This window comes from Chenopodium quinoa, unplaced genomic scaffold (genome assembly GCF_001683475.1).
Source record: "Chenopodium quinoa cultivar QQ74 unplaced genomic scaffold, ASM168347v1, whole genome shotgun sequence".
In the NCBI taxonomy this organism is placed as follows: domain Eukaryota; kingdom Viridiplantae; phylum Streptophyta; class Magnoliopsida; order Caryophyllales; family Amaranthaceae; genus Chenopodium; species Chenopodium quinoa.
Genome location: NW_018742205.1, coordinates 1,445,891 through 1,587,241, shown reverse-complemented (window position 1 = coordinate 1,587,241; position 141,351 = coordinate 1,445,891). Strand labels below are relative to the sequence as shown.

At 34.6% G+C, this 141,351-nt stretch overlaps 16 protein-coding genes, 1 non-coding gene and 3 pseudogenes across 27 annotated transcripts in view; 9 read left to right on the top strand and 11 right to left on the bottom strand.

The window, feature by feature from the left end:
• Nucleotides 1–1,348, top strand: part of LOC110728251 — a 3,867-nt gene extending 2,519 nt beyond the window's left edge. The window contains exons 4-5 of the mRNA XM_021907930.1: nucleotides 38–111; nucleotides 670–1,348. Of these exons, the coding sequence (XP_021763622.1) occupies nucleotides 38–111; nucleotides 670–901 (306 nt within the window). The 3' untranslated portion in view covers nucleotides 902–1,348. The remainder of the gene's footprint in view (nucleotides 1–37; nucleotides 112–669) is intronic.
• A 467-nt stretch (nucleotides 1,349–1,815) lies between these two features.
• On the top strand, nucleotides 1,816–6,563 carry LOC110728242. The gene is made up of 6 exons (XM_021907918.1): nucleotides 1,816–2,250; nucleotides 3,028–3,537; nucleotides 3,810–3,895; nucleotides 4,000–4,310; nucleotides 4,914–4,985; nucleotides 5,112–6,563. Exons 1-6 carry the CDS (start codon nucleotides 2,088–2,090, stop codon nucleotides 5,395–5,397), a joined length of 1,428 nt encoding a protein of 475 aa, XP_021763610.1. The 5' UTR covers nucleotides 1,816–2,087; the 3' UTR covers nucleotides 5,398–6,563.
• A 312-nt stretch (nucleotides 6,564–6,875) lies between these two features.
• On the bottom strand, nucleotides 6,876–9,910 carry LOC110728234 (pentatricopeptide repeat-containing protein At5g08510-like). Its single transcript, XM_021907908.1, has one exon. The coding sequence runs from the start codon at nucleotides 9,819–9,821 to the stop codon at nucleotides 7,239–7,241; it is 2,583 nt and encodes an 860-aa protein (XP_021763600.1). The 5' UTR covers nucleotides 9,822–9,910; the 3' UTR covers nucleotides 6,876–7,238.
• Nucleotides 9,911–12,662: 2,752 nt separating this feature from the next.
• LOC110728217 (nuclear pore complex protein NUP98A-like) lies at nucleotides 12,663–29,036 on the top strand. Its single transcript, XM_021907884.1, has 13 exons — nucleotides 12,663–12,816; nucleotides 13,877–13,951; nucleotides 17,764–18,033; nucleotides 18,714–19,346; nucleotides 19,458–19,661; nucleotides 21,502–22,106; nucleotides 22,701–22,788; nucleotides 22,869–22,923; nucleotides 24,153–24,291; nucleotides 24,382–24,498; nucleotides 24,579–24,735; nucleotides 25,310–25,369; nucleotides 28,015–29,036. The coding sequence occupies exons 2-13, from the start codon at nucleotides 13,933–13,935 to the stop codon at nucleotides 28,683–28,685; spliced, it is 3,018 nt and encodes a 1,005-aa protein (XP_021763576.1). The 5' UTR covers nucleotides 12,663–12,816; nucleotides 13,877–13,932; the 3' UTR covers nucleotides 28,686–29,036.
• Nucleotides 29,037–29,159: 123 nt separating this feature from the next.
• On the bottom strand, nucleotides 29,160–30,293 carry LOC110728226 (annotated as a pseudogene).
• A 397-nt stretch (nucleotides 30,294–30,690) lies between these two features.
• Nucleotides 30,691–31,235, bottom strand: LOC110726255 (annotated as a pseudogene).
• A 610-nt stretch (nucleotides 31,236–31,845) lies between these two features.
• Nucleotides 31,846–36,462, bottom strand: LOC110728209 (ATPase family AAA domain-containing protein 1-like). The gene is made up of 5 exons (XM_021907874.1): nucleotides 36,074–36,462; nucleotides 34,436–34,736; nucleotides 33,490–33,648; nucleotides 33,029–33,324; nucleotides 31,846–32,290 (listed from the first exon to the last, which is right to left on the bottom strand). The coding sequence occupies exons 1-5, from the start codon at nucleotides 36,269–36,271 to the stop codon at nucleotides 32,069–32,071; spliced, it is 1,176 nt and encodes a 391-aa protein (XP_021763566.1). The 5' UTR covers nucleotides 36,272–36,462; the 3' UTR covers nucleotides 31,846–32,068.
• Nucleotides 36,463–41,916: 5,454 nt separating this feature from the next.
• LOC110728139 lies at nucleotides 41,917–46,481 on the top strand (annotated as a pseudogene).
• A 196-nt stretch (nucleotides 46,482–46,677) lies between these two features.
• On the top strand, nucleotides 46,678–51,750 carry LOC110728150 (metal-nicotianamine transporter YSL3-like). Of its 4 annotated transcripts, XM_021907809.1 has the most exons (10): nucleotides 46,678–46,835; nucleotides 47,073–47,162; nucleotides 47,253–47,311; nucleotides 47,484–47,841; nucleotides 48,517–48,689; nucleotides 49,632–49,729; nucleotides 49,814–49,948; nucleotides 50,033–50,222; nucleotides 50,362–50,476; nucleotides 50,688–51,750. In XM_021907809.1, exons 4-10 carry the CDS (start codon nucleotides 47,487–47,489, stop codon nucleotides 51,593–51,595), a joined length of 1,974 nt encoding a protein of 657 aa, XP_021763501.1. In that variant the 5' UTR covers nucleotides 46,678–46,835; nucleotides 47,073–47,162; nucleotides 47,253–47,311; nucleotides 47,484–47,486; the 3' UTR covers nucleotides 51,596–51,750. The 4 variants fall into 4 exon arrangements, with proteins under 4 accessions (XP_021763501.1, XP_021763493.1, XP_021763508.1 ...); XM_021907801.1 differs by lacking the exon at nucleotides 47,253–47,311 and having other exon boundaries at nucleotides 46,679–46,835; XM_021907816.1 differs by lacking the exons at nucleotides 46,678–46,835; nucleotides 47,253–47,311 and having other exon boundaries at nucleotides 46,843–47,162.
• Nucleotides 51,751–55,926: 4,176 nt separating this feature from the next.
• LOC110728177 lies at nucleotides 55,927–57,628 on the bottom strand. The gene has a single exon (XM_021907837.1). The coding sequence runs from the start codon at nucleotides 57,106–57,108 to the stop codon at nucleotides 56,476–56,478; it is 633 nt and encodes a 210-aa protein (XP_021763529.1). The 5' UTR covers nucleotides 57,109–57,628; the 3' UTR covers nucleotides 55,927–56,475.
• A 3,875-nt stretch (nucleotides 57,629–61,503) lies between these two features.
• LOC110728187 (cytochrome b5-like) lies at nucleotides 61,504–64,208 on the top strand. 3 transcript variants are annotated; one of them, XM_021907856.1, is made up of 4 exons: nucleotides 61,504–61,648; nucleotides 61,868–61,974; nucleotides 63,547–63,613; nucleotides 63,693–64,208. In XM_021907856.1, exons 2-4 carry the CDS (start codon nucleotides 61,888–61,890, stop codon nucleotides 63,944–63,946), a joined length of 408 nt encoding a protein of 135 aa, XP_021763548.1. In that variant the 5' UTR covers nucleotides 61,504–61,648; nucleotides 61,868–61,887; the 3' UTR covers nucleotides 63,947–64,208. The 3 variants fall into 3 exon arrangements, with proteins under 3 accessions (XP_021763548.1, XP_021763540.1, XP_021763555.1); XM_021907848.1 differs by having other exon boundaries at nucleotides 61,556–61,712; XM_021907863.1 differs by having other exon boundaries at nucleotides 61,644–61,785.
• Nucleotides 64,209–71,561: 7,353 nt separating this feature from the next.
• LOC110728118 (LRR receptor-like serine/threonine-protein kinase GSO1) lies at nucleotides 71,562–75,463 on the top strand. Its single transcript, XM_021907764.1, has one exon. It carries the CDS (start codon nucleotides 71,838–71,840, stop codon nucleotides 74,799–74,801), a length of 2,964 nt encoding a protein of 987 aa, XP_021763456.1. The 5' UTR covers nucleotides 71,562–71,837; the 3' UTR covers nucleotides 74,802–75,463.
• Nucleotides 75,464–75,615: 152 nt separating this feature from the next.
• LOC110728127 (small G protein signaling modulator 2-like) lies at nucleotides 75,616–81,913 on the bottom strand. Of its 2 annotated transcripts, none has more exons than XM_021907780.1 (5): nucleotides 81,380–81,913; nucleotides 79,524–79,659; nucleotides 78,900–78,949; nucleotides 77,172–77,225; nucleotides 75,616–77,083 (listed from the first exon to the last, which is right to left on the bottom strand). In XM_021907780.1, the coding sequence occupies exons 1-5, from the start codon at nucleotides 81,544–81,546 to the stop codon at nucleotides 75,865–75,867; spliced, it is 1,626 nt and encodes a 541-aa protein (XP_021763472.1). In that variant the 5' UTR covers nucleotides 81,547–81,913; the 3' UTR covers nucleotides 75,616–75,864. The 2 variants fall into 2 exon arrangements, with proteins under 2 accessions (XP_021763472.1, XP_021763465.1); XM_021907773.1 differs by having other exon boundaries at nucleotides 80,972–81,514.
• A 4,955-nt stretch (nucleotides 81,914–86,868) lies between these two features.
• On the bottom strand, nucleotides 86,869–94,806 carry LOC110728110 (probable 6-phosphogluconolactonase 4, chloroplastic). The gene is made up of 6 exons (XM_021907751.1): nucleotides 94,552–94,806; nucleotides 93,996–94,184; nucleotides 93,604–93,733; nucleotides 90,314–90,714; nucleotides 90,093–90,228; nucleotides 86,869–87,601 (listed from the first exon to the last, which is right to left on the bottom strand). The coding sequence occupies exons 1-6, from the start codon at nucleotides 94,638–94,640 to the stop codon at nucleotides 87,137–87,139; spliced, it is 1,410 nt and encodes a 469-aa protein (XP_021763443.1). The 5' UTR covers nucleotides 94,641–94,806; the 3' UTR covers nucleotides 86,869–87,136.
• A 3,509-nt stretch (nucleotides 94,807–98,315) lies between these two features.
• Nucleotides 98,316–101,163, top strand: LOC110728100 (ubiquitin-60S ribosomal protein L40-like). Its single transcript, XM_021907740.1, has 5 exons — nucleotides 98,316–98,537; nucleotides 99,780–99,866; nucleotides 100,075–100,177; nucleotides 100,655–100,721; nucleotides 100,814–101,163. Exons 1-5 carry the CDS (start codon nucleotides 98,435–98,437, stop codon nucleotides 100,838–100,840), a joined length of 387 nt encoding a protein of 128 aa, XP_021763432.1. The 5' UTR covers nucleotides 98,316–98,434; the 3' UTR covers nucleotides 100,841–101,163.
• A 234-nt stretch (nucleotides 101,164–101,397) lies between these two features.
• On the bottom strand, nucleotides 101,398–105,238 carry LOC110726244. Its single transcript, XM_021905706.1, has 3 exons — nucleotides 105,070–105,238; nucleotides 102,486–102,959; nucleotides 101,398–102,231 (listed from the first exon to the last, which is right to left on the bottom strand). Exons 1-3 carry the CDS (start codon nucleotides 105,236–105,238, stop codon nucleotides 101,459–101,461), a joined length of 1,416 nt encoding a protein of 471 aa, XP_021761398.1. The 3' UTR covers nucleotides 101,398–101,458.
• A 565-nt stretch (nucleotides 105,239–105,803) lies between these two features.
• LOC110726233 (flocculation protein FLO11-like) lies at nucleotides 105,804–110,602 on the top strand. Its single transcript, XM_021905696.1, has 2 exons — nucleotides 105,804–109,647; nucleotides 109,816–110,602. The coding sequence occupies exons 1-2, from the start codon at nucleotides 106,044–106,046 to the stop codon at nucleotides 110,586–110,588; spliced, it is 4,377 nt and encodes a 1,458-aa protein (XP_021761388.1). The 5' UTR covers nucleotides 105,804–106,043; the 3' UTR covers nucleotides 110,589–110,602.
• A 308-nt stretch (nucleotides 110,603–110,910) lies between these two features.
• Nucleotides 110,911–118,544, bottom strand: LOC110728078 (pyridoxal reductase, chloroplastic-like). Of its 5 annotated transcripts, XR_002512641.1 has the most exons (10): nucleotides 118,060–118,542; nucleotides 117,735–117,963; nucleotides 115,045–115,138; nucleotides 114,689–114,812; nucleotides 114,349–114,450; nucleotides 113,951–114,102; nucleotides 113,774–113,867; nucleotides 112,190–112,371; nucleotides 111,481–111,555; nucleotides 110,911–111,017 (listed from the first exon to the last, which is right to left on the bottom strand). XR_002512641.1 is itself a non-coding variant. In XM_021907705.1 (9 exons), the coding sequence occupies exons 1-9, from the start codon at nucleotides 118,189–118,191 to the stop codon at nucleotides 111,552–111,554; spliced, it is 1,113 nt and encodes a 370-aa protein (XP_021763397.1). In that variant the 5' UTR covers nucleotides 118,192–118,542; the 3' UTR covers nucleotides 111,333–111,551. The 5 variants fall into 5 exon arrangements, 3 of the variants coding, with proteins under 3 accessions (XP_021763397.1, XP_021763408.1, XP_021763421.1); XR_002512643.1 differs by lacking the exon at nucleotides 110,911–111,017 and having other exon boundaries at nucleotides 111,333–111,555; nucleotides 112,190–112,345; nucleotides 118,060–118,543; XM_021907705.1 differs by lacking the exon at nucleotides 110,911–111,017 and having other exon boundaries at nucleotides 111,333–111,555.
• Nucleotides 118,545–125,133: 6,589 nt separating this feature from the next.
• On the bottom strand, nucleotides 125,134–125,213 carry TRNAL-UAG. Its single transcript has one exon. It is a non-coding gene; the product is annotated as a tRNA-Leu (tRNA).
• Nucleotides 125,214–127,511: 2,298 nt separating this feature from the next.
• Nucleotides 127,512–128,758, bottom strand: LOC110728071 (homeobox-leucine zipper protein ATHB-12-like). Its single transcript, XM_021907692.1, has 2 exons — nucleotides 128,290–128,758; nucleotides 127,512–128,210 (listed from the first exon to the last, which is right to left on the bottom strand). Exons 1-2 carry the CDS (start codon nucleotides 128,671–128,673, stop codon nucleotides 127,860–127,862), a joined length of 735 nt encoding a protein of 244 aa, XP_021763384.1. The 5' UTR covers nucleotides 128,674–128,758; the 3' UTR covers nucleotides 127,512–127,859.
• Nucleotides 128,759–141,351: the final 12,593 nt, after the last annotated feature.

Here is a 141,351-nt window from a genome sequence, read left to right as displayed (position 1 = left end):
TTAATTTGAATTCTTGTAATATTTTGTATTTCTCTAGGATTTTGAAACCTGTAATGGTATTGAGGAAGTTGCTGCAATTATTAGAGACAAACAAGTTGATGAAAATCTCAGGTATTTTCAATTCCTGTATCCACTATGTATCAAGAGCTTTATTTCTTTTCTTGTTTTACTATTGGGACCTTTGATAGTGCTCATGGTAGATATGCATTTAGCTGCTTGGCGTGCTAGAAATATGTTTATAGAAATATCCATCCAATCATCCATGATCCATACCTTGCCTTTGTTGTGATACTCCAAGAAGATGTAAGATAACCTTGATTATTTGTGTACTTTATATGTAATCACATCTCGCTTAATCTCTTGCCTTGGTATACTTCGCAGTATCACACTAGTGACTAGGCAGACCTATCCTAGTCAGAATGTTATGGAGTAAATTTTCTGTCAACCACATAATGATAGTGATCTAGCTGTTTGACTTTCTCCTGCCTGCAAATCAATCAGCTCAAACATATAAAGCTTTATCTATTACTCCCAGTATCCAGAATCAACTGTAACATTGTTAAAATAACCAGTAATGTAACAGCCAAATTTGAATGGAGATGATTTATTTGTCCACATTAGATTCTTCTGCTGCAATCCTTATGCTGACACTCACTTTACTATAAATAGGATGAAATGTGGAGAATTTTTGTTATTACTCATTGGGCACGTGGATGGGAGAGATATGCAGCCAATGGCAACAGTACATGAGGACATACGTCGACTTCTAGGGGAAAAATCTGCGTCGTTGATATGGGCAGCTAGTCAATTCGGCTCAACTCTTGATCCAGAGGAGAGGATGACAGCTCTGCACATCCAAGCTCGCAGAGTCCTGGAATCGCTTGATCTCTTTGGAGTGTAGCAGACAATTAGTGATTTTGGAAGGTTAAGAGTACATGATTTACTGATCTTGTTTGGACAATCCATATGCAGAAGATTGGTGCCTACAGTTTTGACTTTCTATTATGTCTAAGCTTCAAGGAGTGTAGGTTAGCCAAGTTGCTGTCTCTGTTGCTATCCTCTGTTGGTGCTTCTACCATTTCTCTGCAAGTCTGGTTTTTGACTCTTGCCTGGAATGCTACACAGTAACTTTTTGTATGTCAATTTCATTACTCTGGGTAGCTGTATAGAGCTTGTTCATCTCCCATGGAGTCATGGACCACTCACCATGGTTTATTAAACATATGTCGATGTATAGATGACCATACATTGTGGGTTGACTTTACTGTAAATGATAGTTTCTGTTGACAATCGGCATTAACTTTGATGCTTTATTCCTGATTAAAGTAAAAGATTTTTTTTCCAGATATTAATATTTGATAAATAGATTTTTCTGTTCCCTGAGTTTCCTTGAGAATGTTTTCTCAGAGGCCAGAACTTATCCAATTTCTCTGTTCCTAGTACCTTTTTTTTTTTTTTAATGGAATTATAGCACAGTAAGTGATACTCGGGCCTTGCATAGAAAGGGCAAAGTTAAATCAATAAGCTTTAATAAAGGACCAAGCTTTCTACTAGGCCAAGGAGTTGTAATACTATGATTGCTTGTTATCCAAAAAAACAAAAAAGTTTATAACATGTTGATGCAGTTTATTGTGATTATGAGCCAATTTTTGTTACCGGGATTAAACAATAAAATAGGTCAAGTTAATTGTTATTCCTAATTATGTTTGGATAGGTTGGTTAGACAATTTAGGGAGATTTGTTATTAGTTATTACAGATTTATGGTAACTTTAACACATTAGAAAAACAAAACCGTGTTAATACAACAGAGCATCAAAACTATCTACTCCTACTTCGAATCAAACTTTCCAAAAATTGAAAAATAGGTGTGACGTGATTGCCAAGTGAAGCCAGAACTCATATAAACAACACCCACCAACAATATCCCACGTGTTCCACAAAACCTACACCTACTTGAAAAAAGCTGTTGTCTTCAACTTCGCAACTCTTATTAAGTCAGCACTCCTGTCCTTTTTATAAACCCCCTAAAAAAAGCATAAACAACCCAAAATCAAACTGTTTTATTTTACCCGATTAAACATCAAACATGTCCGGAGATTCTGCCGGAAAATCGCCGGAATTTTCGCCGGAAAACGATTGGATTAATCTATTGAAGAACTTGGAAACTACCCAGATTGCTGAGGTTTTTGATGGGGTTTGTTCAGATTGTCAAACTCTTCTTAAATCTCGAATTCTTTCCCTCTCTAATCGTAAGATTACTTCAAACTTTTTTTTTTTTTTTTAAGAATTGATTTTTTTTTTCGCTCTTTTAATTACTAATTTATTTGCTTTAATTGATTTTTGTACTGAGTTTGGTTGGATTTTTTTTAATTTTTTTTGTACTGAGTTTGATTCAATAATTGTGAAGTTGGGAATTGGGATTATGCAAGGTTGTAAATTTTAATTTTGTTGGGGTTAAAGGAGTAGAAATTTATAATCTTTCACTGCTAATATATATACACAGTTGAGTGATTTAACAGTGATTGTAATAACAGATTGTTAGAAAAGATTGAATCTTTGGAATTATTACCTCCATTCGGATATAATTTAGTTATCGCATTACTAGTTTATATGAGGTTATACACTATCAATTTGACAATTAATTACACACGGAGGGGTACTCGTGGAAAAATAACAATTTCAAGACTTAAGCATGTTTTTTGCTAAAAAAAAAAAAAGGTTATGTACGCATGTTTTTAGTATGAAAGGTGCACATATGACTTTGGTCTTTGATTTTGAAATTATAAATCAATGTCAACACTAATACACTATTGTAATATGTTTCAAGAGATTTACGCATTCAAGTGGCGTAAGGGAGGATGAGATATATGCAATTGTAATCTACAAAGAAATTGCTTCTTAATGTGATAGGAAATTTGTTGATAAATCTAATGATATGTTGTTCAATTTCTGTTTCCTGTTATTTTGACTGATTGAAGATGAATATGATATCCTTGATCAGTTTATTTGTGATTTGTAATATGCAGAACATACTGTCAAAGAATCCAATGAAGTCGGTGTCAAAGAATCCAATGAAGTCGGTTTATCAATGTCTATTTCGTCTGAAACAAGTGCAAATTCTACACCTTCTAACAATAACCAACAACATAGCAACCAGGAGAAAACCCATCTTAGCACAGAATCTGTCCATTCAATGAGTCAAGAAACCAATACGGATTACGAATCTCCTTCACCAGCTAATCAGAAGCCACAACTGCGTGATCTTTTCAGTAACCTTAACTCATCTCCGAGTAATGGAAACCATGTTTCTCCATCTACTAGTGCTAATGGATCGTCAGATGAAGAGGAGTGGCGCAGATTTTCACAGGTTAAGAGGAAAAAGGATTTTGTGCATTATGAGAGGGTAGATGGGAAGAGGGTAAATGTGGTGCAAGGATTGGAACTTCATACTGGAGTTTTTAATGCTGAAGAACAGAAGAAAATTGTCGAATCTGTTTACAACTTTCAGAAACTGGGACGAAAAGGGCAGCTTATGGGTATGTTTGTGAATCTCTTTGCATCTTTTAAGGGCTTTTTTGGTACTCATTACTTTTAGTGTCCAAGTGTATCTTTAGATTATCCTTTGAGTCTTTGACTCTTTGTTAGTAGATTTGTGATCAAATAGAAAATATGGTTTCTCAAAAACCCGGTTTCAGTTTTCAAACAAACCCCAAAGCAGAATATTCTGAATGATATCAAGCAAACTCTGTAATGTACGCGATTAAGATGTTGCTTGTCTTAATTTTTCGTTTGGTTTGGATTTTTGTAGAACGTACTTACTCTGAACCAAAGAAGTGGATGCCTGGGAAAGGACGTGTGACCATTCAATTTGGGTGTTGCTACAATTATGCAGTGGTAATTTTTATAATTTCCTTTATCTTCTAGCTTTCTCTTTTGTGTTTTGTGATCAGTTTATAATATCTATGTTTTATACTTCGTATTTCTAAATTTACTTGCAGGACAAAGATGGAAATCCTCCGGGAATAATTAGGGATGAGGAAGTTGATCCCATGCCTCCCCTATTTAAACAGATGATTAGCAGAATGGTGAAGTGGCATATCCTGCCTCCTACATGTGTCCCTAACAGTTGCATAGTGAATATTTATGATGAAGGTGATTGTATCCCTCCTCACATCGATCACCATGACTTTCTTCGGCCATTTTGCACCGTCTCTTTCTTGACAGAGTGTAATATCGTCTTTGGTTCGAATCTCAAAATCTTAAGCCCTGGAGAGTTCACTGGTCCAGTTTCCATTCCTCTTCCTGTTGGGTATGCCTTTTTCTTGTTTGATTTAATTTGTTAATTTCTTGAACTGTTAATGTAGCTGTGAAAATCTCAATTATTTTTGTACTATGATCAGCCACCTGAAGAGGTAGTATAGTTATGTACTCCTGTGTCCTGTCCTGTATTAGTTGAAAGTCTTGATGCATGCATACATAGCTTCTTAGGGTATCCTTTAGTCAACTTTTTGGCAAGTTCTCTCTTTTCTTTTAACTACATGTCATCCCCTTTATCTTTCTGCGGATATGGTACAGCTGAAATTATATAATACATTTGTATGATGCTCGCCAAATATTTCACTGCAAGTCTATAATTATGGCAATATACCACTAAGTGGCACTAACAAAGTATTGGCAGAAGATATAATAAGTTGTGATTGACTTTTTTATGTGCCAAACTAGGGGAGGGGTTAATTTTCTTCCGTAGATTGTTGTTTTAATGCAGACACTGATCTATTCAGTAGTAATTTCATTCATCAGACAAATGTTCAGATTGGATAATTTTGGTGTTCAGTTGGCAGCTCTTTAAACCTTTTTTTTTTTTTTTTATCTTTTAACTTACCACGGTGCTGATATTCTTTTTATGCTGCAGGTCGGTTCTTGTTCTAAATGGTAATGGAGCTGATGTTGCTAAGCATTGCGTTCCTGCTGTCCCGACAAAAAGGTTTGTCTGATAACTCTATGTCCTAGAAACATCTGATATGACATTACTAATTATTAATGTGTACTCTTTATTTCTTTTTCTTGTGTTCTATATTTTGACATTGTTTGATATCTTGCCTTTTTTTAGGATTTCTGTCACATTCAGAAGGATGGATGATAGCAAAATTCCTTACCAATTCTCTGATGATCCTGAATTGCTGAACTTAAAGCCTCTTGTTCGATCTTCATTGCCCAAAGTAGGCATAGCAGTCCAAAATCAACATCAAGTTAATAGAGTTAATGGCAAAGCAGATAAATCAGATGCGCAAGAAACAATTGGCTTATCAAACTCAAGAGAAACAGTGAAGAACTCTTTTGTCCTCCAAACAGACGACTTCCCCCCATTAGGTGGCTTCAAATCGAGGAAACGTTGAATAAGTTTGGTGTGCATGGATGATGAGTGAGGGTTTTTATCTTGCAATGATGCTTTTGTTCTCATGTTGTATCATTAATGTGCCTTTTGATGTTTCACATTAATTTTACTTTATATAACTTCAATTTTTTTAGAGGGATAATTTTAAAGATATATTTCTTATACCATTATACTTTGGAAAAATTCACGGGAATAATCCCACGTTTGGGCCATTCATTTTTAATAATCCCACCTTTGGATTATTATTTAATAATCCGACCTTTACCTCCCATTCTTTTTTTATTGGTCCCATTTGACCAGAAACCGATTAAACCGGTCAAAAAAAATTTAATTTTTTTTCTTTTCTCTGTCCTTCCCCGAAACACCACCAGTGCTCCACCCACCACCACTGCACCACTCCGGTCCCATCCCAACCGGTCCTTATTCCACCCAACTCTTCTGCATCCCCGGTTCCACCCCTTCCCGACCACCGCAGCCAACCCCCACCACCAAAAACTCCCACAAACTCCCCACCCCACCTGACCACAATTCCCTTCTCCTTCACGAATAGCAGCCTTGCTGCTGTTGTCTCTCCTCGCACCAACAATAAAAGCCCCACCGCGGCGCCGCATCACCAATTCCCTAATTGCGTAACAAATCACAGCCAACGCCACCAATTACCACCAATTCGCCACCCCAATTAGCAATTCACCACCAATTTCAACATTTTCGCCCACCACCGTTGATTTTGTTGAAATTCGTGATGGACGTTGATGATGGGCATGATGCGTGAAGCTAAAGAACAGAGCAACCACTAGCTTGACGGTGATGATGGGCTTGATGTGTGATTGACGGTGCAGTGGTCGGAGATTTTCTCAGGGTGGGGGAACGTGGGCTGGTCACCGGTGGCTAGCAGGGCAGAGGGAAAAGGGGTGGGGTGGTCGGATTTCAGAGGGGAAGGGGGTGGGTGGTCGCTGGTCAGATTTGGGAGAGGAAGGGGGTGGAGTGGTCGGATTTGGGAGTGGAAGGGGTGGTTTCAGGTGAAGGGGGAGTGGGGATGCGGTGGTTTCATATGAAGGGGGTGGGGCTGTGGTGGTTGTTCGGTGGTGGGTGGTTGCTTGGGAATTTTTTATTTTATTATTTTTTCTTTAAATAAATTTAATTTTTTTAAAAAAAATTTTTTACCAATCACAGGCCGCCACGTGTCATGTAACCTGTACAGGTTACATGACCTGTTTGACCAATAAAAAAGAATGGGGGGTAAAGGTCGGATTATTAAATAATAATCCAGAGGTGGGATTATTAAAAACGAATGCCCAAAGGTGGGATTATTCCCATGAATTTTTCCTTATACTTTTTTTTTAAGAGTTCTTGTACCATTATATTGTTATTTCATAAACTAATCCAATTCTTTTAGTATGTCCTTGCCTTTTGTTTTGGCCTTTTGCTTACTTGGATGAGCGCTTTGTCAAACATCATAAGGAAAAAAATTGTACTTGTATATATATTCTGAAGAATTATACCTAGTACATAATAAATGGTGTACTAAACAAAATAGTTCTTATCAAAGGTACATTACTCATAGATAAAAATACAGTATATACTTCGATATATATACTCTATATGCTGTGACGTATTTCTCTGTGTCATGTAGTATGAAGTACATGGTTAGGACTAGCTAATTCCCTGCTTTGCATACAGTCCAAAGCAGCCTATGATCTATGTGAATAAATAGTAACAAACATGTCTATCTTACTCATTGGATCATACTACAGTGACATTACTATACATAATGCGTACAACATTTGGTGTACGGGAATAATCCTCTCTATCTGGTAATTTACTGCTGCTTCAATCTTACTTTCAATATGTACACTCATTGTATGGAAGCGAAGTATACAACCATGTTTTCATCTGCATGGTTAAACTCTCTAACAAAGAATATATCTCCTCTGTTCTCATATGAGATGAATCACTTGCGGTGAACACATGAACATCATTCCCATCTTCAATCCAACTACATCCAGCATTTTTTCGCATTCTTCTCGCTGTTATAATCTTACGTATTCTTAACAAATCATTCCATCTACCAGAAAGTGCATACATATTTGCCAATAGAATGAAGTTCCCAGTGTTATTTGGTTCCAATTCTAGAAGCTTTCCTGCTGCCATTTCACCAAGCTTCACATCACCAGAAACTACGCAACCTCCAAGTAAAGCTCCCCAAGTCACAGAATCTGGTTCCATTGGCATGTTTCTAATCAGCTTGTAAGCTTCATTGGTTTTACCACACTTACTTAACAGGTCAACCAAAGCCGTGTAGTGTTTCAGTGAAGCTTTCACATTATAACGATCCATTGAACTGAAAATCTCATTGCCAATGTCAATTTTCCCAGCATGAACACAAGCAGAGAGAACTGATAAAAAGGTAACCTCATCTGGTACAAAACCATTGGCAAGGATGGTATTGAAAAGAGATATACCTTCCTCTCCAAGGCCATGCATTGCATAGGCAGTAAGCATCGCATTTTGGGAAATCAGATTAGGTTTTGATATCCTACTATTTGCCCTTATTGCGTTCTTTATGCTCCCACATTTTGAATACATGTCTACAAGGGCCGCTCCAATATAGACATTTGAATCATACCCACATCTGATGGAATGCCCGTGAACCTGCTTGCCTCGTTCAATTGTAGCCAATCTAGAACAAGCAGGTAAAATTATCCCTATTGTATAGATATCAGGCCTTAAATTTGTACTCTGCATCTCCTTAAGCAACTGTAAAGCAACTTCATAGTGGCCGTTTTCTACATGGCCTGAAATTATTCCATTCCATGTATATACATTTGGATCAAAACCATACTCTCTCATTCTTTTTAGAAGAATTGGAAGTGCATCCATCTGATTGCACCGAGCATAGCCCAAGATCAGAATATTCCATGTGCTTATATCACTATCATTAACTTCTTCAAATGCCTGCAGAGCAGCCTTAGGATCTTGGAATGTAATGTACATTTCGATTAAGGCTTCTGCCACAAAAGGATTAGAGTTTAGACCCTTAATGATGGCTTGACAATGTATCTCCTTTCCTTGTCTCAGAGAACCCTTGCCAGAACAAGCAGAAAGAGCACTTCCTAGAGTATACGAGTCCACTTCAATCCCTTCTACCATTTGCATCTCCTTAAACAAGTTTAATCCTTCTTCAAAGAGGAGGTTATCCACATATCCTGAAAGCATTGCATTCCATGTTATAAGATCCCTCTTAATCCCGTTCATTTCTAGTTGGTTAAGAAGGTCCTTGGCTTTTGATATTTCACCAGTCTCACAAAATCCAACAATCATAGTATTGAAGGACACTACATTCTTCACTGAAAACCTCGAAAACAATTTCAAAGCATTTTCCATGTCACCACTCCTCCTGTACACATCAAGCAGCCCATTCACCACAATGGGGTTGGTCATAAACCCATGTCTAGTGATATAGGCATGAATCTCCTTACCTAACCTTGGTGTTTGTAGCTTAGCAAGAGCTGGTAAAACACCAGCGATTGTCTGTGCATTTGGCTCCACCCCTCGAGCTCTCATTCTAGATAACAAGTCGATAGCTTCGTTCACATACCCATTTTGCGCAAAACCACTAATAACCCCACTCCAAGAAATGATATTTGGGACAGAATCTCCTGAACTCGACATCTTATCCAAATTCTCCAATGCCTCATCAACCATGCCATTCACAGCACAAGCTGAAAGCAGACAATTCCACGAGACAGAATCTCTCTCGATCATCGTACCAAAAACCTTCTTGGCATCACTCAAACCCCCACATTTCCCATACATATCTATCAAACCATTACCCACATAAACATTCAAAACAAACATAGCTTTTATCACAAACCCATGAATTTGCCTCCCAAGCTCCATATCCTGAAGCCCACTACAAATCTTCAAAACAACAGGAAAAACAAAGAAATCCAACCTCAAATCCTCAAACATCAAATCTAAAAACAGCGAAAAACCATCCTCAAACAGCTCATAATCCACACACACACTTATCAATGCTAACCAAGTGTACAAGTTTCTCTTAGGCATTTTATCAAACAGCATACGTGCATCATGTAAACAATCACATCTACCATACATTTGAAGCAATTTAGTCTCAACAAATTCATGCCCATGAAACCCAGATTTAAGGGCATGAGCATGAACTGATTTACCCAGAAATGGGGTTGTGCAAGATTCAAGAAATGAAGCATAGTTGGTGGAGTCAAATGGCAGATTAGTGAAGGATTGGTCAAAAGAGAGAGAATAGCAGATGGGTTTGCAAATTGATTTCAGTTTTGAGAAGGCTATTATTGGCGGGTATTGAGAATTTGAGCTACGCTCAGGTGGCTGTAACACCCATGAAAGTCGCGGGGTTGCAACAGTTTGTAACGGTATCATAGCCATTTATGTTAGAATTGGAGATTGCCTGTGTTTGTAACTTGTAAGTGGTACGGAGTATATACTCCCGTTGTTTCTTTTAGTGGACGAAAATTTAATGGAGGGACTGAGGGTGTAAATCATAATTTTAATTATCATCATATCAGTATGTCTTTTAACTACTCCGTATCTTTTACAATTGCGTTAATTGAGAATAATAGTTAGTTGTAAGTAGATTAGACCCGTGCGATACACAGATGAGAAAATTATTAGAATGAAATAAATTGTTTCTATTTATTATTTTTCTGTACATACTTATAATTTAAATCATAAAAATATATCTTTCATCATAAATTACTAAGTAACAAAATATAAAAATAAAAGTCAATCTGATCTAATCAAACCATATGCATACAAATTTATATATCTAAGAGTTTGAAATACAAATTAAAAATACATGTAACTTAAATAAATTGAAGCGGTGTAATAAACAAAAAAATAAAATAAATTGAAGCACCTTGGAAATACTGCGAAACAATGGTAACATTTAACGACAACATTAGTTCATTTTGTATAACAAACATCCATATTATTATTGCATGACTTTATAGCTAGGTTGAAGCACCTTGGAAATACTGCGAAACAATGCTTGCACGATCCTTAGTTTACACACACAAATAACAGTAAAACCTTAAAAAAAATTAAAAAATTGTTGTAGTTACCTAAAATGTTTTAGCTCAATATCAATTTTATTTATTCCAACCAAAAAAAAAATATTTATTTATTGACATAGTCAAAAATTGAAAAAAAAAAATTAATAATAACCAATTTCTAAAAAAAAAAACCAAAAATATATATGACATCATAAGTGCATTAGGCGGGAAAATTTTTTATGAGAGAGCGACACGTATACAGTTTGAGGAGAGGATGATGTCAGCAATTTTCTGTTTTAGTAATAGTTAATAGATTGAGAACGTTTTAGAATTAACCCTTTCAATTTTGTAACAGATGATAACTATTTGATATTAGTTCGTAGTTGTGAAAGTAGATGTTAGTTGTAAAAATAGATGTTAGCTACCAATTACTTACTACTTAGTAGTAAGAGCAATTGCTAATCTAGTTGTGAAATTTAATTAATTGTTGAAATAGTAGAACACTTTAAATAATGACAATTCTAAAGAAAATTTAGTACTCCATAGCTTTTATGAACATTGATCTAGTTGAAGAGCTAAAATTTATTTTTCATCACTAAAATACTAAAACTACTCCAAAGATTGTTAGTCAAACACACCATAAAGCCCTGTTTTTTTGAGCTTATGAGTAGAGCATGGAAAATTTTAGCAGAGGAGAACAAGTGTTAGCAGATTATTAATACTCAACATAACAGGGCTTAGTGAAGCAAAACAAATTTTAATAGAGTAGAGCAGACCACATTAGCTCAAAAAAATAGTGCCTAACTTTTTTATTATAACAAAAACTTACACTTTTGTTGTCAACATCATAAACAAAATTACATTTGCTATGTCTACCCTTGGGGCTACATTTAATAACTTCTACACCATAGGGCCACTTTACATAAATTCTAGTTTTACTATAAGGAAGATTCTATTTGACCAAGACTTTCTCTAAGGCTAAATTGATAAATGTATGTATGTGTCTTGCCTTTTTGCACAAAATAAAAAATATTTATTATAAATATCTATTGTGTTTTTTTTAATATTATTCTTATTAATATTATTATTAGAATTATTATAATTATTATTATTTAAATTAATTAAATATTATTTTATGATTTCTTTAAAAAAAAATTATTTTATAATTATTATTATTATTATTGTTGTTGTTGTTGTTGTTGCTGTCATTACAAGAATAAATTTTGACAAAACTAAGTGGCACTAAACTGTAAAGATCTGAAAATTACTACTATTTATCTTTAAGACAAAAAAGACGACGTTGTAGATAATTATGAACTCATGAAGTTTGATAATTTCACAATATTTCCATTCTCCACCCACCAAAAAAAAAACAAAAGAAAAGAAAAAAAAAAGAAAAAGAAAATTCACAATATCAAATAAAATGTCATGAAGTCTAATATATGCATGGAAATTAATGTAGGACAAGCAATGAATGTTAATGGCGGAAAGATGGCAAAAGGTAGCCCTTGCCCTAGAGCTTATTAGCACAATGGTTGTTGACTTGTTGAGACTATGGTCTATAATTGAGAAACATTGTGAGTTTAGACTACAATATTACATATACCCTTCCACAATTATTTCACCCACCCACTCCTAGAGATATTGCCCATTAACCTAATTCTGGTTTGGAAACAACTTATATGGAGTACAATTTATAGTTTATACCATAAAAAGTTCTTACGGATGAGAGAACTCTAATTAATCACTTTGATAAACAAAATTCTCTATTGAACTATTTTTGTAATTAACATACGAACTATTGAATAATCTATGAGAGACTTTTGTCATATTATAGTTAAATATGGAAATTATCAGAGCAATTTTTTTGCTAATGGGTTTATCAATTTGTCCATAATCATAAAATAAATGTCCAATCAACATGACATTTTCGTAATTATATAAATAATTATGGGTCTATATTCATTACAGTCAATTTATTTAGTTTTTTTTTTTTTTTTTGAGGAAAGTCAATTTATTCTATTCTCATTTGATAAACTTGTATTTTTCCGTAGTATCATCAATCTATTACTCCGTACTTGTCAATTGTAAAAGTTAAAATGTTGCAATTTTCAAGAATGGTGAAATATTTGAATGAATGTTAACCGTATGATATAAATTTAGATCTGACGGTTGACATATTATGCGTCTAATTAGTATTCCTCCAATGTTCTCATATTTTTCCCATTGAAGCTTTTCACTTTTACGCTGCACCTCTCTCTCTTTCTCTGTCCTCCCCCCCCCCTCTCTCTCCTCCATTAAAGCGTACTCTGAGTTCTCCATTGAAGCGGCTTCAGAGGTTTCTCTCCTCCATTGAAGCAGCTTCTCAGGTAACATGTTTATTCCTTTTTTTCTTCTGATTATAGATATATTTTTCACAATCTAGGGTTTAATTTCACACTATTTTTAATCTAATTGGCAGTATAGTCAATCTAGGGGTCTTCCTGGATGGATTATTGAACTATTGTTATAATTACTGAAGTTATGAATGCCTATAATGAGCGATTTTGTTGCTAGAGTTTTGCTATGTGTAATTTACGTTCGTTTTCTTAAACGAGAAGAAATTAATTTGATTTTTCGAGCAAAGTTTGATAATTGAGTTAAAGTTGGTTGCTAATGTGCTGCATTTTTCAAGCCTAATCGATCCCATGATGTCGAGCCGAGCAGAGCAGAATTTATTCGAGGCTGTTCGACAGTTCGAGAAGAGGGTGCCTTATGAACTTGATTTTCGGACTCAGGCTTGCTCAGCTTTGCTTAAGGCCTAAGAGATCACTGACATCACTTATAAAAATTAGCAATTGTAAAATCAATGTTAAAGTGTGAAGGAAGAGGGAAGATTAAAAGTGATACGATCTATGTCATAGTTATATACTTATATGGTTACACCATTCAACACTTCAATGTATTGGAGGACTGTAATGATTGAGTTTGGAAACTATTTTTTCCCCTCAAATCTGACATAGATCGGGCACACCAGATTGGTTGTATATGTGCAACAAGGGTATTTGTACAAGTGTGGACTTGGCTATTTGATGAAAGATTAACGTGTCATAGAACTGAATTGTATTTAGTACAGTATTGAATTGTCCAATTCTCAACCTGTTTTCGAAAGAGAATAAGCCAGCAATAATATATATAACCAAATTGGCTTGCTCTCTTGTGAAGCAAATGTTATTATATATATCTGTTAGGACTGCTTTTCTTAGGCATCTGATTGTCATAAATTTTGTTTTATGCACTTACTTTATGCATCTCCTTTACTGTGCATATGTCTCCAATCTAATGGTAGGATAGATTTTAATGTAATGCTGACTCCTAAAGTTCTAATTTCCTAGCAGTATGTATTTTTTGTTACTTGTTCAATGTTATCTTAGACTATTTTTGCTGTAGGTTATTGTGGAGATTCAACATTACTTAATCTGCTGGAAACACCTTTGTAAAGAAGCATGTTTGGTTCAAGTAGCCGTAAGTATTTTTACATTGCTTGTTCCGGCTGAAGTTTTAGTTTTTTACTCTGAATTTCGTTGTTTGTTCTTGAACAGTATTTACATTGAGCAAACACACTTTAATCAATATTTTCTACGCTTATTGCTGTTAATTTTTTTTTTTCTTGCATAATGTCTTGCCCATAATTTGATGGCCCTTATAGCAGATATAGACTAAAAAAAAACTCACTTGGCCGCTGTACACAATGGGTGATCCCACAACTATACTGATGAATCTGATAATGTCTTTGGAGTGCTTATATCTTCAAGTTCGATGATCTCCTCACCAGTATTCTATCTTGAGCACCATCTTGCCTAAGATGTCCTATAGAGTGCTCATTGAAGACAAATGTCATAGATATCTGAACTATGATAGACAGATAGACATGTGACACAAGTCATGCTATTTTACGGGGAGTCATGCCCACATGTCATGAATTAAGTAGATATGTTGATCAACTTATTTTATTCTTGTTTGAGTAGATATGCTGATTAACTTATTGTATTCTTGGTTAAGTAGATATGTTGATAAACTTATTGTATCATTGTTTACGTGGAGTCATGTCCACATGCCATGAATTAAAAATTACCCAGCTTGCAGAGAATACCGGCTGATCTTGTATTGTTGCCTGAATTTGAGATTCTTATCTCTTAAATCTCTCTAGTGGTGTATCGCATTTGTCAGGAGTCAACCACCACTGCTCTGTGTTTGACCCTCTCTGCCTACTCAATATTGCCCTTCCTCATGGCTACTCATGCTTTTGCAGCAATAAATGACTTCTTGTCGTCCCTATGGGGGTTATGCATCCTGTCATATTTGTCAAGGGAGGAGTGGGTCCTCTCATCCCCTTGCTATGCTTTAGGTTTGACTACTACAAGTATATCTTGAATTTGCTCTCTAAGTTCACTGTTTAAGAAGTAAAGGGGCATTATCTATCTTCTAGAAGCGTGATAGTGTGATACTGAGAGTTTATTTTCCCACCTTTTCACTTTATTTTGAGTGGTATTTATTACACCAGTAAAATATGTTTGCTGACTAGCTAAGATGAAAAAATCCAGCTGGTAACAAGAAGTCTTTTCTTTAAGCATGCTTATCCTGCATTCAAATTTTAATTTGTGTTCAATTGTTCTTTTCTTATTTTTTTGGGTTGTGCAAAGATTTATTAATTATACTTAATATCCATGCAATGCCTTTTATTTAGCTTGATCCAGAATCATTATCTCTATGTGCACTATTAGTGTGGTATTGATCATCTCTGCATACATTTAGATTCATAGATTTCCAAGACCATCATCTATGGTGGGATCCTTTGACTGTGAACTATTTACTTTTTCTGACTATGGATCATCTTTGCATCTTCCTCAACTAAGCCCTCAATTGTTATATGTCGATCCTGTGAATGTTAGGAGGATGTGCTTGCAAATTTGTGGATGTGATTTAACTTCTAATTTTCATAAATTAAGTTTTGGTTGAGGTTGCTATAGCATTAATGGCCATGTCACTCATGTGGAAGCAGCACCTTGTGATTGATGTCTTGCTTTGTTTCCATCATAGAGTGAATTGACAAATTGGAAAATTTCACTTCATAGTTGTAATCTTAGATCTTTGGATAATAAGTTATGTCAGAGGATATTCTCTTATAGCCCTTTTTTTTTTTGGTGAAGATAATATGTTTTCAACCTCTTTAAATCTACAAATATGAGTTAAGTGCTATGTTGTATGTGAATTTTCATAGTATGGCTGTATGAAGTGCGTAAGCACATAATTTCTTTAATTACAGGTTATGATGGCTGATGTTTTAACAAATCTGCTTATAATGGTATTCACAATGTGGTTTTTGAACAGCTGTTACAGAACAAGAATTAAAAAAAAATCTTTACAGAGTAGATAAAACAATTCTACCTTGTTTTCAGGCCTTGGTTATCATATTGATTGAAATAAGTAATGGCTGGACAGCTGGCTGTTTGCTTCATTTTTCTTGTTGATTTTTGGCTATTGGTTTCATTTGCTATATGCTTTATAGTGTATACCTCTTGACCTCCTTTAGCTTTGCAAATGGCTGGAGCCAAAGTTGGTCTTGGTGTTACTGTTGTCTTTGCTGCTTGTACCATCTACTATGGCATCTTTTCCTGATGTAGATGGTTGTAGTGTTAAACATTATGGGTTTCATTATTTTCATAGTTTTTTTTTTTTTTTTTTTTTTTTTTTTTTTGGTGTAGATTACTACCTCTTTAAATGAAATTACTACATATTAGTTGCAACTTTTGCCATAAAGGGGTGTTACACATTAGTTGCAACTTTCAATTTTTTTTTCCTTTTTTAGTATGTTTTTTAAATGAAATTACAAAAATTCCCTTACTGAATATTTCATAAACACAATTAGTTACCTAAATCAGATTTCATTAAACTTCTAATCTAACTTAATTAACATAATATTGTCACCCAATTAAATCAACAATCAATTTAAAAAATCATTCACATCCATCATCATCTCCCACAAAATTATCAGCCCACCACTTTAGCATTGCCGCCGCTACCTCAAACCACCACCTTCAACGCTGCTGCTCATCACCACCTTCAACACCGCCTCCTCCCCCGGTGTTCTTTTCTCTTTCTCTCTCTTCTTTTTTTAAAAAATAAAATTGATTAGATCTGATGCTCTAAGAGATGGTTAGGCTAGTTTGGGATGGTTATGGAGTGCCTAGAGGTGATTTGGACACCACCTTCTCAATGTTGCCGCCGCATCTAACCACAACCGTTAACGTCGTCGCTGCTCGAGGTCTGATTTTGGTGCTCGAGATCTGTCGCTGCTCGAGGTGGCTGCTCAAGATCTGATTTCAGTGGTGCTCTAGGTCGTTTAGATCTGATTTTCTTAAAAAATCAAGTTGACAGGGGGTGGTTTCGGTGTCGTTTGGGTTGAGAGAGGGTGATTTTAGGGTTGTTTGGGCTGTAGGGGGTGGTTTTAGGGTTGTTCGGGGTGGGTGGTCGGACTGAGAAGGGGGTGGTTTCGGGCTGAGAGATGGTGGTTTTAGGGTTGTTCGGGTGGTTCATGTAATGAGCCGACCCACACCACCACTACTACACACCTACCACAGGAGAAAGAGACAAATACAACAGAGGGGAGAGGAGGCAGTAGCAGCGACAGAAGGGAATGCAGCAGCAGCAGGGACAGGGGAGCACTCTCCACCCACAACAGCAACGTTGGTGTCTTAATTATGTTCTGAGATTGTTGTTTATGCTTTTGGGTAAAAGACGGAATGTAGTACTTGTAGTAATTAAAGCTAGTTGCCACATCACTAGTTAGAATAGTCCTATATATATGGGAAGCCTAAGAAAGAGAAGATTATTCAGAAAAGTTGTAAGCTTTGAGCTTTGGAGACTTGTGGCCTAAAGTCACTAATTTTGTATTAACCATTATCAATCATTTATCAATCAATCAACCATCCGTCTTTATCTCTATTTATCTTCTAAAACTGTTGCTTAAGCCACGCAGTCCGTTGCAGTTCAGGCTGTGAGGTGGGTGGTTTTTGGGTGGCTGGTGTTGGGCAATGGTTGTTGTGTGGCTGTTGTTGGTGGTGTTGTCAATTTATTAATTACCTTCATTTTCTCTCTCCTACCCTTAATTTACTATACTTTAATTCGTTAATTAACCATTATGAAATTTTGTCTTAAAATCCGTGTCGAGCTCAAAGTTGCAACTAACCTGAAACGGAGGTAGTAATTTGTTATGCTCTCTCTGTGGGTCTTGTCAAATATTTTCTTAATAAGTTGTTTGTTTTGTGATCTATCAGCTTTTGGGCAGTCACCTAGTGCATCCTTTGGATCTCAGTCACCTTTTGGGCAAAGCAATCCAACCAGTAATCCTTTTGCTGCTAATCCTTTTGGTGCTGCTAATCCTTTCGGTGCACAGACAGGAGTTTCAATGTTTGGTAGCACCTCAACTGGTGTTTTCGGTCAATCATCATCACCACTGTCTTCAACACCGGTGTTTGGTGCAGCTTCATCACCAGCATTTGGGAGTTCCAATCCGGCTTTTGGAAGCTCATCATCATCCTTTGGAGGTATGTTGTTGATGTGTCATTTCTTTTTACATTCAGTACTATGCCGCTCTTTCCAATGTTAGAGTGGAACATTTTAACTGTGGAAATCGTAATTTCCTAATTCACCTGTTTTGCAACACCATTTCTAACTCTTGGTACACACATTCCAAGTCAATTAAGGGTGTTAGACTATTAGATTGTTAAGTATTCTGTTATAATTTTACTAGAAATGTTGCTTCTTATAAATCAGGCTCTCTGTTTATCTGGCTGATTTTTAATATCTCGAATGACAGTCCATTCTTCAAATATACTTGCATCTTCACTGATGTCCCCATATTTTCCATACTGTCTTTTTATGTAGTTATGTGGCATACTTTTATCTTAACTGATGTTGCATCTGTAATACTTATCACTGAGTCCGGGTAGCATGGGTCAATGGAGGGAATAGGTTTTCAGGGTTACTGGGAATGCACTAGCTATTATGGTCAGAAATGTTTTCTTATGTGAGCGTAGGCTGTTAAATGCTTATATATTTTGCTAATGATAGTGTCCTTCCATTCCTTGTTCATAGAAACTTGATAAGCCATATTATTTTGTTTTGTAGTCTCTTCTCACTAAAGATTTCTAGCTTGTATGTGCGGATTTACCCACTTATTGATTTTTATACTCATTTTTTGACAAAAGTTCATTTTTTTTTACAGGGTCATCTGTGTTTGGGCAGAAGCCTGCTTTTGGAGGTTTTGGTGCTGGTGCTCAAACAAGTCCATTTGGAAGCTCATTTCAACAATCACAGCCTTCATTTGGCAGTAATGTATTTGGTGCTTCTTCATCACCATTTGGTGCACAAAGCCAACCTGCATTTGGTGGTACTAGCTCCCCTGCCTTTGGATCAACTACAGCATCATTTGGCGCTACAAGTTCCCCCGCTTTTGGAGCTACCAGCACCCCTGCCTTTGGCTCAACACCTAGTCCAACTTTTGGAAGCACAGGAACTGCCTTTGGTGTGTCAAGTTCGCCTGCTTTTGGGTCAGGAGGAGCATTTGGGTCTTCCAGCACTCCTGTCTTTGGCGCTGGCGGCACCTCTGCATTTGGTGGCGCTACCACCCAAGCATTTGGTGCTGCTACAACTCCAACCTTTGGGGCTACTCCTAACTCTTCAGCCTTTGGTGCTGCTCCTTCTTCAGCTTTTGGGGCTAGTACTAGCACTCCAGCATTTGGCGCGGCAACTTCCAGTTCCCCATCTTTTAATTTTGGCTCCAGCCCTGCCTTTGGTCAAACTACATCTACTTTTGGAAGCTCCGGTTTCGGGTCTACACCATCTTCTTCTCCATTTGGTAAATTTTGATTGTTTTGGACTGATAATGTATTTTATACTAAACAGGTGTGGCTTTAACTGTATAATTATATGGCTTCAGCATTGATTATTAGACTTTTTTTGTATGTAGGAGCGTCAACTTCCACTACTTTTGGTGGTGGCTTTGGGCAGTCAAATTTGGGAGGAAGTAGAGTTGCTTCCTACACACCAACTTTAGAAGCTGATGCATCCGGTACCCAAGCTGGAAAGTTGGAATCAATATCTGCCATGCCAGTTTATAAAGACAAAAGCCATGAAGAGCTGAGATGGGAGGATTACCAGCGTGGTGATAAAGGTTTGTTTGTTGTTCCCTTCACCCTCTAAACTGCAACTAAACAACACATGTGGTTAATTAATGTACTCTTATTCTATTGTTCACATTGCTCGAAAATTTTATTATAAGACTATCATTTGAAACGATGCTGGAGCTTTTTCCAGAATCATTCAGTAACTGTCGATTTTGTTACTGTTCATTATTATATAAACTACTTCCTCCGTTTTTTTTAGATGATACCGTTTGACTTTTACACTATTCACAAATTACACTTTGACTAGGTTTTATGATTTATAGCTACGAAACATAGTTAAGTGGGATCTTGTTTGCATCGTCTCAATGTATATGTTATCAATATCTATTTTTTATAATTTTACAATGTCGAGAATTAGAGATATAAATGATTAAAAAAGTGCGTTGGCAAGCGTGATAATAGAATGGTGTCAACTAAATAAAAACGGAGGTAGTATTACAGAAGATACAAGGTTTAATTTTTTCTGTAGAACATTATTCATGCACAAACTTAATTCATTCTACGGAGATATAAACTGTTAATTTTCCAAGTCTTCCTTTTCTGTTATTACAACTTCTGGAGTAGGGCCAGTAGGCAGAAGTATAAATTGATATCAAGCACCATATTCAATAAAACTTAAGTGTAGCAGACAGGATTAGCTTGTTCAGGTGCTTTTTACTCTTGGGAATTAAGCTATTGAGATAATCAGATTTAAGCCTTTCATTGAAAGGAAAAAAGAATTTGATTGAGATAATCAGATGTATTGGAGTTGAAGAACGCCATATCAAAATTACGACTTTGTTGTCATTGATGTAAATAGGAGGAGGTAGAGTATTACTTTGAGGATGTTTTAGTTATTTTGTTCTGCAGCTATAGGGTTGCACTTTTATCCAACATGGGAAGCGGAGTCAGTTGATGAGAGGCCGTGCCCGCTAAATAAAAACATTAAACTACATTATCATATACCAAATTAACCAAGGGAGTGGCGAGTCGGAAGTAATTGACTAATTGTTTCATTCCACATAAATCAATTAATTGCTCTCCATTTTGACTTCTTTTTCTCTTTTGAAAAAAGGGTTTTACCGCAAGTGTTCTTATGAGAAATGGAATACGGCATTTCTTTGGTTTTGGTTGTGGAATTACAAGGATTGAGATCATCTGTTTATTTACTCCTATCCTCAAGTAATGGAACATCCACATATTGTATGAAGGTTAGGAGAGAGATTTGCGTGCAGGGGTGAGTGTAGCTCAATTTCTGATAAAAAGTAGGGAGGAAAAAGTGAAAAACATATTGAAATACAATGTTTATTTTTCTGTGGGAATACCAATATGGTAGATGTTAATGAGTGGTGTATTCATCAATTCTTTCAAAGACGATGAAATAAGTCCATGTGATTCTACTCAATTAAAACTTCCAAGTGAATAATTTGTTTTCTCATTTTGCATCTCAGGATTTATGTGGCTGATTATGCCCAAAATTTCATTTTTAAGGGTATCTTATTAGGGGTGTATACTCTGTTGGCTAAGTCTTATCTTGATATTTTTTCTTGTAAGAAGAAAGCTGTGTTATTGTTTGTATATCTCTTTCTATCTTTTTACAGTGCAATGTCTTTGACCTCTGCTAGGATTAAGTCCTTGGTTCATCTTTTTATTAGATAAAGCTTACTTGCAATTTTTTGGGCAAGGCTACTGCCTACATACTCCAAGAATGCTCTGTTGATGTTTGCTAAGTTGGTTGACTGTCATGATTTTGACTGAACTTAATACATTATAGTAATCTTTACGTTATTTCAACTGTTTGTATTAAAAATTTAATGTTCTATTTCCATCCATTGGTGTCTATTCCAGGTGGTCCTGCTCCTGCTGGTCAATCTACTCCAGGGATGAACTTTGGCATGTCTACTCCAGCGCCGACACAAACACCAACACAGTCAAGCCCCTTTTCAACCCCAGCGTTTGGACAGACGTCATCAAACCCTTTTTCAACATCTGTACAAGCAAATCCATTTGCTTCAAAACCTTCTGGTTTTGGAACTACTACCTCAACATTTGGTTCCTCACCTTTTGGCTCTAACACAACACCTGTTTTTGGGTCAACTCCAGCATCAACACCTTCCTTGTTTGGATCATCGACTCCAGGCTTTGGTTCAGGCACTTCCCCTTCTCTTTTTAGTGGAATGTCTTCCGCAATTGGATCTACATCTACATTTAATTCTGCACCTACTCAAGGTGCTCCTGCAGCATTTGGTTCCACTTTTGGGAATTCTCAGCCATCTTCCCTGTTTCAGCCATCTTCCTCACTTGGAACAGGAACTACTTTTGGGCAAACTAGTTCCTCCATTGGACAGAGTCCTAACTTCGGACAAAATATGTTTAATAGTTCATCATCTGCCTTTGGGTCAAATGTATTTTCAAGCACCACAAGCAACCAGTTTAATTTTTCTCAAAGCACTGTAAGTCCATGTTGAATTATTGTGTTTTTAAATTTCTATGTATGAAATTTTATATATTTTTACATAAAATTATCTGTTGCCATTTCTAGTCTGACATAAAATGTATGTGTTTATGCTGTAGAGTTTTATGTTTTACTCTTGCAAAAGGAATAGGACTATTTTCCTTTTTGCTTCTTAAGATATTCAACGCTGGTGCTTGAGTATTGGGCTTTTTTTTTTTTTTTTTTTCCTGTTGTCATTTTGATAATGTAAACTGAGAAGGAAAGCTATTTGAAAATATACATGTTATTAGCTAGAATTTAGGTTTGCGGGAAGATCCTAATTTCTTAACTATAGAGAGAGGATAACTGACAAAGGGACGAGGGACTAAACAGACTACCACCCCTTGTTAAAGATCTTATGGAATTCACCTCTAAGTTAGAGGACTCAAAACTCATAGTTGAAGAATATTGATTTCAAGCAATTGATTGTTAAAGCTGACAAATTCAGTCTGTGTATTCTATTGTTTAATGAAATTTCCATGAAGAAAATATTTGAGAGTAAATTTTGTGCTGCCTGAATGCTATTCTTATTTTCTATTTGGTTGTTTTGCAGCCCTCTCTTTCATCTCCCTTTCAATCCAGTCTTCCTACACAGACAACTAGTACTTTTAACTTGAGCACCTTTGGTCAGGCGCCAGCAGGTACTTTTGTCAATTTTGATCTCTACTTTTGTATATTAGGTTTCTATGCATATTTTCTTATTATGTATTCCATGTGTTAGGTGTGGGCAGTGGCTTTGGTGGATCTGGCATGTTTGCACAGAATCCTGGACAGCTGTATGTTTACTATGCTCTTCTTCTGTTGCCTTTTTCTTCTCAATTATGTTGCACCTGCTTTGTTTATTTGATTTTGGCCACAAGCTTTGGAGTCTTTGGCTTGTTTAACATGGAATAGATGCTTGTATGACTCATGCCTGATAAACATCTGTGCGAAAATGAATGTTCTCAAATGCATGTGGCATATTTTATTTTCCATCATATGGGGATGGGATGAGAGGAGGCAACAACTACCTATGCCCTTTTCCTTCTTAATAGGGAAGCAAAGTGTTTCAGGCTTACATCACCCTGAATAAGGTTGAAGGATATGCAGGAAGGTTTAGCTTTGATTGTCTGAAAGGTTAGAAAAAATACGTCTTTATGCCTCTGAGCTTCACCTTGGAGAGAATTCAATGTATATGAAAAGTAGGTTAATATAAATGTGGAAGGATAACTGTGCGTCTGTGCCTACATATGAGAAGCACAGAATACCTTAGCTTCTCCTGTTACTCTGTTAGACTGTTGCTTTTCTGCAATACATATATTATCTATTTATCTTGTGCGAAGCAATTAGGGTGTTTTGAATCTAAATGAAAGATAAAAAGTCAAAATCGTTAGCAACTCTAATTTTCAATAAATAGCACTTTTATGGTATAAGGAGGGATAATTCAACAATAATAGACTGAACTTAAGTTGCGATCCATGTTCTACGAAATTAGGCTAAAGTAAGATATTAACAAATATAACTTGATGTATGAATCATGTTAACAAAACAAATGTATTGTTGTCAGATGCAATTTTTTATTTTTATTTTCATGCTCTCCAGACTCCAGTGCTGTAATTTTAAATCCTACTTCTGTTTTTTTGTTGATATAGCTCATAGTTTTGTCCTTGTACTTATATTATCAATTTTGTTTATGTTAAATATTTCCCTTTTCATTAAAGTACATAATAGTATGGGTTTTTTTACTTGCTTCTGTGGTTGGTTATAAAGGATTTTGAATTCTCTGGTAGTCTGATTTTATTGTAACTTTTAAGAAAGACAGAAGAAAATATGATTTGCTTGTCATACCTTTTTTTTTTTTTAAGTATTTGGACATCTTGTTACTCATTTGTGCGCATAATTTTGAGCAATTTAGCACTTCAATTTGAAATACTTCCAGTGCATATATAGAATCGATTACTCACAAGTCACAACAGCAACCATATAAGTTGATTACTAATATACACTTTTCGCATGCATTCCACAGATCTTCAAACCAGATATCTGCAGTTGCCCAACCAGTTGCAGTCACAAATCCTTTTGGGACCCTTCCAGCTATGCCTCATATGTCAATTGGAAATACTGGAACCTCACCATCCATTCAATATGGGATCTCTAGCATGCCTGTAAATATGTCTATCCAGCTCATTTGTTTAAGATTATGCTGCAAATATTTAGAGACGTTTGTGTATTTGATGCTATTACCTTCTTTCCAGGTTGTTGATAAACCTACCCCTGTCAGAATATCATCCTTTTTAACGTCACGACATTTGTCTCAGAGGCGGATCAGGCTACCCGCAAGGAAATATCATCCTAAGAATGATGGTTCAAGGGTGTGTTTATGAGTGTATCTCATTGCTATTTCATGCACTTGTGCAAACTTTTTCCATAAACTAATAGTTGTTGCATGCAGGTTCCTTTCTTCAGTGATGATGATGAGGCGCCTAGCACTCCTAAGGCAGATGCTCTATTTGTTCCCAGGGAAAACCCAAGAGCATTGATCATTCGGCCGATTGATCAATGGCCAAAATCTTCAATGAAGGAAGCGTGTGTCTTGGTGCATGAAAATGGTATTGAATTTCTACATCTTGTAAGAGTTAGAATAAGTATTTTGGTACATTGATCTGGTGATTCCTCTTTAGACAGTTGTTCCTGCTGTCTTCACGTCACTGTTCTATTGACTTTGCTTTACAATGGAGGTTGTGGAAGTAGGATGTCCTTGGGAGATAATAAGAGATAATAATGAGAGAAGTTAGATTTTGGGAAAGAGTCAGAACTTAGATATTTGCGTATGTATATGCCTTTTTCTAAATATCGTCTTTCTAACTTCATTTCGCATTGTTTGTACCTTTTCGCTTTGATGTAATTTATAAATAGTGGAAAGAAAATGTGGGAATTGTTTCGAGTGGAGCAGTAAATTCTAGATGTGTTAAAGAGATGAATAATTAAAAAAAAAAAAAAAAACTGAAACATACCAGAATGGAAAGGGGTATATTTACTGGGAAGCCATATTTTATGTAATTTCTAGGCTATAACTTCCTTTATGATGACATCATATCTGCACAGTTTTAATGATTTGGTTAGAGTTTAATGTTTTAATTGCTCTGTCTAACTCTCCCCCTTCTTTTTTCAATACGTTGAAAGGTAATACACCAAATGAGAATGAGCATCTTGAGAATGGATCCCTTGCTGAAGGGAATGGTAGTAAGTGACTTCTTTCTTCCTGATTTGAACCATTAGGAGTTTACACTATGCTCGAGGTTTTGTTAATAAATTTGTTTTATTGTTCAGAAAAAGTATGATGATGCTTTGAATTTGTTGATTGCTCTTTATTTATGTTTATTATTATTATTTTTTATTTAACATTGTGTCATATCGTATATGAGTGTGTGTGCAAGGACGGATTGAGAGAGAGAGAGAGGGGGGGGGGGGGTGAGGCTATCTAGGCCATGTACTGCCCCATGATCCATATAATATGCTATATCATCTGTTGTATTGGTTTAAGTCCACTATAACCTATGGTAGTTTAGTGGTAAACTGGTAATGCAGGGGATAAGATAACTTTTGTCATCGTGATAGTGGCCACAATTTTGAAGCACTCACCCACATCAGTTTCTTTTTAAGGAGCAGTAACCTTCCCCTCAACCTCCTTTTTTGCCAGTTTTCTAGCTGTATATACTTCCTCTATTTTCTTTTACTTGCAACACACTTTTTGGAGGTGATTAGAGAAAGAAAACGAATAAATTTATCGATATAATTTTAACAACAAGAGTATGGAAGGGTTAGGTTCTATGTGTATAAATTGTTTTGATTGATTTGTTTGCTTACTATATAAGACGGTGTAAAAAGTAAAAGAGAATGGAGGAAGTATTTTTTTTTAGTCTTCCTTGGACCTTTTGCCTCTCATGAAAAATGTTCTCAAATAATAAATACCTGGAAATTTTGTCTAGAACTACCCGCAAGATAGGGTCATTTGTGAACAACTACCCATTTTTTTTTATCTGTTTACAACTACCCGCAAGTTTGAAAACGTTTGGGTAGCACTACCCATTAACGTTTTCCGTCCATTTTCAACGTTACTGGGGCCCACATTGTACACGTGTCAATTATTTATTGGATAAAAAAAAGAAAAATCAGAAAACCCAACCCCACCCTCCTTCCCTTACCATCCCATCCCCACTGCCCACCGGCCACTGGAACCAGCAACCCCATTCCCCTCTCCACCGGAAAACCCACACCGTTCCTCCCGCCGGCCAGCTGCCCTGCACCGCAGCAACACACTGCCGCAATTACTAATTCGCCACCCACAATCACAGCCAACAACACCCGCACACACAGCCCACAACACCAAACAACCACCATCACCACCAGCCTAAACCGTCAGCTGCAGCACCCATCTCCACCTCATCACCAATTCGCCACCCGTAATCACCAATTTGCCACCCACAATCACTAAACAGCCACCATCACCACCAACCTAAACATCGCTTCAATCACCATCACCACCATCAGCCCCGATTTGGTTTCTGGGTACGGGTTTGGGTCCAGGTGAGGGCGAGGGTGAGAGCAGTAGGGTGGTTTGTGGGTTCGGGTATGGGTGTAGGTTGGGGTTTCAGTGGTTCGGCGATGGTTTTGGGTAGGGCAGAGGAATTCGGCGACGGTGGTGGGGGTGTGGGTTGGGGTTTCAGCGGTTCGGTACGGTGGTGATGCATTCTTTAGGTTGCTGTTTCGGCTGGTTTAGGTTGGGGTTAGGCTGGGTTCGGAGATGGTGTGTGCTGGGTATGAGTGGTTGGGGTTCGACGCTTTCTGCGGTCAGGGGCTGGGTATGGGTGACGGCGGTGGTGGCTGAGTAGCATTTTAGTTTTTTTTTTTTTTTTTTTTGGGTGGGCCCTAGTAACGTTGAAAATGGACGGAAAACGTTAATGGGTAGTGCTACCCAAACGTTTTTAAACTTGCGGGTAGTTGTAAACAAATAAAAAAAAAAAGGGTAGTTGTTCACAAATGACCCTATCTTGCGGGTAGTTCTAGACAAAATTTCCTAAATACCACTTCTTTTTTTTTCTTTTTTTCTTTTTTTTTTTTTGTAAAACTTGAATCCAAATAAAAGTTATAAACAGTTGTACTCGTAAATAAGCTCTATTAGAAACATGATCTTAAGCAATCCTCTCATTTGATTCATACCATATCACCATCACTACAGTTTGAAGAGCTGAGAGCCGTGGTCTCGCCTTTCGATTCATACTAGGTGATTGCTCCTCTTTGCCACCATTCTGACCACATATAATCTCCCATTAAGTCGCAACTCTTTCCAATAATTTTAGCTACACCCATTTGAAATTTAAAGGGACCTACTGTAAATGAAGGGGGGGAGGGGGGGGGGGTGGCGGGGAAGGTAAACAAGGACAGAAAGGGTGGATAGGTTGTAAGGGATACTGTCTATAATATGGTTTTGAACTCTGACAAGTATGTGACATTATGTCTTGTTGACTTGCAAGTTGGGCTTTCTTTTAAAATTCAGCTTAATTTAGGGTTCAAATTGAAGCTATTTTATGCAATTAAGTGCAGGGCTGTGGGCATTTTTCTCTTACATGATCTTAATGGCTGTTAAGTTTTAATTAAATTGACCTTTTAGGTATATAAGTTAGACCACTCTATCACTGCGCCTTGTGCCTTGCATGAGATGGTTGACGGCACAACTCTCTTAGCGTCTTATGAATGTATGTCCAGGGATGGCTGGATGCTGGATTAGTCCTGGGCTGCGCCTCGTGTGTTAAAACTAAGATCATCTCTGCGGTGTTTGTCTTGTGTGTTTTTATTATTTCAATTCTCATAAATCTGAATGTTTTCAGGCATGCCCAATGGAAATGGATTGATTAAGGAACGAAGTCATCCTGTTAGAATCAGCCAGAAACCCGGTGCTACCTCTGATGATGCTTCAAACCATAAAGGAGATTCTTATATTACACTTTCAGGTCACAGAGCTGGTGAGGCGGCTATAGTATATGAGCATGGGGCTGATATTGAGGCAATGATGCCTAAACTTCGGCACTCCGATTATTACACAGAGCCCCGTATTCAAGAGCTGGCTGCTAAAGAAAGGGCTGAACCAGGGTTCTGCAGACATGTCAAGGATTTTGTTGTGGGACGACATGGTTATGGAAGCATTAGATTCCTGGGGGAAACTGATGTAAGGCGGCTTGATCTCGAGACGCTTATCCAATTCAACAATCGAGAGGTAATCGTCTATATGGATGATAGCAAGAAACCCCCAGTAGGTCAAGGTCTTAACAAGTCTGCTGAGGTTACCCTTCTTAACATCAAGTGCTTTGACAAGAAGACTGGTAATCAAATCTTAGAAGGACCGAGGATTGAGAAATACAAGGAAATGCTGAAGAAGAAAGCAGAGGATCAAGGTGCTGAATTTTTGTCCTACGACCCTATTAAAGGAGAGTGGAAATTTAGGGTCAGCCACTTCAGCAAATATGTGCTTTATGACGATGACCAATGGGATATTGCTTGACAGTCACTGTTTTTCCTTTAAATTAGCAGCAGATGTTATATGTACCTGGTTGCTGCAAGTTTTCTGCTGGCAGGTCCTTTGTTGCGATCTTTCATTTGGTTTGTTTTTTATGGGTTTTGTATATGCACCAATTATTTTTGGTTCTACTGCCATCTTATGGTGGAAAATTGTATTGTAATTTTAATTTTCAATTTTGGTGATGGAAGTATGGAACGTTTGGAACTAGTTAAAATTTAGAAAATTAGTTCTTCCCGGCCTCCTGGGGTTCTGTTCTCTTGGCCAACGGCCAACGCTATGTCTATAATTTCTCATATAATTGGTTTAAATCTGAAGGAAAAGTCTTATTAGGTATACACTTAAGTTAATCTGTATTAGTACTTGCTCTGTTTCATCAGTTTATACAATTCTTAAGGCACATTTGTTAATGGATTTCAAACAGCAATATCTGCAATCAACAGTTGGTAAAAAAAAACATAATAAATTGCTATTCAAATTTTGAAAAATATAATAAATTGACTAACTGCTTTTCGAGTTACAAGGATAATTTCACCCAAATCATGGCAATAAAATAAGCACTACCCTTATGTATAACTCCTCTAGCTTATAAGATATGGAGTACAATAGATAATACGGGTATCACAATAGCACTTATTTTCTCCTATGTAAAACAACTCACATGTGCGCAATAAGAGGTTCAACTGTATACATCTCCAACTCCATTTATTTGCTCCTGTTGATAACATTTCCTGAAAATTCAAGCCCCAAATAAAGATTAACAAAAACCCAATTCAATTATAACCCAAAATTTCTCAAAAACACAATCCAATAACAAATCCCCAAGATACTTTTTTATTATAATTCCAACTGAAAAATTGAAAGAAACCTCAAGATTTGAGCTTGGAACAAGCAGAAATCCCAGATTGAGAGTAAGAATCTTCCCAATTAACACCATCAAAGCTCCGAATTTCAACATGGGTTAAAGTCCCAGGATCTAGGCAAGCTAGAGTAACCCCAATACCATCTGGGTTCGATCGAGGAGTGTAGAAAGAGGTGATTCCACAAACATTACAGAAAGTATGCTTAGCAATGTGGGTCCCAAAAGTATAGGTAGTAATGTTTGATTCTCCAGAAATTAATTTGAAATGGTTAATTGGGACAACGAAATGGGTGTTACCCCTCATTGAACAGGTTGAACAATTGCATTTCCAAGCGATTAAAGAGGTGGGTGCTTCTACTTTCCATCTTACTCTCTTGCAATGGCATCCTCCATTGTGGGTTACTAAGGTTGGTTCTGGGTTTGAGTTCATTTGAGCAGAGGAGAAAGAAAGAAAGGGAAATCAATGAATGATCAATGAATTTGGGAAAAAAATTTGGTCGATGTATTTATATTGGATGGTCTAATGATTTAGGGTGTCTTATTAGTGGGTTGTTGCACGAGCTTACATAAGGTAGGCTTTGTCAAAAAGGTGGGAAGAAATTTAATAATGGAGTGAAACAAATAGAGATAAATTTAACCGTTAATTTCTTTAATTATCAATAAGTTGACATGTTTGTTTTGTAAATGAGAGGGATTAGGATAATGCTTTCGCTAATATTTCTTTGTGGGCAATTTTTTACTTTCAAGTTTGCTAAAGTATAACATCAATTTTACATTGTAATTATAAAAAGTTAAGACGAATTTAATCAAAATTCGTACAATTAAACTTTTCGTTCCATACATAGAAATTACAAAAGACGATTAATGTGACATCATAAATGACATCAACAGTAAAATTGTATTGATTAAAAAAAATAGAGGAAGCATAATACAATGTTTACACCCTTGATAAGTAAGACACCTAATTTGACTAAACCTATCAAAGATAATATCAAAGTATATGGAGACATTTGCAAACTACAAACCAATAACAATTAAACAAGCACAAGCCAACAAGAATGATGAAAGATTTCATTGTCTAATACTTGTATTTTTTTTTTTTTTTTTTTTTTTTTTTGTTTCCAGAGGAAACAGTCATTTATGAGGAAAGATTACACAATTAAACTACACTGTTCGAATTATGTCATTATGTTAGACATCCATTTGATTGATTTTATTTTCTCATTAAAAAAAAAAAAACAAACATAGAAGAGAAAAAACAGTGACTAATTGGAGCTATTCCCAGTTTGCAAGTGATGAGAATGCTCCCAATTACAGCCATCGAAACTCTTAATTTCAACATGTTTGAGAGTCCCTGGATCAACACAAGCAAAGTTAACCGAAACAGCATCAGGGTTCGACCTAGAGATGTTGAAGGAGGTGATGCCACAGATGTTACAAAATGTATGCTTAGCAGTGCAAGTACCAAAAGTGTAGGTAGTAATGTTTGATTCACCTGAAATTAGTTTAAAGTCGTGAGAAGGAACACTGAAAGAGATATTACCCCTCTTTGAGCACATTGAACAATTGCATTTCCAAGCAGTCACACTTTGAGGTGATTTGAATATGTATCTTATTCGTCCACAATGACATCCTCCTTGGTGAGATTTAACTAATTGCGAATTCGAGTTCATGAGATGAGTTAGAAAGATCAGATGATAGCAGGTTAATGTTATACAAGGGTATGGCCAAGGTTGATATGCATAGCTCAACACTTGGAGCTTACATAGATACATACATGCCATATGGGAGATCTCAGGGAAAACATATAAATAACATTTGCATGGCTGTTGTCAAACAAAGCTTATTTAAGCACGTGTTTTTGAACTCAAATTTTCGTCTCAACCCTATGTCGGGATCCAAAATGGTAATGGGTGGTAAAGAATAAGTCAATTTACTATGAACATTTACATATAAATTACATAGTACTCCGTACATGTGATTTCCATGCTGAATCACACATAAATTCACAAGTACAACTGTTGTTTATTACGAGTACAGCTTACTGGATGAGCATTATGTTACCTGATTAGTGATTACAAGAAAGAAAGGAAAAAAAACACTTAAAAAAAAAAAAAAAGAAAGAAAAGAAAAAACACTACATACAATATAAACCTTTGAAATTTTAAATTTCACCCTAAATCTCACAATATGTAGCATATTGCTAGCCTATCTTTGAGAAAGTGATAGAAGATTAGAAGTTATCTTTGAGGAAGAAAGTGACAGAAGGCATCTTTGGGAATGTGACAAAAGTAAATCCTGAATCAGCAATAAATGAATATGAGGCAGCCAAAGAAGCAAGTTAAATAAGAAATTATACATATAATCGCATCCCATATGGTGTAGTATAGTGATATAGGACTGAGATATTCGACAAAACTTTGGATCAGTGGAGAATCTAACCAACCACCTGACTACTAATTTCAAATTAGCTACTAAGCTTCAGTAAGACAGTAACTATTGCAGCTTAGCTCTCTTGATTATCAGTCCGCAGATTCAACATTTGGGCAAGAACAAGCTTTGAGAGCTCATTGATCATGTTTTGGACTGGTACTCCCTCTCCATCCTCTTGTGTTGACCAGGAAGACGATTGCGACATTAGCCTCGAGTATTCATGTGCAGCCACATTGGTCTTTTTTGACGTAGTAAGGACTTTCTCTAAATCAGCTTGTGTCAGCAGCCTTGGAGCCTGAAAAAGTATAGAACACCGGTCAACCAACACACAAAACTTCCTAGCAGCAAGTAAACAATCAAGTAAATGCCATTTTCTGCAACTACTTCCTCTCATCATAAATTACGAGTATCAAATCTTGATGACCGAATCAAGGGTGAAAAGCAAATTCATTCAAACATGAAGGAAAATCATTTCCTTGAGCAATTGCGGGATATTTTACACTTCCAATATTTTTTGCCAGCATTATAAATCAACAACCAAGAACCAACCAACTAGTCCGAGGGAGGATATGAAACTAAATATACATTATGAGACCTACTCTGTCCCTAGATAATAGGCCACATTTGATTAGTGGCTACTTTTTCGGAATTATATTACACATAACCTAACTCTCCATATACCTGTTATTCAGTTAAGAGCCTCATATCTCCACCATATCAATGTAGTCCTTATTTGCAGTAATCCTAAATTAAAACATCATTAAGAGTGATATAGGGGAACTCTTAATCTATCTCATATTATTTTCATGACCTATAATATGATATTTAGTGACAGAGACAAATATACTTTGTTTATTCTGTCAAAAACTCAAAAGCCATGCCCTACCCCACTGTGGTTAAAAAGCTCCAATTATAAACATCATTCATATCATATGTTTTCATATCTCCTAGACTGATAATTTAATTAAACCTGTCCAGTATAGAAAGGAAAGGAACGATACGACAATAAAGGGCGACATAAAAGGCTGCTTACATGATGTGGTTTCCCACTCTTCTCATCATCTAAAAGCTCCCTGATTGGAAGATATGCAGCCTTTTTACAAAGCTCAAACAGATCAGAACCAGTACTTCCGTCACATAAGCTGGCTAGATAATCAAAGTCAATGTTTTCCTCTACCCTCTCATCCTTCAGGATTACTCTCAATATCTCTGCCCTCTCCTTGCGAACAGGCATTCCAATCTCAAAGGCCTGAGAAAATCGACGAAGAATAGCCTCATCAAGTTCAGATGGACGATTTGTAGCAGCAAGAACCATCACTCTGGCATTCTCTATACAAACAAGACAAACTTATCATAAGCTAAGTGGACAGCTTAGGGTGAATTCAATATCTAACGAACTGAAGAATTAAGGTCCTCAGTAAAGAAGCAAAAACAATAAAACATAATTTAATGTATAAAAATTAATCATAACAGAATCAGATGCAATAAACTTACGATCAGTTGTGAAGCCATCCCACAAAGCCATAAACTCTGTTTTCATGTTTGTCAATGCTTCATGATCGGAGTTTCTACGCTGTCCCAAGAAGCTATCAACCTCATCGATGAATATGATTGCAGGCTGTAGTTTGTATGCCAGGCTAAACACAGCAGCAACTGCAAAAAAAAAAAAAAAAAAAAAAATAAATAAATAAATAAAAAAAAAGATATTATGCAACTATTAGAAAAGTCAATAAAATAGCCTGCCAAAGCACTTACTGTAGCAGACAAAATCTAGTCTTTCCCTCTACATTACTCTTATCTAAAATATCACGGACTTAATTCTTATGTGAAGCACATGGTATAGTAAGATTGTCATAATTCACCAAAATTAATGAACACATTCAAAGTTTCTCTCTCTTTCTCTTCCTCTCTCTCTCTCTCTCTCTCTTTTTTTTTTTTTTTTTTTTTTTTTTTTTTTTTTTTTTTTTTGGGTATTACTTAAATCCAAATCTCATGTTTTCTAAAACTACAAAAAGCATGATACGGACTTAATTCTTCTATGAAGCACATGGTATAGTAAGATTGTCATAATTCACCAAAATCAATGAACACATTCAAAGTTTCTCTCTCTCTCTCTTTCCCCCTCTCTCTCTTATTTTATTTATTTATTTATTTTTTTGGGTGATTACTTAAATCCAAATCTCATGTTTTCTAAAAGTACCAAAAGCATGATAAGTTCATGATATCTACAGAGAACATAGCATTAACATTTTCCATGCCTTCATACAATGCAAACAAGTCTATTGCCCCCCTCCCTCCCACCAAAAAAAGAATGCAAGCACCATCAAGTCATCTAAAAGGCTAATAGATAAACCCAAGTAAAGTTGTTTTCTTGACCACCACAAGGATACAAACACCATCAAGTCCATGAACTGCACGCATATTCAAGCTTTGAACTTACCAAGTTTTTGTGCGTCACCAAACCATTTGCTCATCAAATTAGAAATCCTCACATTTATGAAAACTGCTCCAGACTCTTTAGCAATAGCTTTTGCTAGCATAGTTTTTCCAGTTCCTGGAGGACCATAAAGTAAAACACCTTTTTGGGGTCCAAGCAATTTCCCATACGTAAACAGCTCAGGCCTCCGTAATGGAAGAATGACAAGCTCATAAAGTGCTTGCTTGATGCTATCTAAGCCCCCAATTAAGTCAAACTTGACTTCTATGTGGTCAGGATTTATAACATCACATGCGATAACATCCTGCAGCAGAATCGAACACAAATTTACAAAATAAACAGTCTGAAATTGCATGGATAGGTGGGGAAAAAAAAACTTCTATTAACATGAATTTGATGAGAGACAATCACGCAAAAGACAAACCCCAGAAATCTACAATCCAAAATATGCCTACATTATGAGACATTAAGTACTCTCTAATTTCTGATATAATGCTATATGTTACTTCAACACTTCATATAATCTTTCGTAGTTGCGTCAAAAACTCAATACTCCAACAACCATGTGTCCTTGCCCGATAATTTAATGCTCATTGATACACTTATGGAAATGTAAGAATTGAATGAAGGAAAAGAGGAATACGTGGTATACATGCCCACAAGTCACAAATACGCTTCAAATTAGCATTTCTACAACAACAATTTCAATTTATGCAGAAAGTCTTCTAGAAACAAGATTACGTTCTATTTATGTTTTATATCCGCACCCGTGTGCAAATTTAAGATAGTGTCCCCGCACCCATGTCCAATTTTAGAATAGTGTCCCCGTATAAGAAGCTTATAACCTTAACATGGCAGAAAAACTTAAATATGTACTTGCACCTGATTAACATAGCCTATGAGCCTATACTAGCAAATGACCCAAAAAAAATACCACCCTACTTTTTCAAGGGAAATCTATAACTCCCCCCCAATTAGGGAACACTAAATCTAAGAATCCTTTTCAAAAAAAACCAATGAATGACGGTTTCATACTCTAAGTAAGAGTTTATCTCGCAGTATAAAGGCATTGTACTAGGTCAAAGTTCCGAATCTACATGCATTTAATGACAATTGGGATTTCCATTACCCCAAGTAAGGCAAGATATTAACTGCGATGCTCAAGATACCTAATGAAATTCTCAAAGCCTAGTCCCTTAAAATCCAATGCTGACTTTTTCTGAAGATTCAAAAAAATCATACCTTAAATCAGTACTAATTGTTTAAGACAAACATAGCAAATGAGCACAAGTCAAAATAGCCAAAAAGTAACAGAAACCCATCTAAACATCAAGCACAATTTAATCAAAGTTCTAACCAACTGACATGAACAAGAACACAAATTGGAAATTTAAACACAACATTTCTCAACCATCATAAATCAATATAAACCATGAAAGTACATTATCCCAACAAAAACCATATAAACAATATATTACACATAATTCAAAATCATTCCCAGCAAAAACCCTAACTCCAAATTTCCCAATTCACAATCAAAAGCAAAATTAACCCAAAATTAAAACTACCCAGATTGCAAAACTATAATAAAATCATATAAACTAAGAGAAATTACAATAAAGATCAAAGAAAAATAATTACCTCGTAAGGATTAGTTTGAATAAGAGGTCTACCCAAACGCTTAGCAATTTCTTTCTTCTGTTCAAGGGCTTTCTTAGACGCTTCACGATTAGGGTCTAATTGTCTAAGCCCAACAAATAATACCAAACAACTAAGAGCTGCACTTGCTGCATATAACACCAGTTCTTGTATTAACTTTGTTTCTGTATTCCTTCCCATTTTCCCCAAAATCTCTAAAACCCAGATTAAATTGTTGTCCTTTTTGTATTTTATTTATTTGCAGGAGATAATTATCCAGAAATCATAAATGGGGTTTGAATGATTTTGGGGATGATTCGAGGAAGAAGGATAAATAGAAGAAGCTTAAGAGGTTCTTGGAGGAAAAGAAAAGAAGGAGAGAGAAATCTTCTGGAAACTAAATAGTGTTGGTGACGATTAAGCTAAATGGTGTTCGTGTTGGGACATGGTAGTTGATTGTATTGGGCTTGTTTGGTCATATAAATTGGACTGCCAATAAAATGGTTTATGACTTGGATCCATAAAATAAGATGGCTAGATTTTTAAGTATCCAAGATAAGTAGATAACCGTCTTCTTGTAAACCATCTCGTTTTCAGATTAGCATATGAGGAGAATCAAAGCTCGATTCCAGGATTTCCTGAAATCGGAATTTTGAGCTATCCCTCACTTTCTATAAAAAAAAAAAACCCCCTAAGATAATTTTTCAACAACCTCTTACTTCTTATGATCCGAGGTTTATTTGAGATTTTTATATCATATCATCACTAATAAATAAAGCCGATCTCGCAGCCAGGCCGCGAGACAGCGACACTTGACATTCTAGTTTTTAGCCAAGTGTCGCACCACGTAGGCGAAAATAGATCTTATTATGACACATATGATACTAAGTATGCGATTTTTGGATAGATTTTTTAAGATAAAATTGTTGTATAGAGTTTTATTATCGATAGAATTCTAATATTTCATATATACAAAATTAAGCGTAACTTGTAATAAATATCCTATAACTCTGTTCTATTTCCATCATCAAATTCGTTTTAAAAATTTCTTTAATATAAGTTCCATTTATAATATATTTAGTCACAAATTTTATACGTAGCTGGCCAAACCGTGTCACCAACTATTACAAGAGTTACTTTGTTAATACTGTAGAGGTTACTTGGTTAGTGTTATAGCGGTTACTTAGTCAGTGTTAGAGGTTACTCAGTTAGTATTATATGGATTACTCGGTCAGTTTTATAGGTATTACTTTGTCCGGCCACAAGGCGTGGCTAGCCGCATACAAAATACATTGTTATTTAACTTATTTATAAAAACGTTAAAGAATCAGTAAAATAAGTTTTAATTAGTAAAAAATAATTTTAGTTTGGTGAAAATACTTTCAATTCAGTGAAAATAATTTAAGTTCAATAAATATAATTTAAAGTTAATAATGACATGAATATTTATTTACAAACAAAACTACAAAAAGTACACTATTATATAAATATAAGCCACAAGATATCGTATGTTTAAATATCCTACATTATCAGAACGAATTATTTGACCGTATTTAACATTCAAGTAAAAATGTAATCTTAAAATTTTATCTTGGGCATTGCTCGGGCATAAAAAGTACACTCCATATGATATCGTTTATCTAAATATCCTACATAATCAGAACGAATTATTTGACCTTATTTAACATTCAAGTAAAAATGTTATCTTAAAATTTTATCAACCCTCTGGGCATCGCCCGGGCACAAAACTAGTCACTAATAATTAAAGACAGTCTCGCAGCCAGGCCACGAGACAGCGACACTTGATATTCCAGTTTTTCGCCAAGTGTCACGCCACATAGGCAATACATAGGTATTATTGTGACACATATGATGCTAAGTAAGCGAAATTTGGATAGATTTTTAAAGATAAAAAATTTGTATAGAGTTTTATTATCGATATACTTCTAATATTTCATATATACAAAATTAATCATAACTTTTAATAAATATCTTATAATTCGGTAATATTCCCACCATAAAATTTGTTTTAAAAAATTCTTTAATATAAGATCCATTTATAATATATTTAATTTATTTACAAAAATATTAGAGAATTAGTGAAAATAAATTTTAATCATGAAAAATAATTTTTGTTTCGGTAAAAATACTTTTAGTTCAGTAAAAATAATTTCAGTTCAATAAAATATATTTCAATCATTTTGAGAAAAATAGAGAGCTTTTAATATTGTGATTCTTTTTTAATCAAATTAATTGTAAAGTACTCGAGGAATAAAATAAGAGTGACAATAGTGGATAGGAAGAAACTTAATGTATGGTTAATCGCAACTTTGCAAGTTAACATAATTTTTAGGCCAAATTAGAAAATAACACCTGCAAAAAGACCCGATTTTGATTATAACACCTTAACATTTCGAAATTTTATTATAACACCTACAAAAATCCCAAAATTTTAGTTTCACCACCCACTAACGGACTTTTGGATGGAAACCGTTAGTGGGACCCACTAGGGACACGTGTCAGTTGTTTATTGGCTTAAAAATAAAAATTAATAAAAATTAAACCCTAACCCCCTAACCCAGCCAGCCCCACCATCGGCACCACCTACCCAGCCGCCGGCATCACCTGCCCTCGCATAATCCGGCGATACCAGGCCCAGCCCAGCCCTGAAGTTGAGCAGCGAAATTGATTCCGGATTAACGCTTGCAATTGACGGTTTCCTGAGCAGTGAAATCGCCGGAAATTCACCGACGAAACTCACCGGATTCTGCAGGGTTTCAGCCCGTTTCTTGAGCCACGAAATCTTCCGAACAACCACCTGCGAATTGACGGAGAACCACCTGCGAATCTGCTGAATTTCGCAGCGATTTCAGCCGGTTTTTGCGAAGCAACACCACCGGAATTTGGCTAAGACAACTTCCGGTTTGACGCCTGAAATTGACGGAGAACCACCTGCGAAATTTCGATTGGTGCTTGTAGCGGTTGTTGACGGTGGTTTGGTTGTGGGTCTGAAAGAGGCGAAGGGGCTAGGTGGTTTTCGTGGAGGGTTGTGGTGGGTTGGGGTGATTTTTCGGGGAGAAGGAAGGGGGAAGGGGATTTACGGGGGGGCTGATGTTGGTGGGGGTGACGGCCGGTGGTTTCGCCGGAGAAGGAATGGAATCCAACGACAGTGGGGGGTCTCCGGCGGTGTAGTGACGGTCGGCGGTGTAGTGACGGTCGGCGGTGGTGGGGCTGGTGGCTGGGTTAGAGTTTAGGGGTTTTCTTTTTTTTCTTTTTTAATTTTAATTTTTATTAATTTTTATTTTTAAGCCAATAAACAACTGACACGTGTCCCTAGTGGGTCCCACTAACGGTTTCCATCCAAAAGTCCGTTAGTGGGTGGTGAAACTAAAATTTTGGGATTTTTGTAGGTGTTATAATAAAATTTCGAAATGTTAAGGTGTTATAATCAAAATCGGGTCTTTTTGCAGGTGTTATTTTCTAATTTGGCCTAATTTTTAAATTAATCTTTGTGATACCAAATAATGTTCATATCCTAACAAGCCATCAAGGTCACTCAGACTCAAAGACTCAAATTCCACTTTGTATATTTGGATCCAATTCCTTAAAGGGGGAGGGTCTAGTCGACTAGCCATGTTTGAGTTAGGGCTCGAACCCATTGCCGTCCTTATGTGTGATGGAAGGATGACAACTTCATAAAGCTATTTAGCTAGTGTAATTTGGTTTAATATTCTTTTCCCTATTTTATGATGGAGTCCCTTGAACAACTAACCATGACAATTGACAAATTTGACTTGTTAATCTAAGCTTCCTTCTGTACGTACTTGCTCTCATACTTCTCAACATGCACCTAACAAGGAAGTACAAGTCACAAGTTGCTAGTACAAGACCGAAGCGATAAAGCAATATTGTGCTTGGATTGCTTCCTCTACAAACTCAACGTACAGCGTGTTTTCAACATTCACCAAGCAAAGTTATTCCGCTATCTCTATCCCAACTCTCAAAGCCTACACAAAATAAGGTCCTTATTTAATTTCAAGATTGATTAAATGCCCAATATCATCCGAGAATATAATTAGTCCCTAAATTATATCTCTAACAAAATAAAAGACAGATCCAAAGTAATTGATGATTATTTCTAACAATTACGCTGAACCTAGTTAAAAAAACTTAAAACAGTTTAGTGAAAAAACTCAAATTATACCTTTCAAAATTGAGGTTAGGGAACCCTTACCTTTTTCCTTTCACTCTTAAAGCATTTGACCTGCAAATTTGTTGTTTCACTTAATATTAACGCACACTTTAAACAAATAGGCATATGGCATTACTCACATGATCGCATTATACATATATACATGTGTTTGCATCTCCTTGTGAGTTGTGACATGTGAGTATTGAGTGAAGGGAGAAAGTCAACGATAATATGATAAGCTCACCGAGCTGCAATGTTAACAGAGATGATAGAAATTTACACCGATTCAATCTTCAATTCATAAATTGTTCAAGCAAGATTCAAGTTATAAATGTGCAATTACTTCAATCTATTATACAAAGTATATGTTGACACCATGAGTTCATGACGAACATTTGCGTACTCTTCGGAACAATTTTATTTATTTATTTATTTTTATATTTTTTTGACAAAGCATTCAAGTATGATTTAATTGCTAAAGAGACATGATTATTTTTTTCATTTAAATTTTAAACACTATAATTTTATCACAAACTACAATAGGTGTAATACACATCAAGCTTAATCACAAAATAGTCTAATCATACAAGTCTATTACATATTAAATAAGACGAAGTACTTGGTATAATAGACTCTCGTGTTACATTTCAGTTTAATAATATGTCTTTTGATAATGAAGGAGGTCCAACGATATGATGGGTACGGAGTAATATTCTTCAATAATCAATGAAGTATGATCGATAAATTGCTTGACGAAATTGACATGCCATTTAGGTTCACCTAGTTTTGGCCACACCCTTAAAAGTTGTCGTATTGCTTTGAGTGAAAAGTAGGCTAAATACTCCTAATTAAAAAAATTCCAATGTCAAAATCATCTTCCAAATTCCGTTCATATAGTGGAGGGTAGGAGACTAGGAGGAAAATGAAAAGAGAAGTCAACGAGAAGGCTAACAATATTAGCCCAACATTTGTATTCATATACGAAGTATTTAAACTTTAATTACATTTTATGTGTAGTACAATGTTCTGTACTACTAACTCTTTCAGTACCAGAAATAATGACTGTAAAGTGTCGAAATTTTGCAAATTTCTTTCTGGTCAAATATCTTTTCTTCCCATGTCTATAAATCCTCTATCATTCCTCATTTCATCTCCATTCTCTGTTATTTTTCTTGTTTATTCCAGATTAAATATTTGTCCTTTATAAATTTTTTTTATTAAATTCTAAAACACCCATTTGATGATTTGGGATTTTTGTTAGATTGTAAGGAGTTTTTATGCAAATTGATTGCAAATTAGAGATACCCATTTGAGTGTAATTGTTCATGTGCTGAAGAATTTCATGATATTGGTGGAGCAATAGCTGGGAATTTTGTCTTTGCAATTGTCACATAATCTGATTTGTTTAAGTTTTTTTTGGAAACTATTGGAGTGAGGTAATAATTTTTGGCATTTTTCTCTTCTCAGAATTTGATTATTACAAATAAAGTTTTTTTTTTTTTTTTTTTGGGAGAATACTAACTAGCTTAGTTGGTATAGCCTTCGGGTGGTACCCCAAGACCCGAAATTGAATCCCATCTACATCATTGTCGTGTGTGTCTCTATATACACCGATAAATGTTCAATAACTAATCATGGTAATTGCTTACAGGGAATGGGAAGTAATGGTGAAATGAGGGAGATGGAAAGAGAAGATTTTGAAGAGCAAAACAAGGTGCAAGAAGAAATAAAGAGTGCCACCGTGGCAAAAACAAATTACAATAAGAGGAATAATTGCCAGTATATTAATTGGGATTATTTACAGTGTTATAGTAATGAAGCTTAATCTTACAACTGGTCTAGTTCCTAATCTTAACGTCTCAGCTGCTCTTGTTGCTTATGTTGTACTTCGGAGTTGGACTAGTTTGCTTCAGAAACTTGGGATTGTAACCACACTTTTTACTAGACAAGAGAATACTGTTGTTCAAACTTGTGCTGTTGCTTGCTACAGTATTGCTGTTGGAGGTTAGATAACCAAACTTTCTAACTACGTACTCTTACTAGTTTTTGTTTACTTATACATGAATTTATGATGTCCAATGTTTGAATTGTACAATTTTGTTATATCGATGTTACTTGGACTTTTCATTTCACCTAGCACACCTCAAAACAGGTCTTGCAATGTTTTAAATGCTTATAGTTTGACATGGGTGTAGATATTTGGTATCTCATCATATTTGGATTAAAAAAACATGCAAATCTTTTAATAAGATGGCCGAGTTTGACACTTAGGCATTTTCAATGTACAACATACAACAATAGTCACTGAGTCTGAGACTCTGACTCTCTGAGTAACATAGTGTATACTTGTACATGGTAGTAGTAGACACTAGTTTTGTAACTTCTGTTGCATAAGGCTATCTAACAGAGGCTCAAGGCTCAAGGCTTAACTTTATTCAGTTTAATTTGTTAGTGTTGTTGAAATATAGTTTAATTTGCTGTTAAGTGATCTTTATATTGGTTTACTACTGCATAAATTACAACAGTATTTTATCTTACATATTTCAAATTACAGGTGGTTTTGGATCATATCTATTGGGTCTGAATAAGAGGACATATGAACAAGCTGGGGTCGATTCGATGGGAAATGACCCGAATAGCTACAAGGAGCCTAGAGTTGGTTGGATGACTGGATTTCTCTTTGTTAGCAGTTTTGTTGGGCTGCTGGCTTTGGTTCCTCTAAGAAAGGTCTGTATTAATTTATCATCCTTAGCTTTATTTTTCCATATTTCATGAAATAAGAAAAGAGCTTCTAAATAAAGTGTATCACCAATAAAGAACTTTTTATCAAGATAATGGGTATGCAATCACATAGTCACTTAGAACATTCTCTAAGCTTAGCTATTATGTAGGCGTACTTTATCTTTGTATATTCTCTTGTTAACTTTGATTCTCCACCTTATGTTTAGTTTTGTTTTGGGCATATTGTTGTGGGGTTAAATTCGCACTATTAGATATGGTTACATTTTATAGCTTTTTTGGCGTTCTTGGCCCCTTGGTTCCTATTGAAAGAGAATGAAGAATAATAATAATCGTAACATGTGGATTGCGATGAGTAAGAATTTTATTCTTTGTATTGTCCTTCCTTTTTTTCTCCTCGTCTGGCTAATTGTATTCGTTTCCCTTTCGTTGCAAACATGTGATCTCGTTTGCATCACTTTACATTCTTAACGGTCAAGGAAGAGACATCTCCTTATAGGAATGTTTTAGAGAATGACAAATAACATACTTTCTCTGACTCCTATTATCCTGTAATATCCTCACTTAACCTTAGATTCTACCTTAATGTCTACTGTTTTCTCTTTTGGACTTGTTATTCTCTTAGTGTACATTATTTTGTGCAAGTTAATGCATGTTACAAAGCTCAATATTGAAAAGATCTCCAGAAATAAATTTTTGTAAAGTAATTTCAGATGAATGAAAAAAGTTCTTTTGATTTATTTGTTAAATTAATCCTTTTCTGTGGATACTTATTAATTAGATGGTGAGTTAAGAATTTCGAGAAGTTTGGTTTTCCTTCTCTTGTGCGAGTTGTGTTCATACTACAGCCTATAGTCAGCAAACCCTTAAAGGCCTACAGTATTGTACAGAAAGGAACTTCTGGCATTCCTTGCTTCCGTCTTTTTTCCTCAAGTCATAAGATTCGTAACAATCATAACTATATTGAGAAATAATAATTATATTGAGAAGTTGCATAATTTGCCGCAAAATCATTGTTGTAAGGTTTTATGGTGTATATCATACCCATTAACGTTCTGTAATTTTGATCTGCAGATCATGATAATAGACTACAAGCTAAGTTACCCAAGTGGGACTGCAACAGCAGTTCTTATAAATGGTTTCCACACCCCCAAAGGTGACAAGATAGCCTAGTAAGCTAATTTTAATAAAAATGAACCTTATTTAACTTCTCATGATAAGCTGCTAGAGATCAATGTTAATCTTTGTATTTTTTTTATAGGAAGCAAGTCCGTGACTTCGTGAAATATTTCTCCATCAGTTTCCTATGGGGTTTCTTCCAGTGGTTTTATACTGGTGGAGACCAGTGTGGGTTTTCTCAGTTTCCAACATTTGGGTTAAAAGCATGGGAAAACTCGTGAGTAATCTGTCCTATTTTTTGCCCTTTTTTACTCTACCAATCCATTTTTCATAATTGGAACTGTTCGAATCAAATTTTGCAGGTTTTACTTTGATTTCAGCATGACCTATATTGGAGCCGGAATGATTTGCTCTCACCTAGTAAATCTGTCATTACTTTTTGGTGCTGTTCTGTCGTGGGGGGTAATGTGGCCACTTATCGGGGACCTGAAAGGAAATTGGTTCCCTTCGTCATTGCCAGAAAGCAGCATGAAGAGTCTGAATGGATACAAGGTGTGAACTGAATTTGGGGTTCTGATTTTCATGATTCAGATCAGTCCCACATACTACTAATGTCTTGAAAATGGAAATTCTAATTTTTGCTGCACTTGTTGATAACCTTTTCCAGGTTTTCATTTCTATAGCCTTAATCCTAGGCGACGGGCTCTACAACTTTCTCAAGATACTATTCTTCACTGTTCGGAGCATTCATTATCGCATGAAGGAAAATAACCTCAGCTCAAGTAAGTGAGACTCTCAAATTACCAATTCATGACAAGATATTGATTGAGTTTTGGTGCTTTAAGTAAGGAGCCTAGCAACTCTGTCTAATTTACATGTGAACCAACCTAGACCGTGCATGTGGTTTGATCCATTTTGAGTGTTAGTTGTTTTAGTACATACTAGTAAGGAACTAATGCTTGAGTTTGTATACAGGTCCAGATGGCCAAAAGCGGGAAACAGATGATCTTCAAAGAAATGAGTTCTTCATGAGAGAGAGAATACCTATTTGGCTTGCATGTGTTGGCTACATATTCTTCTCCGTAATCTCTATCATTGTCATACCTAAAATGTTCCCTGAGTTGAAGTGGTACTACGTTGTTGCGGCCTACATATTAGCGCCTTCTCTCAGTTTTTGCAATGCCTATGGTGCTGGTTTAACAGATATGAACATGGCCTACAATTATGGAAAAGTAGCGCTTTTCGTGCTTTCTGCTTTAGCAGGTAAAGATTCTGGTGTGGTGGCAGGGCTCGTAGGCTGTGGTCTTATCAAGTCCATTGTTTCCATCTCCTCTGATCTGATGCATGACTTCAAGACTGGTCACCTTACCCTCACTTCTCCTCGATCAATGCTTCTTAGCCAGGCTATTGGGACTGCAATCGGGTGTGTTGTGGCCCCACTCACATTCTTCCTCTTCTATAATGCGTTTGATGTTGGTAACCCTGATGGAGAGTACAAAGCTCCCTATGCCCTCATCTACCGGAACATGGCCATCCTCGGAGTGCAGGGCTTTTCAGCTTTACCTCAACACTGCCTGCAACTATGCTATGCATTTTTTGGATTTGCTGTTGTGGCCAACTTGGTGAGGGATGTCTCCCCTAAAAAGATCAGGAAGTGGGTCCCACTTCCAATGGCAATGGCTGTGCCTTTTCTCGTAGGGGCCTATTTTGCCATCGACATGTGTGTTGGGAGCTTGGTGGTGTTTGTGTGGCATAGGTTAAACAGTCAGAAAGCAAATTTGATGATTCCAGCAGTCGCTTCAGGACTGATATGTGGAGATGGGTTGTGGATTCTTCCATCATCGATACTTGCCTTGTTGAAGCTCAATCCTCCCATCTGTATGACCTTTCAATCTTCTTAGACTCCAATTTGTTGATGATAGTTAATAAAATCGACAAAAAGGCTAGCTTATAGAGGTTATTGAAGGTAATATGGTGGCAACTTTTGGAAAATTTTGCACTGAAGAGAATTAACAGTATTAACACAAAAGCCGAATTAGTAAATATGATACCAATTACATTAAAGTCAGAAACAAATATACATATTACATACAACAGTATTGTGTTAATATTGTTTGAACCTTAGTTTGGGCTAGGTGGTGTATTTATTCATATGTATGGAGCGAATGGTAATGTAATAATATCATAGTTTAGCTGCTTATTAGCCCTTCCATTGTATCTTGCAGATGCTATTGTAACTATTTAGCTCCGTGGTATTATGTTGTACACTTATACTACGTATTAGATAGACTACACTTATATTTTCAGGCATTAAAGTGTAACGTACTTTTATAATTCCTTTATTTTAAAATAAACATTTTTCTTGAGTATATTCTCAATATACTTGTATTAATCTACTCATATATTTCATGTATACAATTGTATAACTACTTTATATTACTAACAAAGTAACAAGATTACAAGACTAAAAGATGAACAAAGTCATGAATCTGATGAACATGACTTGTTAAAGTCAACTCTTCCATTTTTTTTTATTTACAACGGGTGCGGGTTTAATAACTAATATTGCCTTCGTACTTTAATAAACTAGCTTTGAAACTCGTGTGATGCACAAGTTTAAAGATCAATATGAAGCTCTTTGCACAGCTGCTAAGGCAAATGGCAGTAGCAGAAAAAGTTGCTTGTAATATGCCAAAAAATTTCAATTTGTTTTTGGTGAGATTTCTTTCTTACCACAGCTAATTTCATCCCATTCTTGCTTAATCCTAAATTCTGATTTCAGATTTCTTCTTCTTCAAATTTATTTATTTATTTATTTTTTTGGGATTTCATTTTATTTTAAAAGAGCTTTATTGCGAACTGATTGAATAATGGAGATACCCACTTGGGAAATTTTGATTTTTCCTCCTTTTTCCTGCATTTGTACTTTTGCTGAAGAATATCATGATGTAGGCGGAGCAATAATTGAGGGTTTATCTTTGCAATCGTCACAGAATCTGAATTCTTTGTTGCGGCAAAAAGCTAACACTATTGGGAAGTGAGGTAAGATCTCTCAAAAATGTTTGGCATTATTCTTCATATTGCATCTTCCCTTCCTTTTCCCCAAAGTTTATTGGATTCTTTTTGTTTTAGTGTGGAGAGAGCGCCACAAAGGACATTGATGTAGACGGGATTTGATCCGAGGTCTTGGGGTACTGTTATACTACCCTAAGACATTAATTGATTAAATAAGTTGACATAATGAATTTGTTAGAATTCAGTTAATTTTATTATCAAAATTAATTTCTAAAGAAAGCTACTGTCTTTCATGATTTGGGGTTAGTAGCAAATTTTTTGAGCATATAATCACATAGATTATTGCAGGATATGGGGAGTGATATTGAAGTGAAAGAGTCTTTTGGAAGAGAAGGATTTGAAGAGCAAAACAAGGTTCAAGATGAAATAAAGAGAGTGCCACCATGGCAAAAACAGATTACTGTAAGAGGAATTATTGCCAGTATATTGATTGGGGTGATTTACAGTGTGATAGTGATGAAGCTTAATCTCACAACTGGTCTTATTCCTAATCTTAATGTCTCGGCTGCTCTTCTTGCTTTCGTTTTCCTCCGGAGTTGGACTAGTTTGCTTCAGAAACTTGGGATTGTAACCACACCTTTTACTAGACAGGAGAATACCATTGTTCAAACTTGTGCAGTTGCTTGTTATAGTATTGCTGTTGGAGGTCAGGTTATCCTCTCTTTCTAACTTATGTTAAGCGAAGTACAGTAATTGCCATGATGTCCAATATGTGAAATGTGTGATTTTTTTTGTGGAGAAACAACTCATTGGTATTTATTTATTATATTTTTTATCAAGAGTGTAGGATTGCAGCCAAACAGGTCTAGACTTAAGGTTTTTAGGGATTATTGCATATCTATGCTATTTGGATTCTTTATTTCACCCCAAAACATTTCGTTAGATGACCAAGTCTTATACCTGGACATATACATGTTTAGGACATTTATAGCCGAGTCTAATTAACGTAGTGTGTACAAATGTGTCTCTGTAGAATCTGCTGATGACGGGAATCCTGATAGTGTAATGACACTAGTTTCATTGGATTAGACTATCTTACTGGTGGTGTATACCAAATGAGTCTAGTAGGCAAAAACTTTATTTTGTTTAGTTGTTTCAGTCTTTCATTCAGCAAAGCTATGTACTAGTGGACAGTGGTGTATTCATTATACAACTTCATGTAGTGGGCAAAGGCTTAACCTTGATTGGTTTAATATGTTGAAAATAGATTGTATATGTTGTGAGGCCATGTGATGTTATAATTAATTGGTTTGGTATGTACTCTCACATTATTCACATAAATTTTATTTGGTAACATTTGTATTATGCTACATGTTTACAGGTGGGTTTGGTTCGTATCTGTTGGGTCTGAACAGGAAGACATATGAGCAAGCTGGGATTGATACACAGGGAAACGCATCCAATAGCTTAAAGGAGCCTGGAGTTGGTTGGATGACTGGATTTCTTTTTGTTAGCAGTTTTGTTGGGTTGCTGGCTTTGGTTCCACTAAGAAAGGTCTGCTTTGTTTATTTCCCCTTTTCATTACGTATGCTAAGAACTTATGTATAAAGTGAATTTTCTAAAAATTTGTTATTGAGATAAAGAACAATATACCCTCGCAGTGTCACCTCGGAACATTCTCTGTTTAGCTAAGATGAAGTCACAGTGACAGTGGCACTTTAGAACACTTTTTGCTTAGCTTTCATTTTCCACCTTATCTTTGGTTTGCTTTTAAGAATATGATTTGTGGTTACCTTTTTAGTCTATTGGTTTTCTTGCCCCTTTATTTGCAATGAAAGAGAATAATGTGTTTTTTTTGTTTTTTTCTCCCTCTTTTTTGTATTCATGACATACAATATGTGATAAATAAGAGTTTTCCACATCTAATCTGTCTTATTCCTCCTTAACTTGCTAACCATATCTGTTAACCTTTCTTTTTTGGCAAATATGTTATCTTGTTTGTATAACCTTAAAGGCAAGGAAGACCTTAAGTTCTACTGTACTTCAGTAGCTGCGCACTTAATTTCTTGGACTTCTAAATTTCTCAGTCACTTCTGTGCTAAGCAAATTAATGTGTCAGAAGGTAATTTTTAGAAGATCATCTGGGACTATTTTTTAAAGGTTTCCTAGCATTTGGATGAATAAATGATATTCAACGGTGAATGATATACGTAGTGTATACAAGTATATCAAAAGGAGTATAAATTTGAACAGAGAAGGTTCAAATTATCTTCTTGTGTGGGATACTTAAGATGGTGGATATAATTTCTGAGATGTTTGGGATTTCTTCATTCACATTTTCCCTTAATACACAAGCACTTTATACCACTTTCTTCTTCTCTTCTGATGCACAGCAACATATTAAGTTGATTTATATTTTACATAAGATAATTACAGTATGCACCCTTGCCTCAAAATAGATGTTGAGTGTATCATAATCTCAAACTTGATCCCCAGATCATGATAATAGACTACAAGCTACAATATCCAAGTGGAACTGCCACAGCAAATCTAATCAATGGTTTCCACGCCCATAAAGGAGAACACGAACCCAGGTAAACCAAATTCCTTTACATCTAGATTCACCTTTCTGACAGTAATCTCCTAGAGACCAATGTGGATTTATAAATATTTTGCAGGGTGGAAGTTCATGGCTTTGTAAAATATCTCTTCATCAGTTTCCTATGGAGTTTCTTCCAGTGGTTCTATTCTGGTGGAAAGCAATCTGGCTTTCCTCAGTTACCAACATTTGGGTTCAAAGCGTGGGAAAACTCGCAAGTATTTAATCCCTTTTAGTGTCACTTTTAGTAACACCTTATATCCATCATAATCTTAACTATTTGAATTGAATTTTGCAGGTTTTACTTTGATTTCAGTATGACCTATATTGGAGCTGGAATGATTTGTTCTCACCTAGTAAATCTGTCATTGCTTCTTGGTGCTGTTCTATCGTGGGGAGTGATGTGGCCACTCATTGGTGACATGAAAGGAACATGGTTTCCCTCATCATTGCAAGAAAGCAGCATGAAGAGCCTAAATGGATACAAAGTATGTATGGAATTAGGCAATTTGCACACCTGAATGTTCTGAAATTAATTCACACCTACAAAACTAAAAAAAGCTATATTTGCCTTCAATATTGATGAGGTTTCTGATCTTTCCTGTACTTTCTGATGCACTTTTGCAGGTTTTTATCTCAATTGCCCTAATTTTAGGTGATGGGCTTTACAATTTTTTCAAGACATTGTTCTTCATCACTCGTAGTATCCATGATCGCTTGAAGGAGAAAGATCTTAGCTCATGTAAGTGAGATACTAAACCTACTAATATATGACAACATAGTAAGGATCCTACTAACAAGAATTTTTGAGTGGGTCTTTGCTGAGTCATTTTACCCTGGCTAAGTTTACATGATTTGAATAAACCTAGACATTGCATGTGGTTTGGATTTGTTTTGGGTGGTGATGGTGGTTTTAGTAACTAGTAAAGGCACCTTGGCTCTGTCTATACCAGGTCCAGATAATGAAACGCAGGCGCTAGCTGATGTTCAAAGAAACGAGGTCTTCATAAGAGAGGGATTTCCTGTGTGGCTTGCTTTATTTGGCTACACATTATTCTCCATAATCTCTATTATCGTGATACCTATAATGTTCCCGGAGTTGAAGTGGTACTATGTTGTTGTTGCCTACATGCTAGCACCTTCTCTCAGCTTTTGCAATGCCTATGGTGCTGGTTTAACAGATATGAACATGGCCTATAATTATGGAAAAGTTGCACTTTTCATGCTTGCTGCTCTATCGGGCGAAAATACTGGTGTTGTTGCGGGGCTTGTGGGCTGTGGTCTAATCAAGTCCATTGTTTCCATTTCCTCTGATCTGATGCATGATTTCAAGACTGGCCACCTTACCCTCACATCCCCTAGGTCAATGCTTCTTAGCCAGGCTATCGGGACTGCAATCGGGTGTGTTGTGGCCCCACTCACGTTTTTCCTGTTTTACAGTGTGTTTGATGTTGGTAACCCTGATGGAGAGTACAAGGCTCCATATGCCCTTATCTATCGGAACATGGCTATCCTTGGAGTGCAAGGCTTTTCTGCTTTACCTCAACACTGCCTGCAACTATGCTATGCATTTTTTGGGTTTGCTGTCATGACCAACTTAGTGAGGGATACCTGTCCTAAAAAGATCGGGAAGTGGGTACCACTTCCAATGGCAATGGCTGTGCCTTTCCTCGTAGGAGCTTATTTTGCCATCGACATGTGTGTTGGGAGCTTGGTAGTATTTGTGTTGCATAGGTTAAACAGCCAGAAAGCAGGGTTGATGGTTCCTGCAGTGGCTTCGGGACTGATATGTGGAGATGGGCTGTGGATACTTCCATCATCCATACTTGCCTTGGCGAAGCATAAGCCTCCCATCTCATGATGGTAGAAGAAGGTGCAGGAATAGTTTGATAGTAGGGTAAGCTTATAGAGAAATACTTAATTTAGGACTCTAAAGGCGAATCAGTCAATACGACACCAATTACATAGAAGTGAAGCAAAAATAAATACAAGTGATACAACATTGCTTTGATAGAATTGACTATTGTTTTATGTTCAAATCTCATACAAGTATGCTGGGGAATATGGTAGTAACAAGGGTCAAAAAGAACAGCAAACGAAATTAACAGAAAATTCTTCGGGGCGTGAGCGGGATCACTTTCCCAAAAGTATAATTTCGACCCTATACTACAACCGGGTATCACGGAAATTTACTTAGGAGATACAACGAAAGCCAATTGCAATCATAAATAGGATGATTACAATACAATGTAGATAAGTGTTTGAGATTTGTGATAATGAAAAATTAAAGAACTTTGCAAACAAGAGAATGAAAATGGAAGTTCATGTTCTTTCTTTTATTCTCTAACTTCCATCAAAAATTATAGAACAAAAAGCCATCAACTTAATCGTCAACAACAAGCACCAATAAACCTAGAAAACACTCGGGCCCGATCGGGCGGTGAAAGCCCGATCGAATGAAATAGCAGCGTCAACACAACAGCACTTACGGGCCCGGTCGGGCGGTGGTTGCTCGATCGAATGATGTTGTGGTATTTTCCCACCTCACATACGTGCCCGATCGAGCGGTGGTGGCCCGATCTGGCGGAGGTACAACGAAATTCACCTTCGCTCTCGCTCTCGATTGGGCTGCCATAGCTTGATCTGGCGAAATTCATCATTGTTGTGTATGACTTGTTCTTGCTCTATTATTTGTTTAATTAATTGCAACACCATTTCCTAAGCAAACTAATTAAGCAACATGAATTTTGTTAACAATACTCTAAAGAATTCAACAATCCTCCCCCATTTAGAGTATTAAAATTGACTCATTGCAAAATAACATCATCATCACAAAACAATCCTATGCATAAATGAAAGTGTACAAAGACTTGAACTTCCACTTAGTGCAACATACAATTTAAGAAGCCGTATCCATTTGGTATCATAAAACTTTTGAACCAAAGCAACACATATTGGAAACTTGAAGATATTACACACACAAGATTAATTACTTAAATACATATTAACTTGACACTATAAGCCATGTGTCCATATCTATTTATAAGTACATCAAAGCTATGCCCCTAATAGCTTCTTGAAGCGGCTAAACCTCGTACTTATATAGGTAGAGTGTTAAAACATGCTCCTGTGACAAAGCACAATATCAGGCATTCTATTAAGTTAAACAAGCTCTTTTACATCACAGAAAATCCAGAACTTTACCTTGGATGATTAAACAAGTTCCCAATTAGCAAATGAGAAAGTTAATCTTATTGAACTTAAGACCCAACGTCTTATTGGGTGTTAAGTTAAGACTCCCTCATTTGTAATTATTTAGGGCTCCAATCCTAAACCGATTGCCATCCTATTACTAACATCTCTTGCTAATGCCTTTGTAAAACAATCGGCGAGATTAAGATTTGTTCGAACATAATCAATAGTAATCACACTATCCTTGATAAGCCCTTGGATATAACTATGCCGTACTCCAATATGCCTTGACTTACCATTAAAAACTTGGCTATAAGCCCTTGCCAAGGTAGCATTGTTATCACAATGTATCACTATTGGTGATATCGGTTTCGGCAACAAAAGAATCTCAAACATGAGATCTTTCAACCATTCGGCTTCTTTACCAGCCGAATGCAAAGCAATGAACTCCGATGTCATTGTGGAGTCCGCAATGTAAGTTTGCTTCTTAGAAGCCCATGAAATGGCACCTCCTCCATAAAGGAAAACCCATCCACTTGCGGAGAAATGATTTTTATTAGAGATCCAACTTGCATCCGAATACTCGTCTACAATTAAAGGATATCTACTATAAGACAAACCAAACACCTTGGTTTTCTTCAAGTATTTCAACAAGCGTCGCCGCTTGCCAATGTAGCATACTAGGCTTACTAGTGTACCTACTTAGTTGACCAACTACATAAGCAATATCCGGTCTAGTACTTGTCATGGCATACATCAAACAACCTATTACTTTAGCATAATCAAGTTGTGAAACTGCATTACCTTCATTTGGTATCAACTTTATGCTAGGATCTATAGGTATTGGATAAAGAGAAGTAGAGTCATCACTCACATTGAATTTCTTGAGCACTTTCTCAATGTAATGAGATTGTGACAAAAACAACCTTCCTTTTTCCTCTTTATCCTTATGCCCAAGATGACATCCGCTTTTCCCATGTCTTTCATGCAAAACTTTGAAATAAGGAAAGACTTTGTCATTTCAATTTGTGACAAATCCGTTCCAAATATCAACATGTCATCTACATATAGACAAATTATAACACCTTGACCGTCGTCATCAAATTTGCTATAAATACACTTGTCTGAATTGTTCAATTTGAAATCATTAGACAACACAACCTCATCAAACTTTTGATGCCATTGCTTAGATGCTTGTTTTAGCCCATACAAAGATTTAATAAACTTGCAAACATTTCCTTCTTGACCTTCCACAAAAAACCCTTCCGGTTGTCGCATGTAAACTTCTTCCTCTAGATCTCCATTCAAGAACGCCGTCTTGACATCCATTTGATGGATCACAAGATTGTGGATTGCCGCAAGTGCAATCAACAACCTTATAGTTGAGATTCTAGCAACAAGTGCATATGTATTGAAATAATCGATACCAGACTTTTTGTGTAAAATCTTGTGCCACTAATCGGGCTTTGAACTTTTCAATCGTTTCATCAATCCTCAATTTCTTTTTAAACATCCATTTGCACCCTATTGGTTTACATTTTGGTGGTAAATTAGCTAACACTCAAGTATTGCTTCCCACGATAGATTCCATCTCATCATTAATAGCTTCCTTCTAAAATAGAGCATCACGAGACCTCATAGCCTCATCGTAGGTCAAAGGATCATCTTCACATTAAAAATGTATGAAAATTGTGTCAAAATAGAATTTCTTGATCCTTCAACTAAGTACACGTGAGAATGAAAATGGAAGTTCCTATTCTTTCTTTTATTCTCTAACTTCTATATATATATAACAAAAAGGCATCAACTTAACCGTCAACAAGCAGCAATAAACCCAGAAAACACTCGGGGCCGATCGGGCGATGAAAGCCCGATCGAATGAAATAGCAGCGTCAACACAACAGCACTTACGGGCCAATCGGGCGGTGGTTGCCCGATCGAATGATTCTGCGGTATTTTCCCACCTCACATACCGCGCCTGATTGAGCGGTGGTGGCCCGATATGGCGGAGGTACAACGAAATTCACCTTCGCTCTCGCACTCGATCGGGCTGCCATAGCTCGATCTGGCGAAATTCACCATTGCTGCATATGACTTGTTCTTGCTCTATTATTTGTTTAATTAATTGCAACACCATTCCCTAAGCAAACTAATTAAGCAAGATGAATTTTGTCATCAATAATCTAAATAATTCAACAAAGTATACAATATACAATTAGCTAAAGTTGCTATTAAGCCTTTGTTGTCTGCAGATATATCATATATGAATGCTCGTAGCTTGATAGTTGATATTCCTGTTAATGTATAGTTGTATACTAATTTGAGACTATTAATTCAGTCCAAATAGGCTAATGGCCTGTATTACCAACAGAGAATGAAGTGGATTAGGAAATTGAACAGATAATAATGTACAGTAATACAAATTAGAGATATTATACTTAGATACTGCAATAATTTGTATATTTTATATATTTATTATATACTTCCTACGTTTCAATGCATATATTTTATTAATATATTCACTTTTTATAATTTTATAATATTAATTGTTAAAATAGTGTGTTGGCAAGCGTGATAAAATAAGGGTGTTAACGACAAATAAAAAGGAGGTAATATTTGCATATTGTACTATGTATTGTCTAGTCTATCTAAAGTAACATTTTTTTTTCACCTGAATTTTATTTGATACTTGGTAAAACATAGTAAAAGTTTCATAGATATGCTTAAGTGATGTAATTTTTATAACGTGGCTGTTACAATTAAATTACGATTAACAATTTTTTTCGTTAAGAATTATAATTAACAATTTTAATTATATATACAGTATTAACTACTCCCTCCGTCTCTAAAACTTCGACCTTTATGGCCTAATTTTAGTCCCAAAATGTTCATCCCATTTGCATTTTAATACCCTTTAATTTACAATAATATTTGTGCAAAATTAGCTTCCCCATGCAAATTTTGCTTTTTCTATATACTTTTATTACTTTCTCTCTCTACTTTTTTGCAATTTCAATATAAATTTCCCTTTTTAATGTACTTTTTTTAGTTTTCCCATACACTCTTACACTTCCAATTTAACTTCTTAATACTCGCGAAATCAACCCAAAAGGGTCGAAGTTTCGGGGACGGAGGGAGTAGGTTACAATTAACAATTTGTTTACCAATAATTAATTTTTTATATATATTATAACTATTCATTTAATGCTACGAATATTTTTCTGACTTTATAGTTTATATTACTAAAATAAAATTCCAAAATTAGCTACATCCCTGATCCCTCACATCACATGTCCTAGCTCTCCCAACCCAAACAGAACAAAAACCATACCTCCTCCGATTCGTTATAATATACTTTCTCGATATACATGTTTGATCAAACTGTAACACTTATTAAAATACTGAGTAATAAAATAATTATTTTTAAAAATAAAGTAAATATTTTCCCACCGAATATTCATAATATCTGAATTCTAAATTAGTGAAGAGAAAAAAACTTTAAAAATTTTTTCCCACCTCCACTATACAAAAAAAAAAAAAAAAAAAAAATCAATCGAGAAAGCCAGTCTTTTGAAACACAGCGTTTCGCACAGTAGTCAAATCCCTACCCTTAAGAGTTCTTCCAGCACCTTCCATTACCGAAAACGACGTCGCATTATGCGACCTAGCAACAATCTCATGAGGCGGCACCATCTCTTCACCATCATCATCCAACAAATCACCACCATCATCCATTTCATCAAACCGGCCCAGCCCAACAAAAGCCCGCTTCCTACGACTCCCAAGCCCATTGGGCCAAACCGGGACATTAACAGGGGCCGACTGATGAAACTTCCTCCCATAATAGTAGCCCGCTAACCCAGGCCCATTACCACGACTGAACGACGACGAAATCATTGAAACAGGAGACGTCGTCGTTTTGCGTTGGATTGATGTTGGACTTCGGGGTTCTTCGGGGATGAGTAAGGCGGCGGAGATTCCGGTAGTGGAGGAGATTGTTATGGCCGGGTTTTCAACGGTGGTGGTTTTCTCCGGCGAGGATGAGGTAGACCAAACGACGTCACATTCGTTGAATTCTTCTTCTTCTTCTTCTTCTTCTTCTTCGTGTTGTTTGGGGTATTTGTTGAGGGTGGGAGGGTTGAATGAAGTGGTGGTGAGAAATCGAGATGGTTTCTGTACCATGTTTAACGGCGGTATTGTTTGTGTTTTTGGGTTGAAGAAGATGCAAAAATTAAAATAAATGAAAAATAATATCTGGGGATTGGAGAAGTAACCGAAAATTTATGAGGTGGGGAAGAGAAAGGGAGTAATAGTGCGACTGCGGTGAGTGGAAACGAAGAGGGTGAAGTTGCAAATTGTGGGGAAATTAATTTAGGCCACACGTCGTGTGTTAGGAACCTTCTCAAATGCGTTGGATTTTTATTTTTCCCTATCATATGCAGATTCTGATGGCAAATAATCTGTTTCACCGTCATTCCGTCCATTAGTTATCTATATTCTCTCCGTTCCTAATTACTTGACATTATCGGATTGAGATTGATGCAATTTTTGGCATTGATTAATTGATTTATCCAATCGAATAAGTATTACAATAAATAGATTTTTTAACATGTTACTCTTACCATAGATATTACATTATCAATATAATTAATGTTTTTTTGTTATTTTTCTAAATATAGCTCTTATGGCAATGATATTATTTATTACTTTCCATAAATAAGTTACTTGTACTATTCTAATTAGCCTACTAGGATAAGGATTGTAACATAGTTACTACTCGGTATTAAATTACTTTTTCACAATTTAAGCAATATTTAAGCTAATTAGTTTTAAATAAAATAAAATATTAAAGATATAATTAGAGCTTGAGAAGTTTTAAACTGTTACAACATTAAGATTCATTTATAATCTTCTATCCCAAAATCATAGGGTTGTTTTATTTTATTTCTTTGGGATAATGATGAAATAGCAACTAGATTAGCCTTTGTAATAGGATCAACAACATATTAGAACTTTTGAATGATAGAGGAGGATGAATCTTTTTTTTTTTTTAATAAAGATTGATTCATAAATAAAAAGTCATACGACATTTACAAAGATATTTAAATCTAAAATACATGACCGTTGAATCAAATAAAAATATCCTTCAAACAGAGCTACGATCGTTGTTGCAAATCGTACATTCTTCATATCCTCTTTCATATCGCCTTCTTCGACGAGGGAATCTATCGATCTGTTGTAATTGTGTTTAGAGCATCCACATTGGTGAAGTAGCTCACAATTTCTCTCTTCAATTATAAATTTATAACTCTTCTACATCATACTCCACTAACTTGAGTCATTATTATGAGTCACTCATTTAATTTTTTTCACAATGGTGAGGTAGCTCACTACAATTAAAAAAATTGTTTTATGTTAATTTTGGGCAAAAAAAAAAAAAAAATGCAAAATGCAAAATTTTGCCACTTGCCATCTTCTTGTTTGTCACTAGGCTCATGTGCTGAGGCGGTCAGTGACTTAGAAAAGAGAGGAGGCAAGGAGCCTCACCCCATGAGTCACCTATCACAATGGTTAGCTACCTCAAAACAGGAGAGACAGTATTGCGGGGAGGGTCTTGACTCTTGAGTCACTCATTATGGGTGCTCTTATGAAATATAGCCTTGAAATACGCCTTGATGTTTTCCCCTACCTTAGCATGACCTCACCTCTCTAGTTTGCTAATCACTTTATAAATCGGATTTTTCACCTTATACCCCTGAGTTATATTTTTATTCACCATATACCCTTTTTTTTCAAATTCACCATATATAGTCGAGTTTCATGAAATTGTCACATAATGCCCTTACTGACTAACGACAATTACTTGCGTTTGTCATTAGGGTTAAGTATGCCATGTGGCAGCATCTTATTGGTTATATAATATTAGTTTATTAATTATTTTAAAAAAAAATTTTAAAAAATTTTATTTTTAAAAAAACCACCGGCCACCTTCTGCCGGCGCTAGGCCACCGCCCCCATGTGGCAGCTGCCTCCCCGCCGCCAGTGCCTAGACCACCCTCCCCACCGTGCCGGCGCCGCCCTTTTCCCAAAGCTCTTAAACCGTAAAAACCACCACCACGAGACCCCTAAAATCGCGGAAACCTCACCCCCGTTCCACCGTCGCCGAAAATCAGCCTCCGATCCACCACCCAAAACCCGTTTGTTGGCAAGACTCCAGACACCTTCCCCTATGTCGCCGTTGCCCACCTTGGTCATAAACCACCACCCCGAAACCCAAAAACCCCAAAATTGAAACCTTAGCTTTTGATTTTAGGATTTTATATTTTAGGGTTCTGAAATGGTGGTTTAAAGGGTGGATCTTTGAGGGGGAGGGGCCATTTGGGTTCGCCGGCGTGAGGAGGGGGGTTTTGACGCTGGCGGTGGGGAGGGGAGGGTAATTTGAGGGAGAAAGGGGGTTTTGAGATTTGGGGGAAGGAAATGGCGTCGAGGTGGCTGGGTCGTCGGTGCGGGGGTTCAGGGCGAAAAAGGTGCCGGCCACCGGCGTGGGAACAAGGTTGGTGGCGGGAACATGGTGGTGGTGTTGGGGATGGGCTGCTAGTGTTGTTGGGGGGTGGGCTGGTGGTGGGTTTTTTTTTAATAAGTAATTTAATAATTAATTAATGAGAAAGGCAACCAACAATATGCTGCCATGTGGCATACTTAACTCTAATGACTAACGGAGTTAAAGTCCGTTAGTCATTTGGGCATTTGTTGACATTTTTCTTTAACTCAGGAGTATATGGTGAATTTGAAAAAAAAATTAGGTATATGGTGAATAAAAAAAAAACTTAGAGGTATATGGTGAAAAATCCGTTTATAAATTTGGTGAATTGTATAATTGTTTTTGCTGACTCTGCTTCATTGGTTGCTTTTGACACTAAAGGTGTTTTTAATAACCTGATTTTCATTTATCTGGATTTATTTTGTCTTATTTGAATTTATTTAAACTTAATATGAACTTATTAAAACTTATCATAGTTGTAATTTGAACTTGAATGACCCATATCAAAACTTATTTTAATTGAACTTATTGGACCTAAAATATGTGAAAATAAAGTGAAACGTAACAGATCCTAAACCATTTCGTGGGGTTAGTTATGATGGAATCATCCTTAGCAGTGGAAATACTACCATTCTACGAGGAGTTCTATTGCTGTAAGAAGCTATTATCCTTGTTGTCGAGTTTTCTTTAGCCATAATTGATGTTAACTTAAGATAATGTTACTATGCGAACTTTTTGGCTTATGGGGTTGTTTGGCAATCGGCGGTTGGTTGTTGGCTTGTTTGCTTGACTTGTTTAATTAATTGGAAGTATTAGCTGTATGGATTGACTTTTTAAGTTAGTGTTTTAAGCCAATTGTTTACAAAAGTGTTTGGTAAAATTAATATGGTTGTTAGCTGTTTATTAGTGATAAAGTGGGCCAACAAGCCAAAAATTCAATAGAAAAAACTACTCCTATTAGCTTTTGGCGAAAAAGTCTGCTTAAAAGCCAACTACCAAATATATTTTTTGATCGTTTGACCAAACTAATAAGCCAAAAGTTAGGTAAAATGCCAATTACCAAACACCCCCTATTTCATAGAATATTGTCTGTTAAAGGTATTTTTGTCATGTCTAAAAACGAATTTAGTAATTCATTAGTATTGTTTACCAAATTTCGTTTTTCAGAGAGGTCCAAAGGCAACTAAGAAATTAAGTAACTTAAAATGTTAAATTGGAATCTTCATAATATTAAAGTCAAATTTAGGCTATTTAACTACTCTTGAAAAAGACAACTAAAATTTTGGGAACACTAGAACAATAAGGAGATCCTTCGTTCAAAAAAAAAAAAAAAAAAAAAAAAAACACTAGGAGATCCTCATATCGATTCTCAACCCCATCCTTATGGCTCTTTAAACACACAAAAAATAAAAAATAAAAAATCAATCAGCATAATCAAATATTCAATCAAAATAATAACAAAAAATGATAAAAAAAAATAAAATAAAAATATTGACTCAAGAAAATGAAAGAATAAAGCATCCCTAAACAAGATTAAGGGCCATTTGTCATTCTTCCCAAGGTTGTTTTAAGATTATAACATTAACATTTTAACCATTAAACTATGGATTTTTTTTTTGAGAAGGCCATATGACGACTAATTATTCCTAAACCTTGGATGAGAATATTCCCTATCAATTAGAGCTTAAGAGAAAATCGGATGCCACTACATTCTCCTCCATACTTGGACAACACCTACACACTCTAGTTGAATATTCGAGTGGGCTAAGGTGAGCCTTAACATGAGCTACACACTTTGCTTCTCTAAAACATGAACAAAGTCAATGAACTCAAAACAACTAGCAATATTCCTAATTTCTCTACATTAAAATTAAGATAAAAAATCAAAACGTTTCATTTATTTAAATACAAAGGGAGTATCTATTACTCGTATCAAATACAGAGTTAGAAAATTGAATTATCTTTTTGCTTTTTTTCCTCATAAAAAAAGTACTCGTACTTCGTATTAAATTATTAATAAATCTGGCAGTCGTGCAAAGCAAAAAAAGTCAATAAGTCTTGTGGACACCACGATATTTCTGTGCAAATCAGGGTCGATTTTGCTGCCCATTAAAAATTAAGCATTTTCTCTTTCTTTCTCACACCTTAATTACCACAATTGGTCGTTTGTAAAGTTGGTTGGTAAGGAAGTAGTAACACCTAACCTTTTTCTCTCTATTTCTCTCTCTTTCTCTGTTCTACTCTTGTAAGTAACGAGAGATCTTTGCTTGATCTGGATTCAAAAATTCAATCTTTTTTACTTCAATTGATTTGTGAAAGTAATTAAATTTCTGGGTCTGTTAATTGACTGTACATTTCTGGGGTTTTTCTTAATCTTTGTTTGAAATTTTTTGTTTGTAGGATCAGAAAGAGGGGTGAAAATGGCATCAGATGGTAAAGTTCACACCTTTGACGAAGTTTCAAAGCACAACAGTAATAAGGATTGCTGGTTAATTATCTCCGGAAAGGTCAGATCTCATTTTTAATTTGCTTTTTTCGTTTGATTTTTCTTGTTGGGGTTTTGAATTGTTCTGAATTGGTGTTCGTGTATGATTTTTATGGGGTTTTAAATTATAATTTGATATTTTCTGTTCTGGAACCACATTACATAAACCGATTTCGGATTTTCGGAAAAAGTTGTTGTGATGCATGAAATTGTGATGGTTTATGTTTGTTTTTCATTATAAATGATTAAATAATTTAATTGATGGGAAGATGGTATAATTCGAACGATTATTGTTAAGAGATATCGTAGAATTATGTTATATAGTATACTAGTATATGTATATATGAGGGGTTATCACAAATGCACAATGTGACAATTATATTCGGATGAAGTATAACATTGGGTGAATCCAATTATTTAGATTAGTGGCTTGTAACTTTGATAAGGACTACCATGAACTTGCTAATTTGTTATTGAAGAAATAAATATGTAGTGCTAGAAAGCTTGAACCATTTTGGTGAGGTGATGCTCGATTGCTCTTATGACTTGATCTCTTGAATATTTGAAGTCTTCAATCCACAAGAAATGCATTAGAAGCTAGAGGATTTGAGGTGTGTGACGCTTTAATAAATTACTTCGTATTAAATTGGACACTTGAGTAGAAGATGATAGCTCGAACTTCTAAGATTCGAGAGACACGACTGGCACGAGTCTTCTTCATCAGTCTTCTCTTTGATGGATACTGTTCTGAGAGCGGACCGTTCAATCTGATGAGTGATTCATTGTATATTCTCTTGCTAGTTTGTTGTGCATGATAGAGCATCTTTATTTGATGAACTATCTTTCTTGGCCTAGAGTAACAACAATAACGATCCCCACTTTGGATCTTGTTATTTGGCCGATACAGCTTGTCAGTGAAAACTATCTGAGAAAAGATCAACATAAGAACTTTTTCCAGAATCAATTGTTATTCAAGGGGTTCTGTTTTTTCATGACTTTTCTCAATGTGGTTTTTATCATACCAGTTAGTATGAAACAACCATGTTCTCTCTTAAGTCTTCAATCACATATTAGTGTCGGTGTAGAACCCTTATGCACACGTCATATAATCTTAGACTAACTGAATTCACCTCTATCTATGTCTTCTGTATCCTACGGTATGTAAATCATAATATCATTAGTATTCTCCTGTTTGATTGCTACAACCTTAGTTTTTGGTTTGGAGCATTGCTCTTTAAATTTTTGTTCGGTTGCTTCCTGTTTCAAATGTGCACGTTCCCTGTACTATATTAACATAACATTACGTCTGTTGCATCTAAATTTACTCCATCTGTCCAGGTTTAATAGTCTCTCTAATTACTTTGGGATGTCCTTAAAAGTTCATATATCTTCTAAATTTATGATTGTATATTCCAAGATGCCCTACTGACATTGAGTTATGAGGGGTGTCAGAATGGACCAATTACTGTATAGGTCTTTTAGTATTTTTATAACATATCCTTGCCATGAAGTATTCTTAATCATGTGACAATCATATCTTGATAAAGGGAATTGTTGTGAAAATTAATGGTACTTTGCTGATTGACGTGTTCAGGTCTATGATGTAACCCCGTTTATGGAAGACCATCCTGGTGGTGATGAAGTTCTTTTATCTGCAACTGGTGCGTTTCCCTACATCTCTCTTATTTTCCATGTACATTACTAAGCATGTGTCTTAGCTTCTTATACATGTTTATATAGGCAAAGACGCAACAAACGATTTTGAAGATGTGGGACACAGTGATTCAGCCAGAGAGATGATGGACAAATACTACGTTGGAGAAATCGACGTATCAACTGTCCCTCTAAAGCGCTCATATGTTCCACCACAACAAGCTCATTACAATCATGACAAGACACCCGAGTTTATTATCAAGATCTTACAGTTCCTGGTACCCCTTCTCATCTTAGGTCTGGCTTTCACGGTGCGTCACTATACCAAAAAGGAGGATTAGAAAATTATTTGTCCTCTGAATCTAGGCATGTAGCTATTCAGAAGTCTCAGTCCTTGGATTATTGATCCTTATTCAGTTGGTTGTGTCTGAAGGTTCTGTTCTAGTTTGTATCATGCTATATTGCTGTGGTTCTGGATGTACTCAGGTCACTGTTCTGCTGCTCATTGGATATTTTTATGTGGCAAACCTTTATTAAAAATTTCAATGTGTTTGTGCTTTGCAGTACTATTTTTTGTGATAAGTTTATCAGTGTTAATTCTCACCTTAATGTCTTATCATGGGAAGCAGGAACAAAGTCTTGTCTAAATGCTCTGTTTTTTCCTTTCTTATTGTCTCTCTGTCTTTCCTTAAAAATGAATATTCCGTACCTAAGCAGTGTCTCAAATTAAGGAAACTTTGGACCTAGAAAACCCTGTAATTTGGCCCCCGGATGACTGAATAGTGAATACCTAATTAAACTCGAGGGGAGCATTTTTCTTATGGAACCGGTTGGTATTGGGTGATCGGCTTGTGTACCCGAGGAGTGCTATTTCCCTTTTATTTTAAGGCCATGCTTGACAATTAATTGTTGGTTGTATTTGCTAGTTTGATTAACCGGTTGTATTAGTTGTTTGTCAGGTGTTATATTTGCCGATAGCTAATTTATTGTATAAAATGACCAATGAAAATGTTGGAATAATTTATTATTAGGGAAATTTTTGTGTAACATGTGTTTAATGGTAGTAAATTAAGCCAACTATAAAAAAGAATATTCACAACTATGTCAACAAACTCTTGTTTCAAAAAATTACTACACCTGTTTTTAATCGAAATTAGCTTTTCAGAGTTAAACCTCTCTTCCAATTCTCTCTCAACCAAACACTCTCATAGTCATTAAAGGTGCCTCTTTACTCTCTTTTTGCCTCAACCTAATTTTAATGAACCTCAATTTTTGGTAATTAGCTTTTCAGAGTTAAACCTCTCTTCCAATTCTCTCTCAACCAAACACTCTCATAGTCATTAAAGGTGCCTCTTTACTCTCTTTTTGCCTCAACCTAATTTTAATGAACCTCAATTTTTGGTAATGCTGTGTAAATTCTTACACATGGTGTGATTATTGATAAGTAGCAATTTAATAGACATTGATGAAGTGCACATTGAGAAAGTTGATATATATCTAACAAAGGATTTGATGGGGCATGACATCAGCGCAAAATTAGTACATGTACATCTAATAACCCTCAGGCTCTCACATAATACACAAGTAAGCAAGCGAAGAATAACAATAAACTCAGACCACCAAGTAAAAATGGGCTAATAAAAGAAGATGGAGCAACATCATAGGAAGTGGGATGCATTGCAGGCAGGTTTTGAATGATGGATGAGTTATTGGAATGATGACTGAATAACTTGTCTTCAGAAGGGTTGATGTATATCCTACGCAGATGTTGAATATGGGGCCAATGTTCACCTGTTGGCTTCCGGCACTTCTCCACTAGTGCTCTCGAGCATCCATAAATCTCAAGTGATAACGACTCGGAGAGGTTGCTCATTTGATGCGGTAACCGTTCCAATCTAGGACACCCCCATATCTGAATTCTTTTAAGAGAGGTGAGGCTGTCAATCCAATCTGATATTTCCTTCACTTTTGGACAATTCATAATTGTTAGATCTTTAAGGAAGGAGAGGTCTCGAAACTGCTCAGGGATAACCTCTAACTCTGGAATCTCACTTAATACCAGTTTCTGGATGTTTGGAAAGCAGCTTTTGACAAGGAAATCTCGCTGCTGTTGCCCACCTGAAGCTGGTGCTAATTTTTCCTCTATCCTTACGCGGCGAAGAGTAAGGTCCCTTAGACCATTTTCCCTAATCGTCGTGAAACTCAACTCTATGGGGCCTATCTTCAGCTGCTCCTTCATTCTTGAGTATCCAGGAAGCCAGTTCAGCTGATGATCATGCTCATCTTCACTTGTTTCATTCTCAACCCGAATCCTAACTATAAGTTGTTCATCAACACCTGGCTGAGACCGCCCCAATTCCATAATCAGAAAGGGGCATACAGATTTACAATAAAATAGTTGAATTGAAACAAGTTTCGGAAACTGATCATGTAGCCGATCATCCTTCATCCAGCAAGGTAACTTTTTCCCACCATAATTCCGTATTGTAATGTGCCTCAAATTACTCCCACATGGTTGCAGACCTTCTAGAAACCTCTCATCTTCTAGGGAGCTGTTGTTGAATTCTACTTTCAGCGAAGTTAATTTTGCTTTCTTCTCCAACTGTGCTGTTGGAGCTAGTGATACTAGATACTTGGACTGCCCAGCCACATGTATTGTTGAGACGACCTAGCTCTGCCAAATCGGCCGCAACATTACCCTTGGATCTACTTGAAGTGTTGCTATCCTCCCCAATAACAACAAACAAATTTAATTCTTGTAGATCGGTCAAATTCCCTATCCCCTTGGGCATATGTGTAATAGTCTCCATTGCCATCACATTGCGAGAAAGCGAGTTATTACTAGCCTCCATTAGCAATAGGTGTCTTAGCTTGACCATCACATTGAGATCATGCATGACGTCATGCATCTTGAATTTTCTGATATGATGCATTTGCTCAAAGAAGCCACAACGTACCAAGCTGCGCACACGGTCTTCTCCAGCATCTTCTAACTCAACAAAGCCCAAAGCCATCCATATACGCACCGTAATTTCTGTATGATAACTTTCCCCCTTGGGGAACAAGGAACAATAAGCAGCACAACGCTTTAAATTATTGTCCAAATCATCATAGCTAAGTTTCAGTGTTTGCATAACCCTGTCTTCCATAAGGAAGGCTAGCTGAATTTGATGCTAATTTATCCTTAAGGGCCTGCCAATCCCCGATTGTGTATTTCTCTGCTAACTGGCATCCTACCGCCTTTATACCAAGGGGATTTTTCGGACACATTTTTGCAATCTCCTTCCCTATCGCCTCAACACCCAGCTCCAGCTCTTGCCCTCTTGTAAGAGCGAAATACTGGAGGAGGAGCCAAGAATCATTTTCAGCTATTTCACGAAGCATGTAGGGGTCAGTAATGCCCATGACATCGACAACTGCCTCACTACATGTGGTGGTGAGAACCCTGAACTCAAGAGCCCCAACTTGTAGCAGTAATGCTCTAAGTTGTAGCCATCCTTCTCGTAAAGTGTCTCGATGCCATAAGATTATCGAGGACCAGCAAACACCTTTTCCCAGCAATTTCACGCATTGCGCGCGAAAACTGAAGATGGAGCTGAGCCATCTCACAGTTTACAGGATTCTCACCGGTAACAAATGATATAATCTTGACAAGAAAATCCCTAACACCAGATTGTGGAGTGGCAGAAACCCAAAGTTGGGAATCAAAACAGTTTTTCACCCTTTCATCATTGTATACATACTGAGCTAAAGTAGTTTTGCCCAAATCAATTAGGGTAACTCCTTTATAAAACTATCTTGTGACTAGGGATTAGTCTCTCTTCATCTATTAATTAAGACATTAGTCCTATATGCACGTGTTGTGGGCATTAACTTAAAAAAATTCATTACTCCAACTTGATCAAATACATCAATTGATGATTAGTCTAAATAAAGTTATGTTAAAATTTGAAATAAAATTATAGACAGCAAGCTAATTAATCAAGTTTATAAAAGAAAAGGTAGAAGAACATTTTGGTTTGTATCACCAAAAGATAGTTTGATATTTTCAGTGCATTTTGATAAAGGGAATAAATTAGAAAAAGAAAAGAAAATAATTAAAAGATCTTTTTCGCCTTTTGATTGCCAATTATCCTTTATCTTTTTGCCTTAATTTAAACCAATTCCTTTATTGGAATGAAAAATATGTCATTAAACATATTTTTTTTTATTTGTTTACATAGTTATATATGTTTAATTTGTGCATAAATTATTGTAGTTTGGGTAGTACAGAAGATTACTTTTGTCTATTAATGGTCTGTACGTAGCTGAAATAGAATGTAATAAACAAGAAAATTAGTTAGAACAAATTTGCTCATTTTATGAATTTGTGATATATATATATATATATATATATATATATATATATATATGTAGCAAAAAATAATGTTTCATTTTATAAATTAAGCACAATTATAAAAAGAAAAAGTGAAAAAAAAAAAGTAATCCACTTCAAATGGCTCATTTATTTAATAAATCTCACAATATTGAAGATTCACGACGAAAAAGAAGGAAGAGTATAAAAGAAAAGAAATTGCATAAAAATATACACAAAGTAAGGCCGTGTTCTTTTGAGCTTCTGACAGGGCAGAGCAGAGTAGAGTAGGGGTTAGCAGAGTAGAGCAGATTTCAGCAGAGCAGAGCTTCCAACACTGCAGAGTAGATTTCAGCAGAGCAGCTTAAAAGAACAGGGCCTAAGCCTCACCCAATACTTGGTGAGACGGAATCCACAATAAACCCAATGTCTACTGTAAGTAACTCAAAACATCTCTTCTGATTACTCGTAAGTTAAAATATCAACTCAAGTAACAATTCCATCTGGACACTTGAAAACACTATACCATATTGACTAATCAAATGCCATGAGAAAGGTCATGTGGCTATGCAAAAATGGCGCTTCTGAAATGCCGTTAGTCTTTATACTTCAATAAAATTAATAACTTTTTGGATGGTGGGGGAATTAGCTTTACAGGGAGAGTAAACATTTTTTTTGGAGGTTAGATTAGCAATTGAAACTTGTCAATTACTTGAGCGGAGGATAAATATAGGCAAATTTGTAATTGAAGTTGTCATGCTTTTTAATATACATTATCTCTATTGATGCTTGAAAATTGGCGACCGTAACGCTCTTGCCTAAATATACCTAGTTTGGAAAATAACTTTTCAAATAGGATTACCAATAATTGCAAATACTAATTACTACCTCCGATTGCACGTGATAAGAAATGGAGGTAGTATGTTTTCATGAAAAATAATGGGCGCCAAATAATTTAGCTGAAAGTTACAGCAAAAGTTCCCGCTCAATCACCACTTTGGCGCTAAATCTCTTAAAATTTTCCCTCCCCACAATTCCGGCCTTTTACTCCCTCTGTTTCGTAGTAATTGTAACACTTTTCTTTTATATTCGTTGTAACACTTTCTTATTTGATAAAAATCCACTATTATTTTATTATTGATTATAACCCTACTTTCTCTAACATTTTATCATTTATCTCTCATACCAATTCACTTATACTACTTTTTAAATTATTTAATTTCTCTTTCATATTAACTCTACTTTATAATTTATATTATAAAAAATTAGTCCACTTGTATTATCTTATTGAAGCCTACAAGTTTAGTCTATATTTATCTTAAACTTTGTACATTTCCTACCATTGCGATTTGTTAGGAAATAGACGAGGATCGATTGAATTAGATTGTTTGATATGCGCGGAATATAGACAAGGTGGTTGGCTTGTAAATAAGGATGTCAATGGGGCGGGGCGGATATTGGCCTTCCCATCTCCATCCCCACCTAAAATTTTCGTCCCCATCCCCGCGGCGGGTCTAAAATTCATCCCCATCTCATCCTCGCCCCGACAAGTACAACTCTAAAACCATCCCCGCTCCACTCCCCACTTGGATATCCACCCCCACCTAAGACTTGCCTAATCCCCGCCTCCCAAATACACAATCCTTCATAATTAATAAAGATTGCAAAAAGAAAAAATTATTGTTAATATCACACATTTTTTTTGTTTATAATATAAGTGTATTACAAAGTATTATATTTACAATTTTATTTTAAATAATTTTTTTTATAAAATAGTATAAAAGTATATAATTTTGTTTTTAAGATATATGATGTGGGGATGGGGCGGGTACAAAGTGAGGCGGGTACGAAATGGGGCGGCTGGGGATGGGGCAGGTCTCCTAATTGACCCGCCCCACTGACATCGCGACTTGTAAACTTGAGGGGGGGCATTTTCCTTATGGGTGGTTATTTGCTTCTCTTTTACAGTAATGTTCCGAAAAGGTTGTCCCCATGGTGCAACTGTGTTTGAAAGAGTTGATGGCATATAATTCTCTCTTTCTGCAGTGGCTCTACCACATATTCTTGTTACCAAAATATAAAGGTCTTAGTCCCCTTAAATAACCCTCTCTCATAAGGCTTTACCAACTAAACTAGCCGATATTTTCTAATTTTAATGAACCACGACCTTTGTAAGCTTAAATTTTTGTTAATACCAATAAGTATTTCTTACAATTGGTGTGTTCAACTACTCCTTTCCAAAGTTGTGATAAATATCATTTGGAAAGATATAGTATATTTTATGAAGTGCTCATTGCGAAAGCTAGTCAGTGACATTTATTGTAATACACCATACATGTTTTAGAATCTATAGTCTTTCAGTTGTTCTTTGTTCAAGTCTTCAAATACATTCTTAATTTCATATATGGTGCTGAAAAACTAAATTTGGGGGTATAAGTGTATTTGTCAAGCTCCAAGTAGATCAATTGTAGATTTTTGTTACAAAGGTTTAACATTTTTCCAGAAGAAGTCGTTTTCCCATTTACCGTACCTATTGTTTGTTTTGGTGGAAAACAATTTTATTAAGGGTGGAGAAAAAAATTTGTTATCCTAAGGGCATGTTTGGGTTAAAGGATAATAAAAGTCAAATTAAGAAATAGAAATGGTGAAATGAGATGAGGTGGTGGTAAAAGGAATAAGGTAGTGTTACTTAATATGGAGAAGAAAGAACATCCTCCTCGCATAAAAATGTCATCAAAACTTGAACCCACCTCTAACTTGAACATATATATACAATTTATCATCTAGTTATCACATCAACCTGTTGTACGTTCTATTTTACAACTAAAGGAGAGCACGTTCATTGAGTAATGTATACCCTCGGAGTCTAATCATTTTCATTTTAGTTATTATATTGTAACGTATCATCAATTATACTTGTATAGTTTTATCTCTAATCTAACTATTCTTTCTCCACTTCATTCAATTACATTAAGTTAAGAAAACTAAGTGTTTCATAAAATTGCCTATAACTAGGTAGTAAAAAAAATATTCCATTTGTTAATAATACGAGTACATTCTATAATTTACATTTGCTCGTACAACTTGAGATCAGAAGACAGGGAATTGGAGTACTTTTAAGGGGGCCAATTCATTATGAAGTACATAATATCTTTGCCCCCGACCCTGCTTGTTAGTTTTGTACAAATTAATGGTGTGAAATGATCGATCTAATCTCAAACTTGCTCTGATTGAATAAGTTTCGATAGCATACACAGGGTGATCTCTTGAATAGCAAACTTGCTATGTTGATGCTCCCACAAGTTGCAAGAGCTCGATGACTACGTATACTGCTTAGTGTAATTGGACCTATCAAATTAGAGCGTCTTCAATTCATTTACTACATTATCAGCCATGACTATAGCTAACAGACAATTTGTGAAGAGAACCAATGTTTACATTATTGAGAGTTACGGGAGGCCCTCATGACAATGAATCGCCGTGTGTTTGAAGACTGTTTCGATACATACATGACAATTTCAGTAAGGTTAGATTAAGGACTTTGTCTAAGAAGATCGATCAGTTGCCTGCTCCAACGGGAAATTGGAAACGTAACCAGACTAACCACTTTTACGGTTATTAATTGATCTTTTACTTCACTTTCAGTGAGAGGAGGAGTTAACATGTTATTCGCGATTAGTACTGCTGATGCTACTACTACTACACAATTTTTGTTATCAACTTAACAAGCGTTTACTGTTCAAAACTTTAAACCCTCCTTTAATTTTGGGTAAAGGATCTCCTTCACACTTTATATATAACATGGCACACAATCTGAAATATTCACCCCAAAAAACAGAAACAAACCTAAAAAAACAAAATATTCCCTGACTTAAACAATGAAAAATTACAGTTTATTTCTTTTTACTCTCCTGCAATTGATCAGCTTAGTCTTGGGCTGCCATAATGCAGAACTAGAGGCTCTTTCCTTGCTCAAGATGAGTTTTAGCGACCCTGCAAATCGTCTTTCTTCATGGACTGGCAAAGATTGCTGTCGTTGGAAAGGAGTAATCTGTAACAATGTTACAGGTTACATAGACCATCTTGATCTGCGGGCTAACCCAGTGTGGAATTTCGACAATCCACTAAGTTTGAACGCGGCACCATATCAGTTAGAAGCCAAAAGGCTAGGCCCTTGTTTGCTTGAATTGAGGCACTTGAACTACTTGGATTTGAGCGGCAATGACTTTCAAAGAAGCCAAATCCCAGAGTTCATTGGCTCATTCAAACATCTAAGGTACCTTAACTTGTCTATGGCATCTTTTTGGGGGGTTATACCTCCCCAACTCGGCAATCTTTCAAGACTAGAGATACTTGATCTTGATAGCTCAAATCTCTATGGACCGCCTTTCCATAGTGATCTTGTTTGGATTTCTCAACTTGTGAACCTGCGGTCTTTGGACTTGAGTGGCATCTACCTTACTCCAACGAACAAGGCTATGGCAACTCTCGCGAGGCTTCCTTCTTTGGTGAAGTTGCGGCTTCAAGACTGTGGACTAGGTAAGGCTCACTTAAGTCATGCTTTCCACAATTCAACTTTGCTTTCTAGGATACAATTCCTTGATCTTTCCATGAACATGTTAGATAGCCCTATCCCTCGATTTTCAGTCAATATGACCTCCTTGAAATCCCTTGACCTCTCATTTAATATGTTCAATGGCTACATCCCTCTTTGGCTAAACAATATCAGAGGACTTGAATTTCTCAGCCTCAAGGGGAATTCGTTTAGCCACGTAGAGGGCATGGCAATCATGAGAGTCATGGGGAATCCATGCAAATTCAAAGGATTGGATTTGTCATGGAATTATGATCTTGTAGCAGAGCTCGAAAGCCCTCCGGAAAATTTCTCCAAATGCACGACACATGATTTGGAGATGTTGGATTTAAGCAATAACAAGATCGCAGGCAAATTGCCTTATTGGTTGGGGTACTTGAGAAATCTTAGACGCTTGAATCTAGGAGGTAATAAATTAGTTGGATTGATTCCAACATCAATTGGAAGATTGCCATACTTGGAAGAGTTAAGTCTGTCTAGGAATGGTCTCAACGGAACCATACCGACTTCTCTTCAAGGACTTTCATCCTTGCAAATGCTAGACTTGTCTCACAATTCCTTGAATGGCATTGTTCCATCTTTTCTAGGACAGTTGCATTCTCTTACCCTTTTGCAACTGTCAAACAATCTCTTGACTGGAACCATCCCGGAAGTCCTTGGACAGCACAAGACACTAGTGAGAATTAGCCTCTCATCGAATTTTTTGGAAGGCGTAGTGTCAGACACTCACCTCACCAACCTCTCTAGTCTAAAGAGTTTAGACCTACGCTTCAACTCATTGATCTTGAATCTTACTTCTGACTGGAAGCCTCCGTTTCAACTCGATGAACTTCAGTTAAGTTGCTGTAGAATTGAAAGCCGGATTCCTCAATGGATTCAATCACAAAAACAGCTCATTTTCATGGACCTTTCGAATACAGGGATTTCAGGGGATTTGCCAGAATGGTTTTGGAACATGAAGTTTTTTGGACTAAATTTGTCCCACAATCATCTTACAGGTCCAATCACAAACTTATCCTTTGAGCTCTCTTATGGAGACCTTTCATATAACTTGTTTTCGGGGTCTCTCCCACAAGGTCAAGTGCTCGACAATGGCCTTGTTCGAACTTCTTTGTGCCATTTGAAGATGCTGCATGTGCTGGATCTTCAGAGAAACATGCTATCAGGCACAATACCTGACTGCTGGAGTTCTGAACAAGTGTATACTATCAATTTGTCCTCGAATAATCTTTCAGGGCTCATTCCCAAGTCCATAGGACTACTTCCTAACTTATTATTTTTGAATTTGAACAACAATTCACTTGAAGGGAAAATTCCTAAGACTTTCAACAAATCTAGAGGATTGATAATTCTAGATCTTGGTGAAAATAAGCTATCAGGGGACATACCAAAATTCAGTGCAAAAAGCCACCCGAATCTGCAGATTCTCAGGTTACGAGGAAATCAACTTGTTGGGGTTCTTCCTGTGCAACTTTGCTCACTTCCTTGGCTTCAAATCCTGGACCTTGCAAGCAACAATCTGACCGGGGACATTCCTCAATGTTTTGGCAACTTAAACGGCATGGTGTTGCTTCCCACAACTCGTAATTCAAGTGCATCATCACCTACATTTCCCATTGAACAAACTACCATGGAGGTGTTGAAAGGGAAAGAGCTACAATACACCACCAATCTTAAGTTTGTAGTGAACTTGGACCTTTCGTGCAACGGTTTAGTAGGCTCAATCCCTGAGGAGCTTACTAATTTAGCAGGACTTGTTGGCTTCAACTTGTCGAACAATCATCTAACAGGAATTATACCTCAGAAGATTGGTAATATGAAATCATTAGAGTCCCTTGACCTGTCTAACAATATGCTTTCAGGGACAATTCCTCCAAGCATATCCGCGTTGAATTTCTTGAGCCATTTAAACTTGTCGTACAACAAGCTTCACGGAACAATCCCAACAGGAAACCAACTCCAAACTCTTGATGACCCATCATTGATATATGCAGGCAATCCGGGTTTATGTGGAGATGCATTGCCGAAAAAATGCAAAATCAAACAAGGTGTTCAACAAGGATCAAACCATGCTCAAGAGGAGGATGATGACCATGAAGAGGTGGAATTCTATGTCGTCATATTTCTCGGTTTTGCTACGGGGTTTTGGGGAATGGTTGGAAGTTTAGTGCTCATGCCGGGGTGGAGACACGTTGTGTTCCGGCGTGTTGAAAATATCCTGAATTTCTTGTGCGCTAAGTTGTGTTAAAGATCAACAGATTCAGAAATTTATGATGAGTTAGGTGTAAGCTGATACACATCAGTCAAAGATCATTACTGAGATACTAGTATATCAAATGTAGTATGAATAAGTTTACACTAAATTTGTTAGTTTGTTACCAGAAGTTGGTAACTATATATTGTAATATTATATCGATCTCATATGATGTCAAACTTTTTCAGCAATTTTACTTTTGACTTGACTTTTGATGTATACCAAAGCACAATTTCATGCGTTAAAATCATTATATACTGTAATATTTAACTTTCAGTAAATATTACTCCCTTTGTTTTTTTTTTTTTTTAAATGTTAAGAGTTGTGAATGCAGAGTTATATGAGGTTTTACAATTAAAAAGAGTGAATTTTCTACAGCATTAAGAAAAGGTAGAAAAGGTAGTATGTATCTTCGGAGGTGGTTTCTGAGGTAGCTCCGTAGCTACACATTAATACACATTAAATCGTAGGTAACATTTAACGGGTCGTAAAAGTAAAACTAAATATAAGGTTGAGTAGAATTGATAACATTAATGGGATGAGGTTTGTACAAGGAATAAGGTAAAAGGTAGTATACTAGTTTTAGTATAAAAGAGATAAGAACGATAGATTATTAGAAGCTACACCTTGTTCTCACCTTCAATCCAAACATGCCCTTGAAGATATTTTACCTTTACAATAAAAGCCCCAGTTTCCTACCCATTTCAAACCTCCTCTTTCACTCATACAATCCCTTGATCCGTCCTTACACAAAGGAAAGCTAATATGCAATTCTATCCTATCTGAAAATGTTTTCCATGGATAATCATTTTCCTTCGAATATGTTTTCCTTCAAACCAAACAGAGCCGTTAGTTAAATTGCAAAATTTCTCAATTTGAACAATTTATTTTTTCCACCTCGAAATATAGGGAAAATCAAAGACCCAAATTACACAAGATGAGACCTTACAGAAATTCGCCTTAGGCTCATACATTTTCAATCACGGCCCTGTACCATGTGCTACAACAACAGATTAGGCCCAAATTGGAAGAAAGACCGATATGAAGCAACCATCACTTAAAAGGTTGAACCAATTTTATCATGAAGAGTCATTACCAGATCATGTGCACCATCTAAGAGTTTCCAGATATCAAGGTGTCCAGCCATGTTATTACACTCCCGCAATATCTCATCCATGCTACTGTACTTCTCTACAATTTGTTTTCTCCTCTGCAACACAGAAGCAGCAATAGCATACAACAGCAGGTCCTCAGTCGGTGGAGCCCGTTGTCTTATTCTGCTCCATGCAGACTTGCCAACCCCAGCCCTGAGCGCAGCCTGATCAGCCCACATCACTTCCCACAGGCAAAGTGTCTGCTCAAAATTCAGCTCCCTCCTAAACAAGACAACCACCATCCTGTACACAAAGAAACAATCCTCTGCCTGGAGCTTTACCAAGTGTTTATATAAATGAGAGTCCTTGTGTTTTATAATTTTGGCCACAATATTAAGTTGCCGACGAATTCCCACCTCATCAAGCCTAAAGTTATGCCGAGCCTTCTTCATAAAACCCACAAAGCACCAAAATGCCATATGGTCCTCCTCTATCACTGAGATTATTGGGGAAAGAAGATCACTCATGCCTTGACAGTAACCAATATCTGAGTCATAGATAGCATAGGCTTCAAGTATCGCTACCAACCGAGCAGCATGGTAAATTCTGCACGACTCAAGGTGGTCATAATCTTTAAGTCCTACAGCTTCAGCAGAACGACGTGCTCGGTCTTCTGATACTGCAGCCTGAGAAGGAGAATAATCCTTCCACTCTGCATTGGCCCGCACAGCATCAAGACGAATAATGCGCTGCCAACTAGCAAAATCTTCAGTGCGACAGACATTAGACTGTGGATCTGTCTTAGAAGGGGAAAGATCACCCTTTGAAACTGCATCAGCATCATTTTCTTGGTCGAATGGAGAAGAAACTTCATCAAATTGCTCATCTACAGATGACTCCACGTCAGATGAATCACTGCAGATTACAGAAGGACTAGAACTTGTGACCCGTTGGGAGCTACTAGTCCTATCCAATACTGAACTGGAATGATTTTCTGAAAACTCAAGATCAGAACTTCCCTTCTCACTGGAGAGGGATTCGCGAGCACTAACAACATCTTCTGAGGCAGGTGAACTGGGCTCTGAATTGGAGCTCAAACAACTCCCATTGCTATTCAATAAATTCTCATCAGTTTGTTTTAGTAGTCGTCTACTCTGTCTTCTGAGTTTCTCATACTCCTTTCTGGATACACAAACACCAAAACTAAATACTCAAGTAAACTGACTAATGAATCTTTTGAAGGATGCTCATACTAATGGCATTATAGTACCTGTTTGTATTTCTGACCAGATCTCTTTCTTCTTTTGAGCTATTCAAATCATAGCTGTTTAACAGAACAAATGAATAATAAAGAAAAAAAAAAATCCATCAATTTGATAAGAACAGGCACAGTTAAATAATATAAATGCCAAAAAGTAATATGAACTTAAGTGCCATCATAACAATAATATAAGCCTGAGAAAATCTAGATTATACATCTAGTGAATTTAAGGCAATAGGGTACAAAAACAATATATACAAAGCTCAGCATACAAGAAATTGCTAATATACATCAAAAAATGAAGCCATGGGCACAAGAGCTGCAATTTAAAAGTACACCTCAGCAACATAATTTCTCTTACAGAGGCCAAAGAGCACCACAAGCAAAAGATGATGTACACAAACAACATATATTTGAAAGAAGATGACTAGGCTAAATGGAAACAATGTGCAGCAGAACGAAAAGCAACAAAATTTAGTTAAGGAGCTGTCTTGTTGATAGTGTCTCGAAATTTCAAGCTGAACAAAATTTCAGCACTTTTCCACCTAATCATTTCTATTAAAGTAAGAAATACGAGCAGGGGACACCAAGTCTTAGTAGCTATAAGTTAGAAAATAACACCGCAAAACAGAAATCACCAAAGTGGAAAAAAAAAAAAAAAAACATAAATTTCAGTTGCTATTCTCTTCAGAATCCCTACTCTACAAAAAAAAGATCCGAGACTTACCTAATGATAAAAAATTTAAAGAGTGGTGATTAGAACTTTCACCTGTTAAGTTTACGCCTCGGACAAACATTATAAGTCTCAGTGGACCAAAAAACTTCAAATTTGGACCACATATGTATGTCTCTTCTATATCACTCTTCTTACCACTACCCCTTAAATTTTGCTTATAAAGTATGGAAGTCAAAATAACAACCTAACGTCCCACCCTTAAGCTATTCCCACTCCCTTTGCCTTTCAAAGAGTGCAGTGATCCACTTTTCAACAATTAAACAGTTGCAATTACGCATTAAGCCAAGCCATATAAAAACATCTTTCCACAATCTAAGCAGCTGACAATGCATTAAACTATTGCTAGACTACTAATCCCATTGTCTTCTCCAGAATTTAAAATCCATCAAACACACAGAAGACAAAAGGCAGTTCTTATATGCTATTACTACAAACTTGCAGACCAAGAAATGCAATCTATGACTTGTTCTAAGTCTTCTAACATGAGCTAAGTATCTCTTCAATGCCATATATTTAGGGAAAAAAAAATGCACATCATTTTTGTTGGCTTTTCGATGGCTTTCAAATAGAAGTATCATATACATCTAAGTGCTTAACCAAAAATAGATATGCTAACTTAAAAACATGACCAATCCAAAACCCCAATTCAGGCAGTGACGACCTATCAATTCAAGATTAGGAGAATTATATTTAAAACAAGGGATCACAGCAAGCGAAAAAGGTACAACTCCATCAACTAGACTGCCTGAACCATGGTAAGTCTCATGATTACATAACATCGTTCAATTAATGTATAAAGGATTTTGCAGCAGAATGATGTAGAAGTAGACAGTTTAACCAGGCTGTACAAACAAATGCCAAGAAACCATGATTAATTCCTTTGTTCCTTTGTTCAATCACAAATTCGGTGGACAGCTAACACATAGCTGTAGACATCAAGTATGCGTAAAAAAAAATGTCAACCAAGCTATGGAGGAGATATAAATGTCCTCTACACTTACACGCCAAGAAGGAAAGGCCAAACCTCTGCTCTGATGCTGGGATCAATACCCTGCATCAAGAAATTATAGAACATTGAGAAACATGACAGTTGGAGACAAAAAGGCATTTCAACCTTTCATCTATAAAGGGTTTAAATTTTTGAAGTGCAATAATATTCTATTCCAAAAGACACCTTACTATCCACTAGTTTCTTTCAATCAGTCAATAAAAATGAAGAGACTATCACTAAAGATTAAGAAGACAACAAGAGGGTATCAATTGGCTAAAAGAGACAAATCATAAATGAACCCTAGAAAAAGTTTAAGGAAACAGACATAGTAAAAAAAAAAAAAAAAAAAAAAAAAAAAAAAAAAAAAACTACAGGCTAAACAACCGAATAAAACTTCCAGGTTCCTACCATTTAAGAATGAAGATACAGTAATTTGACCCAAAGGGTGTCTAATATGCCACCTTTAATTCTATAGAAATAGATAGGTTTTTTGCCATGAAGACAAGACCCTAGAGAAATAGATCATAATTTTGGGACTTTTAGATTAATAGGTAGTAAAAGGAGATTAAAATTCTTATTTTTGACCTCATACGAAGTGCATAAAAAGCATATTTCCATTTATACATTCACTTACTCCACTTCGAACTTTTTTCAAAAGCTGTATTCCACCATCCTGAAGTTTCCCATCAGGTGTAAACGAATTTATCCATTGCTGTGGTGTGAGGGGATGTTTCCTTCTCTTGCGAGACCATGGTGACTTAAGTTGACCACTAGCAAAAAAAATATATACATATTCAATAATCAAAGGGAAAACATAGAACAAACTTCTTTAGAAAATAATAAATATACAAAGTATGTATTAAACCACAGTATAGCATTCAAAAATATATATGCCCAATATTACAAACATGAAGCCTGCAGTATCCACAGCTAAGACATGCATATGCAGCATAACAATCCAACTCCATGATGTTGACAACCCAAGATACACATAATGTTTCCCAACTTCCAAGCATCATATCAATCACAGGAATTTCACATATTAAACTGACTTCCTAATTTAGCTTCTGTTTGTTCTTTAAACTCAGCTACACAGAATAATAAAATAAATATGGGTGCCCATTACATATCTGCATCTTTCCATATGAAAGGAAAGATGGAGAACGAAAACAAACGATAAAACGGCAATGATATAAACTACACTTACCATTTTACACAGTCTACTACAACATCTTCCCCCCTTTCCCCAGCGATTTTCTTCCCCGTGTAGAAATAATCAAAATGTGGAACATGTGCATTGGAATATGTTTTATTGCATTTCCAGTTCTTAGTGAACTAATTTAAGCAATTTAAGACAGAAGACTAAACATCCTTACCAGTTCTAAATAATAAATTGTATTACCTGGGACACTGCATGACACACTTATGAGCTAAATCACCCATCCAAGTTATACCCTCCCATCAACATTGTTAGACCACTTGACTAATTTTACTCCCTTTCAAGTTATCACCTCCCACCCATATTGTTTGACCACATAACTAACTTTAGTAATTAGTGATTCCCTAGTATTTGTCACTTAAATACCAAAGATATATCACTATTCGATTTTAAATAAATTCCATAATCACACTAAACCTCCATAAAATAAAAATGAATACCCAAGTTCATTTACAACCCAGTCAAAACATGGTTATCCCCAAAAAAGTCACTCATCCACCTGAAACAATTGTCACATTGCTCCAAACTCCCTAATTAGAAATGCTTCATGATGTAATTTTGTAATAGTTGGATCATTCCCAATCTCTTCCTACCACTCAATACAACTTTTAACAATCCTTACTATCATAGATCATTACTAATCTAAAAAGGGTAGCAATCTTTTCCGAACATCCTAAAATAGTAAATTCATAATTATCAAATCAGGGCACCAGATAACCACAACTTAAATACCATGATTATGAGTAAGATAAAACTATATTAGAATTCTAAAGTACAACTGGTAAACTAAAACTAAGCAGAATAGTGAGGTTCCTCAGCACATGAGAGAAAACGGAAGCTTTTAGGGGAGTAGGGAAACTCACCGATGGGAAGAAGAAGATGCCGGTGAGGAAGAAGCAACAACGAATAAAGCCGATCGCAAATGAACCCACGACAACGACAACGGCGACGACGATGATGATGAGGATGGTGAATAATGATGTTTTTTCGAATTAGATGATGATGGGGATGATTTCGACGATGAAGAAGGAGAAGAAGAACAAGTATGGCTTCGTCTAAGAGCTTTCATCTACTATAAATATACAAAACCCAGAAAAAATCCCTAATTCTAACCTAACCCTAACCCTCCCCCTAAAAAAAAAGAAACAAATTAATTTCTGAGGATCTTCCTAAACATCAATCACCAACTAAATCTAGGGTTCATAGTAATCAAATTACACAAACAAACCAAAAAAAAAATTGGGGGAGGTTTTATTAGAGTAAAATTTTACCTACGAGTATAAGCAATGGCGGCAAATACAGCGAGACCAGCAACGGCAGTAACAGCGACAGCTACAGCAGCGCCGCCGCCATTTTGGCCGCCATTGCCGCCGCTTAAGAACAGGAATAGTCCACCGATGCTACTGTGTAAGCTCGAAGATGGAACGCTGTTCAGCATTGGAGGAGAGAGAACAAAAAAGGGTAGTTTTCAAATTGCCCAAAAATGGCGGATTTTCTGCAAGAAATTTACAGTAGTTTTGATGAAGAAGATGATGAAATTGGGTTTTTTTTTTCTTTCTCTCAAATTTCTGCAATTTTTAATATGTCTTAATTTTAAAATTGTCTTTTTCTGTGGAGGAGAGAGAGTGGGAATGCAAGGAGGGAGAAAATGGGAAATGAGAAAGGATCAAAAGGAGGACTAGAAAGATTCTTGGCATTCTAGAATTCTTAGCATTCTACCATTTGAGTATTATTGTCAAATTTTGATTTTTTTTTTTTTTTTTACGGGTTTGATGCAGTTGGGATACCAACTATTTACCCGTTATTTAATTATTTTTGACAATTTCTAATGCATAAGAATTTAGTTTAAAATTTTCTTTCAAAAACAAAAATAAAAAAAAGAATTTAGTTTAAAAATTAATTACTCCATCCACTCGTGATAAAAGGATGGGTGGGGTAATAAATGATAATTATGTAATATTAATGTTATCTATAATGTCTTAGCCTTATTGTTGGTGAACTTGAATTATTTTTATTAATTTAAAAAATAATAATTGAACGTATTGTTGCTGAACTTAGATTATTTTTACTGAAATGAAATTGTTTTTACTAAATACTTCATATTATTTGAATAAAGTGAAGAGACAAGGCCTAAGTGGTAAAAACATGAGATTGATTTATCAACGACTAATGTGTGACTTGATCAATTGTGTGGGGCTGGTATGTGTTCGTATAAAATCGTTGTACGTAAAAAGAAAGGAAAAAAAAATACTATAATTTTAAAAAATAGAGCGAGAGAGTAGAAATGCATAAACTTAGAAAATGCAAATTTTGTGGGAAACCGTAAAATTCATAATGAAATTGAGATAGTATCAGTGCATGCTGTCAAGTATCAGTGTATAACATTTAATAAAGAATAAAACATAAGCTTGACATACACTTTTAAGCCGATGAAATCCCATGCGAAGATGAATTTGTTCACGTAGCATAATTGAATTTCGATCTTTGGTTTGCAGGAGAACATTGATCTATGTCGATTTCTGCACTTTATGGCATACTGAGATTTGAATTGATATCTTTGATGAAAACGTTGTTATCACTTTTTTAAGAGAAACGCTGAGAGTAGAATGTTTTTTTTTTTTGTTTTTTTTTATAAAATATATAGATTTCTTGCTCTAATTACATCATGTAATGTGTGATATGTATGGTCTTGTATCCACGCAACCAGGTCAGTATTAAGGATTACTTTGTTCAAATTGAACGGGTTTCTGTATTAAAGCTATAAACTTCACATTAGTTTTATGACTTAATTGGACATTTAGAGACAAATTACAGTTCAACATAACGAATCTTGTAAATTATAAGAAAGTATTAAAGTTGGGACATACTACATATTGATATTGTATCTCAAGGGATATGCTTTATCATGAAAGTTATAATTGTATATCTCCCTCTTTTGTTTTAAATTGTCACATTTAAATTTTACACTATTTGTGTGCTATTTCTCACCAACTATTGTGATTTATATGTAATTATGTAATGAAAAGTGTAGTTATGCAAGATCTTGTTAGACATGCCTCAAAACTTTCAAAATATTGCTTTTTAATACATAGATCTCCTTAAGAAAATAGAAGATATTGATGGTATAAGCCATTGTGAAACTTCAATTATGTTATTAAAAAAAAAAAGGAAAATTGATTTATTTTTGTTGCAATTGAGTAAATACCCTCAATGGTAGCATATAAACATACACTTTTGATTAACACAATTAAAAAAAAAAATTAAAAAAAAAAAAAATTAAAAAATTCACTTATAGAGATGGAAACTAATTATCCTACATTGAAGAAGATCAAAGAGGATAGTGGAAGATGACTAAGGCTTTGTTCTATTTAGCTGTATTTTTTTTTGTTTTGCTCTATTTTACTAACATTTGTTTTACTCTATTGGCACCTGCTCGCCTATTAACAAGTGCTTTGCTTTGCTCAGTATAAAACTGTAATCAATAATTAATAGTCAATACAGAGTAATTATTAAATTAGCAACAATTAATTAATAATCAATAATTAATTAATAATACATTAACTTTTAAATGTGAATGGCCATACAGTGTTAGTGTTATATGAATTACTCTATTACAGTTATATGGGTTACTTATTTAATAATATGGGGGTTACACTATTACAGTTATAGGGGTTACTTATTTAGTAAAATAGGGTTACCGTGTCAGTGTTGTAGGGGTTATGTACATTGTTATGTAAGGGTTACTCAATAAGTGGTTACATTGTCTCTATAATAAGGGTTAATTATTTATCAGTGTTATAGGAATAATTCCGTTTTTTAACAAGCGACCACATGATGTGGCCAGTCGCATAGAAAACACGTTATTAATAATTAGAATAATTAATAATCTTGTTTTCGAAAAATGAAAATATTAATCTTAATTTTAAATTAGTTGGCGTAGGATAATGTTATGCTTGCTACTCTCTTACACCATATGCTTAATTACGTAGTAGTTTATTTTTTAGCTAGCTTGTCTTGCTGGATTTATGTATAAACCGACCAAATTGTTTGTATATATTACGGTATTGATCGAGTATTGTTTCTTTAATTTGTTTATATGTAAGCTGTTCTACATGCAAGGTCTTTTCATTCATTTCAAATACTATTATAGTGGATTTGATTGATTATATAACATGGATTCAGCTGGCGTATTGTCACACGATATATGACTATGTATGCGAGTCAACTCTTGCCAAGTCCTTATAAGTTATTTTTGTTTGATGGTAAATATTGGCAAATTCGGTTTTCTATATGTGCTTAATCGGTAAAAATCAATAATTTTAAAAAATAAATATAATTGGAAATTAGTTAAAAATAATTATTTAGGAAAAATAATTTTAGTTGATCAGTTAAATTAATACTACATATAAGTTCAGTAAAAATAATCTTAGTTCAGCAAAAATAATTTTAATTCAGTAAAAATAAGGGGAAGAAAATTGGACCTTAATTAAAGGTCTCCATGTAAGTGTTTATCCTCGTAAGTATAAACAAAGAATTGCGTGTAGTTTAAATTTGTTAATTCAATATTCTTAATATGTTTTTTGGTTCATATGAGCCACTAAGGCGGGGAAGAGAATCGATCCCAGGATCACCTGAAATTGGGAGGGAAGCTCTTACCAAATGAGCTACCCCTCACTCTCATATTCTTAATATGTAATGGTTAGATTGTGTAAATTCTTAAAATACATAAGGATACAATTGTAAGAAACCTTTTGATTTAATTTGTACTTCTTTTATCAGTAAATTTACAATAAATGCGTAAAACCTTATGTAACGAAAGGGTAGATGGAGAAATTTTCTCTTTTCACAACCAAGGATATGCATTAGCAAACAATGTGCATCATCACTTTCAATTAAGCAAGGTGTTCTAACGTTATACCATGCACATGATAAAGAAAGAAACTCAAAAAAAACGGTTGAAGTGGTCCTTTCACCCTGCTTTTACAAGAAAAAAGAAAGGAAAACTGGAAAAGCTATTGTAATAATGTGATTTTGATGTGTCAATTACTCAATTCATTTTTTGTTTTGTTTTTTTTTTTTTTTTTTTATGTAAAATGTTATACATAGCTTTTAGGGCTACATATAATTATATATAAGCATTAAAAACACACGAAAAAATGAGTATAAATTTAGGAAATCATAATAATATAAACACTAATTACACTGATTTACGCGTGTTTTTGTCACGAATTTCTAATTTTATACAATTTTCAAGAGTGTATTTAATGTTTATATATAACCCAATGTTACATATAACATTATCCTTTTTTTATTTACGTAGTATAATTTTTTTTAATGTGCTCCCAGGTATAGCTAATAAATCGGTACTCGTAGAATCGTAGTTCACATTTTTCAGGGTCAATAATGTAAGGCATATTCAGTAATTATTGTTTTACTTTACAAATTATGCATGCCTATTTAACAATTAATGTTAAGCCAAACAAATAAGTCCAAAAAATAATAATTATGTGTATTTAATATGAGTAACAAAGAAAGGCATAATAATTAATAAGAATTGAAAAGTGAAAGGGAAATATAATGTCGTAAAGAATTTAGGCATGCATGTTAAACAAACTTTCTCGCTTTTAATTACATTTGCTCATACAATAATTCAGATATTTTGGCTTTTTCTTTTGCTGATATCGACTGTACAGAATCCATCATTTTATGATTGAATACTTGTATTTTGTAAAGAGTGTGAATGTGTGATAGAAGAGTAGATCATACACGTACATATAGATTTTATGTGGAAAGTATAAAGAAAATTTACAATTATTTTTAGGATAATCAAAGGATAGATCTCGTTATATTGAGTTAAGACGAGCACAATATAATGATCTTGTACAAAAACATTGTGCACAACTAGTGGAAAAAGTGCAAGGAGAATACCCTTCTCGATAGTGATATCCTATCACAAAATTTTCTTTGATTTCTCTATATCGAAATTATCGAGTTATATATTCTTTTAATTATCACACTCAAAGTTAGCGGTATCCAAATATTTTTTTCTTTCATCAATCAATAATACAATACATAGCTCGCTGTATTTTTTTTTTTTTTTTTTTTTTTTTTTTGGGTAGAATGAAATTATATTAAATAGATCCTGGATAAGAACGTCTCAAACTTTATTAAATTTTGGTATATCGAAATTTACCTATAAGTATCACCTAAAAGAGTACTTGAAAAATAAGCATTTTCTTGCATGGATAAGTATTCCTTTACTTGCAACTAAAGTCACACTTGTGTAAATGCATTGTCATTGCTTACAATAGCTTTCAGATAATGTTTTGCTGCCTTAGAATGAAGTAATCAGGAACTATAAAATCTGAAAATCTTTGGGACAAAGAGAAGTATCATCCAAAAATCTAATCCCATGTGAATTTAATCAATAAAAAGCGGTGTTTTAGATTTCTTTTTTCATAAGAAAACAAGACTTTTTTAGGTTCTGATTCTTTATCAGCTACTTCTTCTTCCAACTTTTTTTTAGGAAGGCTTAAGCACATGTTTCATTTTTTGCTGCATGATTAATTCTTGAGCAACTTCAGGGAATTTAGCTATTATCTCATTTACAAATTATTATATGAAGTGATTTGAGAGAGAACTAATTCGAAATCAACTGTAAAATATATAATAATTGCATCTGGTTCAATCCAAAAAGCTATCTAATTCACACATAATTCAAAATTCGCAATGTTAATATGTTATTAGTTGTGTTTGCCGATTTGCTAATAGATGTCACTCCATATTTGATAATTGAGACTTCATTGAATGTTAACTGATGCTATTATTATCAAAAACTTATGAGAGGGAGAGGTACTAGTACAAGCATACAAGATAGAATTGTCAAGAAAATTTACGCCAAATACAAAGCCTCATTGCATACCCACCATTTTATTCTGCAAAATTAATTTACTCTGACAAAGAAATACAACATACAAGGTCTCATCTATGTAGGTATACTTCTGACTTACCTAAAGACACGGTGAGAGCTACAACATTGCAGCTGCTTCCTTGTCCAAAAACCACTTCAGCTCTCCTTCAGGAGACACCATTTGAACAGGCAGCATGTCAGAGCTCTGGTCTCCACTCAGTGCAGTCTTCACAACTGCTGCTTTTCCACTTCCGCAAACTACAAGGGCAATGTTGGCCGAGGAATTGATTACAGGGAAGGTGAAAGTGATTCTCTCTGGTGGTGGTTTCGGGGAGTCATTGATAGAGGTAACCCATCTCTGACTCTCCTTAAGAAGAGGGTGACCCGGGAACAAAGAAGCAACATGTCCATCAGGACCCATACCGAGGAGCATGACATCAAATTTTGGAAAACCACTTGTCGGTGATGTTGCTAATATGTTTGTCTTTACCAGTTGTTTGAGACCAGCTTCATAATCATCAGCTGCGCCTTCAGCTGAGAGTGAGTCATTAATAGCATAGACATTACCAGGGGGGATAGGAACCTGGGAAAATAGAAGGCAATGAGCAACAAAGCACAAGGAAAGAAAATACACTTTTATCAATCACAGCTAAACCCTGTTCCTGTTCTGTATATGTTCCTGATTCTTCCAGCATGACTAGCAAACTACTAGAAGTAAATTTAAACCATCAGTTATTAAGATGATTATAGTTTTATGCCAAATCCTCTGCAAAAAGTATAAGAATTCCTCTGCCTCTCATCCAACAAAGAATTGTTTCTATCTCTAAGAAAACTTACTGTTATATTGACTGTATACTTGCATTTCTTACAAGCTCCTGCCCATTAATTAAAAAAAAATATATATATGAGGAAGTATGAGTAATCAGTTTTACAAAGTTCATATACGTGTTTTTTTTTTTTTTTTTTTTTTTTTTTTTTTTGGGGGGGGGGGGGGCTTTCATAAATCTTCCTCTGCTCTGCCCCTGGACCAACAAATTGGTAGGCTCTGTGTGTACATGGGTGTGGCTATTTTTTAAAGATTCTGTTCATAGATAACACAGAAATGAGAGAATTAGTGACTGGGTGAGACAATAGTGAGTGCACGCAGTGTGTACATGACTTGTAATTGTTATATGAAAGTTATTGGCTAGTCTTGTGAATGGCTTAGAGAGGTTTTAAGCTTCTTCTCATGCTTTGAAAGGAGTTGATTCAGTTTCATCTCTAATGCTTGATTAATTGTAATACTTTTGCAGACTTTATCATACCTAATTCTCAAGCAAGATCCATTTACGTTACCTTTCTATCAAAGATAACAAGGAAGCTACACACAAGGCCAAGCTACCATCAATCTGAATTTGCTTAAGATGTTGAACTTTTCCCTCAAGCACAATAATCGATTAAAAAAAAAAAAAAATCAAAATCTGCAAATGAGCAACTGAACATAAATCTAATTAATACAAAAAATTTTTGCTAAAGACAAAGAATTCAAAGTATGGGCTGACAATAGAGCCAAAAAATTATAAGCACCAAGTCAACAATACTTGTCACCAATATGCAGTCATCTACCTGAGGAAAATAGTAAGTTTGCAATTCCCTCTACTAATAGGTACTACGAGTGTTATCATATTTAACTGCATCACATGTATTTTACAGAAACTTTCAAATCAATATTCCAACCAGGTCAAGGTTTATAAGCACTAACCAAGCAAGTCTTGGTTTGTTGGCCAAGGCTATCGAGAAAAGAATATATCTTTTAATTTATTCTGATGGTAGCAAAAAAAAAAAACTCCAGCATTCTCTAACTTAATTGTTGCACTTTCATTAGTGGAATAAGTACAAGCTGCAACCTTTTTATATTCTGTTCTCTAATTATAGCTCTTTGATTTATACAATTAGTGTTAAGGCAAGCCAAATCCAAGCCTTTGTGCAAGTCTTCTCTCTTTTTCTGGTACAAGAGAACTTGCTAGAGTTAGACAATCTTTCAGACCTGTCTGAGTTAAAATACGCTGGTTATAATTTGGCATTGACCACAAAAAGCTATTCATTCATCAGACTATAGAGTTTTTAAAAAGCTCCTTTCTACGAGTAGTTTACACTACATCTAATGATTAATGTTGAACAAGCATAATACTTTTAACTTATCTAAGCCAATATCTTTAGACTGTCAATTGAGCAGACTTTATCCAAGGTATAATAATTGAGGAGGACTCCCACCGATATGCAGTATGCCTAAAACTCCCATAAAAATTAAAGGATAATCCAGTCGATTTCTATTTGCAGTTTTACCATCAAAATATAGTATGCGACCAAGAATTGTAGGGTCTCGAAAGAAAAACAATAATGAAATGAAGCACTCTGTATTATAAATAAGTCAATAAGCCAATAAGCCAATAAGGACACAACAAACCTACAATTGATTGTTCTTCAAAATAACCCTTCCAAAAAAAAGTGACAGTATGGTTTCTGACAGCTTCTAAAAGAAATTTCGAAGGAAATCTCTACCTACATACTCGATATTTGGCTATGACTGAACACTAATTTCAGTATTCTTGGATTATATTTAAATTCAACTTCAAAAATCTACTACAACGTTGAGTCCTTTAAAGCAACAAGAGACATCATATTACTCATATAGCAGTCGAATCCTCAACATCAGTTATCAGTCAGTGAAAAAAAGGGTGCTATGACACAATGTAAACCTCAAACTAACTTAGCTTCAGACCAATTGATAAATCTAGTACTGTAAATAAGCAAGTGCATTGCATAGAAAATCATGCTTCATCATTCTACAACATCAACCAAAACCCGACTTCTCTTTTCTACAACCCTACAACAAAATCCTTAGCCACAACAAAGGATTATACCTGATTCATTCTCATCACAGCAATAACACCAGGAAAATAGCACATAAAACTCCCAAATACAACAAAACCAAATATCTCATTATCAAAAGTATAATCACATTATAATTTAATAGTGCAATCATATAATTGATGAATATATACTAATTCAAATTAATAAACAAAAAAACATACCTTAGACAAGAAACCATCATAGGCAAGCTTGTAGTTACTATCAGGATGATCCTTTGGAACAACCCTCTCATCAACCCAAAACACATGCCATTTCGTCCAATCAATTGAATCCACGTATGGAGGTTCTACCAATTTCCTAATTTTCAACAATGATAATACCCATTAAATTAAAAATTAGAAAAATTTAATTTTTTTTTTTTTTAAAAAAAAGTCAAAATTACCTGAGAGATTTGATGAGAGAACCCCCAGAAACAACAACAGTAAAAGCGCCTCTTTCATTGACAAAATAATCTGATAAGTTGGCAGAAAACTTTGCTAATTCAAAGGCAACTTGTTCTTCAGAATCGAGAACATCGACATTGGAATAATCCTTTTCAGATTTCGCCATTAAAGCTGATTTTGGTGTGAAATTTAAGGAGCTTTTTGAGATTGAAATTGCTGGGAATCTGAGAGGAAAGTTTGAAGATTTTACAGGGAAATAAATTAGTGGGTTTTTCAGGGGAGATTGATTAATTTGTGAGAATCTAATGGGGGTTGTTTTCGTTGTTAAGTGGGAGAGTGTGTGAAATGAAGATGCCATTTGTTGTGAATGAGCGGATTGAAGGTCTGAATAGACAAGTAGCTGGTTTGGTGAACAGCGGATTGCATCACTTGAACCGCTGAAAAGGTGAGCGTTTTCGAAGGGATGATTTGGCAAAGTGGCAACAATATACATATATGAATATACCTGAAAATAAAAACTATTGTACAAAATCTAATCTAATCTAATCTAGAAGGCATTTTTGGAGAACATTCGGAGCGTCACGTAAGAAATATACTTATTTCGACCGATAAGAAGAAAAATTTGTATTTTATTTTTGAATTAAAAAATTATGTCGCCACCTAGATAAAAGTAACGAATTAGATTTGATATATTTAAAATTTCAATGTCACGTAGATTATAATCCACGAATTAAATTATATTAATGAAAAAAAAAAATATAAAAATATAAGAAAAGATAAATTTATTAATTCAATACTACGAGTATAAGAAATCAAAAAAAATATACTAAGAAATATTAAATGATAAACGCTTATAATAAAGTTTGATACCTATCATTATAAGATAAATTTTGATAGTATTTAGGATAAGAAATACAAATTGTTCGTTAATTATAATTAAATTAAAATTTGTGATACATCATACGACACAAACAAAATTTCGTATCAATAAAAAACCCCATCAAGCGAATTGAATTTTGTGTTAATTTTTAGTCATCAATGGCCAGGTAATTTTTAGCTTAATCTTTAAAATCCTATGTTTAAATTAGTATTTCTAATTATTACTTACATTGTATTAATTTGGGATACTCAACGATTATATGTTTATGTTTTATTTACTAAATTTTTACATGCAAATCTAACAAATCATACGACACGAATAAAATTTCGTATCAATACAAAACCCCAACAAGCGAATCTTGTGTTAGTTTTAGGTTATCAATGTCCGAGTAATTTTTAAAATATTATGTTTAAATTTATATTTGTAATTATTAGTTACATTGTATTTATTTAGGATACTTAACGATTATTTGTTTATGTAAGGACATACGATTAGATGTTGTATACTTAATATGTGGATGACTTTGATTTTTTTTTGGAGATGATGAAAAAATTCCAATGCATAGATTTGATTTATATCGCAACAATTTTTCATTTATTGGCAGATATATTGATTTATTTTATATAAATGTAAAGATTTAATTTATATCAATTTCAGTTTGGCTAACATTTCACGGTTCAATTTATCCATTGATGTAGTAGGTTGGTTGTGGACGAGGTTGGTGATTCTATCGAAATAAAAGATATGGCAAAACAATGAATAATGATTTAGGATTTAAATTATTAAAAATTTATCATTTCACATTAAAGATTTTATATAACGGAAAAAATATCATATTTACAATTTATTTATATTTAATAAATTCATTATAAATTATAGTAAAAAAAAAAATAAAAAATTAAACTTCGTAATTTTGTCTGAAATTATTAAATACAATAAATCAAATAATTAAAAATCTTATATGAAAAAACGTGCATCGCACGGGCTTCCATCTAGTTACAAATATAACTGCACCTCTACGTTTAATATTAGCAACACTAAGCAAAATTTGGTATAATGGTAAGTTTTGTCATCTCACAATCAAAAGGTTGTCGAATCAAATCTAGTAGTATGACGTTTCTTTTTAGTTGTAATTTGAACTTAAGAAAACCTAAATACTTAATTAGACTTATGTAAACTTATTAGGCTTGAAATAAATAAAAATAAGCTAAACTGAGCAAACCCTTAAATACACCCATTTTTCGTTTATCTCGATTTTTCAGTACCAAATTCGATCCAATACGAAAATCCAAATTTTCAATGCGATTCAATTTGATCCAAATTGATAATTTGATTTAAATTGGATTGAATTTCAATTTCACTCAGAATAATAGACACCCCTAAATTCTATCTGCTTGTGAATTAAGTTCAAAAGATAATTTAGATTTGTATGAATAGGTAAGAGGCCAAGGGTGTAAAAACTAAGCAGTACGTTATAGTACGTGTAACATGAGATTTGATCAATTAATAAATAGACTAAGTAGGTTGATATATATATAATCACTTATAATAAAATAAAGTACAAATGAAAGAAAAAAAAGTACAAGCTTTTTGGAAAAAACATTAAAATCATAATGAAACGAAGATAGTATGAATAATTACATACTATCAAGTATAAATGTATGTAATATAACACTAGTTTTTAGGTTCGGGCAATGCTCTGAGTTACCACCTTAATTCCATGATCGAAATCTTTATTTGTATTTAATTTTAATAAAATGATATGTAATATGATAATAGTTTAGTGGCTAACTCTATATTTTTAAAACTTAAAGTCAAGGGTTCAAATCTTGTACCGACCATATTTTTTTAATTATTAATCATCGATGCAGCTTCCTTGTCTAAAAACCACTTCAATTCCCCTTTAGGTGAAACCAATTTAGCCGGTAACATTGCTAAACTTTGGTGTCTATCAAACACTTCATACACAACTCTCGCCTTTTCCTCTCCGGTGACCACGAAAGCGACATTTGAAGCACTGTTAATCACCGGAAATGTCATGGTAATTCTTTGTGGTGGTGGTTTGGGGGAGTCCATAATGTAAGTAACACATGTTGTGTTCTCTTTTAGTTGAGGATGGTTTGGAAAAAGAGAAGCAATATGTCCATTATAACCTAAACCTAATAGAATGAGGTCGAATTTTGGGAAACCTGTATTATTTGATGTTGCAATAACATGGCTCTTCATTAGTTGTTTGAGACGCGATTCATATTCAACTGAGGCTGCCTCAGGTAAAAGTTTGTCATTGATAGAAATTATATGATCGTCAGGGATTGGTACCTGAGAGAGTTCAAAGATATAGTCTATGAAAAATACAAGTTGGAAAATAAAACGAAGGACAATATAAATATAAAATGCAAGTCATTATACCTTAGAAAGAAATTCATCGTAAGCAAGCTTGTAGTTACTTTCCGAGCTATCCTTGGGAACAACCCTTTCATCAACCCAAAATACATACCATTTTGACCAATCTACTGAAGATGATGGCTCCATCATATTCCTTCAATTTTGGTGTCCAACAAATCAAATTGAATAATATATGGTCAGATTCAGATATGAATTAGACGTATATTTCTTCCATTCTTTTTTTTTTTTTTTTTTATTACAACAATTAATTTTTGATGTTTTATTTAATTTACACAGAGTTTTTTCGACCAACTATTGTGATTCTTATTTAACTACACATTTTTCGTGGAGAAGAAAAATATATCACAAGCTTTAATTTATTTTCAATAATATTCATATCATCATAATTTAGTTACCTTATAGTTTTGGCATAAGAATCTCCGGATAAAACAATAGTAAAAACACCTTTCTCCTTTACAAATTTCTCTGACAAGTCACCAATGTATTTGCTTAATGATGTAGCCATCTCATCTTGAGAAACAAATATGTTAACATCGGCTGAACCCTTATGAACTTCTATTTCCTCCATTGAAGCTCTTTTCATTCTAAAAGTTAACACTTAAATCAATCAATCAATTAATCAAAGCCTGGCCTTAACCCCATAAGTGGAGTCGGCTACCAAGTTAACACATAAATAAGTAAAAATAAATCTTTGATGATTGAAGATTTTTAAATTAATCATTTGATCACATCACTATCGATCTTGACCTTTGTATTCTACTAAATCATATTTTGTGTCAAGGTTAATATATCAAGATCATAATAAGCTTAAATAAACGTACTTCGTGTACTAGTTAACTTTTTTTTCTTTGAAAACAGTGTACTAGTTAACTTTAAAGTCATGCATCTAATTAAATAAATTAAAATAAAAGTAAGATTACTAAAAGATCCCCTAATTGGCCTAATACATACCTTAAAATTATAAACAAACTTATAATAACTGTAGTCATGTTGATCCTTGGAAAGAACCATCTGATCGAGGCAAAAGTTTGGGAAGCCATTGTTTTTGATTTTTGTTTTTTTTTTAAGAAGATTAAAATTAATTTACTAAGATGGTAGAAATTGTGAATGGTGGGCTTTCACATATATAACCTTTTTCTTTGCAAAGAACAACCCATGAGGACATGAAGGTGGTGAATGCTAAAGTTGGATTTTTCCTTGGTAGAATAACTAACATTAGGCTTTTGATTCATCTATTATTTGCAAGTATATTCGAACTTGTGGTCGATATATGGCAATTGTTTAGGCTCGACATTTTGATATTTGGTTTCATAAATAAATACATGACAGGTAAATGCAAGTGGAATCATTCAAGTAGTTGTGGTTATTTTGGATATATTTTTCTCAATATATATCACACATACATTGATACATAAATAAATTTTTAACAATTTGTTTGCCTAAGTTTGGGCATATCACATACATATGGAACATGTAGTTTCTCATGATGTAGATATTTAAGGGTGATAAATATCATAAAGGAGTACAAACCGAGTATGATTACTCATTTGACATCCAGCTACCCAATAATGTATGATAAACTACAAGCCAAGATTTATACAAATCTAAAATAAATTATTCCAATAGGTTGTACGTTAAGTTACATGGCATATTGATTTAGTCATTGACCTATTCAGTATTCTTTCAGGAGGAAGGATATATATGATCCCCTGCTTGCAATTTTAAAATTTGTACCTTCATGTGGTTCAAGCTAGTAATTTATCAGAAAACTAGGTTAGTCTCGTACAATGCACGATTTAAACAATAATTTTATTTAGTTTTTTCTAATTTAATTTGTATGTAATACGTATTTAAGAAAAACATAATAAATTGTGTGCCTTCTTATTAAATAAATTGAGTTATAACAAAAGATATGATGTTAAATACGGAATACTAATCATATAATATACTATACACTTCATATTTTAAATATAATTTAAAACTAATAAAGAATGGAAACCCAAAAACATAAAATCACTATAAATTTATGAAGCAGGAGCAGATAAAAAAGTTTCCAAAAAAATTAAATAGTCCAGTCACTTTTTTTTTATCCACGGGATGGAAAATTGTGTAGTTAGTTAATTTAATCATCAAATATTTTAGAAAATATGCGATTAATCTACTAATTCAAAACCTTTATTTATGTTGAAAAAAAAAATGATGTTATCAAAAGTTTTGGAGGGAAATATTTTTATGAGAAGTTGACACTTGGACAGTGATGATGTCAATGGTTATTACTTTAATTATATTTATAGATTACATAGACGTGGAGGCTGCTCGCCATTAAAGTGAGATGTGTGTTGAAAAGGCATTGGAATTCTACAACAACAAATTTGTATGTATGTGTATTTACTAGAAGTTTGAATTTCTGTTATCTATGCATAGCATAATGTTAGAAAGAAGGCGCACTAAGGCAATACGGGTCATACTATGCCTATGCATGGTTGATGGTTCCGCGTTGAATTGAGGGCACACGTACTTAGAGTGCTAAATGGCGTGCACCTCAATGTGCCTCTTTGAAATCGCCTCTTCTAGCTAGGCATATAAGGCGCTTCAATCTTATCACCTGGTGCATGCCTCAGTTCGTAGACACACCTTCTTGTTCAATTATTGCATAGCGGTTTTTCCTACTTAATTATAATAATCTTCATGTATCATGTTTTTTTAATTTGCTTGTTAGTATCATCTCAATTGTCCATAAATAATTTGCAGCACACCAAGTACGACTGTACGAGCTTGTGGATGCTATGGCTGGCAATGGGTTTATTTAAGATGTACTCCGTAAATCAAGTATCATTGCAATTTCAAGGCTAAGCAAGAAAAAAAGATTTGGATAGTTAGATTGATACGTTGTTTCCTTTAAGATGTAAGGAGTACTATAGCTTGGTAGAAGGGTGCGGTAAAGAGAAGACCTTGACTTTGAATATAATGTCATGAAATTTTCCACAAGCTAGGCAATTCCCTAAAGAATGGAGATTTTTCTTCTTGTCACTTGCTAGCTTGACCTGGTTGGCTTCATAATTTTTTTTTTTATTTTTGGCTTTTAAAGCTCATATTCTTGCCCAATTTGAACGTAATATCAAAAATGTGCAATGTGATAATGGTAGGGAGTTTGATAATGGTCCTTTTTGGGATTTTTGTAAGACTCATGGCATGTCTTTTCGCCTTTCATGTCCTCATACTTCATCACAAAACGGGAAAGCCGAACAAAAAATTTGGACCATCAATAATATGTCACGAACTCTTCTTGCTCATGCTTCTCTTCCACCCTCATTTTGGCATCACTCTCTACAAATGGCTATTTATCTTCTTGATACACTTCCGAGTAAACTATTGGGTAACAAATATCCTCTTGAAATTCTATATCAAAGGACACCTTCTTACTCTCATCTTTGGGTTTTTGGTTGTTTGTGCTACCCCTTATTTCCTTCCACAACTATTAATAAGTTGCAACCACGGTCCACTCCTTGTGTGTTTTTGGGGTTTCCTACCAATCATAGAGGCTACAAGCGTTATGATTTATCGTCGAATAAAATCATTATTTGTCGTCATGTACTTTTCGATGAGACGGTGTTTCCTTTTGCTAACTTGCATTCCCCTAACTCCCATACATATGAGTTTCTTGATGAAGGGATGTCTCCGTATGTTATCCACCATCTTTCCCAGTCCACCACAAACCAGCCGGCCCAACCATCTCAGCCCACTCGGCACACCTCTCCCCAGCCACGCACTTCCACCATTGTAACCCGTAGCCAGCATGGCATCTTCAAGCCGAATAAAAAATACTCGGCACATGCTGCTATGACGAAGTCCCCTAAAACTTGGTTTTCCTTTGCTATGTATTGTACACCAAGTATGGTACCTTTGTATTTTCTATTTTCTCTATTAATATAATTTACGGGATGCAGCACTCCGATATAAATTTGCTGCCAACTCTTTTCTTTACAGTTATAAGTTGTAATTCCTCTGTTAGTAAATTATTATGACCCTAAACAGGGCTACTTTTATTATTTCCGCAGGTATCAGATAATGTCATTGTGCATGCTTCAGTGTACCGTCTCTCAATGCGTGGTTTTATTTTTATACCATTTGGTCAGGCTGAGTAGTTCATGGTTGGGGGCGATTAGATTGTGTTAAAGTATTACCAAGTATGTGTTTATGATCATCTATTAACCTATAGTAAAAGCAAATTCTTCCTGACACTTGTTATTACCCCGTGATTTTTTTTTTATTATTATTATTTTTTTTTTTTATTTTTGCGCAAAATCATTAAGTAAACTATTCATACCTTATATATTTTCTTTCAGTTTGACAATCATATTCCATATATACTCAAATGAAATATTTCTAAATATCTTTTATATATTTTATATTTTATGATATTATTGTCAAAAATATTTAACAACTGTACATTGCACATTTGCACGGGATTTTAACCTCGTAGATTGTAAAAAAAAAATTTGATGATCATATGAATGAGCAGTACCTGTTATTTACTTTTTTTTTTTTTTTTTTTTTTTTTTTTTTTTTTTTTTTTACTGAAACGGTGCGTTTTCCTTGTATACACAAAATACAGAGTATGCGCAATTACCAAACTAACCCTCAAAAGAGCTTTCCAAAACCCTATGCCCCGGTAAAACGGAAAAACCCTAATTTTATCGTTTTGAACCCAAGCACTATAAAACCCATACTCACTCCTCAGAAACAATTTATCGCCTTCCTCCACTTCTCATAATTTCGCAAGAAAAAAAGTAAAGAGAGAATTCTAAACGAGAGGGTAGGAAGGTCATTCAAGATGCAGATCTTTGTGAAAACTCTTACTGGGAAAACCATCACCCTTGAAGTTGAATCAAGCGATACTATTGACAATGTCAAAACTAAGATTCAAGACAAGGAAGGTATAATTTTTGATGAGTTTAATTTAAATTTTTACCTTTTGTTGATGAATTTTGTTGGTTTGTATTGTTACAATTTGGTTATTACTTGAATTTTGATTTTGTGAGTGATTTGTAATGTTTAATTTGGTTATTATTTGAACTATGAATTATGATTTTGTGGGTGATTGAATTTTGATGTGGGTAATGATAAAGGTGTAATTTTTATGGGCTTAATGTGTTGAATTTGGTTGATTGGGTTTTGAATTTTAACTTTGATTTGATTATATTTTGAAATATTATAAATGGATGATTGGAATTGAAGTGGGTGATGATAAGGGTATGATCTTTATTGTTATTACTTGTTGTATTCGGCTGAAAGCTGTAGTTCAATATGGAATTTGATTTTTGAGTGATTGAATTTTGACATGGGTGATACTTGAATTTGAACCATTGAGACTGAAAATATACAATTGAGATTAATTTAAACTTTAATCTGCTTATAATTGAACATTTTCGCTGAAAGCTATAATTTAATTTGGAATTTGATTAGTGAGTGATTGAATTTTGATATGGCTGATAATTGAATTAAACAATTGAGATTGAAATAATACTATCGAGATTGAATTTAGACTTCAATTTGCTTATAATTAAACTTTTATGTGTGGTTGATCGCGATTTGAAGTTGATTTTAAATTTGAGTTTTGACATTGTACAAATTCAGTTGGAAAATCGTTAATGTACTTATTTATGGAACTTATATAGTGGGTAATTGAAATTTCATATAGATTATAGTGAAGGTATGAACTTTAAGATTTTAGCATGTAGAAGTTTGAAAATATATCGGAATTGAATTCTTTTTAATTTGATTCACTTTTATTGTTAAATTTATTTTACTATTAATCTTTGTTGACTTAACATATAATCGGCAAAGTGTTTTGAAATTTGGGTATTGCAGTTTGATCTTAGTGTGCTTGTGTTTTGAAAATTTGTGTTTGGACATTTGAAGTTTTTAGTAGATTATCTTTATGGTTTTTCACTCATTGAATGTGTTATTGCTAATAGATAGCTTTTATAAGTCATAAGCTAAACATGTGATTGTGTTGGTTTTTGATGGGATATATATTGACGTATGGGTTAATTGTGTGTTTTAGCTTCATAATTTAGGCGCGTTATAGAATTTTTTTGCTAGCTTCATAATTTAGGCGCATTATTGAATTTTGTTGCATCAATTGAGAGTGATAATGATGATTTTCTTTGCTACAGGCATTCCACCAGACCAGCAGAGGCTGATCTTTGCTGGAAAGCAGCTTGAAGATGGCCGCACTCTTGCTGACTACAACATTCAAAAGGGTTAGTTGCTCTTTGCTGCTTTCCCTTTTTTTATTGGTTAATTTCTTGTGATTATATATAGGCATGCCTAACATAGTGAAATGATTACACCTCAATTGTCATTACGAATGCTTAGTTTTATTTAATTTGTTTCTGGTTCTGTAATTGATTTTCTATTATTCTTCTATTCATATATTGGATCATTTGATTAAATATTGTGCAATTGCAGAGTCTACCCTTCATCTGGTCCTGAGGCTCCGTGGTGGAATTATTGAGCCTTCTCTGATGGCCCTGGCTAGGAAATTCAACCAGGACAAGATGATTTGCCGCAAGTAAGTATCTAGTGTGTAGTCTTCTTTTGTTAATGGAGCATCCTCTTAATTAGGCTCTATTGGTTCAACAATGAGCAGTTACAATCCAGCTTTTGCCTTGGCTGATTTCACGAGGTCACGAGCATAGTATATAGGTGCTTGGTTCATTAACTGTTATGGTTAACATGAGTTCAAATTGCTTATAAATTGTGACTTGGGTTTTTTTTACCATAATATCTTCAGTCTTACATGTGTTTGATCCAGGTAATTAGGATTAGCTTTCCTAACCTGAATGCAATGGATTGAGAGTTCTATCTTAAACCACATTGAGTTGCATTACAATTGATATTTCTTGTTGATCTGCATGCCATTGTCTCCAATGTTAGCTCTGGTCATGATCATAGCAGTGTCTTTTGTCGGTTGATGGCGCTCTGTTTTCCAGCACTACAGCTTTTTATAACCTATGTGTAATTATTAATTCGATCTTAAATCTTCTAGGTGCTATGCTCGCCTGCATCCTCGTGCTGTTAACTGCAGGAAGAAGAAATGTGGCCACAGCAACCAGGTTTGTTGATACATTTAGCCTTTCAACTTAAACTTGTTCTTGATTTCATAGCTGTTTGGTTTGAAATTGAAAATTTTAATGTTGGTTTGCAGTTGAGGCCAAAGAAGAAGATCAAGTAGAGCGACCAGTTGTTTGCAGCTAATGTTTGGACAGCGGTTTCTATGGTGTTGGTGTTCGGACTAAGCTGTTTAACTATGGCTCGTAGGGGTTTACTCAAATTAGTTCTAAAACATTGGCTCTTTTAGTTCTACTAGTAGTATTACGATTTTTATATTCTTAAATAAGGCGTACATCACCCTTAGTAGTCTTATTTGTCCAGATATTTTTGTTGCCTTTGGTTTTTGAATATTTACATTAGTAAGACAATATGCGTTTATTTATCCGTTATTTTATTATTGCTCAGTAATTTTCTTAATGTCAATGAAATAGAAATGGTTCTATACAGATTTTGCCGAGCTCTTGAGTTTTTCTGCACTAATACAGGTTCATTCCGATGGCCATTTCAGGCTTGATTCTAGGTCGATTATAGTTATCAATTAGTTGATAAATTCGTATGTTAAACAAAATATTGAAAAGTATTGTATTAATGTAAATGTAGTCACCTTACAATCTTATTACAAAATAACATAAAAATGTTGAATTTTTTTACTTTCAGTCGTGTACATTGACATTATTAATGAGTATTGATGGATTTTGAAATACATATATTTCAACGACCATATAATTATGTTGATGAGTTATCTCTTGCAAACAACACCACGTCCACTCATGCCACTAGCACAGTTCATGCTAGCAAGTTCCATGGTCTCAACTGAAGTCTCTTCTTGTCCACCAACAAACCTTGAAGCCAGACAATCGGTGGCAAAAATGTTACTAGTTGCGTACTGTCTTTCTCCTCCCATAACCGGCATGGCAACCCTCATATTCACTCGGCTCACGTAATCATTCCTGTATGTTTTTCCTAATACACCATCAACCTTTCCGGTCAATGAGTAAAATTTAAACCCGAGATCAAGATGAGCAAAACGATCCTCATCAGTAATATCATAGTTGTGTACCCTAGATTCTTCGTCGGTAATAGGTACTACCTTAGCCGTGATCCTTAGCTTTCCTGGAATTTCAACAACAATGTTGTTAGTTTCACTTGTCCTTGTTATGGTGACTTGTGGCATGGAGGTGGATGACCATTGAGAGCCTAGAGTCTCTTCAAGGAATATGGGCTCTCCGTCAAAGGCCAATGAGAGGCGGTCTTTGGCATCATCCCATGTGCCGGTCTTCCTAGCACCAAAGAATAGACGGTGGTTGTCAAAGAGGATTCCAATGGACTCAACCCATGTAAAGTCGCGGCCCATGTTTGCATTTCTTTTTCCTATGAAGTGTGCGTTGATGTGGAGGTTGGGGTCGGTTACTAGGCAAAATTGTTTATCCTTCTTGCCATGGAAGTAGAAGGTGATACCATCACCTCCAATGAAGCGAGGATCTTGGCATACGGCTCCTGGATAGTCACAATCTACAATGCAAAAAACATATAACTAGTAATTAGTACAATTTAAATGAGTTGGACATTACTAATTTGAACAAAAATTACGACATAGTCAAACTGTGTATGCTACTACTAGCTACTAATAATAAGTTAACATATAAATGTATGTCCAATCAATATAACTTTAAATCTCTTATGTTGGAGTAAATTTATAGTTGGCATTATGTTTTAGCTTGTGTAGTGGTAATTTGTATTCTTTAGTAGAGTAATATATGACTTACTGCAGACAGGCTTGCAAGTGACACAATCAACTTGGCACGAAGTAGGGCAATTAGCAGGACAAACATGCTCTTGATTGTAGCACTGTCCGTAGTTCTTGTTTCTACATCTAGCTCTATTTCTAGAGCCAGCGTTAGAATTAGGAGGAGTGTAAGGTTTAGGGGTGCTAGGAGTGGGGGTAGAGGGTTTTGGTGTTGGGGTTGATGGGGTAGAAGGTTTTGGTGTTGGGGTAGGAGTCGAGGGCTTAGGTGTGGCCGGTGTTGGTGTTGAAGGTGTTGGGTAATATATCGGTGTTGGTGGGGTTGATGATGAGTTATGGGAGCTTGATTGTCCTCCTCCTGCAGCCGAGGAGCCAGATGCTGCTGCTGCGGCAGCAGCTGCTGCAGCTGCAGCGGCGGCCGATGATGCTGACGATGTTGATGACGATGACGCTGATGATGTTGCTGAGGATGCTGCAGACGATGCTGCAGATGATGCTGCAGATGCAGCAGATGACAAACAATTCACTCAAATAGCAAGGTTTGATCATGTCAAGAGGTGACAAACAATTCACTCAAATAGCAAGGTTTGATCATGTCAACCATTCCGGTCCAGACTTAATTATATGCGTGTCATTAGGTTGGATTTCGAGTTTGTTTGAATCAAAACTTTCCGATTATTTACATGTTATGATAGGTATCTTAACATGTGCTTCAATATTAGTCGCATATATTTCGGATTTGGTTATATCAGATCAATTTCAAATCATATGATTAATGACTGGGTTTAAAATGTGTAGTACATCTTTTCATATAGTTCATCTAAATGGTATTCAGTACTAAAAAAAGTACAGGCCAGTCCATTAGTGCATGATCACGCAAGCTTAATTTGTTTTTATTGATTAATGTTGTTATTCTAGTTTAGGGTAAGCAAGGCCTAACCCATTCCAAAGCTTCAGGAAGTGGTTATGATCCCCTCCCCCTCTAAACACCTTTTTTCATAATGAAGTATCGAAACCTAGGATAATCCCAGCAGCTTGTTAGATTGATTTGTAGCAGACCACCACGCGTGCCTTCTCGATTGGGTTGTACTAAAGAAACTTTCGTCGTTGAGCTAGGGACAAATTCATTACCCATTGTGACGTGAAAACTTAATAGTGATTTGATCGTCTTGGCTTGGCAAGAAGAAGTGACATTTGAACGTGTTATTGACTAAACATATACTTAGTATGTTTCTAAATATAAGATAACTTATTCTATATTGTCAGGTCCAAAAATGACAGTAATAATGGTTTTGCTACGATCCCATAATGAAAATCGGAAAGGGAGATCGATCTACGGAATTTGATTTCCTTCATTTTATGTTTAATAAATCTATCCACGTTTAACAAGATTTTGAAGAAAATAGGACTAATACATACACAATTACATTAAAAATTCTACAATGTCATTAGTCAATACCCAAAATTGTAGTGAGCCAATGACACTACAAAACTATGACATCATGTACGTGAAATTTATCTCGCGGCCTTAATCCTAGCTAGCATGAAAATTTTGAGATGGTTTGCTAGTTTAGTAGAGTTTATTAATTATTATTATTAGTAGAGATTTTTTATTTATTTATTTAAATTACTGCATAGTATTATTTTATTATTTTTTAATTTTTATTTTTGTGTTAGCAAACTTGCAATGGGTATGGTGTTGTCAATTATTTGCCTTTATATTATTTTTCTTTTGTCAAATCGACCCTAGTGTATATTAATGTATTAAACCACCTAACCTTAAGGACAGAATGTCTTTTTCTTTCCATAAGGTCAAACTTAATTAGTTTGACAATAGTGCTACTAGGATTTATAAATATTGTTTAGATTCAAGACAAGATTTTCAACAAATTAACACTTTTTTTTTTTTTTTAACGAACAACAAATTAACACTTTGATTATACTGAAAGTGAGGAATGTCTAATGCCTCTCACCCACCCACCTAAAAAAAAAAAATGAAAATTTAAAAAATTTAGATAATATCTTTACAAACAATGTTACCTACGGTTAGATTCCTGTCGACTAAATATTTGTTCGAATCAACTTACTTTAGTTGAAATTAACTTAGACTGTTTAATTAATTTCACTTTTGTCAAACAAATTTAATTAAAACTCTGTATTGATTAAAATAATCATTAACTAATCGAAACTTAGTTCTATTGATTAAAATTATGTTTATTGATAAAACAAATTATTGATGATTAAAATTGTGTTTATTTTTATCCCGTCAAAAAAAAATTGTTGTTTTTAATAATTATATTTGAATACGACTGATTCTCACTTTTTACAATTGTTTTATTGCTGATTTAAACTAACACAAGTAGTATATTCTTGTATCAAATTTTTGCCTCACTTTATTACAAAAATTATTTTGCTTAAAATTAAATAACTTTTTTTATTGGATAACTTTTTTTTTTCCTTAAATCTAATTATTTTCACTTAATTTGCTTTTGATGGACTAAAATTATTTTTGATAAATTTAACATAGCTTATTTTGCTGAACAAGACTGTGTTGACTCGATGAAGGGGCGGTAAGATATAGAGTTACACCGAGCCCCAATTGGAACCATCCCTTGTATAATTTGTACTAGTGTACTCAACCACACCAAGCAATCTAACTTCTCGTGTAGTAGCAATCATTCCAAGTGAGTAAGTGACACTCAATTCAGCTCCTCTACACCAATTGATCATAGCTGTAAAGATGAATGGTCTCTTGCTTAATATGGCTTCTTCCATAAATACAGCCCTAGAGGCCTAGATATATTTAGGGAGTACGGACTAAGCAATTTCTTCATGTAAGATAATAAATCAGTATCTTTTTTCTTAATCCTCAAATTACACTATTCATAATATTCGTTTATTTTTTTTTATTTTATTTTTTTCTCTCTCTCTCTAAATCCTCAAAACCGTAATTATATGATAAACAACTTCATTAATACATAATCATCATTATTCTGGTTGAGTTTTATTATTCTCACATAAAGTACGCTTTTGCTGCATGTCAAAATAAAGAAATACCCTTTTTTTTTTTTTTTTAACTTCACATTAAAGTGATTCCAATTGTAAAATGAAAAAAGCGGCATAATAACAGGATTAACAATCAAAGTTCTTGTTTTTTTAGTGTTTTCTTCCAATCCTATTGCTCCCACTTTGTGTTTCACTGCAAAAAGCAGAATAATATAATACACAAATTTATAAATTAATTAATTATAATATTAAAAATTATTTAATTATTAAACTTGCACTTTAGATACACACAAAAGCATATCAGGAATCATTTATTTTTCTGATAGCCATACATGTAAGTATTGTTAGTTGCATGTGGATTATAACTTCAAGAAATATATTCAACTACTTGACCCAAAATCTTAGGAATATACAAATACTAAATTATGAACATTGACTTACTAGTTCCTACACATCTATATAACTGTAATTCATTTGGGGTATGAATATCATCTACCCTTAAACCTTCTTAAACTACAACTTTTTGCATTAAACCAGGCCAGTTTCCAACTTTAATAATAGCTAGAGTTGGAAAATGGCACCATCCAAGATATTTTATCTTGGATGCTTTGTTTTGTTGTTGGGCATGTTGATAGAGGCAACTACTCCTCCGGGGATTGCCAAAAATCCTTCAAGAGCGTCATGTAAGATCAAGAAGTACAAGATGTGCTATAACTTGGAACATGTTTGTCCTAAGTTTTGTCCAGACAGTTGTGAAGTAGAATGTGCTTCATGCAAGCCAATTTGTTCTTCTGGATCATCATCAAGTGATGGTGACAAGGGATCCTCCTCCCCGCCTGAAAATGATTCACCTTCGTCTGATACAGGATCATCACCACCTTCGACAGATGCGGGATCATCATCAACTCCACCTGGATATAATTCACAATCACCACCATCATCTAAAGATGAATCAGGTGGTAAAAAAGGTGGTGAAAATTCTATAGGAGATAAAGAAGATAAAAATGATGAAAGTGAGAACAAAGAAGATGATCAAAATGGTGGTAAAAAAGCAAAAGATAAGGGAAAAACTAGTGATGACGACGAAAAAGAAAACAAAGATGGTAAAAAAGGAGCTGATGAAGACAAAAAAGATGATAAAGGAGATGCTGAAAATGATTCATCTTCATCTAATACAGGATCATCACCACCTACATATGATATACCTTCTACTGCTAAAGGATCAGTATCACCACCGTCATCTAAGGGTGGTTCGGATAGTAAAAAAGGCGGTGAAAACTCCAAAGGAGGTAAAGAAAAAGATAACAAGAATGAAAGTGAGAAAAAAGGAGAAGATAAAGATAGTGGTAAGAAAGGAGATGATGAGAAAAAAGTTGTTAGTGAAGGGGAAGAAAAAAACAAAGATGGTAAAAAAGGAGTCGATGTGAAGGAAAGTGGTAAAAAAGGAACTGATGAAGATAAAGCAGGTAAAGAGAGAGACGATGATGACAATGATTCACCTTCGTCTGATGCAGGATCATCATCACCTACGTATGATATACCTTCTATTCCTAAAAGATCATCACCACCATTGTCATCTAAAGATAATTCGGATTCGGATGGTAAAAAAGGCGATGAAAATTCCAAAGAAGATAGAAAAAATGAAAGTGGGAAAAAAGAAGATGACAAAAATAGTGACAAGAAAGGAGACGATAAGAAAAAGACAGGTAATGAAGAGGAAAAAGAGAACAAAGATTATAAAGAAGGAGTCCATGTAAAGGAAAGTGGTAAAAAAGGATCTGGTGAAGATAAAGAAGGTAAAAAAAAAGACGATGATGGCAATGATTCGCCTTCATCTAATACAGGATCATCATCACCTACATATGATACACCTTCTACCGCAGAAGGATCACCACCGCCATTGTCATCACCATCACCTAAAGATGGTTCGAAGAGTAACAAAGACGGTGAAAATTCCAAGGGTGGTAGAGAAGATACCAAGGATGAAAGTGGAGGAAAAGTTAAAGATAAAAATGGTGGTAAGAAAGCAGGCGACGTGGAAAATGCTAAGGCTAAAAATGAAGGGGATAAATCTCCATCACAATCTGGGGTACCATCATCTAATTCTCATACTCCAACACCATCTTCAACAACGCCTTTAGCACCATCTCCTTCTCCCCTGTCGAAAACACCATCTCATACATCTTCACCACAAGCACCACCTTCCTCTTTTACTCCGTCAACACCACAATCACCACCACCAATAGCTGCATCTCCAACTCCATCTACTCAGTCACCACTTGGGGATAATTCTTCATCTTCATCTTCGTCATCATCATCATCATCCTCCTCTGCTTCTTCCTCGTCCTCCTCCTCATCATCGTCGTCATCATCATCGTCATCATCATCATCTTCTGGAGGACCACCTAATTCTAATACTTCAACAACTCCATCACCATCACCTAAATCTCCACCACCTTCAATACCATCGCCTACTCCATCACCATCAATCCCCCCGTCACCACCAACATCAACTCCTGATACTCCATCTACCCCACGATCACCCCCACCATCAACACATCATTCACCCACTCCATCTTCGACAACTGCATCTCCAACTCCATCACATGGAGATAATTCCTCATCTACAAATTCTTCATCATCGTCATCATCCTCCACTTCCTCTTCGTCTTCGTCGTCCTCCTCCTCATCATCGTCGTCATCGTCGTCGTCTGGAAAAACACCATCTGATTCTCATACTCCAACAACCCCATCAGCATCTCCTAACTCTCCACCACCATCAATAACATCGTCTAATATATCACCATCTCCATCAATCCCCCAATCGTCACCACCAACATCAGCTCCTGATACTCCATCTACCCCACGATCACCACCACCAACACACCATTCTCCTACTCCATCTCCGACAATTGCACATCCAACTCCATCACATGGAGATAATTCTTCATCTTCGTCTTCATCCTCTTCTGCCTCTTCCTCATCATCATCATCATCATCATCCTCTTCAGCTTCTTCCTCTTCATCATCATCGTCGTCGTCATCTAAAACACCATCTAATTCTCATACTCCAACAATCCCATCACCATCTCCTAAATCTCCACCACCTCCAATATCATCACCTACGCCATCATCACCTCCTAAATCTCCATCAATTTCCCCATCTTCATCATCACCAACATCAGCTCCTTATACTCCATTAACCCCACCATCAACTAAATCTCCATCTTTAGCACCATCACCTACTCCATCGGCCACATCATCTCCTCCTAATACTCAATCTAATGAAGGACATAATTCAACCTCCTCATCCTCCTCATCTTCAGGATCACAGTCTAAATCTCCTACTCCATCGACCCCACCATCTTCCCCTCTGTCTCCATCACCATCACCTTCAACTCCATCTCGTACGCCACCATCTCTAACACCCTCTTCGTCTACACCAACCTCACCATCACCACCGCCAGTTTCATCATCACATCCTTCTACTCCATCAACCCCATCATCTCCTACCCCACCAAAACCTTCATTAGATACACCTAATTCAGGATACAATTCATCCTCTTCGACGTCATCATCATCATCATCATCATTATCATCATCTTCATCCTCATCTTCATCCTCGTCTTCATCATCAGGAGCACCATCTAATTCTTCTAATCATCCATCCCCAACCCCATCACCATCTCATAAATCTCCACCCCCTTCAACACCATCTCTTACTCCATTATCACCAAAACCTTCTCCATCTAATCCATCAACTCCGCCATCATCATCACCCCAACCAAATCCTACTCCATCCACACCACCGTCACCTCCAATATTATCTCCTACTCCGTCAACCACATCACCACCATCGAATACATCTGGTTCTAATAATGGATATAATTCGTCTTCATCATCATCGTCGTCGTCGTCGTCGTCATCATCATCGTCGTCGTCGTCGTCATCATCATCTTCCTCTTCCTCCTCTTCATCCTCACCGTCATCATCAGGGGCGCCATCTAAATATCCTACTCCATTAACCTCACCAACACCTTCTACTTCTCATAATTCTAGAAAGAGAGTTAGATGCAAGAACAAGGACTACAACCAATGTTATAACCAAGAGCATGTATGCCCAGCCAGTTGCCCTACTTCTTGTCAAGTTGATTGTGTCACTTGCAAGCCCGTTTGCAGTAAGTTTTTTTTAGTACACCTTACACTTTATATTAAAACTACACATGTGGAAAGGTAGTTTAAATCCAAAAGTTAATTTATTGATCGAAAAAGTAGAATTATTTTCTTTATTATCATGTTTAATCAACTTAAATTGGTCACTAATTTTATATATTTGTACATTTTAGATTGTGACTATCCAGGAGCAGTGTGTCAAGACCCTCGCTTCATAGGAGGAGATGGAATTACCTTTTACTTCCATGGTAAGAAGAACGAAGACTTTTGCCTTGTAAGCGACCAAAATCTCCACATCAACGCACACTTCATTGGAAAAAGAAATAAAAAGATGAGTCGCGACTTCACATGGGTTCAATCCATTGGAATCTTGTTCGACAACCATCGTCTCTTCTTAGGCGCCACAAAGACTTCTGAATGGAATGATGCCAAAGACAGCCTCTCATTGGCCTTTGATGGAGAGCCCATATTCTTGAAAGAAACTCAAGGTTCTCGATGGTCATCCACCACAATGCCACGAGTCATTATAACAAGGATGAGTGAAACCAACAGTATTATTATCCAAGTGCAAGGAAAACTTCAGATCACGGCCAAAGTAGTACCCATTACCGATGAAGAATCTAGGGCACACAGCTATGACATAACCGACGAGGACTGCTATGCTCATCTTGACCTCGGATTTAAATTCTATTCATTGACTGACAGGGTTGATGGTGTGTTAGGAAAAACTTATAGGGATGATTACGTGAGTCGAGTGAAAATGGGAGTAGCCATGCCAATTATGGGAGGAGACAAGGAGTATGCAAGTAGTAGCATTTTTGCCACTGATTGTTTGGCTTCAAGGTTTTATGACGGTCAGGATGAGACTTCCATCCAAACCATGAATCTTGCTAGCATGAATTGTGCTAGTGGGATGAATGGACGAGCAGTAGTTTGCAAGAGGTAACAAAAAAATAAACTGAAGATGGGAATTTCAAACAAAATTTTCATTACTCTTATGAAGTATTTATACAAGGCTGAAAGCCTTACTAAATCTTTAAATTGTTTTTTTTTTTAATGGTACAATTAGTACCTGAGATTGTAATAAAAATCATCAAGTTGTAAGATGAATGAATACATATACTGGTATATAAAATACTGATTCAAGTTTAATTGCCATTAAGCTGTGAACTCTAAATATCTGGGTAACTACGATTTTATGAGTACATATAGAGAGAAATACTTCGAGGTTATTTTTTGCTTACTGCATTAAAAAAACACACAATCGTATGATTTCGAAAAAACATCCCACAACAATCTCCAAGCTTCTGCTTTTGACATCAAAATGCCAGTCTTCTTTGGTTGCTGTCCCCCAAAATATATACGAAGTACATACCTGCAGGTTATGACATCCATATAATTTGGTTTATTGGTTTCACAACAATGTGAAGGCTTTGATCCTTAAATTTTTTTTTTTTTTTTTTTTTTTTTCCAAGCTCATTGGTCAAACGAGGTTAAGATTAGCAGCCTTGTTTAGTGAGGACATCAAAATTTATGCCAGTACATGTACAAGGACCCGTAAGCAAACAAGAACATCCAGTTTCTCTCCAATGATGAACCAATTGATTTTCTTGCCGTGCTTAAGGATTCTATCAAGTGAATATTACTATCTGAACGGGTAACATATCTAAGGTAATATTGAACTGTAAGATAGTATAGCAAGGATATAATGTACTTTCTTCATCTTCTAGCTCTTTACAAGCATTTGAAATTTACCAAACAGGTCAAATTGAACTAGATTGTAGTATCAGAAAAGAGAGTTCACATGTTGCCAAAAACCCATAATTGAATTGAATTACCTTTATCAACATGATGGGTATCATCTTCTGGAATTTTCGCCATGTATGTATTTGCAAGCAAGAAATTGGGATTACCTGAAATTTCAAGGAGACATTGGAGGTTGAGTAAAAAGGCACTGCAGCTTTTCTAGGATTCTGTTGAACTAGTTGCAATGATAAAATTGAACAATGTCACAGATACAACTCCCTCCATATATAGATCACATTTTGACAAGGCCCTTAAAAATCGTACCATTTTGGTTTTTTGGCTTCCACGTCTATCTACATAAAACTTTGACCATTAAATTTTTTTTTATTTTAATTTTAAAAAGCTAGTTTTTTAAAATATACGTTCAGACAAATTTCAATCACATTTTACAAAATAAATTTTTTTTTATTTTTTTTTTATTTTCTTTTTGACTGAACATAATAACATTTGTATTTATATAGGTATTTGTAACCAAAAAAAAAGTCAAAGTGGAAATGTGAAAAGTACAAACTTCAAAAAGTCAAATTATTGCAAGTTAAAATAAATAACTATGAAGTGTTGTTTAGGGACGGAGGTAGGACTAGATGAGAAATATCTTATTCATAAAAAGGACTTTATGCGAGTTTTAAAAGGTCAAGAATACTTTAAAAATACTAACTTTTATAGGTTTTTAATCATAAGCTAAATGGAGTAATCATCAATTGATCAAAATGCCAAAAGCATACTTCCAAGTCACTTTACCTGGTCTGAAATACATTCTGGATCATCTTTCTAGGAGATTGGCGTGCTGCATCTTCCAATTGAGTCATTTCATCCTTACTGAGACGCCAACCAAGTGCACCCAAATTTTCATGGGTTTGTCTGATATTTTTGACACCCGGTATGGGAATCGTACCCCTGCTGATGCACCAGTTAATTGCTATCTGCTGACTATTAAAAATTAGGAACTGAGCATGATTAAAAAGATATATGCAAACAAGAAACTAGTCACATAAACACTATTAATAACTTTCATAATTTCATATGCAATGTGATGGAAACATTATACCCAAACATCAATCTCAGTTAATTCTTCTATCATCTAAGTCAGAAAATAATAAGTAAACTTGATTTAGTTTGAAATTTTTTTCAAACTCTAACAATTCATATGTCGAGATAATTATGTTCTGAAATAAATTTATATAAAGATCTGAACTTCATATCGAAAATGTACAACAGTACAATGTTCACTGCTCTCTTCTGTAAGTTCTATTTTCCTTGGGGGAAAAAAAGGCTACTATGGCATTACTCTGATTACTAACTGTAAAACTATTCCCTCGATAAATTGATGCCTACATGAATGTATTCAAGAGCTTGTCATGCAGGACGTGCTCGTACAGTTTATAGAAGGATATGATCAACTCGTTGATGCTTTCCTGGTCTTGGATTGAACCTAAACCAAAGTCTATAGGCTAAATTAGGAGAATGGAAACCTTTCACCGCGCCACACAATTCTTTTGCGAAGCGCTCTCAACACAAGCCCGTACAAAGCATCAGATTCTATCCCTTCTGTCCCAGGACTTCATAGTTGAGTTTTGTCATCTCAAAAATTGGTTAGTTGATCATAGTGGGCAAATAAGGGTTAAGAGAAGTGTTATGTGAAAGTTTACTATGGGACCAAAGGAATACAAAGATAACAGAAGATTATCATATTCGCAATTTATGTCTACATTGGGCAGCTAGCAAAGCACTTGCTATTCTCAAATTTTAAGAAAGCATGAGTTAAATGTTAGTATTAATTAGCCCAATTCTCCCAAAAGCTTAGATGTCTAATAATCAAATCCAGAGATAAAGAGGAAAGAAACCAGTGGAAAACTGATTTTTTTTAAAAATCTCCAGCACATGCATAATGTCACCTTTTCTTTTATACAATTATGCTTAAACCAGATATTGTTTTGACTTAATGTGCTAATAATCAGAGCAAAATTACTGTAGCTTCAAGGTCTACTTTTGTTTTAATATTAAGAAAGTCCTATCTCAATGCCTAGGCATCAGAAAGGCAGATAGTGGCATAAAATGAAATTTGAATCCTGGTCTCTCCGAAGGAAAGCAGGGAAGGAGCCACAGCTAACTCCAAGAAACCAGTTCCCATACTCCCCTGTTTTTTGCTTCATGGTATATTTACAACAAAGATTCTGAATATGCCAATACAATCCAAGCAACTTAAAATAGGCAACTATATATCCAGGCAAAACAATTATCATACTTAATGTGACATATATTGACCATATTAGCAAGTCACAACAATCAATTTAAGCGGTGGCCAAGGGAGTCAATTAAACATACTTGACTCATTGTTTTCTGACGCCTACTAGCTATTGCATTCAAACAATGCAGCAAAGGTTCCAGTCCTGGGAGGATTTGCCGGAACAACAGGGACCTGTTTTATTGTAATTATCTTATCAGATAAACCCCAATGCACACGTGCAAAATTAAAGAGATCAACTGAAAATTGAGATGTACCTGGGCCCACTTGGCAAATTTGAAAGAGTATATTTTCCAGTAAGCATCCCAAGCCCAAGAGGACTATATGCAATTAACTGGATGCCCAAAGAATCACACATTTTTTTTACCTCCATCTGCTCATCTCCGAAGCTTAACAAAGAAAACTGCACCTGCAAGTATGATGCAAAATACAAAGATCAGCAGAGCTTGACCAGATGATTATCAGCAGTTAACTGAAAATGTTACCTTTTTAACCCTCCCCCCCCCCCCCGGTGCATTCACATGAACAAAAATTGTAGCTATCCAAAAAACCTCTGCTATTCTGATAATTCTGTTTAATAAATGAACCAAAAAAAAAAAAAAAAAAAGAAAAGAAAAGAAAGAAAGAAAGAAAGATCATGCCATAAGCTGTGTACCTGAGCAGAGCATAAAGGGACTCCTCTATCATTGAGATATGTATATATCTTTTCAAGTTGCTTAGGACCATAATTGCTTACACCAACTGCTTGAACCAACCCCTGCAGTCAAAATCATGAGATCATCCCACAATCAATATCCCTTCAATGCCATCCTAACTCATAAGAGTTAGTTTACAGGAAGAACAAAAAAAAAAAAAAAAAAAAAAAAAAAAAAAAAAAAAAAAAAAAAAACAGAAAGAAAAAGTAAAAGTTTGCAGCACAAATCAACTTCTTGGAATGATAGCTGTCAGGGGAAAAGGGAGGGATAGTGAAAGAGCTCCACATCATAAAGTATAACCTTCTCATACATTGCTACTAATCCATCCCAAAGAGCCATCTCTTGCAATGGAGCATAATTTGCAGTTGACCAATGCAGTTGCCCTATCCCAATTTGCTCAAGTTCCATTCGATCAAGAGAAGACCTGAAACATCAGACTATCAAACACTATCAGACTATCAGTTCCAATATTTCAATATCATAACACTAAAATAGCATGTGTGCGCAGCTTTTTTGCAATCAATATCAACATAATCTCAAATATTCTAGCCCCTGGAAATTTATTTTTAGTTTCCCTGAAATCAGATACCCATAACTTTTCATTTATTTAAACTGAACCAGGAGAGGGGGGGTGGCTTAGAGAACAAGAGACATACTTGCAAGCATTCACAAATTGTTCCGGAGTTAATCGCCATGGATATGCAGCAAACTTTGTTGCAATTACAATATTATCCCGTACTCCTTTCTTCCCTGAAGAAAAAAAATGCACGTCAAATGCAGTTTTATTTGATAGCATTCACAATTCAGCCTTCTGAAATTTATCATAAAAAGGCAATCAAAAGCATAGACATTAATGTGAAATTGCAAACTGTATTAATTTATACGCTAACCAAACTATCCACTTTCCCACTAGATGAGGTCAGCTGCACATGCTCTACCCACAAGAACCAAGAATACATGGTGAACAGTGAACCCATATACATAAATAACAAAAGTCCTTAAATATTCATTGTCAGATGTCCTCATTCTATTGAATTTGCGATACATAATGATAGCTTTAGAAGTACAAACACATACCTGATATATACCCAGAAGAATCGTGTAAAATAAATTCTCTGATTCCAGACAATTTGTGGCACTAAAGCACATACAATTCTATAGTTTCTCAAAGGTTCTTAATCATGAAGTTAGAACTTACGGGTTGTCATTAGATATCTGGTTTTCCCATCAACATTAACTACTGAGTAGTATTATCATTATCTAAAAATAAAAAATCTTTCAAGGAATAAAGGCCTCTAGATGTTAATTCTGAGAAAATGCCTATGATGATTCAAATTGTCAGCGGCTAGTAGTTGAAGTATCATTTATGACAATAATTGCACAAATCCCAAAATAATTTGGAGTCAACTAACATGAATCGTCACAAGGAACCATCCGCAACAACAAACATAGCAAAAAAAATATTAGAAATTGCTACAGATTCAATAAGATTCAATGGATTCCTTGCGCTGCAACAAGCATCACTTGCAATTAAACTAGGCGGTAACCAACTTCCTATAATACTCCAAATTTCTTTTTGTTCCTGTTAAATCATTTCCATAAGTATATTAACGACACTGATGTTTTTTTCTTTGTCAATCAAATAATCTAACCCACGCATTTATATATCTTGATTGATTATGTTTGATACATCTATGCTCATTTAGTCCATTCACTAGCCTTATGAAGTGACCTAAATACTTAGGGGAGTTATCAGATTTAAATTCAAATATTAACTAATGTAAAGACAACAATACTGTGCCAGTCCAAGACATATTAAAAGACAAATTTGCATTGTACATGAACACAATGTTCAAAACAGAGAGATTTCATGAATATGTACGCATAATAATGATGTATATCTTCATGTCTAGCTTTGTGCACCATACACCTCTATTATCAAAAATTACACAGTACATATACAAACTTCTGTCAATTAATAATGATGTGGAACAAGTTCAACTACCAAGTTAGTTGTGTGAGACACATCTGACCTTAATTTTAAATATTTGATTTTCGTTTCCATCAAATAATGCATACAGATTGTTTCAATAAAATAAATAATGCATTTTATGCATATAGATTTATTTCAAAAAAGATATATAATGCAAATAGATTTTTACATTTTGCATGCATTGTGCATAATTTATAAATAGGGGCATAAGCTGCATTAAGTTAGATATGAATATATGATGAGTATCTTGTGTATGTTGCAAATGTAAAAGGGTATCTTGTGAAATTTCCCTTAAGAAAAACCCTAGTTGTTTTCTAACTCCTTGAAGGCTTCTACTCCAGGCTATACCTTACTAGTTTCTTTTTTTGATTTACAGCATAAATTTACTTGATTTATGAGCTAATGATTACTTAGTAAATTCGTCTCACAATTGATGAGTTCCCCCCTCTTGATAAGCTTTATCATGGTTTGTGAATTTTCTCCCAAGAGCAGTGTGTTTCATGTATGTCAAATTCTCCTTGCTATAAATGAGAAAATGCCTAAAGTGGTGTCAAAAAAACAAGCCAATTGCAAGCTCTAGTCATTCTTCAATGGAATATATACAACTTTCCAACAACCTCTAAATGGGCTACTCAAAATAGCTGAAGATTACATTAATAGATTTATTGTGTCGACATTATAATATGACTGATCTGAATTATATTGATTATTATTCCCACATCATCCTGAAAAAAAAAAAAAAAAAAAAAAATCACTTATGATCTATGAGATATACGAATATCACATACAAGTGTGGCTTTTACATCCTTATCCAACCACAATCACTTATGACTTATGAGATATACAAATATCTCATGCAACTTCCTTATCCAACCTTTAACAGCACCAATTCAATCAATCTCCATTTCCACTTGCATAATTACAAGCTAAATCTATCCCTTTCATAAAGCCTCAACTTCAAACTATACAACATCATTTTTGTATAATAATCCTATTTAGTTGCAACTCTTGCAAGTGCAAGCTGGCCCATTGTCATAGCAAGCAGGTGGGCTTCCTAGGGCCTTCTCCGGTTAAATTTCGAACCACAATTAGCAATATCCTATAATAATCATTCAATCCTGTGGTAAACTGATGATCTCAAGGGATGCATCATATCTATAATATTGCATACACACAGAGTTTTCTTCATTTTAGCACTGATTTAACAATTATTTGTCAATATAACCACATAATTTTTCAATGCACAACATTCTAGCAGATATTATCGTGTCCCATCGAAAACAAATGCAATTAAAGCATCCATATAAATGGGCAAACCCCAACAAGAAGAATGTAAAACATAAACAAACTAACCTTTATAGTCACGAATAAACTTGCCCAAAAGCTTCTCACTTTGCCCATTTAATTTCCCAGTTCCATAAGAATCAGCGGTATCAAAAAGATTGATGCCATTATCAACAGCAAGATTGAAAACCTGTTGAAGCTCATTGTCCATTGATTCTTGGTAACCCCACAAGAGTTGATTCCCCCATGCCCAGGTACCAAACCCCATTGGAGAAACACTAAGAGGGCCCACTTTGACCTAGTTTTCATAGAAAATGGAAAATTAAATTTCTCTTAGGCATTTAATCAAACACTTGATGGGTCTGAATGTTTAAAGAGTTAGATTAGAAGTTACCTTTTGCCATGGCCAGACAAGGGGAAGCTTCAAAGAGGGTTTTGAAAGGTTGGCCTCTTTTGAAGCGCTGAAACATCTGGTGTGAATCGTTGCTGTTGATGCTGTTATTGTGGAGTGACTACATAGTGCCATTGTTGTTCTCTTTTTCTTGTAAGTATGTGGTGGGAAATTGGGATTGGGAATAGAAAAGATGAGCTGCTGAGAATTGGGATTAGGAATGGCAACGGATCGAATTTGGGTTAGATGTGCTAAATTCAAATCCGATCCGTTTAGTAAACGAACTCTGGACTCGGATTTGAATTCGAAAATCCAAGTTCAATCCGACTCGTAATGTTAGGATCCGAGATCGGTCCATTTAATCGAACCTCCGAATAATCCGAATTTTTTTTTTTCCAGTAATGTATGATATACCTATAATTGCTTGTATTGTACTCCCTCTGCTTTTTTGAGTGCCCCATAATTACATGACACGCATGCCAATGTAAACTAATATTTTAATTATCACTAAATATAAATTATAACAATTGAATATTAATAATCTACTTATTGAGACGATTCCAACAAATACTTACAAGACTATATTTTTTCTTTTGTATAATTCACAAACATTGGTCAAAGTAAATCTAATCAATAGTGCCAAAATCCCAAATGACACACTTTAAAAAAATGGAGGTAGTATCTAATAAACTTTATTTCTTGTATCATATTGATACGTAAAAAATTAGAAAAAACATAGGGTACAAATGTACAATGTCTAAACATAACATATTTAAATTATGAATTAAGTTACATAACAAAAGTTTGCTACAATCAAGTAAGCAATTGTCCCAAATTATAAAGCATATCCTCATACTCGGACTCGGATTCAGTCGGACTTTGCCCAGGATCCGATTCGCCTTCTACTGGGATTCAGATCTATTTTATCGGATTCGAATTCGAACTATTTTTAAACGGATTCAGATCGAATTTTTTCTTCGGATCGGGTCGGATTCAATTGCCATCTTTAATTGGGATTGAAATTATTATGGGTTTGTTATATTCACCTTTATTAAAACTTATTTTAGTTGTAATTTTAACTTTTGTTGGAGTATTTTTCATTTTTTATGAGTGAACTTATTAAACTACAAATAAGTAAAAAATAAGGTGAATTGAACAGGCCCTAAATCGGATTCAAGAGCACTTAAATTTTTTTCTATGTATTGTATGACCTTCTTAATCTTTTCCTTACTAAATAATTGATACGTTTGACTTTTTTTCTTTATTCATATACTTTTGACTATCCATTTGTGGTAACTTATAAAACATATTCCCTTCTTTTTTAAAATGTTACACTTGAGATTTTGCACCATTCTTATGCTATATTTGAGTCTTTGACTTAATTATCTTTACTAACTAGGTTAGGTCCCGTGTCATGCACGGTAATTTCACTAATATTTTAAATTCTACACTACATTTGTAAACTATAAAGAAAATCTTTATAAAAATATTGTGGACAAAGTATAACCATAAAATATATATTTTCTTCCAAGTTTAGGCATATAATGAATTGAACACATGAAATATAATGAAAGAGTAAATTAGACAAATGAGTGTTATAAAATTTTAATTCGGTGTCGTACCGTTTTTTCTTCATAAGAAAGCGGAGGTATTAATAACAATAACAATATTTTAGTTGCGTGCTTAAAAAAATTATTTTAGAATGAATCAATTATTTCATTATACATCATTTAAATAATTTGGTTACAAAATTGCTATATACTCCATACAAATATTGTGTATTGAATAATTGAAGGTATGTATAAAATACTACATATGAATTACTATCATATTTAATTATATGAAATAATATGTACATCCTATGATATACAAAGTGAAAGATATGTAATAATATTTTATACAATAAAAGATATGGAAACTATGTGAATATTTTTTTAGGATGTGAATCACAATAATATGATTTGGGAAATATATAATTTTTTAAGAAGTAAATCACAATTATATGATTTGGTGAATATTTACAACATATTTTATAATAAGTAGTTGATGTTGTCGATAATAAAAATAGAAAAAAAAAATGAAGGGAAAAAAAACACCAAGAAGTGACACGTGTCATTCTTTGTGTCTGTTTTAATATTACGCTATTGACATGTAATACTTCATTCGTTCCTAAATAATTGACACGATTCTCTTTTTCAGCTATTCCTGAAATAGTTGACACGTTACTAATTTCACTTTACAATAGACACTTTTCTATAAACAATAAACAATTTAATATGATACCCCGCTCATATATTTCTGAAACTCCGTGCCCATTTCAATGTGTCAATTAAATGAGAACGGAGGGAGTATAAAAAAATATAATCATATAATATGCTGTTGGACTTCTCAGAATATCTACTTTTATATAAAATAAAAAAAAATATAAAAAAAATTATAAGTTTTGCTAATATCATCGATCTAATCAAATATAGTGATGGTCAAAGTGTGCCTCGACAAATAAGCAAACCCAAGTGTAACATTTAAATAAAACGAAGGGAATAACTATTATCATGAAATATATAGTTAAATAAATATTAATATAAAGTTTCACAATATCAACTTTTATATATATTTTTTTTACTAATATTTAACCATGTATACGGAGTATCTAAGGTCAAACTAGTGCATTGACATTTATGTCTAGTTTGATAGTGTTATAGTAGTAACGCAGGTAATACATATTTAATTTGGTTAAAAAAAATAAATAAAATTATGAACTTATGCTTGTATATATTACCATTAATATTTATTAATTGTAATAATTAGTTGTTTTACAAAGATATGTGGTAAAATTAATATGACTCATAAGATTAAGTTTTAAGCTAGAGGAATCCTACCAATCATCTTTTTGGTTGTTTGACTTTATAAATCACGAATCTATTGCATACTACTAAAAGCAAAACTAAAAATGACACTTAGTAAAATATTATTAAAAAAATTCCCTCCAAATTTACTTGCTTAAAAAAATTTCATTGTGATAGATAATGAAGGTTTGTATTTAATTAATGACATTCACTTTATATAAAATCTAAAGTAATTCCTAAAATATCACATTGCCTAATAAAATCAATTTTTTTTTTTTACTATTTTAATATTGTATATTTTAATACTTGGCAAGCTGATTTATTATATTTTATACTCCATACCTTTCTTTGTAAAGTTATTTTCGTTATAATTGTTTAACAACCGTGCATTGTACGGAACTTAACCTAACTAGTTACTACAATAGGCTGAAATCTTGACTAATGTACATTGTATTCCCATTTCATGCCACAAGTTCATTAAATATATGGAGCACCCCAATCCATAACAGGTACAATAATAATACATCATAATATCTACTGCTATAAAGTAGCTCAACATGCAATGAAGAGAATATTCACGCATTGAATCCTTGGAATTGGTAATTCATCAATATTACGTGCAATCATTTTTAGCTCACTTCAGTTTCATAGGGAGTACTCGGAGTAGGATATGGTGTTAGTGTATGTTTTATCATTATAACCTAATGTTTAATTATGTGGAACCATTAGTAATGCTTCATTTGGCTTAATGCTTTTGTTTTACACATTTAGTACTTAAATTCCTAAGCAAAGCTGAAACCTTGACTAATGTGCATTATATTCCCACAACATGCCATAAGTTCATTAGATTTTTGGAGTACTCCACTCCATAACAAGTACGGAGTATATAGTATACTTCGCAATAATATATAGTATACTTCACAATAATATACGCCATAATATCTACTACTATCAAGTAGCTCAATATGCATTGATCTGAATATCCAAGCATTGAATCTTTTTGGTAATTCATCAAAATTAGAGGCAATTATTTTTAGCTCACTCTACCTATCCAAATACATATACTTGGTTTTAGGTTTTTATAACTTGAACAAGTTTAAAAAGTCAATTTGACGAAGTTTTGACATCAAATGATCCAAAATGGCTCAAAAAGTGCCTATATGGCTTCTACTTTGATTTGCCTGTAAAGGCTGTAATTCATATTTTCGTGCAAATAATGTCACTAACACTTCTAATTAAGTAACCAAACATACTTAGTTTTAAGTTTTTATAGATTGAAACTAGTTCAAATAGTCAATTTGGCCCCAATATGCCTATAATTGCTTCTACCTTTTTCTCCCTTTACATACTAATTAAAAGCAAATGCAATAAAAGAAATATATATCAACATATCATGACAATTCAAATCCGAATGAAAAGCAAATGCAATAAAAGAAATGATGGCTAACGTTAACCTGACTAGTTTACTTGGGAGGTCCAATACCTCTCTTCGACATGTTGAATCACCTATAAGATTACCCAAAACAGCAAAAGCTGAAATGAAATTTTATTAGAGTGTACATTACAATTTTCTTTAGTTTTACTAAAATGTTAGCTAAAATTAATTTATAACATTTGTTTTCTTAAATTGTACAGTAAATAAGTAAAATTTCGGAAATATATTTAATGTATTTGTTAGGTTTAATATAAAAGAAAGAGTTACATTTAGAGTAATAAAAAACATACAAAACAACAAACACTATTACATTAAAGCAATGATTAAACTTAGAGCTGCTAGTCTTTTAGAGAAAACAAGCTAGTTCTTTCATATGTATCACGGATATGCTCTACAAGACATTTATGCTCTTTAGTTTTTTGTTTTGCATGTTTTTATGTTTATAATTATTGAATTTAAAGGCCGGTGCAATTTTCTTTTTTTGGACATTGTAATTTTTGTTGTTGTGTATTCATTAAAAAATTGTGCAAGAAAAAAAAGCCCTTATAGTTAGCTAATTGTTGGCATTTAATTTTACTGCACCTTTTAACACCTCATGCAAATCTGGAGATAATTAGCTAACTTTTATTCACACTTAAAATTTTGCGTTTTGAATCCTTTTTTCTTCTTCATTCTCAAAAGATACAACCCTATTATCCTTCTTCAAAAATAGAGTTTCTCATAAAAACTTTTAACTCTTCAAAAATAGCATTCCTCTAGGGCATTGGAGTACTATACACTTCAAAAATAGTTGTCTACGCCGCCGGTATCTTGCTCGGGATGCTTACGTGCTTCCGCACCATCCCTGACTTTCTTGCTTTTCCGATAGCCTTTAGTATAGGAGCATCTCTAGTGGTCCCGCCTAACTCTTCGTTCTACGTCGCATCTGTAAACATACGAGGTAAAGTTTATGGCTCTTTTTGTGTCAAAATTAGAGAATCGCCATTGAAGTATGTGAGCAGAAAAATACTTAGAACAGCAATGTACACTCTAAAAATTTCTTTTCAGCTTTTGTTGTTTTGGGTAAACTATTGGGACTTTTTACCAAATTGAGCTTTTTTGGCAAAGTATTTACCAAATTGGTCTCGTGGCAAAAGTATTCCCCAAACTAAGCTTCTAGGGTAAAACGCTGTCTCGGACAGCGTTTTAAACCCAGTTTTTAAAAAAAAAAATTCAAGACATAAAACTCTGTCTCAGACAGCGTTTTATGGTTAATTGACTTTTTTGTATGTATTTTGCTAAAATATATTGGAATACACGTATTTTGTGTATGTAAAAAGTAAAACGCTGCCCGAGACAGCGTTTTACTTACAATAAAAGTATTATTCCCAATTAAACGCAGCTACAATTCGATATAAGTCCCGCAATATTGTACGGAGGAAAACGCTGCCTCAGGCTGCGTTTTATTCTGTACAATAAACGCTGCCTGAGGCAGCGTTTATTGGGGTTCTTTTTTTTTATATAAAATATGAAATACGAAGTTTGAGAAAAAAGTCAAACAGGTAAAACGCTGTCTGAGACAGCGTTTTACTTCTTGGATTTTTTTAAAAAAAAATCTGGATATAAAACGCTGTCCGAGACAGCATTTTACCCCAGAAGCTTAGTTTGGAAAATACTTTTGCCACGAGACCAATTTGGTAAATAATTTGCCAACAAAGCTCAATTTGGTAAAAAGTCCAAACTATTGAGTATAGTTTATAGGAGGTTCAACGTTCAACATGTCGAAGAGAGGTTTTGGGCCTCCCAAGTCAACTGGCCAGGTTGACTTTAGCCTCTAACATTATAATGGATCAAGCCCAACAAATGGTTTAGTACAATTATATGTAACCTTGATAGTATAATAATACTTTTTCCTCTGTTATTTTTACATTTGATTTAGTTATTTACAGAATGGGATCTTCCACCGGGACCATTTGGGGCCCGACCTTCGGTAAATTTGTGTAATTAATTAGTTAATGAACTTAAATAACCTTATTTTACTTATAAAATGTTAAAACATAGTGATTAATTTTGAGCGAGAGGTAATAGATTTAAATCCCAGCCTCTCTAATATTTTTAGCCAAGATTCGCCACTGATTATTTAGTCTAACTTTTATACTATTCACACATTTATGTTTGGTCGTATTTTGTGATTTATATATAATTATAATAATTAATTATTCGGTTTATTTATTAGACTAAAACATATAATTTGTCACGCTATATAGTGATCCATTAAGTGATTATGGTTTGGATTTTTTTTTAGTCTTATTATGTATAGTCTTATTAAGTGATCCAAACAACACATGTAAATATTCCATAATGATAATATGTATGTATATATATATAACATCGAGCCGGGTTGAAGCTAAAAAATTATGCCCACTTCTCGGGCCGGTCAGGGCCAAGCTTTGGGCCGTGCGGGTTTTTCGGACCATTTTCGGACTGGGCCTAAAAAATCAACTAAATATGCATAAAAACGCATTCCTAAACCTGCCCCAAAAAGAATTCAAACTGGGCCATACTTGATCAGGTCTTATATATATATATATATATATATATATATATATATATATATATATATATAAAGAGTAACACTTTATAATTTTACGATGAAACCTCTTTTGGTCATATAATGTGGATTTTCTCTCACGGCGACAGACGCAGGCATCCCTTTAAATAAAATGGAAAATACTTAATTATCATATGGGTAGAGGATAAGAGGGTAAAATACTGCAACTACAATCTAAGTATTAAGATAAGGTAAGGGAAAAAAAATGACAGCTGTGGAATTTGAACCCACGCCCTTTCGGACCAGAGCCTAAATCTGGCGCCTTAGACCACTCGGCCAAACTGTCTGATGATTAATCACAAACTATATTAATAAATACTTTGTATAAATATTGAGCTTCTAATTTTGAAAGATTCCACCGACAGTGAGAAGATGAAATGAAGTATTTTGTCTCAAATTTTGTGGTGCAAATTATCATCTTAAATTACTGTAAACTGCAGTCACTATCATCTTGCCAACACAACATTATCAATTTGAAAGTTATTTATTTTTCTTTTGTTAATTTTTAACAATTTGTTTGTTGTTTCTTACTACTACAAACCTAATCTTGCTTTAATATTGATAATAATGTTGGTCAATTGTTTAATCTTAAATTTACTGTAACTTTAATTAATTGCCCACTTGCTTGATTCTAATGACGTTTATTTTTAGCTTTCACTTTTTTTTAATTTGTGTTTGTACCCCTTAATTGCTTTTTGGCCCCTTTAATTAGTCGAGTATTGGATTTTAATTTCTCAAGGACCCCATATTACCTAATCCATTGTGTGTTTACTATTTAAAAATTTGTCAGTGCTTTTGGGTCCCTTATATTGATCAATTTCTTGATTTTAGTTATATTTAGTATAGGTAAGTTTTGGCGATTTTTTTTCCTTCATATAATTCAATGTTCTATTGTTGTGTTATTGTCTAAGTGTATGAATTCCAGCACTTAATTATCAATTGGGGGATGGGGTTGGAGGGGGGTTTTTTGAAAATGTGGAGGTGGGAAAAAAAATCTGTAATTATGGTGGTATTTTAGATGGTTGTAGTGTATCTCCTTATATTGTATACTTCGGGTGATAACTCAAAAAATTGTGGTAAGATGTAATATTTTAGATACGTGTTGTCAAACAATTGTGATAAAACAATTGTGATAACTCAAACAATCGGGGGGTCGGACCCTGAGTATCTATCGGACCATTTAAATACGTGTTGTCTTATTAAGATGATTTGGAAACTTTTAAGTTTTGAATCATAAATGCATAACATAGATAGGTATAATTTAGTACTGTAACAAAATTGGAGTTCATATTATAGGTAAATTGAGCTAATTTAAGCTGCATCATCTCATTATGCTGAATTATAGATAGATCTATAAAGAAATTTACCTATGAAATGTTATGAGAAATCTTTATGCCCGTTTTTCATACAAGTATTTTTTTTTAAGCTTGGTGCTACTATTGATTTACCTCCTGCATTGTTGTATGTCATTCATCTAGCTGAAGTTCATCTTTGCTTAGACATAAAATCCGTTTTTCCGTTGTTAGAGATTGTATTACTTCTTAATATTCCAATCGATCCGATTTAGCTACAAATAACCTTATAGAATTCTTATATCAGAAGTTGAGTGTGTAAATTTGACATAGTTTATATTATATTGACTAAGGAACCTAAAGTTGATCATCTTTCAGACTATGTGTCTATGTATAGAAAGGTCACATTAACAAATTGGAATTCTAGAGTAGACTATTGCAAGTTGAAGTTATAGATATAGAAAATTGCTTGATCCTGCTAGTTGGTGTTTATTTAGCTTTTTATATCAACTGTACTGCTTGCACTAAAAAAATGCTGCAACATGATACTGCTTTTTGGAATATGCCTTCCTGTGTTACTATATGGAGGCACGATCTTGGTGTTTCGCGGTATCTTGCATACTACTATTCATACATTCATGAGTAGTTTTACTGGCTGAGTTTTTAGGTATTAGTCCTCTGCCAGCATGCATATATAGCACACTTCATTCATTTTTGCTCGAATCCTAGTTCCCGCCTTAATCTGATCAATGATATTAATTTCTGGTATAGGCATACCCATGCTTTGCGGACTGTGAAGATGTGAAATGAATGACATACAAATCATGATAAGATCATGAAGATAGAATACATTGACTAAAAGTCCTCTGTTCTGCTTCATTTGCTTGATATCCATACTAATCGAGGTTAATGTTTAGAGGAAACTTTCTGACAAATTTCAAAGAGAAAGACATTAAGTGCGCTTTAGTGTCTATAGGTTATTTTATTTTGTACTCTCCACAGAGGAAGATATTCATGATATTCATTAAAGTACTTTTTTTCCCTATTTGCAATTGTGTGATCATGTTGTCTTTTTATAAAATAAATTTCCTAGTAGATTGATCAGGAATCTAAGATGTCTTACTTTGTGGTTCACTTTTATGCTAACTTTCTGAGTCGTCTGTACTTGAGGCTCCTGATGACTGTGATGAGTAACTTCTATTTGCATTAGAAACTCGAATGTTGTGGATTAAACTGAGAATTCTGTGAACTTTGAGGTATAGTATCATCTCTGTATCTTAAACTGTTGCAAATAAATATGAAACTTATAGATGCATGCTAAAATTTGTGAATTATTCTCTAAAAACATTTCACTAATTTACAATCTATACATACTGAATTCTAAATGTTTTCTACAAACTAGCTCTCATCTCAGTCAGACACAGAGATGCTCACACAATCATGCAATCACATAAATAACAAAACACTGCACTTATTTTTGTCATTGTCAGTGGCATCGCCAAGCTACAATAGGTGAGTAATCCCTTGTTACCTTCTAAGAATCAAGGCCTTGGTTGAATGCCATCTGAACTTTCGTTGTTATCGTCTCCTATCAAAAGAGCAAATTTCTAAACACTGCCATTTTCTTGTAAATAGATGCATCAGGTCCAGGTATCCCACCAGTGGGAAGTGGTACTTGTCGGGTCAAAGAGACTCCCGGCATCAAAGCTGCACCATTTCATCGGCGATATCAAGGAACCATCGATGTGCTCGCTTACTTTCAGCAGTTCAGGCTCCTCCTGCCCCAAATACGCTATGTTTCCACTTTTATCATCGTCTGAGTAAATTGCCCCTTGGTTGTCCATTTCTTCCTGTAAGCTGCTTGATCTTGCTGTTATCCCTGCAACAATTTCACCATTTTCTTTGCTCATATCTTGGTCGTTGGCTTCAAAATCCTTGCATCCATTCTTCCTGTGATGCGATCTTTCTAAAAGACTACGTAGTTCCTGCAACTGTTGAAAAGTAAACTGTTAGTCTGCATATTCTACTGCAGAATATACATGAAAAATTAGATAGTAGAAGCAAAGATACCTGTTCTAGCAAGGACTCTCTTTCTTTTTTGATGCCTTCTAGCCGAACTTTTAGATTATCATAGTTGGATTTGAGTACTCTGTAGTTCTTCTCAATTTGCTTCGACTTCCACCTAGCTCGTTTGTTTTGAAACCATATAGCCACCTGCCGAGGCTGCAGCCCCAACTCTCGAGCCACTTGCACCTTCTTCCTTGGCTCAAGCTTAGTTTCCGATTCAAATATAGTTTCAAGTGACTTAACTTGCTCGTCGCTAAACCTCCTCTTGTTCCTACTCCTCCTCTTCCTTGCAGTTGGTAGCTCTTCTTCACCGCTCAAGGGCTCAACCTCGATATCAGCTTCAGCTTCTGTTGCTTCTGGGGATGGCTCTCTTCCTTGCATCATCATCTTTCTTTAATAAGTGAAAACAACTCCACTCTCGACTCCAAGTACTTATGATCATGAATTGAATATGTTTTAGTCTTGTATTAGAGGACATGTTTGGGGATATATAGTCAGCCATGTAAAAAAAGTAATATTATTGTCACTTTCATGCTAATAGAAGGTTTTTAATGATGGCTTATCTAAAGCCAATGGGGCCAGTTATCGTAGGAAGCTTTCTCACTCATTTGTGGAGTATATCATATATATGTACAAATCTATATAATCTTCTTGCAACTACTATAAAAAAACCCACAAATATTATCACGTAAAATGTTACGAGTATTAAATTAGTATTAATACATATTTGTATAATACCATCTTTTTGTTATTTTTATTTATGACTGATCTATTTTGTCAATTATTCTGAAACAGATGTAGTATAATTTTATTTTAAATTATGTTTATCATAATCGCAGAGTCGCAGCTGTATTTGCTTTTTGAATACGTTCAACGGCTATTATGGGTGCAGGTATTTTTGCTTGTTGATAGCAGACCCACCATGGGATGGTTACGGTATTGGGAGTTTTCATATGAAAAAGACAGGAATGAGATTTTAGCGTCTAAATATCTTCGTCTCTGAACCTCTCAAAGTGCAGCAGTTGGTCCATTCTCTATTTACCTCGTCTACTCTAAAGCGCCCGCATTTTAACCACCATTGTCACTTCGATTTACTGTGCATAAGACGAGATTGTGAAAAGGGAAAGATTTTGGTATGTGCATTTTCTTTACTTGTTATGGCCAAAGGTGAATTGATGTCTCTGCTTTATTGCTAGTTGTTACAAATAAAAGTGTGCTAGTGAACGTGTGTGTCGCTAACATAATTTGAAAAGAGAATAAGAGATTGATTTTCTAAGTGATACCTAGGACACAACTGTGTTAAACACTATCCTTTAGCACTCGAGATCTTCTATTCCACTCTGTTACATCTTATGTCTCATTATCTAATTACCGTATAATGGGTTTTATATATCTTTGTGACACGTCCAACTCAGAAAGTAGCCGTGTTTAAATTGAGATTAATTTTGGACAAATTTTCTTCAAGGCAGTGGCACGAGCTGAGAAAGAGAAAGTGTCCTAGAACCAGTTATGGGTTTAGCCTACACGATTTCGAGATTAGATGATACGCTCTCCCTACCGCGGCCCCGTTTTCATCAGTCTTGGTATTTTAAGTTGTAACCTTGACGCACAATTACATTTTGTATATTCTGCTTGTACTTGACATAGTGTTTTGTACTCAAGGTAACAAGTCATTTTCATCTTGATTAACATTTTGTGGAATTGTCAAGTGTGGTTTCTTTTGGTAATAGTTTTGAAAAGCTAACAGGTGGTGGGTGGTCCTGGTTATTGAAATTCATTGAATCAAAAAATCGGCCGCAGAAGAAGCGAAACGTGAAAGCGATACAGGCTTTTCCAGTCGATCACATTTGCTCACGTTGCCTGTTCTTGCGGATCACTTGTAGCTTGGTGGTACACATTTTCGTTTCTTCCACAAAACTGTGGAGTGACCAAATGCACAACCTACTTGTATCTTTCCACTTCAATTAACGAGTATTAATGATCCAAGGTTTTAAGCTAAGCTTATAGTTTTGTAAGCTTGTAAGCCTAGCCCTAGACAGTTCGAGTTCGAGCTCGAGCTTAGCTTAGCTAAGTCGTTTTTTAAATTTAATCTGTAAAATTTATTTTGTTTAGCTTAAATATGTTTGTAGTGAAAATAAATATATAAATGATATATAAGGATCAATAAGTTAATAAAATAGACATTTTGAGATCTTCTCGTCTTTAATAAATTCCTACCTCAAAACAAGATCTTTAAACTAGTTAATATATGTTTGAATTAAACTTTGATCAAGATAAGCCAAGTGAGTAAGACTTCATCAATCTAAAGTTACAATCTTTACTTTTAATATCGGTCAAACTTTACAAAGTTGATTTATACTTAACGCACTTGATTTAAACGGACTCAAATTGGCTTTACAACCTAAAACTTGATAAACTCATTGTACATTTAAGTAGGATTGATATTTAGCACGAAATTCTCGTGCATACATAGCCCTATCAACTTATTAAATCGTACGAGTAAATGCAAAGGTCTATTTATACAGGTAGGTACATTGAAACCAAATCTATTAAATACGAAGTACATCACGTTTGGAAATTCATAAATCGAGCACACTAAAAATCTGTATAACTTTATACTACATTCTTTCCTCCATTGCTGGCAATAGCATAGTTTGTCGAGAATCTTAATTTTTCAATTTTGTAACTATTGATACGGCTGAATGTTAAGATTAAATTTGGTCCACCAGATAAATTACCATCCACTAGATCTTTATAATATCAATTGGTTCATTATTTCCATATTACGAGAATGACGTGGATTTACAAAATATCACTAAATTATATAAATGTTGGATCAAGTTTATATATGTCATTTCTTGGTGAGATGACCCGTCGTTATTATTACTAGATTTAACAAATTAAACTTATGGATGAGTAATGTTTAAGCTAGGAGACAAACATTGTGATGAGTTGGTGCTTTTTTTAGTAGTTTTAGTATATAATTATTATAATTATATGCTATTTGGATGAGCTAGGTGACATTATTATTTGGACCCTTTTGGAACATTTAGCTTTTGATGCTTGAATATTCAATGCATGTTGAGCTACTTGATAGTAGTAGATGTTGTGATGTATTATTGTATATACTTCGTACTTGTTTATGGAGTGGAGTTCTCTAAATATCTAATGAACTTATGGCGTATGATATATATGATGGGATTATAATGCACATTACTCAAGGTTTTGGCCTATTTTGATAATTCGTATTTTGTAAAGTTAATTTAATTTACTGGCATTTGCTTTTGTTTTTGGCTTTTTATATGGTCAAATAATAGTTATTTTCACGAACTTATCTTTGTAAAACAATTAAGTATTCAAATGCAGATGAAACAAGTGAAGTAAATCGAAGACAATGTCCTACGATCGTTGATTGCCAAAGGGAAGAAGCGAATTGATGAAGGTATCCCTTCATTAACCCACAAATTCGTTAGATTTTTTTTCTTGCCATCAAATTAACGTGTTTTTTCTTGCGATTTCCCGCTTCTTATCTTACAAGTTACAACTTTCCTTTCTATAAAGCTTAATGTTACAAGTTACAAGAAGTTAATCCTTGAATTGTTAGCTTAATCGTGTTTCTCCAACTTAAAGTAGAAGTTTTTGAGTGTTTCATTCGGACAAACTAAGGTGGAGGTGACCAAGTGGATACTAACATCATTTGCCTTTACTACAAATTAAGCAGATAAGAACTCAAAAGGGGAATAATAAAAAGAATAATGAGACGCTGAATAAACAAGTGGCTTCATGAAAGTGAGAGGACTATCATTTTCGCCTAATAAATCCAAATAAGAAAGGATAGATTAAGAGAGAAAAGAAGGAAAGCCTTTGTTTTTCTTTGTGAGTTGTACGTGTAATAATATACTTATAATGTAAATTTATCAAATTATATTCTTGAAAAACCTTTTTTCTAAGGTTTGATTTGAAAAAAATTGTGTGAAATTTTCTTTGTATTTGACTTAAATTTTGTCATGTCCCTTTTCTTAAACTAAATTAGAAACATTAATTTGCTTTTAATATGAGAAAGTAAGATGCATGTTTGTCCTTCTAACTAATTAAAAAAATATAATTTTGTAATTATGAAATGTAATGTTGGATTACATCATGGTGGGTTGGGACCATTTGGACCAATTCTTTAGTTAGTACAATATTGTGTCAATTAGCTTGGAGTTGCCCAAAGGATTAGTACATCATACATTTCTCTATCTTCTTGACAAAAAATGTTTAACAAATAAAGATGTTCCAATTTGATTGGGCCATTTCATGAATTTAGTTATTTTAATTGAATAGAACACATTAAATTGAAGATTTCAATTCATGAATATTCCACATAGTTGTATTTCCTAATGGATAAGGGAATTTATAGCTTGAGGATTCTTAGTGACTATCTTGTTAACTATCAATTAACCTAGTTCAGTTGACGATGATCTCATTTACCTTTTTTTTTTGTGTTCATAAATGAGATTTAATTTTAAGTCTTAAATATCTTGTATTCTCCTTTATTTTAGGACTTTTTTTTTTATATATATAATGAAATCCTCTCAAATATATTATCCACTAACACTTGTAATATTTAATTATATTTCTTGTAAAATGGACATGATAAAAAAAGGGTTAAATTACAATTTTACTCCCCTAAAAATTACTAATTTACTCAATTGAAGTTAAAGATGACCCAACTCAAGTGACCTCTTTCAATTTACGGAGTATAAATTAGTTACTTGACCATTAAGTACCTCTTTGCTCCTTAATCCTTATACAATAGATATGATGAAAAATATTTTAAAATATTATTTTGGGAAAGGGATGATGTAATACACAAGTTGGTAAGGAAAAGGATAGTATTGAAAATTCACAGCAAATGAATGAGCCCTTAAATAATTCCGCACAACTTGACTTGGATCAAATAATATTAATACGATGTATATAATTCAGACTTGGATCAACTAATATAATACGATGTAACTATATTATGAATAGTAGCGGACTAACAGAGTGCTTATTATTACACGTATATTATAACCTTTCATAAACTAATGATGACAAAATTGTATTCAAAGTTTTAACTTACTCATTGAGTTAAGCTTGAACCCTACTATTCAGACATTAAATCTTTACAATAATAATCTCAACACAATACCAACTTAGCCAATTTTTAAGTGAATTTATTTTCCTATTAAGTTTCATTAATTAAGGAGATTCAATTTGTTTTTGAGGGAGTATTATGCAAATTCTATTATACACCTAGGGTGGCACGATGGCATAAGCCGCATAACACATGCACACATACAAGAGGTACATACTTAAATCTTGCATAAAACACAAACCATCATATATAATTTCATTGGTAAATTAGGAATTCATTCTAGTTGTCAACTTGTCATAATTCATGAAGAAACTTCTTTTTTTTTTTTCCAATGTTTTGGGCCCTAGGTCATTAGGGTTCTCATTTTTGTTGGTAAATGACAAGATAGAAAAAATAAAAAATTCATCGACACTTAGTAAGATAATAAAAGTTGTACTAACTAAAGTGAAATTGCTTGATAAAAAGACAAATTAGGCAAAAAGAAAAGCGTTGTGTACCCCCCCCAAAATTTCAAAGTATGTCTTTATCATTTTTATTTATATCTTATAATATGGACAAGTACTTTAACCTTGTCTGTCGAAATCCTGAAGACTATGCCATCAATTTTAATTGAAATTTGTACTTTTTTATATAAATAAAAATCTAAGAATATGGTAAAGTGGGGTTATATACTTGCTACTATCATTGAAAATGACACTCTAATTTGTCTTTAAACGGCTATAATTATCATGTTAAATCTTAACAATTAATGTCTAATTAATTTGATCCCAAAGAAAAACTTAATGACGGCAAATCCAAAATATGGTATGTTGCTTCAAGGAATGAGATGGGACACATGTAAACAAATGAGTGGTGTGATATGGCAGTCGTTAAAGGTTTCATGCATAATTTAGACTGCCTAGATTTTTTTTCATTATCTAAATTATAATTAAATCTTGGTTGAAAAGCTTAAGGATTTGACTAGCTTTCAAAAGTAGAAAGGATTAATTTGAAGTCATATACAATCTTGTTCAAATTTATGATAAAAAATTGATCATTTCAAAGACTACTTAAAATCTCTTCCCCCACTAAGGGAATGTATAATTTGGTTCCACATGTGATATGTTTGCCACCATTTTATTTTAGAAGCAGATTTCTAGAATGTTTTAGTGCTTAAACTTCGAAGTTAAGTTTGATTTAATCTCACAAACAAGTAAATAAATACCAATAAGACTTTGTCCAATGGTTGTAAACTTGTGATTAAGGTCAGCGTACGATAGATCACATATTCAAATTACCTTTAAGCTCATTCGAACAAAAAAAAAATGAATAAACAGTACTTGGAGAGGAAAATATATCAATATAATTGAGGAAATAAGACCAAAGTTGTTCTTGAGGTCGACTTGTTTGTTTGTTGAGTGTTGGATAATGATATTGAGATATCCTGTAATTAACCTCTTAGTCCCAAGATTTAGCATAATACAAGGGTGGAAAAAGTTGATTCTTCTTGATTATAAGACCTGATCTGAATTAATTTGAGTTGTTCTTTGCAATCAGACCTAAAACTAAATGAAATAGGATAATGTTAAGATTTTCAACTCAAATATCCTAACATTAACCTAACTCATTTAAAATTTATCTCAAATCAACTAGCCGATTTAAAATTGTTCTCAATTAGGGGTGAACACAATCTGGTTAGGAACCAAACCGCAAAATATGGTTTGGTCAATTTTTCAAACCAAACTAAACCATATTAGTATTGAAACCGGATCAACCGAAACCGTAATAATATGGTTTGGTGCGGTTTATGATGAGATGCCATTTTCCCTAAAAATTGTCAAATAATACATCATTAACTTATAATAAAGTTTAAATATTTAGCCCAAACGGTTAAATTGTATTACAAATTTACAATAAAAATAACAATCCAAGTGCTAACACATAATACAATAACAATCCATTTATCATCATAAATTCATAGTACATTATACATTATAGTCATTATTATAATTTATACATATTAAAATACGGTCTACGGTACGATTTGGTTTATAATTTTTGAAAAACCAAACCAAACCGTAAACCATATTTACAAAAAAATCGAAACCAAACCATATTTTTACTAACTGTTAACCAAACCAAACCTCTAAAATGCAGTTTGGTCCAATTTTGTTACGGTCCAGACCAGATTGTGTACAACCCTAAATCTCAATTCAACTAGCCTTTGAAAATTAATTACATCCAAATAACTTAGGTTTAAAACGGCTATTCTATTTAAATTTAACCTCTATTTTCGCTCTTCATGGCAGTGTTTAGTCATTGTGCTTTCTTTTCATGTCCTCGCTACAGCTCTTCACCATCTTCATAGGCATCTTTTTCCTATAGATTCAATTCAACTCAAAAATGGCAAGTCCAACGGGTTCAAGTTTACCCATTTAATACTTCAAAAACATCATTTTAAAAAACTTTGGGTTAATCAGGTCAATCTGTACCCGAAAACAAACAAACAAGGTTATCAGAGACTGAACCCGAAAACTTAAACAAGTCAGTTCAAGTTGGAGGATAGTTAACCCGTTTAGAGCAAACCCAAACACAGACACAACCCAACCTAATTTGATTATAGAGGAGGCGCAAATTGAGCGAAAGAAAAAAAAAGGGGGTGTATAAGTGGGGTCATAAGAATTGTGCTTGTCCATGATAAAGCCCATAGGACCACGGGTTTCTTCATTAAATCCAATTTGTAGAAAACTTTATCCATTGAATCAAAACTAATGACTAATGTAAACGAAAGACAGACCCAAAACCCAAACTAACCTGACCCCATTATTTTGCTTATGTTCGACTAAAATGGATCTTAAAATTATCAAATCCATGTTTTTACTACGTATATGATAATAAAGGCCATAATATCAACCTTATTTTAATAAGTGCCATAATTTGATTCAATGGACAATTAATGGCACTTATTTAAAATAAGGTTGATATTATAAACACAATTTTAATAAACTTATTACTGTATTCCCAGAAATTTTCCACCACGATCCAACCTATACCAACCCGATTATTCAATTACCACCTATAATCCCCTGAGAATCCCCGGAAAATTCATAAAGATGGCACTAACTAAAGGAACATATATTACTACGTATTTACCTATTGATATATTCCCAAACATTCCCTAACTAACTAAAGGGAAGTACTAACTCAATTCAGAATAATCAACATGATTTCAATCTCCAAATCAACATTTCCACTTACCAAAAGCCCAATAAGGATTCTAAGCTGAGTTAAAGACTCCTTAATTAGTTCATCAACAATCTGAAACATCTCTTAGCGGCGTGATTCGGCCTGAATGTCTCAATATTACTTTAAACAACAGTTCAAAAACCTAAGGAACATTGTAGCAACAGGACAGCCATGTAAAACCCAAGGTAATGGTAGTTAGACTCCAAGTACAGATGGACGTTTGCTTTTGACTTCGCAGCTGATCACGTCGATAAAATTCTCAACTTTAGATGACAGAGCTAAGCTGCTCTCTCTATGCACCCTAAAAAGTATTAACAATCAACCTGCCATGGGATACTATTCTTCTAAAAAGCTCAACACAAACACCCTTCATATAAAATAGGCCCAAGATAAACATAAGAATATACCAAGAATTTACTGATTGGCTTTACATAGGGTCATAATTTATACAGAACAAACACTAAGAAACAGACTCTAGATGGAGTCGATTCCTTCCGTTTTTGTTAACCATCATGATACCACCACCAAACAGCAGAATCCAAACCCCAACCATAGCTCCAAGTATTCAACATCAATGCTAGTTGATGTGTCAAACCATCCATAACTAATTTTAATACATACATCGGCTAAAGTAGCTGCAGACATTACATCACACCGCAAAACACACACACACACACACACACACACTTCGTATGTGAGAATTCTCTTTTCAAGAATTAAAAGAGCTACCAATTAAGGAAGAAGGAATATCACTCAGCGGCAGAAAATAGACAGGCCAAGGGAGCTCTTGAGCTTACAGTGATAGATTATCCTTCAAGATCTCATAGGCTTCACAGAACCTTAATCCAGTTTAGACATGAAACATAATCTACTAATATCTTGTGAAAGTCATCCTAACAGTCCATCCAACTATCTTGATGAAAAACTACTTCAATCAAACTTAAGCATCCATAAATGATGTTAATTACACTTTCTAAATAGAAATTTTCATAAACCATATAATACTACTAGGAATAACCAACACACTAGAATCTCAAACCAAATTATTTGCCAAAAAAGATTGCAACCAGCTATGCCAGAAAAGGGTTGCAAAAATAAATAAAAATCAGTAAAACACGTTATGGTATGATATGATAACTTTCTTATGTATAAGTTGTAATCAAAAGAGATCAGTTAGAATCAATAAAATTTATTAAATATTATACAGAAATCTTATTTAGAGAAACATTAGGAAACATTGCAATACTTTAAGAACAAAGGAAAAATAAGCCTCTAAAAGATTACTCAGTGTACAACTTCAAAATAGAACTCCCCACTCTGTTACATGGACTCGGGAACGGGTGTCGAACACTTGGACACGGACACATGTCCAAGTGTCCGATCCGGCAAGTTCCAAAATTTTAGGACACGGGAACTTTGTCCGATATATGGACACGGGTACGGGGACACGTCAATACGTCACTTAAATTTATATAAATAAATTATATATTACAAAAGCTTTAAAAAATTTCATTGTGTCTACCCCTATTTTTTTATAATAATTCTTTCCTAGGTAAATTCTCCTAATAAATGGCAATCTTCTTCTCTCCATCTTCTCTATATTAAAGGTGGTTTTCGAACAAGATATATTTCTTTCATGTTTCTTCTCTTTTTTCCTCTCCTCTCTTAATGAAAGTGTCGGAGTGCACAGTGAAAGATCGGACACATGTCCCGTGTCCGTGTCCGTGAAGTGCCGACACGGACACTTCGCGATATTAGCCGTGTCCGATTAACATAGACTCCCCATGTCTACTACACAATAACCATGACCACTAGAGAACCTCAAAACTAACTCTTCCCTATATGACGCCAATTATATTTTCAAAACAATATTATCTAAATACTACATAATAACTTTAATAGCCAGAGCCTCAAAAGCAACACTTAGGCTTTGTTTACTACAAAAAGAGAGAGGAGGGGGGGGGGGGGAAGAAAAGAAAAGAAAAGGGTAGTGCTTAGTAAAATTCAGCTTAAAACAGTATCAAATCAGATTAACTTTGATTCCTTTCACAATTCCTCAAAACAATAACTTCAATTCCTAACTCCTCAAAGTGATTGAATAAAATAAAATAAGCCTTCACTAGAGCAATCTAAATAAGCTTCCAAATTTAAATAGCCCACTCAATTCAATACAGAACCACAAGCTGTATATGAAACAAACCCGATAACATATCAAAAAAATCTTTAAAAAATTTCAATTGGTAAAAGAAAGTTTTAAACAAAGAAAATCAGTTTTTCCTTGCTACATTCTGTTTCATATCAAAAAATCACCAAAATAATATTAGTTCGTAGAAATCAGGGACACCTATTACACAGTCATAAAACTGCTTTTCCCTCCTTCAATCCACTACTCTCATCATTAAAACAAAATAATAAACAGCATTAAATGACCAAAATGGCTTCCCATACTTCACTCTAAGGCTTCACAAGATACTCCATATATCCTTCATTCTAAAACTTTCCATCAACCACATAATGAATACAACCACAAGAACCTCAAAACTAACTTAAAATAATATCTGTAGTAATGGGAAAACATGAGATTCAAACAGCTAAACAAGTAACAATCACTAAGAAAATCAGTAATTTTTAATAAAAACAGTCTATAGTATATAAAAATCAGTTTCAGCGAATTGTAGTCCACTATCAGAGTCATTCTCTCTTGAGGTCAACTCTCAACAATTTCACTAAATACCCAAAAACAATAATAATCGTCTACACAAAATGAATCGTATATTCTTCTCAAAGGCTGCCTAACATAAAATAAGCCATTTCAAGATCACTCCAAGTAATCAAGTTTCAGTCCATTAATAATCAATCACAAACAAACTCATTCATCACACTACATCTTCCCCTTTAACCAGCCCTCATATCATTCAAATACACAAATTACAAACAATAAATGCCATCAAATCATTGTGAACACTTCCCATATTACTCTCAACAATAGTTGCCTAATATAAATAAGCCATCATAAGATAAACTCCAAGTGCTATTTCAGAATAGAGCTTTCCATAAACCACCTCATGACCATTATGACCTCAAAACTAACTCTTCACTAAAACAAAAATGGGTTAGGGTTAGGTAACGAACAATACAAACAAGATTTAATCATTTTTAGTTAGTAAATTAAGTTTAAATCAACAAGAATGGATTTTAATAAAATAAACATAGAGAAATCACAGATTCCCCAATAAAACTTCTGCAATCAACCTACAAATCCTTTACACAACACACCTCTCCATTTTTTAAACCAACAAGCCAAACATGATTAAAAACAATCAAAATATAACAAACTTTGCGTCCCATTAACCACAAAAAATTTGCCTAAAATAACTTAACTAAATAACTCCAATTACACCTATAAGCTAGAATTTCCCATAGAAAGCATAGAAACTTTAACCGCATGAACCTCAAAAATAATTATAAGCTTTGTTCACTACACTAAGAAAAAGAATTATTAATATAAAAATATATCTGATTGAAATACTAAGATGTTTGTAAAAATTAATTTAGTAAATAACAGTTTCACAATGATACTAAGCATCACAAGATCACTCCAAGTAAGCAAGTTTTAGTCCATTGAGATCAATCACAAACAAACTCCTCCGTCACACTACGTTTTCAACACTGCATCTTCCCCTTTAATTAGCCCTCATATCATTCAAAGACACAAATTACAAACAATAGATGCCATCAAATCATTGTGAACTCAGCTTCCCATATTACTATCAACCTATGTTACTCGGACTCGTCCGAGTCCAACACGGGTACGTGTCCAAGTGTCCACTCGGCTGTTTTGCGAAAAAAAAAAATCAATGATTTTAAAGTAAAATGAAGTGTCCAAGTGCCATACTCATGTCTGAGTGTCGAGAGTCCGACACGAGTATATTTAAGGTAAAATGAAGAGTCTGAGCAACAGATGTTAACAATAGTTGCCTAATATAAATAAGCCTTCATAAGATAACGTTGAAAAAAGGGGGTTGCTAGGTAACAAACAATACAAACAAGATTTTATTATATTTAGGTAGTGAATAAAGTTTAAATAAATATGAATTGATTTTATTGAATAAAAATAAAATAAAATAATCAGAAATAATAAACCACAAATTCCCCCATAAAACATTTGCAATCAACCTATCATTCTTTCACACAACACCTTTCCATCTTTAAGACCAACAAGCCAAGCAGATTTAAAAATAATCAAAATATAACAAACTTTGCTTCGCATTAAACCACAAAAAATCTTGCCTAATCTTCACTGCATAACTCCAATCACACTTTAACAATAGAATTTTCCATAGACAACATAATAACTTCAACTGCATGAACCTCAAAAATAAAACATACGCTTTGTTTACTACACTAAGAAAAAGAATTGTCACTTAAAAAAAATCCGATTGATAAAATACAATGTTTGTAAAAAACTAATTTAGTAAACTCTGTTTTAATTAGTAAATAACAGCTTAATTAAAGATACAAAACATCACACGAACCACCACCCATTACTTCTTTTCTCAACATCCCTTTAAACAAAACCTCTCATAAATTACAAACAATAGCTTAAAACATTAACTTTAATTCCTTAATCATTAATGTTTAAAACAAGCCTTCACTAGAACACTCCAAATAACCTTCCAAGTTAGAACTTACCACTCAATTTAGTACAGGACCTCAAG

Excerpts from the sequence above, each read along its gene's own strand:
- LOC110728234 (XM_021907908.1), bottom strand. The coding sequence starts at position 9,821 with ATGGCTATGATACCGTTACAAACTGTTGCAACCCCGCGACTTTCATGG.
- LOC110726244 (XM_021905706.1), bottom strand. The coding sequence starts at position 105,238 with ATGGAAGAAGCCATATTAAGCAAGAGACCATTCATCTTTACAGCTATG. Across the intron at positions 102,960-105,069 it reads TACAAATTATACAAGGGATG|CATCATCTGCAGCATCGTCT; the intron begins GTTCCAATTGGG and ends CTGCATCTGCAG. Across the intron at positions 102,232-102,485 it reads CACTTGCAAGCCTGTCTGCA|ATTGTGACTATCCAGGAGCC; the intron begins GTAAGTCATATA and ends TTTGCATTGTAG.
- LOC110728177 (XM_021907837.1), bottom strand. The coding sequence starts at position 57,108 with ATGGTACAGAAACCATCTCGATTTCTCACCACCACTTCATTCAACCCT.
- LOC110728118 (XM_021907764.1), top strand. The coding sequence starts at position 71,838 with ATGAAAAATTACAGTTTATTTCTTTTTACTCTCCTGCAATTGATCAGC.
- LOC110726233 (XM_021905696.1), top strand. The coding sequence starts at position 106,044 with ATGGCACCATCCAAGATATTTTATCTTGGATGCTTTGTTTTGTTGTTG. Across the intron at positions 109,648-109,815 it reads CACTTGCAAGCCCGTTTGCA|ATTGTGACTATCCAGGAGCA; the intron begins GTAAGTTTTTTT and ends TGTACATTTTAG.
- LOC110728127 (XM_021907773.1), bottom strand. The coding sequence starts at position 81,177 with ATGAAAGCTCTTAGACGAAGCCATACTTGTTCTTCTTCTCCTTCTTCA. Across the intron at positions 79,660-80,971 it reads GCATCTTCTTCTTCCCATCG|TGGTCAACTTAAGTCACCAT; the intron begins GTGAGTTTCCCT and ends TTTTTTTGCTAG. Across the intron at positions 77,084-77,171 it reads CTGGTCAGAAATACAAACAG|AAAGGAGTATGAGAAACTCA; the intron begins GTACTATAATGC and ends TTGTGTATCCAG.
- LOC110728071 (XM_021907692.1), bottom strand. The coding sequence starts at position 128,673 with ATGATGATGCAAGGAAGAGAGCCATCCCCAGAAGCAACAGAAGCTGAA. Across the intron at positions 128,211-128,289 it reads GAGAGTCCTTGCTAGAACAG|TTGCAGGAACTACGTAGTCT; the intron begins GTATCTTTGCTT and ends ACTTTTCAACAG.
- LOC110728242 (XM_021907918.1), top strand. The coding sequence starts at position 2,088 with ATGTCCGGAGATTCTGCCGGAAAATCGCCGGAATTTTCGCCGGAAAAC. Across the intron at positions 2,251-3,027 it reads AATTCTTTCCCTCTCTAATC|AACATACTGTCAAAGAATCC; the intron begins GTAAGATTACTT and ends TGTAATATGCAG. Across the intron at positions 3,896-3,999 it reads GTTGCTACAATTATGCAGTG|GACAAAGATGGAAATCCTCC; the intron begins GTAATTTTTATA and ends ATTTACTTGCAG.
- LOC110728209 (XM_021907874.1), bottom strand. The coding sequence starts at position 36,271 with ATGGGAAGGAATACAGAAACAAAGTTAATACAAGAACTGGTGTTATAT. Across the intron at positions 33,649-34,435 it reads TGGTGACGCACAAAAACTTG|TTGCTGCTGTGTTTAGCCTG; the intron begins GTAAGTTCAAAG and ends TTTTTTTTGCAG. Across the intron at positions 32,291-33,028 it reads AGAGTGGGAAACCACATCAT|GCTCCAAGGCTGCTGACACA; the intron begins GTAAGCAGCCTT and ends ATACTTTTTCAG.
- LOC110728217 (XM_021907884.1), top strand. Across the intron at positions 19,662-21,501 it reads TTACCAGCGTGGTGATAAAG|GTGGTCCTGCTCCTGCTGGT; the intron begins GTTTGTTTGTTG and ends TGTCTATTCCAG. Across the intron at positions 22,924-24,152 it reads GCACAGAATCCTGGACAGCT|ATCTTCAAACCAGATATCTG; the intron begins GTATGTTTACTA and ends TGCATTCCACAG.
- LOC110728110 (XM_021907751.1), bottom strand. The coding sequence starts at position 94,640 with ATGGCTTCCCAAACTTTTGCCTCGATCAGATGGTTCTTTCCAAGGATC. Across the intron at positions 94,185-94,551 it reads AGTTTGTTTATAATTTTAAG|AATGAAAAGAGCTTCAATGG; the intron begins GTATGTATTAGG and ends GTTAACTTTTAG. Across the intron at positions 87,602-90,092 it reads ATGATGGTTTCTTGTCTAAG|GTTCCTATCCCCCCTGGTAA; the intron begins GTATGTTTTTTT and ends CTATTTTCCCAG.
- LOC110728078 (XM_021907716.1), bottom strand. The coding sequence starts at position 118,191 with ATGGCACTATGTAGTCACTCCACAATAACAGCATCAACAGCAACGATT. Across the intron at positions 115,139-117,734 it reads GTTTATTCGTGACTATAAAG|GGAAGAAAGGAGTACGGGAT; the intron begins GTTAGTTTGTTT and ends TTTTTTCTTCAG. Across the intron at positions 113,868-113,950 it reads AATTTGCCAAGTGGGCCCAG|GTCCCTGTTGTTCCGGCAAA; the intron begins GTACATCTCAAT and ends ACAATAAAACAG.
- LOC110728150 (XM_021907809.1), top strand. The coding sequence starts at position 47,487 with ATGGGGAGTGATATTGAAGTGAAAGAGTCTTTTGGAAGAGAAGGATTT. Across the intron at positions 49,730-49,813 it reads AAAGGAGAACACGAACCCAG|GGTGGAAGTTCATGGCTTTG; the intron begins GTAAACCAAATT and ends AATATTTTGCAG. Across the intron at positions 49,949-50,032 it reads TTCAAAGCGTGGGAAAACTC|GTTTTACTTTGATTTCAGTA; the intron begins GCAAGTATTTAA and ends TGAATTTTGCAG.
- LOC110728187 (XM_021907856.1), top strand. The coding sequence starts at position 61,888 with ATGGCATCAGATGGTAAAGTTCACACCTTTGACGAAGTTTCAAAGCAC. Across the intron at positions 61,975-63,546 it reads GGTTAATTATCTCCGGAAAG|GTCTATGATGTAACCCCGTT; the intron begins GTCAGATCTCAT and ends TGACGTGTTCAG. Across the intron at positions 63,614-63,692 it reads AGTTCTTTTATCTGCAACTG|GCAAAGACGCAACAAACGAT; the intron begins GTGCGTTTCCCT and ends ATGTTTATATAG.
- LOC110728100 (XM_021907740.1), top strand. The coding sequence starts at position 98,435 with ATGCAGATCTTTGTGAAAACTCTTACTGGGAAAACCATCACCCTTGAA. Across the intron at positions 100,178-100,654 it reads GACAAGATGATTTGCCGCAA|GTGCTATGCTCGCCTGCATC; the intron begins GTAAGTATCTAG and ends TAAATCTTCTAG. Across the intron at positions 100,722-100,813 it reads AATGTGGCCACAGCAACCAG|TTGAGGCCAAAGAAGAAGAT; the intron begins GTTTGTTGATAC and ends GTTGGTTTGCAG.